The following is a 121,896-nucleotide window of genomic DNA, read 5'->3' as shown; positions in this document are numbered from 1 at the left end:
TCTGCCCCGAACTGTCCCCGCCTGCCCGGCCCAAACTGGCTCTGCCTGACCAGCCCGTGCTCTCCTCGCCCGACTGGCGGTTCCCAGTCTTGTCCGGCCTGCCGCCAAGCAGGGCGCCTGACCAGCACTTCCCAGTCTAGTTTAGTTTTGTTGTCTTTAGCCCTTGTAGTCCTCTTTTTGTTCTGTAAGTCTTTGTTGGTTCTGTTTAGTTTCCATTATGGCTCTAGTTTCATGTGATAACTTTTGTCTTTCTGGTCCAGGTATTCCTGCTCGTGTCTCCACCTCCCAGTGATGTCAGTGGCCCGTTCCCAATCAAGCCTCCATCATTATTTAGCTGAGTGTTTGGACACAGAGTGATGGCTGGATTATTGTTAATGTCATCCTCCTCGTGTCCCAGAGCATCTTGTACCCTGCTCCCTGGTTTTCCTCGTGCGCTTTCGGCTTTTGTTTTATCATTAAAATGGATGCTTATAAACACTACGCCTGCCTGCTGCCTGATTCTCTCTCTGCGCTTGGGTTCTCATCCACCACACCGAATCGTGACATAAATCTAAATGTCACAGGTGAAACTACATATTTAGCTAATATTTGAATTTGAGCGAAACATTTAATTTAGCTAAAAATCTAATTTCACCCTTGACATTTATATTTAATAGTTAACATTTAGATTAAACATTGACATTATATTTCTAAAAGAAGAGAAATATCACACATATTGCTGTAAATCTGGTCAAAAGTAAGATTGAAAAAAATTCACACAATTTTAAACGTGGTTTGTTGCTAAATGTTGCAAAAAGTTGATGTTTATTTTAGCATGCGCAACTTTACAATCGGCGCTCCATAGATTCTGATAGGCTGTTAATTACAGAATGAATAAAACAAAACAAAAAAAACTCCACAATGGTTATTCTCTTGAAATAACCAAAATATACAGTTCAAACGACGAATGGACACAGCAGCTATGAATGAATTTCACGTTTCATTTACTTCTATACTAATATCAAACATTGAGTGGATTTCCATGGCGTTAGATGACATCCTTTTACATTCCCTCCAAAACAACAATCTTTGCCAAAACTCAATTTGTTGTTGACCTAAAGATGATGAGTGCGAGACCTATGTCAATGTTGATGATTGGAAGGCAAAAAGCAGACATCAGTGCATGTAAAGGCTTCATTTGGCATCCAAAAGCACGTTGGACCCTGCTGTAGTGAACCTGCCTGGTAAAGAACGTCTGATACAGAGACGGTTACAGTGTAGTGGTCTCAGTTTGTTTTAAAATCACAAAGACAACTTGGAAAAAAAAAAAAAAAAAGTGCTTCAAGACATTTCTGACAGGGATTTACATCATTAAAAAAAGGAAAAGAGTAATGTTGGAATCATCCTGCACCTTGAATAAAAAAAAGAAATACATACAACAAACATTAAATGTGATTACAGAAACATTTGATGGACTCGAGAGTATTTCTTTACTTACATTTACACATTTAGGACTGAATATTTGTTTAATATGGCAAGTCTTTGATTTAAACTCATAAATAATATAAACAAATTTAAGACTTGGAAGTGCAATGTGTTAAAAACATGTCATTTTAAATAAATGTAACATTGATTCCTTAGTATAAAACAAACCTAGTGGTTTAAAAGCATAGTCTTTTGGATAATAACTTAAAATGGTTTAGTTATGTGCTATCAGGCTCTGAAGGGTTCCTCTAATACAGGGGTGTCAAACTCATTTTAGTTCAGGGGCCAAATACGGAGCAGTTTGATCTCTCTCTCTCAACTTCATTTATATTGTGCTAATTAAAACAAAAGTCATCTGAAAGCGCTCAAGTGGGCCACAGATTTTAAGCAGGAAAACGAGTAATTTCAACATTATTGTACCTTAGTTTGCACTTGTACGTATACTTAAAACACAAAATAAGAAACTGACGATATCCAAGCAATAAGTGACAGATATCAGTCCCAACAGGATCTTTACTTTACATTTCCTAGATTTTTTGACCAATTTCTATTTAACTAAGTGAAATATTGTCAAAGTTTGATGAAAATTAAAGGATTTTGTAAGAGTTGTTGAGTTGAGTTTTTTTCAACTGTTCAACATTTAAAATGACTACAATCATGTGATTTAAGCACCAGGAGTGTTGAGTTACTTTTACACAATGATTCATGTATTCTTTGTAATTTTTAATTTCTCCTGCGGGGCAAATTGGATGATCCAAAGTGCCAGATTTGGCCCCCGGGCCAAAAGTTTGACACATGTGCTCTAATAGGTTAGTGTCAGTAACTTGTTAAAGTCTTAGAGTGAGTATTTTCCTGAGTTGTTAAATACAAAATAAAAAAAAATTAACAGTTCAAAATCACTTTGTATCTCCCCTTGAAGCAGTGTTTTTTTTTTTTTTTTTTTTAGCAAAGCTTTTAAATCTCCCTATTGATGATATTCAGTCTGAAACAAGAAAACAAACCACTTCAGACCATTAACTAAACTACACTAACAGTCATTTGATTTATTTGTCCCACGTCACTGGTGTCAACGCTCCAGTAGGTGAAAGGAAGATGTGTTTGTTTTTAATGTAGTATGTGAGACAAAAACAGGAAAGTCAGGAACTTCCTATTTCTGTCTTTTGTACTTCAAGCATCCGCGTGTGACACCTTGGGGCGAGGAAGGAAAACGACCTCAGGCTAAAGTTTGATCTTTGTCACATTCCTTCGGTTCTTTTTCCAGTTCAGTTTGGTGTCATTATTAGGCTCAGTTGTTGATATATCTCCATCGCTCAGAGGATCCTCCACTGCATCACGCTCATGTCCTTCCCACCGGTCGACACCAGGTAGCTGTCGTCAAACAGGTAGCTCACGTTGGTTACGTGGCTGCTGTGGCCTCCGTAAACATGGCTGGGAGCCTGAGAGGACGACATCACAGGATATTTTACATTGATTCCAAGCTCAAAGTGTTTTTTTTCCCCCTAATCCAATTCAATCCAATTTATTTATAGAGCACATTTAACAACAAACACGGTTCAACCAAAGTGCTGCAAAATAAAACAATCAGTGTACTGTTCGTACTTTGGTTATTCTGTTTTAAAACCTAATCAAAATAACAAATAAATGGTAAGGTTATTTGGTTTTACTGGCTTAAAAGCTGAACAGAAATACAGAAAAGAAAAGTGTTTTTCTGTTTTAAAATTAAATCTTGTTCTGTTTGTGTGATATTTGGATATTTAAGAGTAATTTTGCAAGTTTCTTTTTAGGCTTTTTTTTTTAAAATTTTTTGGACAAATTCACCACCAACTAACAGCACCATTGCTTAATAAAATACTCTATTATTTTCTTGTAATTTATTGAAACAGAATTATTTCATGGTGTAGAGGGCTTTTTAATCACACTTATGACAATAGCAGACAATAATTAGCTACAATTTACAAAGGAGACTGTATTTACTTAAAGTAATCACATAAAAGTTGAAATTTAAATAAATTCCACTTTAAATTCCATTCATTGTTTTGAATTTGTAGATTAAGCCTTAAGGAACCAATGTTCTAGACACATTTAGGGGTTTAAGAGAGCCCGCGATATGCCTTAGCTGAAAGAAGCTCTTCTTGATAACAGTGCTAATCTGCTTATCAAAAGTTAGTCCAGAGTCTACGATGACTCCGTGATTGGTCCATCAAATACTGGTCCAAATAGTCGAGACTGTACTAGTTACTAGAACCAAACAGAATAGCCTCAGTTTAGGTTTCATTGAAGCTCAAAAAACTAAAAGACACCCATGCCTTAATCTCATTTAGACAGTTCAGAAGGAGCAGGACAGAGCAGGAGTCATTATGTATAAGAGGCATGTAAATCTGACAGTCATCTGCATAACAATGAAAAGAGATAAAGTAAAACTCATCCGAGACACCTGGCATTACTGAAGGAAGTGATGAAACTTTTACAAGTGGAGAAAATACAATTTATGTTGAGAGAAAAGTTAATCATATTCTATTTGATCTGGCAACCTTTTACACACTACTTTATAACAATAACTAGCCCATAAAAGAGAGATTAAACAGTTTGTTAGTCACCCCCTCCCCTTTTTTTCTCTTATTCATGCCTTTTAGGTGTGTATGTATGTATGAATATGTATGTTTATGAATGTATGTATCAATTTTTGTTTTATTTCATTTACAGTTTTTGTATCTGGGTACTGGGTGCAAAGCTAACATTTAGAATGCATAATCATACCATCAAGCTGTACTTGTGTACCTGTATGTTCCTAAAAGTCTAAATAAAAATATCTTGGAAAAAAATGAAGAGAGATACCATATTTCCTCAGTATGGACCGTAGATGTAGCAGTTACAGAGCAAAAAGTAGAGGTCCAAGAACAGACCCTTGGGGAACCCCACAAGAAGTAGAAGCAGATGTACAACTGTCAATTTTCACATTAAAAGTTCTGTCACACATTTTCATCTTACCCTAAACTGTGAACAGGGATATGAAAAGAGATGGACCTTCCCAAAGTCGTCACCAGTAACCAGGAGGTTTTTATTATTGGACCTGCTCACAGCGTTGACGTCAGTACCGTCCGACCCATCGGGCCACAGACCTGTAACAGAAAGGCAGATAAATCACTTTAATAGGATAAAAACCACATGGAGGATTGACCAATGAGAGCCAGGGAAGAGTATCACTCACCAAACACCTGGAAGCCCAGAGGACACGTGCAGGTTGCCCACTCAATGTCCCTAGTGGTCTCCACACTGACCACCTGCTTACACACTGAAGGGATCCCTAAGGAAAGCCCAGCATACAGCAGGTTTTTACCATCATAATAAATCTATGGAGCGCTGACCTAAGGGATGTGGAGCAAATTAGGCCAACTGCTCCCCATCAGTGAGCTGAGGAATCATTTTAAAGGAATACAAAAGAAAAGTGACGTCTCTTATGTAAATGCTTCAAACTCAAAATAAAAACATGTCTCTCACTGGTCACGTTTACAAATCAGAATAAAAGTTAAATCCTCTTTAAACTGACCTTGTAAACACTTTAGTCCGAATGAAAATCGCCATTACAAATTAAACTTCAATTTGAATGAAGTGGCTTGTTTTTTATTTACTGTGACAACTTTTAGGCAAATTTTTACACTTAATGTACAGCAGAGATGAGCTCAAGTTTGAAAGTTTTTAGTTTGTTGAATAAGTCCAAACCTTTTTCACAATAAATCTAATAAAACAAACCAATTGGTCGTTCTTTAAAACGGCCAATTAACTGGAAAAAATAAATGACGTTGGGTTTTAAATATTTAATTCCTCATAAAATAATCAACATTTATATGTATTACATATCAATATGAAAAACCTGATAAATCAACATTAGACCACACGATAGCCACTTTCTGACCAACAATTTTTATAAAGGTCGACTTAGTGAATTTCTCCAGTTTTTGCTTTTATTTTATTACTACCCATATATATTTATTTCAAGTCAGGTCAAAAACATAAGTAAAATGTAAAGCAGTAGTGTACAACTCAGGGGCCAAATACAGACCAGTTTGATCTGAAGTGGGATGCAGAATACTGGTGGAAAAATAGGTAATTTCAACATTATTGAGCCTTAAATTTCACTTCCACATATAAATTATATGCAAAGTTGGTTTCTGTCAGTATTCCCCAGGGCAGCTGTGGCTATTATGTAGCTTATCACCACTGGTATGACTGGTGTTAATAAATAATGGTTAAACCAAGAGGGGCGATTAAGTGTGCAAAGATATGCAAAGCAGTGAAAACATATTAGCCACAATAAAACACATAAGAGTACATAAAAACATGAAGCAGTGCAATTTCACCCATTAAAACACAAGGTAACATTTACTGTATATAAAGTTTTATGAATGTTTTTATGCTGTTTCAGAATGTGACAATTTTTATTGTACTAACGTTAATAGATTTTGTTTTTAGGGTGACTTTTAACAGCTGTCCAGGGACAGCAAATGAAAAAAAAAAGCCATTAGTCTAACTCTGGTACATTTACTGTATATTACCAGTCAAATAAACAAAAAAATGATTAATTAATTAATGTAAAACAACGAGACAAATATAAATCCAATATAAAACCAATGGTTTCTGGTGTATTGAGTATCATGAAAAGCACTATATAAATCCAAGCCATTATTATTATTATGTACAGTATGTAAGGCACCACAGACAATGTAATGATTAATATGAATTTATTTTTGGGGGCATTTTGTGGAATAATTTGTGGAATATTGTAGAATTTTTGAGTCCTTTCAACAATTTTAGATTAAAAGTGGCTGTCATAAGCATAGGAATGTTGTACGGTTTAAATTTAAATTGTGTGTTTGGAGAAATTGAGATATCTACCACTTAATTATTTGCTAATTTACCCAACGATTAATCTTTTCTATGCCATTTCAGCTTTCTTCTGCGGGGCCATATTGGATGCTCTAAGGGGCCGGATTTGGACCTCGGACCTTGAGTTTGATACAAATGTTTATAAAAATGTGTGCATTAATTTCAGAAATCACATGAATGAATCATAACAAGGAACCACTGGAATGGGACACTTACAGTAGAGGATCTCGTAGTCGCCTGAGTTTGATACCAAGTACTGGGAGTCCGTGGACCAGTCCAGATGGGTGATGAAACTGGAATGACCCTGAGATATGACCAAGCAGAAAAACATGAGAGGAGACCAATACCCATGGCCCAATTGAATAATGTTGAATAATAATAATAATAATTATAATAAGATTATGTAGAAATCTAGTGATGGTAGCGTGTGACTTTCTTTTACTGTGCAGCGAGCGCTCACACAAATCTAAAGCTGAGGGTGGAACTAAATATAAAACTGGAGCAGGAGGAACGTGAATGGAAGGGATTAGTAACACAGGCGCTCACCGAGCACTTCCCCACTCGACTGTACTTCCTCCCGTTCTCTCCTACAGCGTAGATGTAGATGTAGTTGTCATGGGAACCGATGGCTAGGAAATTACCATCTGAATTAGGTCAAGAAAAGAAGAAGAAGAAGAAACATAATTACTATGAGATTTCTTGTATTTACTGTATAGATCAGGGGTTTCAAAGTCATTGTAGTTCAGGGGCCAAAAACGGAGCAGTTTATCTTAAATGGGCCGTAGATTTTCGGTGGGAAAATTTGTAATTTAATCTTTATTGTGCTCTAGTTTGCATAAATAAATGATAAAATATGTACGGCACAGAAATAAGTGACAGATTTCAGTCCCTACATGAATTTCACTTAATTTATTTAATTTTTTGATCCATTTTTATGTAATTTGGGGAAATTTTGAGGTGTCATTTTAAGAAAATTGCAGGATTTGGGAAACATTTAGAGTTCTTTTAAGAATTTAAAAATGAAAAATGACTGACATCATGTGATATAAGCATGAAGGAAATATGAGCCCTACTAATATTGTGGAGTTTCATTGAATTTGTGTATTAATTTGGAGATATCTACAAATTAATTAGTTGGTAATTTACATAATTATTCATGGTTCCTCTGTTTTTTTTGCTTTCTGCTGCGGGCCAAATTAGATGCTTTAAAGGGCCGGATTTGGCCCCCGGGCCTTGAGTTTAACATGTGGGGTATAGACGTTCCCACACTGAATATTGCTAACTGATTCTTTATGAATTTGGTGTCTAATCCTCATGGTTGGAACAAAAACAAAGACATCATTTTGATTAACTTGCACTTATATTTAAATTCACTTTAGTTTTAAGTCATATCCATTTTTTTAAACCAAAAAGCACAATCGACAGTGGGGGACAGTCGCTCCAGTGGTATCTGTCATTGTGTCTTTGGGCAAGGCACTTCACCCACATTACCTAGTATGAGTGTTGGTGTTGGTCGGAGGGGCCGATGGTGCACTATGGCAGCCTTGCTTCTGTCAGTCTGCCCCAGGGCAGCTGTGGCTACAATAGTAGCTTACCACCACTAAGTGTGGAGGGAAAGAATTCTGTAAAGCGCTGTGAGTGTCCAAAAAAGCGCTATATAAAATTGATGTCATTTTTGTTAAAATGAGTAGTATTTTTGTCATCGTTTGTGAATTATTGTTGTCATTTAGTATATTTTTTTCTCATTTTATGTGTTTTTGTGTGTTATTAGAGTCATTATGTGAATTTGTTTGGTCATTTTGTGTAATTCTGAAAACATTTTGTGTGCTTTTGTTCTATTTTCGTTGTCATGAATTAGAGTGACTTTTGTTCTTGTTTTGTGTCTTTTTCAGTAAACCATGCATATATTTGTAGTCAACTTATGTGTTTTTAGAGTACATTTGTGTAAATGTTTTCTCTTTTTATGCAATTATTTTTATCTCTGTATATTTTTGTTGTCCTTTTGTGTCATTTCTTTTTTTGTAATATTGTATATTTTTATGTATTTTTGGAGTCATTTTGCATATTTACTTTAGTGTTTAATTTCAGTTGTTTGTAATGGGTTTTGTTGAGATTTGGATCTCTAAATGTAAAAAATGTCAAGTGTTTTTGTATTAAAAATAATAGAAATGTAAAGTTAGTTTTGTTTTATAAGTTCCACATTTGATGCCTAATGTGGTGATGTCATTTGTCTCTTTTCTTTTTTGAAATCTAAATATGTCTATTATGTCTTTTGACCTGAAATAAATGATAGAAACCCTGATCGAGACTATGATTAAGCGCGGTTTCTATATTCAAACAGAAATATTGATCAATTATTCCTTTTTTCTTTGTAAGACACTAAAAAAAAAACTAAAAACATCAAAGTCCATGAGAAGCAAAGAGCGTACCTGGTCCATAGCACATAGCGGACAGCTGCTCATTCCCATCAGTGTGCACCGCCACCAGATCCTTGGATTCAGTGTCCAACACCAACCATCTGCAGGAACAAGGACCGTCAGCTCAAAGCCTGACCTCACCCATCACTGTTCCATTAGTTATGTCTGAGGATTCCTACCTGCCAGTCTGGGATCCCACGGCAACCACAGCTCCAGACGGGTGAAAGCCGGCAGACTGGGCTGCATCCTGCCACATTAAAGATAATAAAGCTACCTTTAATAATATAATGAATAGAAAATAATATTCAGAGCTGTATGCGACTCTAAAAGGATGATATATGTGTACTCGCAATAAAACTACATATAGGTGTTTAAAAAAAAATGTAATCTATTGTTAAAATTGACTTTCGAGGTCAAAATGTCAACTTGTCAAAAATGTGCCATTATTGATGGACTACATGCAGTTTCTGTCTCTAACAGCAGAGGGCAGTGGTGCAGCATGATCTTACTTCAATGGTCTTGGTCCAGATGAGCTGATGGGAGTTTGAATCCCACAAACAGACCTGCCGGTCACACCCACAGGTCAAGAACTGAGACTTCCAGGGATGAACCGCCAGACCCCACAACTCATCTGTGTGACCCTGGAGACAAGACAACAGCCTTTCTTTCAGCTCCACCTCTTCTATTTTATTTATATTATTAAAATGATCCATAACTGGGTATTAGATCTTATTTTGTTCTTTTGTGGATTGATATAATAAAAGTCATGCAATTTAGATAAAATTACAGTTTGAATACAGTCGGGGCTAGAAAAAGGTGATTTGAAGGCCACATTATTAGAATATCATATCAGAATTTGACCAATCTGAAGATTAACACAGAGAACAAGATTTAATTCAATTCAACTTAGTCTGTTGTTGTTTTGTATTCTTTTGTCATTATTTTAAGTATTATTGTTGTCATTTAGTATATTTTTCTCTCATTTTATGCGTTTTGTGTGTTATTGGAGTCATTATGTGAGTTTGTTTGGTCATTTTGTGTAATTTTGAAGACATCATGTGTATTTTCATTCTATTTTCGTTGTTTTGTTTATTTTTCAGTAGTATTTGTCATGTGGTTGTAGAGTAGATTTGTTTTCTCTTTATGGAATTCTTTGTCATCTTTGATGTCCTTTTGAGTAATATTTTGTACATTTTTATGGTTTTTGAAGAATATTGAATATTTTTGGGGGTATTTTATGGGTTTCTGAAGTCCTTTTGTTTACTTTTTCCTGTTCAATAATGAACAAAGTAAGCCAGGTGGTGCTCCATCCTCATAAAGGGGGGCACTAGTGGACGGATCAGCCTCAGTAAGTGAGAGAGGGATACAGGATGTAGTATGTACCTGTGTAATGGGCACAAACTCTCCATCAATGCTGCCCTGAAGCACAAAGTTCTTGGTTGTCCCGATGAGCACCGTCTCCCCTCTGCCTTCTGCTATGGTCCTGATGGGACCAAACAACTCTGGCACCTGCAAACAAACACCACAATCATCACCTGGAATACAAATAATGAAACTGAAAGCCACATAGTTCCATATATTTCATCTGATGTGTAGCTAAAATCCATCCCATCCTCTGCAATATTCATAACATGAAGCAGTGTTCAGAGATCAGTCTGCAGCCTGAGGCGACAGTGAAATATCTGAGTAACGCCAACGCAGAGACCTACTTTGAAGAAATGAGTTGGATATGAAGCTTGACATTTAATGGAGACAAATCAAACCAGTGAGACTGTGAGGCTGCCACAGTTCACAGCAGTAAAAAGACATTTTTTAGGACAGTGTGTTAATCCGTGTATCATTCGTTTTTCATTATGTAACAAAAACATAAAAAAGGAAAAAAACACTAATTATTTAACATTTGTCTCCAAAACCAAAATGAAAAAATGGAAAATGCCTTGTTTTTCAAAAGCTTGAATTTGAAAAACAAGGCGTTTTCCAGTTTTTCAGTTTGGTTTTGGAAACAAATATCAAATAATGAGTGTTTTTTTCGTTTTTCATGTTTTTCTTAGATAATGAAAAAACAAATGAACGAATGATACACGGATTCTGTTTTACTCACCTCGACTATTTGTAGCCGTTGGTAGCTGCTGTTCCAGGAGATAAGGCGGCGGTCTTTGCCCCCCGACACCAGCGTGCAGCTCCTCAACATGCACAGAGCAAAGATGCTGCCCTCGTGAGCTCCCTGAATCACCTGGCTGATGCGGTTAGTGCCTGCATGACACAGATGGGACACGACTAAGGAGCACGTAAAGGTCAGACGTTCTTACAGCGCACGTGACACACGGGATGATCGATAGCTCAAGCATTTTCATACAGGCTCTAGATCTGCTTTATCACACCATGTGACAGTGCTGTAATCTCCTCATCGCACCGTGGAAACATTTAAAAGTCAGAATTGGAGCCTTATGTACCTTTTCCCCACACCAGGATGTTCCCGCTCGAGTCTCCAGTGATGGTATCTCCATTCTCAGCAAAGGTCACACACAACACAAACTTAGGCTTTTCCTGTTTCTGCAACAAACACAGAAACACCAGTTTGTTAGGAACACAGACTGGTTTTTGTTTTCTGTGTTCATCGTCTCATGTCACAAGAAATTACAAATAACCAAAGATTATCATTATTCAAAGTGTGCCTTGATGACACAAACTAGTGGTTCTCAACCTTTCCCAAAATAAAGGTGCCAAAGACCAGGGACCCCCACTGTACCTGAAAGTGGTTGAACACAGACATGAACATTGAAGAACAATCATGTGGAGACAGGGCCAGCTATAAATGGGAAATTATGGGGAGAGCTTTGTGGGGTCCATCCATAAAGTCAGCAAAATGATCTATTGTTCTATGAATCTGTGATAACCACATTTATTAATTCATCTGAATAATATCCACTGTTATCCAGGAAGTTTATTATTATTTGGGCCATAGTATATAGTAATCTTGAAGGTGTAAATCCTTGTTTTAATCACAAATAAAATGGGTTAAAAGTGACCAAAAATGGTGTCAAAGGTGATGTAATGGGATTTTAAAAAAACCATAGAAATTGGTTTAAAGTTCCAAATTAGAGTGGCCAAAAACAGACAGAAAAAGCATTGGAATATGATGGAGAAGTGGCAGAAATTGGAGTACTGTAGCAAAACATGCATTAAAAGGAGCAAAACTATGGCAAGAAAAAGTGACGAAAATAGGTTAAAATTTGGCAAGTTTGGTTCAGTTACAGAAAAAGGGTAAAAAAGTGACAATGGGTCAACATAGGCAATGTCAGGTGGGAAAAGAGGTAAAAAGGGTTAATAAGTGCTGAAAAAGTCTTGAAAGTAGAAAAAATGTGCAGAAAAGGCATTGAAATTAGATGGAGAAGTGACAGAATTAGAAGTAATGTAGCAAAAATACATTAAAAGGAGCAATTAGTTAAAATATGGCAAGTTTGATTTCGTTGCAGAACGTGGGTAAAATTAAGCAAAAAAAATGGCTCAAATTGTTCCAAAAATATTCTGTTTCTTGAAGGCATCTGGAGACCACCTACCAGTGTCTCGCGACCCCAAATGGGGTCCTGACCTCAAGGTTGAGAACTCCTGTTCGAGAGAGGTCCAGTGTAGAAAACTCACCTCAAACAGTCCTTGCTTCTTCACCAGTGAACCTTTCTCCAAGCTCCAGAAATAGAGATGGGACTTCCCACACGTCACCACCACGCTGCTGTCAGTCGGGTGAAAGTCTGCAGCAAACACCGACTCATTGGAGCACTGAGACAAAACATGGAAACAAACTAGTTTAACAAAACAACACAAGGAAACGGTAACAAAGATGCTGAGAACGACACACACCTTGACCTCTGCCAGTTTGTCTTCTCTTTGCCAGTCCCACACAGACAACACGTGGTCATTGGAGTCATCGATGGAGCACAGCGTGTTTCCTCCATTCTAACGTGAATAAATTACACACATAAGTCATCATATAAATCTGTTTTTTTATCTTTCGGCGGTCGTTAACTCCTCCTACACTGTTTGTTCGATTTTGACAAATAAGCTATAAAAAAGTTCAGAAAATTCTTGTACTGTCATAATTTGAAACTGCATTGACTTTTTTCAGTGGATGTCTCGTTAAGCTAGAGGAGCTGCTCCAGTTTTTACCTTCGAATCTTTGCAAACAAATTACAAAGCATTCAACCTTAAACATATCCAGCTAATACGTTCACCCCATTTCAACCTTTTCAACCTCATTGCTAATGTTAAGCTATTAATGCTATTGCTTGGCTAATGCTAAGTTAGTGCTAATGCGAGGATAGTACTAATGCTAGGTTAATGCTATTGATAGGTTAGTGTTAATGCTAGGGTAATGTTATTGCTAGGTGAATGTTAATGCTAGGTTAATTCTAATGCTAGACCAATGTTAATGGGTTAATTCTAATGCTAGACTAATGTTAATGCTAGGCTAATGCTATTGCTACGTTAGTGTCAATGCTAGGGTAATGTTACTGCTAGATTAATGCTAAGTTAGTGTTAATGCTAGGCTAATGCTATTGCTAGATTAATGCTAAGTTAGTGTTAATGCTTGGTTAGTGCTAATGTTAGGTAAATGCTCAACTAATGCTAGTTTAATGCTGTTTTTGATCATGTAAAGCACATTGAATTGCCTTGTGTATGAAATCCGTTATACAAATACATTTGCTTTGCCTTAAAATGAAAGGAGAAAGTGAGATTTGCTCACCGACTTGGAGAAAGCCAGGCAGATCAGCCCTCGGTCAAAGAAGCCAGCGCCCAGGACATGAAGCGTGTTGAGGCTGACCGAGTCCCAAATACGAACGTGTGGCACAAGCTGATGCCGAGAAAGATAAGCGACAAACACACGCAGACATTAACCATGAACGACAGAAGAAGTTTATCACGTGAACAAAATAAATCAACAGGTAAGGCACATACTTTCCCATCCGAGGAGGTGCCGGCCACCTGCCCGGTTGCTATGGTGATTTTATCAGGGTGAACAGCCAGGCTGATGGAGAGAGACGTTTTAAAACAGAAATAACGTGAAAAACTTTAATGCACGAAACGGTTGATTTGATAAAAGACAACATTTAATTAATTAATACAGTAATCACTTCAGGGACCTCACTCAGCATCTCTAAAGCTCAAGCAATTTGTCTTCAAAAGAGCAAAGCTCCAGTCTTTGATCTCTAATCCAAACTGGTATTGAACACACTGAACTTTCCTTAACCTTCCAGTAAAACTGTGGAACGTCTGCGACTGCTGGAGGCAATTCTCACACATTCTGCAAATCAACTTCCACGGTCGTGCACAAACGTTTTTTTTTGTTGTTTTTCCACCATATTGACCAGCCAAGAAAATAACTTCTTGGGAAAGATATGAAGGTGAAATAAAACATCTCTCACCATTTAATGTCATCAGTGTGTCCAGTGTAATGTCTCTGCAGCTGCTCGTCCACGTTGAACAGGACGACTACAGAGGCGATGAAATACACCGTTTCTCCAGTGGGAAGCAGGTAAAGGTTGGAGCGACAGTCTCGACCGCGGTAACCGTAGCTGAACATTAAGACAATCAAGGAGGAGAACAACAATGGACTGTTCACTGAAGCAACGTTTCAGCAGATCTGAAACTGTGGTCAAGTCTGCAATAAAAAATTTAAACATTTTGACAAAGAATTAAGATGGAGTTTAATAAAAGATCCTAAAATACTCACTTTATAATCCTATACTTTTTTTAATCACAGCAGAGACCACAAACAAGTGATTGTCTGATCAACATTTATGTCGTAATTTAGAATAAACGCAAATCTGAAAATAGATATAGGAAACAACAAAGGGTTTGTGTCATTTTTTTGTATTTGGTTTTTATGAACAGCGTTTTTTCATTTGTCTGTGAACAGGTAACTCAAAAACTAACGAATGGATTTAGATTAAATCTTTGAAAAAAAATATGTAATGTGATTAGATTTTGGGGTTGATCAGAATCAATATCCAAAACGTAACAATATGGTGACTATGCAATATGGGGGACTGCTATGGCGTGGTGGTGGTCTGCACTCTAAGTTTTGTAGGATTTTTTTTTTAAAAACTGTAGTTTTGTGTGTTTTTATTTGTGATTTTGTATTTTTGCAGTCATTTTATGTTTTTGTTGTTTTGCATTTTTATTGTCATTTAGCATATTTTCACCCTCATTTTTAGAGTAATTTTATGTTTATGTTGCACTAAATTTTTTATTGTTTTGTGTGTTTTTATTGTCATTTAGCACATTTTTACCTTCCTTTTGTGTATTTTTTCGTTTTTATGTTTATGTTGTCATTTTGAGTGTTTTTAGACTCCTTTTATATTTTTGTTGTACTATAACTTTGTTGTTTTGTGTTTTTGTTGTCATTTTTGACGAATTTAACAAATTTTTACCTTCATTTTGTGTATTTTTGTTTTGTTATGCATGATTATAATGTCATGTTTGTGTGTTTTAGAGTCATTTTGTATATTTTGTCATTTTGTGTGTTTTTGGAGTCAATTTGTGCATTCTACAGTTGCCCGTCCCCTGGCCAATACATACAGCACTACATCCAAAACAATGCACCAGTAGTAAAAGGATACACCCAGTCCAGCTTGAGTTTGTTGCAGGGCAGCTCAGCTCTGGCCTCCAGGCTGTAAGTGTCCACTTGGTCTTTGGGTAAGTACATGGTGACAGGACGACCCTTCAAATACATTTTCACATAACCCTCCTCTAAAATAGGCACAAGACACAGCATCAGTGAGACAGAGCACACACTAAACACATGCATGGATGTTGTAAATGGAAACGTGTCAGATTCTCATATCAAGTTTAAGATTCTAAACATTTCTACTACTGCACGATTTAGTATTGATAATGAGAATGATACGGATGAATGTGGAGGAAGGAAGTGATGCATGAAGAAAACACCCAGTAAAAAATGACAGAACTAGCAAACACAAATACCTTTTAAAAGTGACTTTTATTACGTGGAGTTAAATACAACAAATAGCACAAAATGAAGAACAAAAAAAATTTGAATGTTCACAACTCATAAATATTTATCTTACAGCAGAGATGAACACACACACAGCAACTTTATTGTTATTCAGAATAAATCAAATAAAAGTCAAGCACTGACCCATGAAATAAACCCATGCACAAAAAGAGACAATGATTGTCAACAGATGCTCATTAGAAGGAGTTTTTGTTAGAATTACTGGTAATTCTTCACTTGAATTTTTATGCAGGGACACCAGATGAAAACTGGCCTATTTCAGCTAACTCTGGTTTATTAATGTGCATTGTTCCTTTTAAATAATCAATAAATTAAAAATACATAAGGCTGACACTACGTTGTCATTATTATGACGACACCATAAATAAGGTGTCATAAAGGCTGTCATTACGTGTCGTTCATTACCCTAACCTAAGGCTGCATGATGAATCGATCTATAATCAAAATTAAATTATTTATTGAGTTGATTTTTAAAAAGTCAAAATCGCGAAAATAGATTTTTGCCTTTTAATCATGTGTAATCACAGGAAAAGTCTGTCTCTCTTTACAAACTGTTGAAAAACACGTCTAACATGACAGACCCCTGCTACAACTTATTCTTCTTTAAATGTGAATTTTTCTAATGCAAGGTTCTTTTTTTTTAAAAATGCAGAGGGATCCATTTTTGGTTGGGCAGGTTGTTATTTTATCAAACCCACAGGGGATTTAACGTTCTTTGTTAAAGTTTTGCAGTTGCTTTGTTTTCACTTTTTCAATTATAAGGAAATAGTTACAATAATTAAATCCAGTGTGTTTTTTTTTTAAGGGGAAAAAAAAAATCCAAATTGGAATCAAAAATCAAGTTTTCAAAATAAGTTTTTCAGATAAAATCGTGCAGCCTTATCCTAACCCTTTGTTACCCTAACCCCTAACCCCACTAGATCCCTCCACCTAACCCAAAAAATGCCAACATAGCTCTAAAGTAGGGCTGAACAATTTTGGAAAATAATGTAATTGCGATTTTTTTTCCTCAGTATTGCGATTTAATACGCAATCTCGTCATGTATTTTTCAATAAACACAAGCAATAAATCAATCTGTTTCATAATAAACAATTTCAGATTTATTTAAACTTTAAATAAATCTAAATATTAAACCACAGATTACAACAATAAAGCAAACAAATTTACGGCTTTACATACATTCAACATTTCTGACTAACTTCATGTTTTATGAAACATGTAAACTGAACAGGACAGTACAAGACAGGACAAGAAAAAAAACCAAAAACAAAAAAAAATTAAAATAATTTTTTTTAAATAAAAATGATAAAAATTGCAGCCTTTGCGATGGGAAAATCGCATTTTATGATATTGCGATAATATCGCAAATGCAATTAATCGTTCAGCCTTACTCTAAAGGTGTCATAATTTAGCAAACAACACTTAATGACACCTTAATCATGCTAATGACAGATAATGACAGCGTACTGGCAGCCTTTATGTATAAAACTTAAAGTGTTACCGGATAATTTTATATTATTTTTAATGTGATGCGATGAGTCAAGAGACATTTTTTTACTTTGGTGTCACACTTGGAAAGTTAAAACTCTGGTGAGGATTTGCACCGACACCCATTTCAAATATGTAAAGTGATGGAGTGCCTGTTTATCAGTGGGACTAATAACAGATCTGGAAGTACTGGCTGGGGGATTTGACAGGGCTACAGTAGCTGGGTGTATCAAGAGAAGGGCATGAGGTCAGACTCCCTGATTTCCTGAGCTGGAGGCTAAAACTCGGACCCTTTCTGACCCCAGCCCCGCCTTTCCACGACCCCCCAGGCCTGCTGCACTCTGAGGGTCTTTGGGGCTTGGGGGGCGGGCCGTGCGTCACAGCTGAAGCTGCGGGGCCGCCGCCCCTCCTGTCCTGTTTGCTGGCTCGGCTCAGGTAAATCTGTACTGTCACTATAATGCAGGTGATGGGAAAGGAAGGAAGAGTGGGCGATAAATGAAGAAGGTAAAGGTTGTTTTAGGGATGGAACAATAGAGGAAGTAAAGCAGGAAGTGGAAATGTAAAGGAAAATTTGGAGTTAGAAACATGGAATGAAGATTTTTCTGACTCATATTTAGCAAAAAAAAATCAAACAATTAAAGGAAAGAAGGGAATCTGAAAACTAGTACAATGTTTGTTTACTAAAAACACTGCACACATCCATCCATCCATCCAACCATTGGGAAGAGGAGGAAGAAACAAATTTTAGACCCATTTTTTTTAATCATTAGATCAGAAATTAAAGATCTGTCTTCTGTCAAAACTGGGCATTTAAGTAATTGTCTGAAAAATCTTTATTTATATAAAAAAAAAAGCTTTTCGTACAAAAAAAAAATTACAGCTCAAAGTGCTTTTACAAAGTTAAAAAAATTTAAAATATATACAGTGCATGATAGTGATATTCAATTAATTAACTAATAAATGGTTGAAATGTTCAAGTCTGCAAATTCTGTATACAACACTTAAATATAAACTACTCAAATTGTTTTTGCAATAGAAAATGTGATATATGACATTGATATTTAACTAACTAATAAATGTTTTACATTTTATAAATTTAAATGTGATATTTTTTCATAGATGATTAGATTGTTGAATATTGCAGTTATTTGGGTTATTTCATATGATATATTATATATACATTAACGTATGCGACACTTCTCTACATTGTTCTTTTTTCTTTTTGTATTATTCTGTTTTATATTGTATTGCCCTGTTTTTTATTATTCTGTTTTTGTTGTAAATTGTCCTTGGGTGGCCTTAAAGGCGCTTTTAAAATAAAATAAAAAAAATTATCATTATTATTATTACTGAACTACAAGACACTCAATTAAATTAGTTATTAAATGGAAATCTTCTGAGTCAAAATAATGAGGTTATTTTGAGTGTTCTTCATAAGTTTCTCACAAAAACAAAAGAAAACTACTTTTTGAAAAGCTTTTCTTGACATCATCAGGAACAAATGTAACTCTATGGGGCGGATTCACTAAAGGTTTAGAGGTATTAAAACGTGTGCAAACGTCACTCCACACGCTAATAAGCCGTACAAAACCCCAGGAAATCAGGAGTGTGCGCCCTCAATCCATTTAGCGCGTTTCCCTCTAATGAATTTGTAAAGTAGGCGGAGCTACTTTACATTGATCAACAGATCAATGGGACGGTTTCTGTCCAAATCTGCCTATTTTTCATGGACTGATCAGAGCAAAGGTACAAGACCTGACGAAACAGCCACATTAAATAAAGGGGAAAAAATATCATAGGTCGTAAAGTTGTGTTTTTTTTTAAACATTTTTATTTGTTTAATTAGTTTTCTACATTATTAAATCACTCACTGCCATTGACGTAAAAATACGTCAATTGTGTTTTTTAAAGGGGTTGCTAGAAGACAGTGTGATGGAGTTCTCTCGTGAATATCAGGCTTGTACTATGATGTAGTGACCAACTGGTGCCATGTAGGTGGCAGCAGTGCACCTTTGAATGAGAGATTAGCCATGATTATCACCATCGCTGGGGAGGTAGAAGCCAGGGATGAGGCATAAAATGGTGCTGCAAAGGGATATTGTGAAGTATCCAACAGCTCACAGCTGTTCACACTCGAGCAGAGAATGCGTGGAGTTAAGTGGACTATTGAGAGTTCCGAGATAGTGAGACAAAACAATCAACCAACCAGGATTAACGGCGATACTCGGCATGTTGCGGAGGAGGAGGAAGTTGCATGTGTGGGAACTGAGGTAAAGGGGAGACTTGGAAGACGGCCAAAATACAGTAATCAAACAACTCTGACCCAGATAGCAAAATATTAATAAATTTGCCGCCAAAAGCCTGGTCTCAGTGTTGTTTTTGTAGTTTTATGGAAGGAAACCAATGTTGAGGTGTCCCTAAAGCAAAAAAAAGTTGCTTCAAAGTCACTGACAGGTTTTGTCAGAAAAAGTCTTTTTTCTCAGCTTTTTGTCAGAAACGCGTTTTCTGCGAAACTTGCCTCTGTTCAACTGCTGATTACGGAAGAACAAAACAAGGTATAAACAAAAAAAAATATTCTGATGAAAGTAGAAATTCTAATCTTTCAGAATCTGGTTTCAGTCATAACACAAAAATCATACTTCAAAAATCAGTCAAAATGCTGTAAAATGGCTGGCAGTGATAACCCCTTATCTGTTCTGAAAATGGCTGGCAGAGAATGAGTTATACGTTTGTGCAGCAGACAGTGAAGTCCACCTGTCTCCAATTTAACTTCCACAAATGTCATTGTGGGCTTCTGTGCACTCACGTCTCCATGTTCAACGAGCAAAACGCTGATTTAAATAGGGCGGTCTCCACCACTTCTGCACGTGCACTAATCATTGCTGCAATCTTAGTGAATTCTTCGCAGCACGAGAGGAAACTGCGTCACCAAAGGATTTAGGAAAGCAACTGGTTTACCACCTTTTATTTCAGATCTTAGTGAATCCACCCCATGAGTATTGAGCAAAAACAATGACTTTACAGTAAAAGTCAAAGTTAGGCAAAAAGTGAAGTGCTTGTGTCGTTACTATGGTGACAGAGAGCAAATGCCTTTGAGCAGCAGTGAAGGCTGTGAACCAACAACCTCGGGTGAAGCAGTGATTTGACTTGCAGGCGAACAAAGTGAGTTTCAAACATTGCAACCAGAGTGAGTTCATACACTACTGAGAAATGGCTGCAAACCGCTTTGTGTGTTAATAATATAAAAAGAAAGCAGCATTCTCATCAGGGTTAGGGTCAATTACATCTCATTTACGATTACGGTGACTGTCAACTATTTTTTCGCCCTGAAAGTCAATTACAATTATGTTCTCAAATATTAAAGTTCAATTACATTTAATCACAATTACGGAGCCTGAATAAATGCCCCCAAAAAACATATCCTTGTGTTAGTTTTCTGTTGGCATCTCGTCACTTCTGACCTAAATCAGCTTTAAAATATACTAAAAATATTATTTATCATACAATTTGTTTTTCAGCTCTTGGTTACCTTGTTAGGTTTCCTAATCAAAGAAAATATTGTTATTATTATTTTTGGTGTGGGTGTCTGAGCCTTTTTTTTGTCTGTAAAAGTGTTATTAGGTCAGTGATATTCAACATGTGGCTCTTTATGACTTAATTTTAATTATTATTCCCCCAGAAAACCTTTTTCTTTGGCCATTTTGCAACTTCCTTTATCCCATTTTTGCCCCTTTAATAATTTTTTTTTTGCAAAAATCTGAAATTTTTTTTCCTCCAGATTTTAGCTACTTTTTTCCAATAAATATGCCTTTTTCCTCATTTTTGTCAATTTTTGCAAGTTCTTTTTGATACTTTTATCCAATTTTTTGTCCATTTTTTAACCATTTGTTGCAACTTTTCATCCAAATAAGCTACCTTTAGCCCAATAAATACCACTTGTTTCCTTTTTTCTCTACATTTTGCCTCTTTTTGTTCCACATTTTTGCCCTTTTTCACAATTTTTTGCCAAATTTTGCCCATTTAGTAAGTAAGTAAGTAAGTAAGTAGTTTATTTATAAAGCGCTTTTTGCAGATAAAATCACAAAGTGCTGTACAGAGTTGTGGTAAAAGTACAAGTGCAAAACAATAGAATAATAAAACAAGAGTGCATAAATATCATAAGAACAGAAACATTAAAGGATAAATAAAAATTAAAATCCAGTTAACTAAAAGCTTTACTATAAAGTGTAGTCTTCAGGAGTTTTTTTTAAAAGTGTCCACTCAGTTGAGCTCCCTGAGAGACTGGTGCAGGTTATTTCAGAGTCTGGGAGCTACAGCCTGGAACGCCAGGTCTCCTCTGGTTTTAAATTTAGTTTTTGGGGTCTTTAGGAGACCCTGACCTGAAGACCGAAGGCATCGCCCTGATGAGTAGGGGGACAACAAGTCCGAGATATATTTAGGGGCCTGACCATGTAATGCTCGGAACATGAGAACTAATATTTTATATTCTATGCGAAACTTAACTGGAAGCCAGTGCAGAGTAGCAAGAATGGGGGTAATATGGGATGTTCTAGAAGCACCAGTTAAAAGTCTGGCAGCAGCGTTCTGAACGATCTGGAGTCTGTTTAGGGTCGACTTATTAAAACAAGTAAAAACAGAATTACAGTAGTCAATACGAGATGATATAAATGCGTGCATTTAAGCTACCCTTTGCCATTGCATACCATCTGTTTCCAATTTGTGTAATTTTTTTGCCACTCTTGGCTGCTTTTGGCCGATTTTAGACACTTGACTTTTTTTTGCTACATTTTTGCCACTTTTGACCCTTTTTGCGACCTGCTACTCATTTTTGTCACTTTACTCATCGCTGTTAACAAAGGTGAGGGGGATGAATTTTTGTTTTTATGAAAGTGCGGGTGTCGCTTCCCATGCATCCCCCAAGGGTGAGACGCACCTGCTGACAGGAAAACTTGATATGAAACATATTTCAATAATTGTTAACTACATACTGTATATATAAGCCATAGAACTGTAATACGGTTCCACAGTTTTGCGTTTAAATTGACAATTTTGAATGAATGAACACTTTATCAGTACAAGAGCAATTTTTTTTTCAATTACAATTACATTATGTCATAATTATAGAGTTATCAATTACGTAATTACAATTGTAATTGACCCCAACCCTGGTTCTCACACACACACACACACACACACACACACACACACACACACACACACACGCAAACACACACAGTCAGCCTCAGTCTGAGAGCTCTCTGCTCACTACCAGGAAAATAGAAATGATCTAAACTCTCATGGTTGGATGTTTTTGTTCACGGGTGAACTGTGTGCTGAGAGCTGCCAGGAAGGCCGGGGGTAGGTAGGTGGTGGTGGAGGGGGCGGGGCAATAAGAGACTGGCGGGGGGCGTGGCCTACCTTTGCAGTGGGTCACACGTCGCATCCCTTGTAAAGGTCACAGAGAGACACACAAGCACCAGGTGAGGTGGCGGCATGGTTTCCTCCTCACTTCCTGGTTTGTCCTTATACATGAACAGCAGCTGCTGTGTGTAATCATGTCTCAGTGAGTCACTCCTGTCCTAAATACAGTCACGCACCACCTCTCCTACATGGTGAATTCATTTAGTGGAATATTTACGGGAAAATACTAATACCGGAAGATGTCGGGAAAGAGGGGTAAAATACGGGAGTTTCCCGGCTAAAACGGGATACTTGACAGATATGGCTCAGAGTAAAGTGCAGAAGCCACGATATTATTAAAGCTCATTTACAGACACGTGCTAATACGTGATTTATTGCTGTGCATAGTAAACAAATTGTAATTCCAATCTACAACTAATATATAGCTAATTGCGGAATAAAAACTAACAAAATGTAAGTGTGTCAGAGACTTTCTGTGTCCGTTTTTGTCCCGAATCGCAGAATCCTGGGTTCAGGTGTGTAAACCAAATTACCAAGAGCCATGCAATTCACAGGAAAGTCAATAACATTTTAAATCAATACTCGTTTCGCTGCAAACACGCCTTTAAAAGCATTTTTTTGCACCTGATTTAGGCTCAGAGAAAGACCTGCTTCACGTGCAAACGTTTTAGTCGAACTATTGATTAAAGAAGGTTTCCTCGTCGTATGTTTTACGGTCTTCAAACTAACATTAATAATGCTGTGCTCGAGGGTTTCCTGGTTAGTTTATCAGATGTACTTCAATCCCAGACTCATGCTTCATATTTTGTTATTACTAACTGCTATAGTTCATGTTAGAGTTGCTTTGTTGCTTTACTGACAGGATTAACACAATTCAAACTCATAAAACGTGACAAAAGGTCTTATAATAGAGCTTCACAAAAAATGTGATCGTCTGATCCAAGCGGCCACATTATTAACATTTATAGCATTTAGAATAATAACCAATCTGAGCATTAATACAGGAAAGAGTGGTTGTGTGGGTTTTATTGGTGTTTTTGAATTCATTTGGTCTTTTTTCTTATCAATATGGCACATCTTTGTTGCCTTTTTGTGTGATTTTCGAGTCATCATGCATCTTTTTGTTGTATTTTTTGTGTTATTGTTGTAATATTGTGTGTTTTCTGTCATTTTGTGCAATTTTGATGGTGTTTTGTGTCTTTGAAGTCATTTTGTATGTTGCTGTTGTTTTTGCAGTCATTTTGTGTTTTAATAAACATAAACATGTTATTGTTTAGTATCATTTTGTGCACTTTTGTTGACATTTTTCTGTCGTTTCCTGTGTTTATAGAATTTTGTGTGTCATGTTGGGCCGCACAAAATTAGACCGAGGGCCGCATGTGGCCCCTGGGCCGCCAGTTGCCTATATCTGCTCTATGGGAAGCTTATAATGCTTTCTAGAAGAAATGTGATTTAATTTTATTTTAGATCAAAAACCAAATAAAAATGTTTTGTGTGATGTGTTTTTTTTAATGCGGAGAGTTTTCTCTCATCCCTCCAAAACATTATTTATTTCATAAAACATAGAACAAATGTTTTTCAGCTTCAAAAAGTCAAAATTCGTTGCCATAATGTACCATAAAAAATGAAGTAATGGACACTCAAATCATAATCAACCACAACCAACAAACATCAATAAAATGTTGATTATTTGTAAAAGCAAATATAAATAGTAATACTAGTCCATTACTTAATGCCTCTTTATCTACCCTCATCTTCCTCACTTTTCATAACTATAAGTAATATTAATCTCCACTATGCTGGACTTGAAGTGTGTAAATAGAATAGAAAATGTTATATTATTATCGGTGCAATCTATTGTTGAAAAGTGTGTCGTTTTCATATTTGAATGTTATTGTTTCCCTCTCTGTGCATCGTTCACATGGAAATATCACAGAGATAATAACAGCCAAAATCATTTGTTACCTTTGGATCCAAAAAGTCTCCAAAAGAAAATAACGTATTTGATCAGGACTTTGTCTTTATTTAGATTAAATCTCCTTAATCTGAGCCTTCTGTTTGAAAATCACACAAACCGATGACATGAATGAAAGATGATGGAATGGATGATGGAGGTGGGTAATGGTTCTCGGTGTGCAGACAAACATTCAGTACTCACGTTACTGTAATGGAGTTGCTTTTATTGGTACTCGTACTTTTTTGAGTATATCTCTAAATCAGTCATTTTACTTGTACTTAAGTACATTTTAAAAGACGTTAAGTAATTTGTTACTACACCCAACCGTTACTGAGTAAATTACTGGTATTATTTGTTGTTTTAAGATGATTGTGACACTACAGAAAAAAAAATGACCGGACAACAATCAAATGCATCACATCATAGCCGACCAATCAGATTAAACGTTATGTACAGCACCAAAACAGCGTTGAATGCTGGTTATTTTCTCAGTTTTAGAGTTTATAAATGTACCTATACTTAGCCTGAGAATCTTTTTTTTTAATTTTGAATTGAATTAATTGGTTTTTGATTTAAAAAAAGATTTGTACATTTTTACAAACCTTTTATTTTATACAGATGCCTTTGTGGAAAATAAATTAAGTTCCAATTGTGCAAGATTTGGTCTCTTTATTTATTACCGAAAAATCAATGTGGAGGGTGAAAATAACTAGTAACTTTTACTTTGAGTACTATTTAATTGAGCTACTTTTCACTTTTACTTGAGTATTTTATGTATGACTTACTTCTACTTGTACTTGAGTACAATTTCAATCAAAGTAACAGTACTTCCACTAGAGTAAAAGATATAGATACCCTTTAAACCTCTGTGTAAATGTTTTAAAACAAGTGTTAGCAAATGTTTTGACCAGGTTCATGATGAAGTTTTCAGGCTTCTTAAACTCTTACCTGCATTAAACACTGGATCTCTCTGTTTGCTGCAAAGTAAACAAGTAAACAGACATCTGTCAATCAGCATCCCAATACTGGACAAACCATCTGAGATTCACTTTTACTTTTGTATAATGCCTTTTAAAATAAAATAAAATAAAAAAGGTTGATATGTGTTTATGATTGGTGCATCCTGCATGGTGAGAACTGATTTCTCTAAAATCTGTGTTACCTGTCACTGCGTTTGCCACTAGAGTTGCTCCCCGTTGATCCCGTACGAGTTCTGTTGCCCTTGGATTCACCGGAATCTTTCCGAGTAAGAGTTCCCACATGCTCGTTGGAGTTGGCTCTTCTCACAGTGCTGAGGGAGAGACGACGGTGAGCAAAGACGTTTAGAAAGGACACAAGGAATGCATGTATGTCAGAAAATTCCCCTGAGCAACTTTCCTGCAATGCTTCCAGAGGAAAGTTTTCCTCCAGGAGGATGTGTTTACAATATGATGCAGTGTTTCACCTTGGGACTAAGCATGCTAGCTAGCGGCTAAAATAGGAACTGAAACAGCTTTAGTGGATGATTTTGTGCCAAAGCTAAATCTTCAGTGTTTAATGACAACGTTTTTCATTCACAGAGCAGATTCACGGAATTGGAGGTAAGCTACATCTGCAGTCGCAGTCTGACTAAAAAATAATAATTCTAATGTAAGTACTCAGTCATTTGGTTCAACTTCCAGGAAGGCAGTGGTTCTCTAACTGGGGGGCGCCCCAAAGGGGGGGCGTGACACCCTAAGGGGGCGGGGCACTACAACAGCCTTGCTAAACATTGAGCATGAAAAATAGAAAAAAAAATGTTTTCTTTGAATTTAACTTTATTATAACTGTTCTAAAATATGTGATGCATATTTAATGTAATTTTTTATTCATTTTGAAGAAGAATAGTCAAATGTTTAACTTTTTTTCAATAAAGGCAATTTTTTTTTTACCCATTTTGTTTAAATGTTGCAGAAATTTTCCATTTTTCAAAGGGGAGGGGGTGCAACAGAAAAGGTTTGGGAAACACTGCTGTAAGGCATGATGGACACCAGTGCCCGACCCTAATCACAATAAGTAGGAATTAATTATTAAGTAATTTAAGAGGTTAAATGGTTGATTTAATGCATTAACATCTGTTGGTTAGCTAGTAATTAATACAATATTAAAGCTAACGGAAATGAAAGCTGTTAGCACACATTATGACAGCTGTGATCACATTTTTGTATTATTGGATGTAATAAAATCAGTGGAAATTGACAGTAAATGTAGCATGTTGACTACCAAATGTGTACCCACTGTTCCCCATTGTACCGTGTTGGACCCGTCTGTCAGCCCTGTGCTAATCTGCATACTGGTACAGACAGCTGGCCTACTCGGGACAATAAAAAGGCTTCATCAGCAAAGCAAATGGCCAGTAGGACCAGTCATATAATGGCTCCTGATACTGGCTGGTGGCTGTTTTTCTAGATCTGAAGCCTTTGTGTAGTCATATGGTAAAGAAAAACCAAACAGAAACAAACGACGGTATAGAAGGAAGAGAAAAACAACAGTTTGAAGCGTTTCCTCAAGAGAAATTACACTAATTGGTCCATTAGGCATTGAGGTTTACTGTTTGTATGACAGCACTGATGGGATGGAGACCAATATTTGGTTAAAAATATTCCCAATACACACACTCACTCACACACACACGTACACAGTGTGTTAAGTGCAAAGCACTGATGGAGCCTTGATGTTACATTTCTACCTTAATATTCTCACCTGAAGGACAGACAGGAAAGTCTGGTAAATAAGACACAGAGGACAAACTGATGTGGATGGACAATAAATAAACAGGGTGTACCACCACAGAATAAAGCAAATATGTATCATATCAGACCATAAAGTTAGATAAGGGAACTAGACAAATATAATAAATGTGGGAAAACAGAGGAGAGAGCTGAAGTTTACTGGAAACTAAACACTCAAAACAAGATTTTTTTTTAGATTTCAAAATTAGTAATTCAAGGTTTCATGAATGTATTGCGCTTGTGTTTGTGGAGATTCCTTTATGTATAAAACGGTTTAATTTTAGTAAATATGACATAAACCCATATACAATTTGGATTCATTAACATCTGGATATTGCGAGAAGAAAAATACTTTTTTTCTCTTGAAAATGCCAAAAAAGACAAAAACCAACAACTGTAGCACCATCAAATCATTAGGATAACAGTTTTCTTCGATTCCTACTTTCCGAAATAATGAAAGACATTTTATTTTGATTATAATTATGGTGAAAAGTATAAAGACTATCCCTTTTGTCTCTCACAGGTGGAGCCAATCTTCCTGATTACCTTCCCTCTCTACTTAAAGGGTGTTTGAACAATGAATACTGGCTGGTTCATTGTCATTTTTTTTTTTTTTAATTCCTGTGTGAGTTTAGGTTTTTTTGAGTGATTTTACATGTTTAGTACTTTCTATGAAATTTTTATTAAAAGGACTGTGATTTAATTGCCTGCTCTATTACTTCTACACCATACTTTTAGAGTGGCACATAGAACAATACCTTTGCTCTCCGAGCTGACATGATTAATGATCTAAAATCCATGGAATGCATCACCAGCTTTGGCGGATAAAAGATAAATCAGTTTGAGGGGGAAAAAATAACCAAATAGTATGTAAATCCCATACCCATTTAAAGTTTGTCTTCTATAGTGGAAAAAAAACATTATTCACTCCTAGTAGGGCTGCACGATTATGGCCAAAAATGTTAATCACAATTATTATTTTATTTTTTATTTATGATTTTTGACAGCTTAAAACAACATCTTTCTTTGCTGTACATTTTCAAAACAAAATAAACCCCAACATAGAAAACAACATAACCAGACAATCAAAATGATAAAACTTAGTAATTTAAATACCATTAGAACAAACAAACAAACACACACACACACACACACACACACAAAAACAAAACAAATAAACCCCACACAACAAATAAAAAAGTTAAACCATCACATTTAAGACGTGGCTGATTTTTCCTGAATGGTACGGTGCACATTTTAAAAGTTTCCATGTATTTTAAGAATGGCTGCCAAGCTTTATTAAAGTCAATGAACCAGTGAAGGTAATGACAATTATTTTTATTCAGTATTGAAATCACAATTATTTATTATGTTTTTTATTTTTTTTATTATTTTTATTACACTACTTTCACAAAAACACAATGTGTACCATTTACAAAATGAAGCTTTAAATAAGAATTATTCCAAAAAATAAAATTTTAAAAATTAACCCAAGATTTTAAAATGTTTCAAAGACAAACAGAATAAATACATTATTACAGAGTGCAGAGCCCGTATTTTAAAAGTGAATTGCCAATGATCAGATTTATTTAATCATGGCAACCAAAATCTTGATCATGATTAAAATTTGATTAATTGTGCAGCCCTAACTCGTACTGAATGAAAGTGTAAGTCACACTGAAATCCCATCGATAAAGCATCTGTTTTGTCTTCATACCTCTTGTTAATTGGGAAACCGCCGTCCTTCCTGGATCCAGATGGGGAGGGAAGAGTTTTCTTTGGTTGGATGCTCCCGTTGTTAACGGTGGGTCGTATGGGCAGGGTAGCGATCATTGGCCTGGCTGCGGATCAAAAGAAAAGGACAGAATGAGGAGAAACAGGTTGAATATGGCACAGACCACAGCTGCCTGAGTCTTTAAAATCAGATGCAGTGCATTTGTCACATCTTGGTTTTTCATCTGTGAAAGCGAGGTGTTAAAGTGCTATTCACAATTTTAATAATTCAAGTGTAATGCTTGCCAATAATGTGTGCTAACCTAAGCAATCAACCTCAACTACTGACCTTTAGTGTCCAAATGAGAAAATGGATGATTCCCTAGTATTTATTTCTTTTTTTTTTTTTAACTTATTTATTCACACATGTGACACCCACCAAGACCCATAAGAAACACATCCATGTTATTAAAACTATTTAATAAAGAAAGTGTTTATTCGTACGGTTGCTGTACGGACAACCCCCGGTGCAATTGGTACGTTTACCGAAGTACAGTAGGGTTAGGGTTAGGTTATAACCCTATATCGCAACAATTTTTAGGGTTAGGTTTAGTCTCAGTCACGTGACCTAAACTGGCCAATGAGGGGAGCTGCGTACGGATAGAATGTTGGTATATTGATACGGCAACCATACGGATAGCCACTGCCTTTAATAAAAGACACCAAAAAGTAGTAATACTAATATAAACAGTGTCCGTATCGGTGTGACAGGAGTAGCAAAACTCACAGCAGAGGTTACACTAGTGTGATACTTTTAGAGATGCAGAGTCTAAGCCCCAAAATAATCCCATTAATCCAGAAGCACAGCTTCTGTCAATCCATAACCGTTTCGGTTATGGATTGACAGTGTTCTACATTTCAGCGGCTGTCCTCTTTATATCATCCAAATACTTTGTTTGTTTCTACTAATCTTAAAGGTGATCCTCTATAAAAAATAGAATATTTACTTCTTTTATCAATCAACAAGCACAAACATGTGCACAAATCATGTGTTTCTGTTTGATAAATGATCTGTTTCAGTGCATTAAGCCAATACTCCATATTCTACAATGTCTTATTTTGTTACACTTCTTCACCTGGATTAAGATCTGAATTTATCAAATATTTGCAAATCTAACAAAGCACAAATATGAGAACATTTGATACTTTTTTTTATATTCTTAACAAAGTTATTGCTGATTTAAAAAGGCAGCAAACCTTTCTAAATACATAATTTTTACATGAAAAAAAAAATATTTTATATCAAAATGACACAATAGATGCACAGTTAAAAAAAAAAGCAACAGCTTTATCTGCAGTTATAAACAATTGATCAATTCAGCACTATTTAATCCAACAAAGACCTTCATTCAGTCGTTTATCTTTTCTCTTTTATGACAAAGTTACACTGTTAGGCAAAACTGATGTTTGTTTGTTTTTTGCATGTTGAATAAGATCTATCTGTATGTTTTACAGTAATATGTACAGTGTGCATATGATGATGCATCTGCAGGCCGCATGCCTGGATTGAGCTTTTTGAAACGTTTCACCCAAGAAAAAGCTGCTCTGACTCATCATCTGCTCCAAACTAAAAATCCATCTGCCATGAGAACTAAACTCCCTACGACTGAGAATTATAATCTGTTTGGTTAAATGCAAACTTCAGATAAGAAATCACACAAAGACAGTTATTGTTACATCCAATTCAGCCTAAAGTGACTCATGCAGTGTAAAGGTAAAAGCCAATTATTTTCCAATCTGTTATGCTCTGTTTTCTTATCATGCCATTTGTCTTCTGTTCCTCCGTGCTGCATGTGTTAGAACAAATGATGAGTACGCTCAGGTCCAGGAGGCAAACAGAGAATAAAAAAAGCAAAAAAACAACAACAACAGTAAAAGGTTTTCTGAGTTAAATGATGCAAAATATTTTCCTGTTTGGAAGTTATATTTTCCTTACCAGTCTGATGTCTGCTAGTTCAATGCAACACTGATTAAACAAATCTATCTTCATCCATGTTTTTACGCCACATCCCAGTGCAGGGTGCAGTAATCTAGCTCAATGGTTCTCAACCTTTTCAAACCCCAAAATAAAGGTTCCAGAGACCGAGGACCCCCACTGTACCTGACGGTGGTTGAACACAGACATGAACATTGAAGAACAGTCATGTGGAGACAGGGCCATCTATAAAGAGGAATAAAGGGGAGAGCTTTTTGGGACCCATCCATGAAGTTAACAAAATGATGGTCCATTGTTCTATGAATCTGTGATAACCACATTTATTTATCTGAATAAGATCCACTGTTATTAAGGAAGTTTTCATATTATTTGTTTCATGGTATATAGTCATCTTAAAGATGTAAATCCTTGTTTTAATCAGAAATAAAATGGGTTAAAAGTGACTAAACATGGTGGAAAAGGTGGTGGATTTTAAAAACCATAGAAATTGGTTAAAAGTTACAAATTAGAGCCAAAAACTGACAGAAAAAGGGGTAAAAAGGGTTCAAAGTGTCAATATTGGAAAAATGTGTTTAAACTGGCAAATAATGGGCATGATAAATAGTGAATGTGGTTAAATTGGCAAAAAATAAGTATGAGATATGGTGAAAAGAGGTTAAAAGTGAGAATAATGGGTCAACATATAAGGTGGGAAAAATGGTGGAAAGGGTTTATATTTGCCTATAAATATCTTGAAAATGGAAAAAAACATGCAGAAAAGGCATTGAAATGTGATGGAAAAGTAACAGAAATGGGAGTAATGTAGCAAAAATGCATTAAAAGGTGCAAAACTATGTGAAGAAAAGGTGATGAAAATATGGCGAGTTGGGTGCAGTTGCAGAAAAAGGGTAAAAAGTGACAATACAGGGTCAATGTATGCAAAATCAGATGGGAAAAGGGGTGGAAATAAGCAAAAATGGGCTCAAATTATTCCAAAAATATTCTTATTCGTTTCTTGAAGGCATCTGGTGACCCCCTCCCAGTGTCTTGAGACCCCAAATGGGGTCACGACAGCAAGGTTGAGAACCCCTGATCTAGCTGATAGTGCATTGGTCAGTGAAGCTGTACGACCCACATGTCAGGACACGAGCACAAAGCAGGCAGTGATTCATGTGGTGCACACCAGGACTGGACTACACACACTCAGCCTACCTGGGCTCCTAATATTGCTGTCTGCTGAGGGAGATTTTCTCATCAAAGCACGGTCTATGCACACATCATAACATGACACAGCCCAAGGAGAAGGAAGAACACCACAGAGAGGAGGTCAACAACACGTCAGAGGAAGGAAAGAAGGAGGATTTAAAGCTAAAGTCAAAGCAGAGTGGAATCACAGAGGAGGAGAAACATCTGCACATCTGTTTGAATGACAGATGTCATTTCAGAAATACGCCTGAGCCCATCTTTGCTAAATCCAAGCTTTGTTACCTTTGGTGGGTCCTCTGCGTGAGCCCAAAGCCTGCTGCTCCTCTGATAGGTTGAGTCTACGGACCACGTCTGCGAGGGCCGACTTCAGCAGCTGGATCTCGTCCTCCTGCATCTGGACTCTTTGCTCCAGGGAGGCGATGCGGTCGGTCACGTCCATGATGCTGGCTGCTGATACGCTGTCATCTGTAGGATCACAGAGAGCAAAGGGAATGTTTATACAGAGAAGACTGGATCAGTGCCACTTAGCAGCTGTTCTACAACAACATCAACAACCCCACTTTAAAAAAAAAAAAAGTAAATAAAAATTGACATCTGATTACTTGCATTCATGTGAAAAGTAGTGATTAAAAAATATTATATATACTTTACTATTAAATGATTAATTAAACTATTAATATTACTATTAAATACGGCATTGCCTTATTTTCCCAAGACTGGAATATATGATTTTATGATGAAAGTATCAACTCTTTATTTATTTATTTATTGTTAAATATCAAGTTTTTTTTTTCATACCCTTAAAAAAGATGGAGACAATGATTATTCGGGAACACTTTACTTAAAGTTTTATACATAAAAGCTGACATTACGCTGTGATTATTATGACATGACAGCTGTCATTACTATTTGCATTAATAAGGTGTCATGAAGGCTGTCATCAAGTGTCGTCCACTACCCTAACCCCTAACCCTACCTTACCCCACTCGATCCTACCACCTAACCCAAAACATGCCAACATAGCTCCATAGGTGTCATAATTTAGCAAACGACACTTAATGACAGCCTTAGTGACACCTTATTAATGCTAATGACAGCGTAATGTCAGCCTTATGTATAAAACTTCAAGTAAAGTGTTAACAATTAATCATTTTGATCAGATAAAGACACAGTGTAGGCCTCAAAGATCAATAAATCAAAGATTATCTGCAAAAAAAAAACGAAAATGCTTGAAAATGCTGCTTCAAAGTGTGTTTTGATCTCCACTGTAAACAGTAGTGTCAAGATGGCAAACCCACAAAAATTATTCACTGTCTAAAGATGTGGAAACTATGATGAACAGCTTTAACATTTGATTCCTCACAAACAAAAAAGTGTTGGATTCTGAACGGGGGTTTTCTTAATCAAATTGTAACATTTTTGCTCTAGTCCCTAAACAACACAGAATTAGGAGCTCCAGATGAAAAACACGAATACAAAATACACAAACAATGTCTATTATAAATTGGGGGAGTTGAAACAGATCAACATAAGAAGCAAAAACAGACACCCCACCTTAGAACAGTGGTTCACAAACTGTTTCTGCTGCACCCCCCTTTTAAGAAGGAAAAACTCTCAGGGGCCCCCTGAATATTAATCATCAAAGAGTTACCGTGGGCCGAAATGGAAAAATATATAAAAACAGCTAAAACATACACAGAACTAACCAAAAATCACACAAATTTAACTAAAAAAAAAAAAAACACGACACAAAATAAACCAAAAATAGAGGAAAAATAATGAAATTTTCAAAACTACAACTATAATACACAAAATAACATTTACAACAAACATGACCCCCAATTATCACACACAGGCATAGACACATACACACAAATATATTATATTTATAATATATATATATAGTTCACCCTGTTGTTGTGTATATGTCCTTGTTATAGATGTTTCATTTACTAGTGTTACTATCCTTTATTCTTACTCAACAAATGTCCCCTCTGTGGGACAAATAAAGCTCTATTTTATCTGATTTGCATTGAGTTTTACATGTGTTTTAAAGTGTTTATGTATGTATGTATGTTTTTATAATTCGTAGCATCAGTATTAAATATTTTTGACTGCTCAGTTACCACAGTAACCAGCAGGACCAAAACACCGGTGTTCCAAGTTCATTTGGCATCAATTAAAATTGTGACCGACCACCATCAATATCTTCAGTTTCCACAGTAAACTGAAATCAATATTAGTTCACCAGTTGAAATGGACACTATTTCAATGATAACACTGTACTGAGCATCTTTATTCCACATTGCTAACTTCCTTAGCATCGAGGATATAGCTTCCGGTTAAGACATATTTAACTTATTTAAAACCAAACGTTTACAGAGTAATGCCGTTGTTAAACAATACATCAAAAACAGTTTTACTTTAACTCTGACTTTATATAAAAATGTAAGGACAAAGTTAGCCAGTTAACCATGGTAACCATTTTTGTTATTGTCACCCTCACTGAGCAGCAGTGACTTCTGGTTTTGTTCAAGAATGAAGTTTACAGATCAGATTTTATATCCAGTGAACTCTTTTATCTCACTCTAGGTATATATGGAATAAAGAAATGCAAAAAAGTGGAATATACCATTTTTATTTTTGTGATTAAATAGTTATTCGTGTAGCTATCTTTAATGGAGCTTGATGGAGTGAATAGCAGAGGACGCCATAACTCACTATAGTTGATATTGAGGCGGAAATGTTTATGTTTGTTTTTTTTTTTTTACTCTAAAAAGTTTTTATTATAACATTTGTATCATATTAAGGAAAATGACAGTTTTTAACCACTTAAAACAAAAATAGGCAACTTGTAGCTACCATCAGGATACTGTGTCCCTTATGGAAGCAGAATGGGTGGAGACAATTATTGAGATGGAGAAGAAAGATCAGGAGATCCTCTCTTTAAACAAAACTCTCCAACAGGGAAACAGGAGACTGGAGCACATTAGGAATGCATTAAACTGCATCTTTGATGATAATGTGTCTCTGAATGGAGCAGAAAGGGAGAAGACAGCAGACACTGAGCTGGAAAAGAAAGATGAGGAGATCCTCTCTTTAATGGATGTTCAACACCACAATGGGATCAGTCCACTGTCTCCTCCTCTGGAGGAGAACACAGTGGATAGAATGATCGACCTTCAGAAGGAATATGAGGAAAAGCTCACCGACGAACGCCAGGAAACAAAAAAACAAGTTACAGCCCTGACGAATGACAACTGTGAGCTCCTGACACAGATGTCCTCCTTGGGGAACAAAGACGCTGAGTGGGACACTCAGAATGGAGTTCTTCAGAACCAACATTTCACTCTGATCAAGGAAAAGGAGAAAAAAACACAAGAAATGGAGCTTCTAGTGAAGGAAAACGCTGAGCTAAAAGTGCTCGCCGCCACAAGTGGAAAGCCAAGAAAGAGAAGGAACAGGACGAAGAAGAAGAAGACGAAGGACGGGGAGATGGAGTGAAAACTGCTTTTACTTGAAAAAAAAACTCTTCAGCTGTTTAGCTCGGCGCAAAATGTGAGAAGATCCACTGCAGACTGAGTTGTTTTCTCCAGATTCTCCCACCACAATAAAACTTCCTTAAAGCAAAGCAAGGCAGATGTATTTGTGTAGGGAATTCAACGTGCTTTACATGATTAAAAAAAATAAAATAATGAAAAGTATCCCTCTCAGTTTTTTTATTTGGATTTTAAAATTAGATGCTGACTTCAGCAGTTCAACACCGTACTTCAAAAGTACAAATATCAAATGTATTTCACATATTTCCGTCTTGAAAAAATTTGTAAATGGAAATAACTAAAAAAAAAAAACGACAGACAAAAAAGTAAAGATTTTACTAAAATAAGCAGCAACTTTAGCAACAAACCATGCTTAAAAAATTGATTTATATTTTATATTGCCTTTGACCAGATTTCCAGCAGTGTTTGTGAACTTTACTTTTTCCGTAAAAATATGTCAGTATTAAATCAAAATATTAAATCTAAATTTAAATGCTACATTTCAATATAAATGTTAAATCTAAATGCTAAATATCAATATTAAATGTTAAATCTAAATCTTACATTTAAATCTTTTACATTTCTCATAAAAATATAATGTATGTATAAATGTTAAATCTACATATTAAATGTAAATATTAAATATTGAAAAAAAATCTAAATGTGCAAAGGTTGACATGTCTTTCACTGGTAAATGTGCGGGGCCTATTGGTTGAAGCTAAACATGATCATTAACGTGCATGTGTAGCAATACAGTATGTTTTAACAATATTTGGTTGTGATGGCCTTTGAATGAACAAAACTAATGAGTCAAAGAATCAAAATACTTTTCACCTGTGGTTTGATCAGAAATGCAAAATGCAGCTTGAAATGTTCAGCACCCTCTTGTAACTTAAAGAATGAGAGAGTAAAGTTGCTCACTATAAGCATTGTTATTATTGACAATGTTCTACATGATATATCATAGGCAGTGGCTATCCATACATAGCCGTATTAAAATACATTCTATCCATACTGAACGTAGCGCCAGTTTAGGTGACGTGCTAGGTCACGTGATTATGACGCTACGTACTTGTACTTCTGTTTGCTCTTAATAAGTAGATTCCTAAACTACATCACGGACTAACAAACCCTAACGCTAAACTATGTTACGGACTAACTAACCCCAACTGTAACCCTAGCCCCTAATCCTAAACTACGTCATGGACTAACGTAACAGTAAACCCTAACCCCTAAGCCTAAACTACGTCATGGACTAACTAACCCTAACTGCAACCCAAACCCTAAACTACGTCATGGACTAACTAACACTAACCCCTAACCCTAAACTACGTCATGGACTAACTAACCCTAGCCCCTAATCCTAAACTACGTCATGGACTAACGTAACAGTAAACCCTAACCCCTAACCCTAAACTACGTCATGGACTAACTAACCCTAACTGCAACCCAAACCCTAAACTACGTCAGGGACTAACAAACCCTAACCCCTAACCCTAAACTACGTCATGGACTAACTAACCCTAACTGTAACCCTATCCCCTAACCCTAAACTACGTCAGGGACTTACTAACCCTAATGCTAACTTTCTGAAGTGGATTTGAATTTCTTGCTGCCATGGATTTGTACGTGTATCACTTGTTCAGCCATTTTTTCTTCTGATTTGAATGTACGAAATGGTCACATGACTTCTGGTAACGTCTTAAGCCACGTACAAATAGCACCGGGGGTTGTTCGTACATCTACGTACTTGCTGGCAGTTTTAAATCACTACGTTAGACAACAGGTAGGATAGAATAAAGGGATACATCAGGATTAAAAGCATTTAAAAGTCCAACTATGTAGATTATGGCATTAAAAGTCTGTAACAATGTTACTCCACTTTTGCTGAACGCTGAATGCATGCACACTCTCGTGGCGGCCAGTGGATTTGTCGGGGAGGGTGGAGTAGATTGAACAGCACCACCTTGAGGTGGACACTCCCTAGTATCCAAACAAATGCCCACTGAGTGCCATGTTTGTTCGTACTCTGTTTCAGCTGCTTGTTTTCTCAGTGCATCACGACAAACAACAAACTTATGTCTACGGAGCACCCGCGGTGTCCGCCATGTTGTAAACACACTCTGAGCTACTACGGGAAGCAGGAGGGTCAAATGTCATCATGCTACTGTGTTCCTCTAAAGCTTTTTTACTTGGTTTTATTTTGTGAATTTCATATCGCTGTTTTTTATTTTCTAATCACTGTGTTTAATGCCACATAAAATATTTGTATATTACTTGAATTATATCAAAAATTAGGAAAACTGTAATGAAAACTTTGGACCACTGGGGGGGGAGAAGTAAAAGCATTGACTCCTAACATGAGTATTTTGATACAAAATAAGCTATAATATATATATATATTCTCTTAGTAAGTAATCTCTAAAAAAAAAAAAAAAAAAAAAAAACTCCATCTTAAGAATAGATCTATATTAAATTTTAATCCAAGTCTAGTGTTTTATTTTTAACAAATTTTACGTGTCATTGTCATTTCTTACTCTGACATCCAAATACAGGATGGACCATTTACCACCATGGTACACTTAATTAACCATGATCCACACAAAGCCAAATGCACACATACGAACACACTTCCATTGTTTACCAGGTTTTTTTTTAGCTCTATTAGGACTTTGACGTCAGGGGGGTTTAATGAAATATTGATGGAACCCACTGCTGTGTTTTCCTAGGAGACTTGTACTAAAAGTCTGATGCATTATTCATTACGGAGATGTATCTGGTGATGAGCAGATCTCTAGTCTCAGCTTTTATTCTGAGGAAAACACGGACTGAAGAGCTGAAATTACTCGTGACATCTGCAAACAATGATCTGCAACAATGAAGTCACACACAGATTAACACAAAAATGTGTTTGCTCAGGCACTCCGTTCAAAGCCAGGAGATGTGCTGACACACAAGGCCCGTAGGGACCCAAATCAGGTCCATAAGAGCATCAAACCCGGACTGAAACCATTCTGAGATAATCTAGTAAAAAAAATCACAAAGTAGCAGCATTTTATTCAGTTAGTTTGATTGATTGTTGATTAGGGAATATGTTTTGACTGTAAATAAAAAATGACTCAGCTCACCTGTGAATGAACGGAAATACACACATTGACAGCCCTGCATGGTTGACTTTTCAAGAGCTGTTTAAATGTGTAAGTTACTTTTATGAACTAAATCATGTCATTTCATTTTGCTTTTCCCCTTCAAGATAAAACAAAAAACAGAAAATACCTTAGTTCAGAGATGGGCAACTTTTATTACAGTGAGGGCCACAAAATGTGATTGTCTGATCCAAGGGCCACAGTATAAACACTGTCAGATTTAGAATAATGATCAATCTGACCATTAATACATACATTTTGTGTGTTGTTTTTTGTATATATTTTCTCTCATTATGTATATTTTTGTGTTTTTGGTGTCGTGTTTTAGTATTTTTGTTATCTTTTTGTGTATTTATCTGGCATTTTGTGTGTTTTTCTGGCATTTAGTGTGTTTTTGCAGTCATTTTTGTGTATTCTTGTTATTGTTTTGTGTTTTTGGAGTCATTTTTGTGTATTCTCTTTGCCCCTCTGTAAAATATCTGGCATTTTAGGTACCTTTGGAGCCATTTTGTGCAATTCTGTCATCTTTTGGTCTTGTTTTCTGCATTTACTTTTGGTGGCCACACATTTACACTGTGACCATGTCTGCCTTAGTTGACTAAATAAACAGAAAATAAAAACCAACAAAAAAAAAACTTTTGGTCTTTGAATTAATAGAAAAGTTTGCTGCTACTGTAGATTCCACTTACTAGCAGAAAAGGGGAAAAAAACATGTTTTGGAAATCACCAGATTTAATGTTAATTTTAAATCTACTAATTATTGTACTGTAAATTATGTGAAACCTGTTTTAATGCTTCTGGTGTAGCTGACGTAATAAGTGACGTCAGACGCCAACATTGTACTGTATGTGGGAAGCCCCGAGGCACAGAAACAGGATGACAGATTTACATGAGCGTGCGGTTCTTGGTTTAGCAGCAGACAAACAAAAGTAAGTTTAAACAGTTTGAAGAAAATATAAGTGCTTATCTTGCAAGCTGTGAAACAAAGAATTAGCTAATTACCTTATATAATTCCGCTGTTTGTACACCCAACTGAATAAAATCATTTTTTTTAATAATACATAGGCGTACAGGAAGTAGTTATAGTTAATACTAACCCAATAAACAAATACTCATCCAAATATCATCCAAAACAGCCAATTAAAATAATACAAACATCATACATAGGTTTAAAAAATTATCTTCATAAATTTATATGAAAAAAACAACACATATGTTACAAGCAGTTGAGGAAAATGCTACCAGGACACCTCATGGACCACACCCTTATAAATACTGGTCAATAGGATTATTTCCTATTAAATTTACACCACCCAGTGCTTGTCTCATTCAGTGATAAGTAAACACTAAACATTATTACATATGTTAAAAAAAGTGACTAAAAACTCTGTTTTAACTCTGTCAGCGGTGACACGCTTTGAGTGTGGGGTCGAGAACGAGCAGAGAGACAGGGAGACGTGATTGAAGTTTTTACAGGTTTACACCTTCTAAAGATGACGGATTTTCTTTGTTCCTTTTTCAGAGCACATAAGTTCTTAATTTCTGTCAGGATATAAAGACTATTTCAACTAAAAACTTAAAAAGGTATCTGGAGGAAATTACCTACCCTACCTTTAAATAAGGATTAAATACAAGTTCACGCATTACAGTAGAGAGAAAAAAATTTATAAAATAATAATAATAATACAAATGTACAAATATAATACAGACATATACAAGAATCAAAGCCGTCAGGTTATTCAGATGTCTTTGTGTAAAATGAATTAAGTTACAATTGTGAAAGTTTATAGATGAGATGTTTACTGTATGCAAGGGAACCGTGGTAAGAATTAGAGAAACTAGTAACTTTTACTGTGAGTACTATTTAATTGAACTACTTTTTTTTTTTTTACTTGTAATTGATAATTTTATGTATGACTTAATTGTACTTAAGTATAATTTCAATCACGTAACAGTACTTCTACTTGAGTAGCATATATCAGCACTCTTTACACCTCTGATGGCTGTGGACCACAGTGACGGCTGGTAGATAAAGCCTCCATTATCTTCTCAGCATCTTTAATGGCTCGGCTTCAGACCCTGACACCATGATGGCGTGATAGCATCAACTGTCAAAGCACAATGAGCCACTGTCAGTACTGCACTGACGCCTACCCAGCTCCATACATCAGAAACGGACCGAGGCCATGGTAAACAGCTTAGAGTAGGTCCAGAATGAAGAAAGGTCAGGGATGGGCTTGTGTTTCACACTGATGTGGACCTTCTCAGCAGCTCATGTGCTTTCATCAGTGAGACATCAATCTTCATCTAGTCCAGCAATATTTTCTCATTCCCCTCAGAAACCAACTAAACAATCTCCACCTATCAGCATCTCTGTAAATAACCTCTGTTTCTATCTATTGGTCCTTGTTTGATTACCTGCACAGAAAACCAGCCTCACAACGTTCACCTTAATATGTCATGACGTGCTGCTCCCTATTACTGCCCCTAAAAGGCAATTTCATCCTGGGAGAAAGACCATGTGCAATATAAAAATGGCTTGTCCACCCCTGCTGTCACAGAGACTCAATAACAGCTAGTTTTAAAGGGTAGCTACTTGTTCTCCTCTATGAAACCTTGCATAATATTGTAATCATTTACTGATCTAATCTACATTAATAAAGAAAAAACATGCAGAGATAAAAACCAGTGCATGCACAATTTGTTCTGCCCCATAATCCCTGTAAAAACTAGGGCTGTCGACCAAGACTAGACCAAGACAAGCGATTAGTCGACCAAAAAAAAAAAAACAGAATGAATGAGCATGTGCAGAGGAGGACGAGGAGAAAGAAAAACAGAGACATATTTTGTTTTGGCGTTTTGTGGTGCCAATTTGCTTTTTAACACAGACCATTTCTGATATGAACCGCATTCAAGCTTACACCATAACAAAGCAAAAGTGAAACCTACAGGTCCGACAGACATTAGGTATTTATATCAGAGCCCGACCTGAAACTGACAATTAAAACCTATTTTTTCCTCATACAATGACATTTATGTTTAGTGGTAAGGCTGCTTTTATTAATATTAACTGTTAATGTCAACAACAGATCAGCAAACAAGGAAACAAATGCAAGTCAAACACAGGCGCGCAGTGGGCGCCACGGCGGCAGAAACAGCAGTGGATCTATTTACATAATCCACGTATCAAATATAAGGATAATCCACGTTATTGTGCAGAAAAAGGATTGATTCAATAGTGGATGCTTGTATCATTACAATCATTAATATGATTGTCATTTTTAACAAAAAATAAACATTATAAAACCCTATATTTTTTAAGGTTTCACTCCAATTTAAGAAACACTAGTCTACGGGACTCCACATCCAATAATGCAAAGAGCAAAACTTTTCCAAAAATGTCAATAAACCGATTGTGATCTTGGATTTATTGATCTATGAGGCCTACAATGGATTTATCTGATAAAAAATAAATGAAAATCTCCAGCACCTTTAATATCGATACCAAAAAAAAAAAAAACTAACTACTCCTGCAAGGTTCCTTACTCCCACATCACTATGCATTCGTCTACGGGACTCCACATCCCAGAATGCAATGAGCAAAACTTTTACGAAAATGACAAACCGATTGTGGTGATCAAACCAAGCTTCAGAGGAGACTTTTACATTATTTTTTCTAGCATATGATCTTTGAGTTATTGATCTATGAAGCCTACCAATGATTTATCTGATGGAAAAAATTCTAATCTCCAGCAGCTTTAATATCAATACCACAATAAATACTAAAAAAAAAAAAAACTATATCCTGTAGGAAAGGTTCCTTACTCCCACGCCAATGAACAAACGCTCTTCTCATTTAACATCCTCTGCAGTAACTCTGTGCTGACCTGAGCTGTCTGGTTTTTTAGCTGACTCACTCCTCCACCAATGCTGTGTGTTACTGCTACAGCTAATAGATACCGGTTTCCTCTTCATGGAGCAAGGCAGAGAATCAAAACAAATCATCTAAATGGACTCGATGGAAGGTTCAGCTGCCAGCTTGAGCCACTTGGTAAAATTAGGACGTGAAAAAACACAGATCAAAGCAGCAAAAGGCTGCAGGAAATCAACTGTCACAACATTATTCCTGTTGTTCAGATGAGATTCATGCTTTGAGGGAAGCTATTTCTTCCAGAGACGATTGAGTCACTTTTCTTGTACAAGCTGATTACAGTCTGTGGCTGACCTCACTAATCGATGTCTGCTTAAGTGCACAGAGCAGCTAAAGAGACTGACAGAGAGAAATACGATGAACACAGAATGACCAACAAGTGACCGTTACCTTTAAACAGTCGCTGTAAAGAGACTTTGAATTTGGACCAATGGGAGGAGACGTGAAATTAGAAAGAGCGTCATCAATCACATGTGACACCCGTAGAGAGAGAGAGGCCGGTCCACCTGTTGAGCTAATGTTAGCTCGTGTTTTACTCAAGCTTACAGACTAAGAATAGTCTGGTTTACTAAAGAACAGAGGTGTAAAGAGTACTGATAAATCCTACTCAAGTAGAAGTACTGTTACTTGATTGAAATTGTACTCAAGTACAAGTAAGTAATACATAAAGTAGTTCAATTAAATATTACTCAGAGTACTTTCTCCCTCCATGTTTATTTTTGCATATAGAAAACATCTCAAGTATAAACTCAAAAAAGAAGAAACAAAATCTTGCACAATTGGAACCTAATTTTACCCGTAAATTAGAGAGAATGTGGCTCTCCAATAAAACAGGAGTCACAAATACTCTGGCAAGAAAGCCATAGTAAATACATGACAGCCTTACGACATACTCGATCTACATACTACTCCTCACTAATTGAAGAAAATAAAAAATAATCCAAGATACCTTTTCAGCACTGTAGCCAGGCTAACACAAAATCAGAGCTCTATTGAGCCCATGATTCCTCTAGCCCTCAGCTGTGAGGACTTGATGACATTTTTTAACAATAAAATTCATAAGATTAGAGATAAAATTAGCCACTCCCTGCCTTCACCTGGGCCTGCTGTACCATTAAATGTAAATAGGCCTAACCTAAACTGTTTCACACATATAGGACTTCAGGAACTTAACTCTATTATTTCATCCTCCAAACCATCGACCTGCCTTTCAGATCCGATCCCAACTAAGCTGTTTAAAGAAGTTATTCCCCTAGTCTGCCCATCTTTGTTGGAGACAATAAATATATCCCTATCAATAAGTTACGTGCCACAGTCCTTTAAAGTAGCTGTAATCAAACCCCATCTCTAAAAACCTACTCTTGATTCCAGCACTTTAGCAAACTACAGGCCTATATCTAATCTTCCTTTCATTTCAAAGATTCTTGAGAAAGTTATGGCGGCTCAGCTCTGTGACTTCCTTCAAAACAACAGCCTGTTCGAGGACTTCAAGTCAGGTTTTAGAGTTCAACACAGCACAGAGACTGCTTTAGTTAAAGTAACTAATGATCTACTCTGGGCTTCAGATGAAGAATGACTCTCAGTGGTGGTTTTATTAGATCTTAGTGCAGCTTTTGACACTATAGATCACTATATTCTACTAGAGAGATTAAAGGAATTACTTGTAATCACAGGGACTGCCCTAAACTGGTTTAAGTCCTACCTATCTGATAGGTACCAGTTTGTACATGTGAATAATGTCTTCTGTGTACACTAAAGTAAGCTACGGGGTTCCTCAGGGCTCTGTGCTAGGTCCAATCCTCTTCTGCATCTATATGCTCCCCCTTGGTAATGTTATGAGAAAATACTCTGTTAACTTTCACTGCTATGCTGATGATACCCAACTGTATGTATCAATGAAGCCAGGTGAGACAAATCAGCTATCTCAACTTGAGGCCTGTCTAAAGGACATTAGGGCCTGGATGGACCAACATTTTCTCCTTCTTAACTCAGACAAGACTGAGGTCATTGTACTGGGCCCACGACACCTTAGAGAAACCTATGCTAGCCTAACTGCCCTAGATGGCATTACTCTGGCACGAAGCACAACTGTTAGAAACCTTGGGGTTCTATTTGATCAGGATTTATCCTTCAACTCTCACATAAAACAAACTTCAAGAACTGCCTTCTGTCATCTCCATAATATTGCTAAAATGAGATCTATCCTGTCTCAGAGCGACGCCGAAAAGCTAGTCCATGCTTTTGTTACCTCTCGACTGTATTATTGTAATTCTCTTTTAGCAGGCTGCCCGAGCAAGTCGCTTAAGACACTTCAGCTGGTTCAAAATTCTGCAGCACGTGTAATGACTAAAACTAGGAGAAGAGATCACATTACTCCTGTATTAGCCTCTCTGCATTGGCTTCCCATAAAATATAGAATAGAATTCAAGATTCTTCTTCTCACTTATAAAGCCCTAAATGGACAGGCACCAGTCTATCTCAAGAAGCTTGTAGTGCCATACAATCCCCCAGAACACTACGCTTTCGTTGTTCCATTTGTCTCTAGAAGTAGTATAGGAGGAAGAGCTTTCAGTTATCAGGCCCCACTTCTCTGGAACCATCTACCAACCACGGTTCGGAGGTAGACAGCCTCTCTACCTTTAAGGTTAGGCTCAAAACATTCCTCTTTGGTAAAGCTTTTAGATAGGAACCAGCTCATAGTTAAGATGCAATAGGCATAGACTGCCAGCGGGGGTCTGGCATGCTCGGTTGGAGAGAGGTTAAGTAGGGCGTTAAGAGAGAGGTCATTTAGGTTAGAGAGGGACCGGAGAGGGTCCCATTCCTCTTTCTAACACTCCCTCTATGTCTGCTTCTTCCTTTCTGTGTTTGCTCCTGTACTCCTGGCTTTTGTCTTGCAGGTCCGTGGGATCCTTAGTGTGGAGTTACAGATTCTCAACAACTCTGTCTCCACCCTTTCCTCTGCACACACCCAACACAGCATAACGTGGATGGCTGTTCATCATAGGAATGGGATCCACACAAGGTTCCTGCTGCTTAACAGAAGGTTTTCCTTGCCGCCATGATGAATTCATGTTGGGTGTGGGATACATATGTATGTGTATATACGTATATATGCATATGTGTGTATCCATAAAATGAAGAGTCCGTCCTTAAGACTGCTCTACTGTAAAGTGTCTTGAGATACCATTGGTTATGATTTGGCGCTATACAAATAAAAGATTGATTGATTGATTGATTGATGTTGAAATGTAATAGATGACTTCACTTATTTAAAAATGTAGTTAAGTACAAGTAAAATTACTGACTTAGAAATATACTTAAAAAGTACAAGTACCCATAAAGGCAACTCAATTACAGTAATGTGAGTATTTGTAATCCGTTACTTTCACCTCCGGGCATCTGTATTAAAATAAAAGGTTTGTCAAAATGTATAATTCTTTTTTAAATTAAAATAACACGAATGAATTTAATTCAAAAAAAAAAAAAAAAGGTTTCAGGCTCTAAGTAAAGCTAAATGTATAAATAATAAATAACCCTCATTCAATGCTGATTTGGCACGGTGCATTACGTTTAATCTGATTGGTCGGTTAGAGCTGTGTTTCCATTACACTTGGAAATGCACGAAATCTAAGTAGTACAATAAAAACTGTGCGAGAAACACCTGAACTTTGAAGAAAAAAACCTCAATAATGCTTAAATGTTTTTATACTTTCATGAGGAGGTTTTATTATGTTTCGATGTTGAAATTTACATCAAGAGCTCAATGGAAACACTTTTTCTGCAGTTATATTTTGTTGACAATTACAAATACAGCTTTTATTTTTTGAAAAACTGTAATGGAAACAGCTTATGATGTGATGCATTTGGGTGTTGTCTAGTCATTTGAGTTTTTTGTGGTTTCACAATGTCCTTTGATCGTTTTAAAACAAAAAATAGTAATTTACTCAGTAACGGATGGGTGTAGAAATGTAATTAATGACATTATTTCTTTTAAAAAGTACTTAGTACAAGTAAAAAGACTGATTTACAAATATACTCAAAAAAGTACAAGTACCCATAAAAGCAACTCAAATACAGTAACGTGAGTATTTGTAATCCATTACTTTCACCTCTGCTAAAGGGAACCAGTCAGAGGGCAGAGGGTGAACTGTTTCACTGACAACAATAAAGTCAGAGGAAGACGAGCAGAGACAAAAGAGGAAAAAGATGGATGTGTGTGTGTGTGTGCGCGTGCGTGCGTGCGTGTATGGGTGTATCTTAACAACACCCAAGAGGAATCCTACTGTCCTCCCTTCCTCCCATCAGTTGCCTCCCATTTGACCTGAGATTGACCCCCAGGAACGATGCAACAGCCCATTTTCCCCTGACATTTCCACCCTCACATTTTAACACATGTAATGAAAACATGTACAACATATGACAGCAGAGACACTTGTTTAAAAGCTGATTGTTTCACATGCTGCTTGGTTTCATTCTTTAAGGGTACAATCTGATACTGAGGCAAACACTCAACACTTGTTTCTTTCTCACCAGAGAATGCATTGCACACCAACTATTAGAGTCAAAAGTCAATTTATTTTTGACACGTTTGAAGAACCTTTAACACTTGAGAAACATGATGAAGGATTTCCTTACTGGACTGGATAAGAAAAAAAAGAAACCCATGGTTGGGTGGAAGTTATAAAGGAGGCATATAGAGTATAATGTAGATCTAATCTAGAGTGCCATTAAATGAATGCAAGTCCTAAAGGTTGTAGTTTTGACGTCTTCATTTTTACTGCATGTTTCATACAAACTAGTTTTTAGATTTATGGATACTAGTACAGTGCCCATTGGAAGTATGCATTCATGTGGGAGCATAAGGGGTAAAATTGCGTATTTTTTTATCTTTCTGCAAGATACAAAAATACCAAAATGGTTCATGTGCTAGAAGCGCGCGCGCTTCATGCACATGACCCATCGCAGGTTGTTAAGAGAGACACGGTAACTACGGTAGCCAGTTAAGTCAACTATTCATCAGCATGTATGTCTATGCTGTACAACCCCTCGACTAACAGAGAAAGGTTTAGGATTAGTGGGATTGTATGTGAGGTCTATTTTTCCAGACACGCAACAGAATCCTTTCCTCTCCTCTTTCCATACATAGGCATTGCAGTGTACGCATGTAGGACACTCAAACAGTGAGGTGATACTGAGTGTGTGTGTGAAATCACCATAAATCTCTTCTCTAAAAAAGTTTATGTCATCACACCGAGCAAGGTTGCAATTGTTTTTGCATGCCTGTTGTATGCGTGCACGATGCATTTCTTGATGGCACAGGGCATCTCTTGCTTGTCGGTCCTCCTGCTGCTGAGGTGTTTCTGCTGCACGGCGTGTTACCTCGCGTGCAGCGTTGCTCGCCAAGCGATTATTCCGTTCTTCACTCGTCTCTGCTGCATGGTGTATTACCTCGCGTGCAGTGTTGCTCGCCAAATGATTATTCCGTTTTTCACTGGTCTCTGCTGCACGGCGTGTTACCTTGCGCACAGAGTTGCTCGCCAAGCGATTATTCCGTTTTTCACTGGTCTCTGCTGCACGGCGTAACCTTAGCATTAACCTAACAATGACATTAGCATTAAGCTAGCATTAACAATAACTGCTCTAATTATATATTCTAGTTTCCAATTTTGTCATTGTTTTTATCCACGTACCCCCTAATACAATTTGCATACCACTGGGGGGTACCCGTACCCCACTTTGAGAACCGAGGATCTCAAGGCTTTGCATTGTTATCTTGCAACAACCATGTTCGGTTATGAGAAATATAACTTCAATTTCTGCTTACAAATAATAATGCCTCCAGACAATAATGAAATAAGCACACAAGATAAAATTAACTGGACAAATGTATATATATTTCAAAGCTGCGAAGATAACTTTTTACATATACATAGTGTAGGCTTTATAGATTAATAAACTGAAGATTATTTGTGAAAAAAAAAGATGTAAATGATAGAAATTGCTGCTCGAAAATTTGTTTTAATCTCCACACTGTTTGACATTTTTGGAAAAGTTTTGCGGATTGTATTGTGGGATGTGTAGTCCTGTAGATTGATGCATCAAATTGTTTTTACTTCATTCCCACTGTAATTTCTTGTGTTTGGCACATTTCTGATGTTTTCACTGAAAGCTGTGGCAAAACAATGCCAGATGTTTATTTTGTGGATTATACAGAAAGATCCGATTCTGGCTGAAATTGAACTGTCTTGTGAAGTGAGATGATATCACGGGGAATACCGGGAAAAGTCTAGAACACAAATGGTGTCAAGCAAATCAATGTCCTGCTTGCATGGCAAAGAAATGCAAGAATGAAATAAACATTTTGGGAAAATTCAATTGTTTACAGTGGAGATAATTGATGTGAAAATTATATATATTTTTTTTACATATGATCAACTTGTTTTCTATTTTGTCTGTCTCTTCCTAAACCACTGTGTTTTGGTACTTGGATTAAAGGATCTAAACACACACACACACACACACACACAATGACGGAGCACCGTCTGTTAAACTGGCATTGTCTGTGGCGTGGCAGAGGGATTATGCGGATATGTGGAGCAGATCTTGCTCAATGGTAATGATCAATAAACCAGGGACTCCTGCTCCCTGTACATCCGTCCTATCTCAACATTATGCTCAAACAAGGCTAGAAACTGTCGCAGTATCTCACATCCATTATTTATCTTTTGTATTTTAAAACTGTGTCTGCATTGTTCAGTTAGAGATAACCTCCCTCAGCTTTTTGACTCTGGGATTTATGGAGGATTAGCAACTAAAAAAAGATAGAACACAAATACAAAAACGTAGCTTCAGGATATAGTGATATTTCAAAACAATAACATGTGATGAAAGGGAAGTAGAACCAGATTTCAACATTGATTTCATAGTTTGTGTTTCATGTTCTCTCCCCAATATGTTAATCTGTTTTACTGCTCCCACTTCTATGTACAAAACCTGAAATCATTGCACCGTAATGCTGAATTTTAGAATATAAATATGAGAGAAACAATAATAAGCAACTGTCACTAAGACAGTCTACACCACAAAAGCACCAAGGCTGTGTTCGAAATGTCATACTTTTTTTTTTTTTTTTTTTTTTTTAGTATGACATTTTTCGAAATGTCATACTAACGTACTACTCATACTGTCTGATGTCAAAATGATTATGTAGTGCGTTCACATTAGATAGTATGGAAAGATTGAGTACGCAAGAAATACTTGGATGTATACTATATCGCAGGGATGGGCAACTCTATTACAGCGGGGGCCACAAAATTGTAATTGTATCTGATCCAAGGGCCAAATTATCAACATTCAGGTCAGCATTAGAATAATGACCGATCTGAGCATTAATACATGGGGAAAAAAAGGGTTTTGTCACCTTTTTTCACGAGTTCTATGGATCAAATGGCCAAATGTTGATATTGTACTTGGTCACTTTTCATATAAAACGGTTTCAGAACTTTCGAAAGTGGAGGATCAATGGAGATATTTAGACTCAGTGTGCTTCAGGTTTTTGTCGTAGGTTAGAAATGCATCTTGGGAAACTTGGAAGTATACTTCAGTGGGAACGCTCATCATCCTAATCCACCTAACCATACTTCTAGTATATAGTAGACAGTATACAATCATTGAGTTTGCCATTTCCAACACAGCACAAGTTCTGCTTGGCAGTGGCTCCAGGTTGAGAATCATCCCAGAAGGAACAGAATGTACCACCATTGTTCCACCATGTCTGTGTGTGGAACAGATACAGTAGATCCAAGTGTTGCTCTGAGCAACAACATTTCCATGGTGTATAAAAATGATCTCACACAATAAAACTGAAACAGTGTTATTTATGAGGATTGACATGGTGTAGTTGTTTGTTTCAGACATGCTGGTGAGGGAATCTTAGAAACTGCAGATCAACTGATGTTTTTACCAAAACAGAGTTTAAAGGGAAAGGTCTGGGAAAAAAACCCTGAAAAATTTCCAGTGCGCTGCATTTCCATTAGAGAAATCATTCTGTTGTTGGCAACGAAAACTCAAATATTCACTCAGACTTCAGCCACAGTAGACCACACACACACACACACACACGAACACACACAGTCCCACTACGAGCAGCTTTAAACAGAAAACTAAAGCTATGGTTTGCAGACTGGCAAAAATTGAAAAATCAATGATGGAAGAAGTTTTGCTTGGTCTGATGAATCTTATATTCTGCTGCAAAGATGGGGTCAGAATTAGTCATGAACACTAGTCCACAATTTGTATCAACAGTTCAGCATGAAGCTTGATATGTTAAATTGTGGTTCAAGAACCAATGGTGAGCATATCCATACATTTATGACTTAGTGGAATTATCTTCTAAAAGATGAATGGTAACCTTGCCTGCAAGATGGATTCTCCTGGTGTTCACAAACACCAGAATCCATCTTGTACTGTTCCCGCCTTTGCCTTTCGAAACCGAACCAAAACAATGAGAACCAATCATGAGGCAGTGTTGTGGTTTAGGGCGGGATATCCGGATGTGACGAAGGCAGAAGCGCCAAAGCAAAACAAAAAATGCGCAGTCGGGTTACCGCTATTAGCATAACTCTGAATCAAAATAGAAAGATGTTGAAGCAGGAGGATGGTTAACGTGCCCTTAACTCGCATACTCGTGTTGCAAAAACGGCAAAAGTCACTCAACGACATAATGACCTCAGCATTACTATTCCAAAAGAAAGTTTTCACCAGCGGAGTCTTGTTGTTGTAGGAGCGTCTCTGCGACGCATGCCAATGACCACATCATCATTTGTTACCGTGCGATTGGCTAAAACAAATCATGGTGGACAGGCGCCAAATCATGGTGGACAGCTTCAAGCATTCTGTTCATGTCTCTCCCTGGTTCCGAAAGAATTCGCCAGACCCAGACCCAGATCAATGTGGAAAACTCGGGTTAGAGGGAGGGCTACACATCAACCTGGCTCTTACTAGGTTAGATGAATGGATGGATGGCAATAATTGTTGGTGTTTCTATCAACTCTTCAAAAAAACATTTCCAAAAGGAATAGTAAATGCAATAACAACAACAAATCAATAAATAATGAATCTATGTTGAAGAAACGAAGCTTCAACATCAGAGAAAACAAGTTGATAAACTCGACCACACTCTGCCTTTTTATATTTTGATTTAAATTTCTAATGGGATCCTCCACTTTTCCTCCATCCATCTGCTAAAGCGGCTGAAAGCATGCAAACAAGGAAACACAGAGCCAGGGCTTTTCCCTCGCTTTCTTCATTTAAACAGATGCAAGAGCCCAATTAGTGAGTGGAGCAGCCTGTGGGAGCTCCACAATGGGCACCGAGAGGTTAATTATAACGGTTTGCATCTCAACTGGCCACGACTGAGAAATGAAGAAGGACCAAGTTGATGAACCATGACTTTAGCTTCACATGCAACAACACGCTGCTATGGGTGTTATTGAGCCAACATTCACACTGGATTCATAACTTGGATAATAAGAACAATGTTTGGTGTTGCGCTGCAGAGACACATTTACATGCAATCATTGAAAAGTTCTTTACTCACAAAACAATTTTGAAGGTATAAATTGTCACTAGAAAGTTTGTTCCACCAATAACAATTGGTTTGTTGTCAAAAGGCCATATCATCACTTGATTTTTGGAAAAGTTTTGCGCATCGCGGGATTTGAAGTCCCATTGAAGAAAAGTTTGACGAAGAAGTATTTTTACCTCATTGTTACCGTTTCGTCTTGTGCATCTTTGCCAGGCAATGCAAATATTGTCTTTGCGTAATTTTTGTTCTGGTTTGTTTATGGCATGCACTGTGATAATAACGTCATTCTGATTTTGGCTATATTCAGGTGTTTCTCTGAAAGCCACAATATAAATGTCTGCCATTGTTTTAGGTCAACATTCAATTTGTTAAGACAACAGAAATGTCAATTTGGCCGAGTTTTTAGAAGAAATACAGGTACGGTTTAAAAAATGTAATTTATATGGTTATTTTAAGCAGCTTTAATTACACATTTAGCAGTTTAAATCTGCATTCAAGCTCCATGTTTAACATCACCTTTCCAGCTGAACTAAAGATGTACCATACTAACACCCTGGACAGTAGATAGATGCAGTTACTGTCTAAATTCATAGCTGTTTTTTTTTTTAACTGTACCGTGCACTGAATTTGTATTATTATACAATCTTTTACCACAATGAATGCTATAAACCTGGGTGGATTTGAAAAACCCAGGTTTGTCTCAAAAAACTGCCTTAGCATTGCTTTGTATATTTATTCTCTTGAGAATCTCTGGACTCTGAGTATCTCAGACCAAAGATTTAAAATACTGTAATTGTTCTTCCTGTATGAGCGCTTTGAACATGAAGATAAATGCATGCATACACAAAACAATCCCATAAGTGGATCATAACCATTTTCTCCAACTCACTGCCACCTTCAGTGAGACGCAGTGAGTTTATATTTAGCACAGGGACTCAAACTGCAGTGCTTTACATGCCTGATTGTTTTAGTAGGTCACAAGAGTAGGCGCTTTGAATGTGTGTCAGTGGAGGAGAAGACATCTGAGAAAGGGTGGAAACACTCAGTAGAACATAAACCGACATCCACTGCCCACTGGCTTGCCAACTGGCTGCTTCCACTGGCAATCCCATTTATAAGTATTACAATGGAAAGAAAAAAAACACAGTGATATGGAAGAAATGGACCTACATGATAAAAGAGAGGAGAGTGAATCTGAGCTACTGTATTTATAATGTATTCTTCTCATGTAACAAAATCTTAGTGCAATAATGGTTACTCATCCTACACTCCAGAATCAATTAGCTAAAAGTTCTTAATGGCTTCTCCTTGTTTTTGGGTGTTCTAAACTGTGATGCCCAACAACTGCATCATCCAACCTCTTTAATTCTTTAGAGAAGCTTGGCAGATGCCTTTAATACGCTTCACAACCACGACTGGAGACGTTTCTGCTAAGGCAGCTCAGCAAAATCCTGGCTTGTGTCCTAATCTTCTTAGCAAATCTTTCACAACACGTTGTGCTAAGTATGCAGATCATTTCTGTGGTCTGGTTCGGCCAACTGAAAATGAATTATTAGGGCCGAAGACTCATGGCTATCGATAGCTGCAGTTAAGCTGAAATGGATTTCTGAAGCACTCAATGTCACTTGGAGCATCTTGGATTAGGCGTATCAAAAAAAAAATAGTGAGAGATAAAACAAGTCTACTTATCCGGTCTCACTATGTAATTGTCTGCAGCTCAAACAACACAAAGAAAAAAGTGCTCAGAGCTTTATTTAGGCCGCTCAGACGACTAGATTAAACACAAAGCATGAATGATAAAGAGGTGGGGGAGGAAGAGGAGGAGCTTTGGAGAGAAGAAAGCAAAGCAAAGGATGGTTGAGAAATATTGTGACGGTGTCTCAATCAGATGATAGGGATGTTTGAGAGCTCAGCTGTGTTTCAAAGTATGACCAATAGGCATTAAAGGCTAGTTTATGGCTACTTAAACGCTGTGTGACGTCTTCATATTGGTCAATAACATGAATTTTAAAGACTTTTCGTCTAACAGTTGCAAAGTATCGCTGGCAATTGGTAAGCCACGACATGTAATAAAGTTCTTGAAACTGTGCATCACCACCAGTGTGAATTTTGTTGACTAAAGATTTTCGTCACAGTTTTCGTCTACTACTTTTTTCAAGCGACAACAACAATACCATAATTAATTTAAAAATAATGCATGTGAACAAATTAGATTGAAAACAAAACAAAAATGTTCCCATTGGACGGAATCCAATCAACAATGAGTTTCTTTTTTGAAACGTTTCCAATCAAAACTACTTTTGTTGAGTGGAAGGCGGGACAAACCCGGTTAGTGATCCAATAGGAAGTAAGCTGATTGTGATGTGGTTTTACACATTGATCACGTCAAATCTGTCTGTGTGCATTAAGCTGATGCTAATTCAATCTTTATAGTTGCATAAACTGTTCTTATGATATATATTTTAGTCGACTATATGTAACAGATTTAGTCGACTAAAATCTTATTAATAATAATAATAATAATAATAATTAATTTCATTTAAAAAGTGCCTTTCAGTCCATCCAAGGACACTTTACATTAAAAACAGTATATATACTACAAAGAAAGAAGAGAAAAAAAAAGCAATGTAGGCGAAATTAGGAATGAGAACTTATAGAGAATGGGAAGATTGGAAGAGATGGGTTTTGAGTCTGGATTTGAAAAAGAGTAGTTGACTAAAACTAAACTATAACAGAAACGACTAAATTTGGAGTAAAACTAAAAGTATTGTGGCTTTAAAAAATAAAAATAAAAAAATTTAACCTTTAAATTAATCAGCAGTCATTGATAAATGATTGGCTCAATATTTACCTCTATATACCGATACATGCATAAGAATCATACATGGTTAAAAGTCTTTGTAGCGTTGTTCACATCTTGACACATTTTCCACTAAAGTAACATCTACTTCACCCTGTTCTCATGCAGACGCTCCTGCTCAGATACTGTACTTCAATCCTAATCCGTCCTCACATGCCATCATCAATCAGGGATTGGATGAAGATACTTGTGAATGTACCGTCGGCAACTGGAAGAAACCGGGGGAAGACCTGTCAGCTGAATTAGTCTCGAACAAAGATCAAAGCTTGAGTCGTTGCTAATTATTTACCTCGTCTGCCCTCACGTCTGGTTTTTCCATCTGCACTTCCTCTAATTTAAAACGCAAATTAATTTCAGTTTGATGGTGTCAATCTTTCTTTTTGTTGATTTTTCTTTCTTTACCATGTGAAATACTGGTGTGATAAGGTGTCTTTGTGCACTGGAGGTGAGCTTGAATCAAGCAAACTAAAAGATTATTGTTCTTCTTTCTTTGCGTGCTTTTTTTTTTTAATTTAAACTTTTGAACAGAGAAGAGAGACAGATAGACATAGACAGAGACACAAGCTGTATTTCCACTTTCCGTTAACCTTGGAAATGCGCAAAATCTAAATACCGCAATAAAAACTGGTGATGAAAACACCTGAATTTAAAAAAAAAAAAACTCAAATATGGCTATGTTTTTGACGCTTTCATGAGAAGGTTTTACAGACATTTTGATATTGAAATGTGTCACAAAAGCGCCATGGAAACACTATTTCCGCAAGTACATGTCACAGAATGTGAGGTACCAGGTCACATGACGTGAGGTACCAGGTCACATGACCACCATTACGTGGTGCGTGAAACAACAAAGGAATACAGAGTCTTATAAGGAGGTCTTTCTGCAGCGAAGTCTCGCGGGAAGAGATTTCACGGGAGTTACGAGGCTTCGGCCCAAAACAACGCTGAATGGAAACACGTTCAAAGCGCACTTATACTTTGTCGACATTCAGAAATATCGCTTTCATTTTGCGAAAATCTTTAATGGAAACGCAGCTAGAGACACTCTTGCTTCACCTGCTCTTGAGCTGTTTGCTTGTGACAAACTAGAATAAATTACACTGTAGAATAGTTCTCCTTTTGTCAACTGTCTTCGGAGATGTTTAATTAAATGATCCGGGAAGAAGGTAGAGAAAAACCATACTAAAAAAATTGGCTGAAATAGTATTCAAAGGAAAATGTCCCACCCTAACTCCCTCTTCCCTGTTCCTTTCTTTTACCAATATATTTGTTTCATTGCAATAATAAAACATGCATAGCTGTCACAAAAAGGTTGTACTACATGTAGTGTTGACCTTTGATAGCATATGCAGACATGATTAAAAATATATACAGATATAAAAATGAAAACACACTGATGAAGTATTTTCAGTATGAAACTGTACAAAAAAAGAAGAATAACTTTGGCATTAATGTTGAGGTGACGGAAACAGAAAAGCTCTTCCAGTGATGGAAAATCCAAATACTTGCTTTACACACGTTTGCATGAGTAAATGATTACTATTGGCTGAAATGATAGAAAAATGAAAATGTCCCACCCTCACTCCCTCTTCCCTGTTCCTTTCCCCTCACCAGGGTGTAATAATGCCCTCTTTTTCTCCTCAAGCTTATATTTCCCCTTCCTAAGGGACGACTGTTAATAAAACATGCACAGTCACAAGAAAGTTGAGCTACATGTAATGTTGACCTTTGATAGCATATACAGACATGGTGAAAGAAAAAAAATATATACAGTATAAAAATGAAGACATGCTAATAAAGTATTTTCATTATGTGATTGTACAAAAAAAAGCAGAATAATTTTGGCGTTAAAAAGCTCTTCCAGTGATGGTAAAGTCAAATATTTGCTTTACGCATGTTTGCATGAGTAAATTATGACTACACGTGACAGATAAGTTGCACAATACATTTTAATGGTGTGCTATGAGGTTTACATTGTGCTGTGGCTCAAACAGATGTAGACAATAGTAAATTGTATAAAAACAAAGACAATCTAATAACGGTTTATGACCCACACAGGCTAATTCAATCAAAACGAGCTTTGGGTCCAGAAGCAGCCTGTTTCAAATGTGATTTCAGACATAAAATGTCTTTGTGAAGGACCCAAATCCATCATCAAACCTGCACGTGTGTGTGTGTGTGTGTGTGTGTGTGTGTGTGTGTAATGTCTATGATGCTGTAATGCAGCTAATTGTCATTTAGCCCGTGCTAACCCTGATCTCCTGAGGACAAAGCGTGCATGCCTTTCCAAAGGTTTAGCTGACCTAGTCTCTAAACATTATAGTTTGGTTGGATGCTTTTCAACACATGGGCGAGAGACAGAGAGAGAGAGACACAGAGACAGAAAGAGGGATAAACAACTTCACTGACTTTTGCACTGAGTGGATCTGGCTTCGGCTGGATGGCAGCTATGATGTCACTTTGGCCTACAGGATTTACACACACTCATCCAAGCCCACACACACACACAGCTTCCTCTTGGACAGCAATATAATCAAGTTTGGTTTACCTCCGCCAAGGCACGCCTAGCTAATAAAGTAATCTGCTATCTATTCCATTTTTTCATTTATTCATTTTGCAAAATAATAAACAAGATCCATGTACACTATGTCTGTTCAAAAGGGAGTGGGAAGAAGAAAGACTTCATGAATCCCACACCCATTTCTTAATCAGTTTGGACTTCTAGAAATACACAATACGTACTAAACAGAATAGGAAAAAACCTGACTAAATAATAATCAGTAACTTTACAATACAATGCAAAATACCAATAATAGTAATTCAATTCAATTCAATTTGCATGTAAAGACAACACGAGCCATAGATGTAATCAGCCTATTAGTTGCATTAAGCCCCGCCCCCATCCTCACTGTACTGTGACCAGACATTTATGAAGTGATTTAAAACTCTGAACACTTTGGCATTGCTTTTGAATCCAGGCTGTTCCATAATTTCACCCAACATACAGACGGACAAAAACTCTTCCTGGTTCGTCCAATCTTGGGTACTATAATGCGCTGATGTTGCAAATGCTGCTCCCTTTGACAATAAACCTGAAAGTGAAACTTTTTCTTGGCAGAATATGCACCCTTTAAATTCATTTTCCCTCTCACAGAAAAAAAAATAAAAAATACGACAGTGAATAATCGAAATGCCTTACGGAGGAGTGGAAAGTTTAAGGAGGGAAATGGAAGCGCAACATGTCCAGAGTCAGTAGTGATGAATGATGACAGTGTGTTCATTAGGCAAACATAATGCTACGCCTGATACTATATTTTAATTCAAGCAGTTTTAAACATTCCCACTTCCCTTCAAGGGAATCACAATATTAACCTTTCAGTGCAGCCGCTGCTACACCTGTTTTTCAGGTCCAGCACACAAATCAACCTGCAGCATTATCGCTGTCACTGTCACTGTCAGCACTTTGTTCATCCCAAGGGAAAAAATGCACGCTGCTTAAAAATAAATGATGCACTCCCATCTCCCCATCTAAGGCAGGGGTTCTCAACCTTGGGGTCAGGACACTGACACTGGGAGGGGGTTGCCAAATGCCTTTAAGAAACTAAATTATTTTTTTCCAAAAAATGTCCGCCCATTTTTTGTTATTTTTTACAATGTTTCTGCAACTACACCAAACTTGTCATATTTTAACCGGTTTTCATCACTTTTTCTTGCCATATTTTTGCTTCTTTTAAAGCATTTTTTCTACATTACTCCCATTTATGCCACATCTCCATCAAATTTCAATGCCTTTTCTGCACATTTTCTGCATATGTTGACCCATTATTGGCACTTTGAACCTCTTTTCACTATATTTGCCAATTTAACCCCATTCATGCACATTATTTGCCAGTTTAAACCAATTGTTGCAATATTTTTACCAGTTTTTCTGTCCATTTTTGGTCACTCTAATTTACACCTTTTAACCAATTTCTGTGGTTTTTAAAATCCCATTTCGCCACCTTTCCCACCATTTTTGGTCACTTTTAACCCATTTAAAACAAGGATTTACATCTTTAAGATGACTATAACACTATGGCACAAATAATAACAATAAACTTCCTGGATAACAGTGGATATTATTCAGATAAATAAATAAATGTGGTTATTATCACAGATTTTGCTGACTTTATCGATGGGCCCCATGGGGTATGACCAAGTTTCAGTGTTTCAATCTTTTTTCCTTCTCTCTATGAATCCCATTTTAAAGCAAGCTTTCAGCTATTCTACGATTAAAATCAATCTGCCAGCTTCTCTCACTCATCTGGGGGTCTTCTGTCTGCACCTCCACCAGGAAATTTAATGAAGGAAGTCCACTGGGAATAAAACCTCTTTAACCAGTTTCACCTCATCAGTGATGCATGAAGCTACTAAAGCGCCCTGCAGATAATTCCTCTGTGTTAAAGCCACATCTGTCCTTTGCTCTGTTTTCACTAAAGTATTTTACTCTTCCTGCCATAAACTGCTCAATAATTACAATTCGTCAATATTGACGCAGCATGTCTTTTACTATGCAGGAAAAGTACACTAGTTTGTTTCATTTGTTTCATTCATGCATGGTGGCAACATGAGTATAAATGCTCATTTTATGAGTTATATACAAGTATTATAAACTGTCCCGAATCCCCTTCTTGATCAACAATTGTTGATAATGGATGTGTTTCAGCAGTGATTCTATAACGATGGCGATATATTATATAAATGTCAATATTTTTAAGTCAAATGAAGTCAGACTAGAGAAACAATTCTGGGTTAAATTTGCTGATGCAAAATGTCACACAGGCACAATTACTAACAAAACAGCTGCACAACATGTGCCACTTTTGGCATTTTTCTCCTCTAAGGGACAGGACGTGTGAGTGAGTTCTGTAGTGTGGCTTGTTTAGGGGAAGGTCTGGGTTAGGACACACTCAGAAATCCATCTAACTGTGCTTTTCATGCTGTTCTGAGAAGTAGAGAAAGCAGCGACTCCTAAAACAAGTATTTTAATACAAAAAAAGCGATACTGTAATTGTCTGTATCCCCAAAATAAAAAACTTAATATATCTTGAATCTCTGTATTTTGCCCAGCCCTAGTTGATAATATCATCCATCTGTACAAAATTCCTAAAGTGATGTCAGACTGATGTGTCATGCTGCTTCCCACCCAAAGCATGAGCAGACTGAGATTTCTCTCACTGCCAGAAGGAAATACCATAAAACTCATCTAAATGCAAGCACTAGTTTTCTTTTCTTTTAACTCTCATTTACTAAACTGATCCACAGCCATTAGTTGAACATACACTAACGCACAGGCACAGGTTTCTCCATCCTCCCAGCAGGCAGAACTAGTGCATGTTTCTCATCCTATGGTTTTTGTTTACGTGTGTCGCTGAAGGCTCACACAGACTGTTGACATTAATCTGACCTTGATTCCCTAAACCTCTGGTGCAGATCTGTCGTTTGTTCGGCAGTCGATGCTCTCGAGAGTCGATTCTTGAACTTCAGATCATGTGCCTTACAGCAGTGGTTCCCAATATATATATATATATATATATATATATATATATATATTGTCCTGCGTACCCCCTCATGTGTCCCCCCTCTTCATTTCATAAGTACCTTCGCAATAATTTCCTATGCTTTTTTATTTTCATTTGTGCAACAGATGCTCTTCTAAACCTCTAAATGTGTCTTGAACATTGGTTCCCCATAAGGCCTAATCTACAAATTCAAAACAATTTCAAGTGCAATTTTCTTTTTTTTTTTTTTAAATTACCAATGCAAATTTTATGTAATTACTTCAATAGTAAGTAAATGCAGCCTCCGATGTAAATGTGGATAATTATTGTCTCCTATTGTCAAAAGTGTGATAAAATGGCAGCTAAAGTATATATATAAAGTATGTATATATTGAGCAATACTACTGTTAGTTTGTGGTTAATTTATCCAACAAAAAAAAAATAGCCTAATAAGTAACTAGGAACATTTCCCTATTATTTTTAAATTAATTGTGCATCATGCGGCCCTCGCTTTAATTTTGAAGTACATGCACAAAATTAATTAAAAACACATACAAAAAAAGAAATATAAACCAGACAACATAAATACACAAAATGACTCTGAAAAACGCTACGGCAACAACAAGAAAAATTATACAGTTACAAAACGACACAAAAAAAAAAAAAACACAAATTGGCACATAATAAACAAAACAACAAATACGCTAAATTACTTTAACACAAAAAACATGACAGTAAAAACACACAAGACAACAACAAAAAAGCACAAAATGAGAAAAAAAATCCACAAAACAACCACAAAAAAAAAATTAACAATAAAATCACACCAAAAACATATGAAATGACAATACAAACTTATTGTTCTTTCCTGTATTAATGCTCAGATTGGTCATTATTCTAAATGCTGACGTGAATGTTAACGTGGCCCTCAGATCAGAAAATCCCTTTTTTGTGGCCAAAAAGTTGCCCACCTTTGTTCTAGGGGTATACGTACCCCTGTTTGGGAAGCACTGCTTTACAGCTTGTCTCACTTAGGGCTGGACGATATATCGAGATTCAAGATATATCAAGTTTTCTATTTTGGTGATACAGAAAATTACAATATCGCCTTTATCAATATATCGGTGTATATTTTTATAGCTTGTTTTGTTTTAAGGCAAGGGAAATATATTTGTATAGCGCATTTCATATACAAGGCAACTCAATGTGCTTTACATGATCAAAAGGTGCAACAGAAAACATTCAACAGCTTAAAATCTATAAGAACATCATTTAAAATCATCAGTAAAATCATTTAAAATCATCAACAAACACATTACATCAAAATCTCCCTCTAAATCATACACAGTAGAGAGCATTTAACTTTGATTTAAAAATGTTCACATGTGATGCTGACTTCAGCTCTGTTGCAGTTTGTTCCACTTCTTTGCAGCATAACAACTAAAAGCAGCCTCACCATGTTTACTGTGAGCTCTGGGCTCCACTATCTGACCTGTGTCCATAGATCTGAGAGACCTGCTGGGTTCATACCTGACTAACATCTCACTGATGGATTCTGGACAGAAACCCATTCACAGATTTATACACCAGCAGCAGAACTTTAAAGTCTATTCTGAGACTGACTGGGAGCCAGTGTAAAGACTTTATGTGTTCTGACCTCTTTGTTCTGGTTGTTCTTGTTTTAGGAATCTCTGCTTTCACTACCTCTCAGAACTGCATTAAAAGCACAGTTAGATGGATTTCTGAGGGCGTCCTAACCCTGACCTTCCCCTAAACAAGCCACACTACAGAACTCACTCACACGTGCTGTCCCTTAGAGGAGAAAATACAAAAAATTGGCACTGGTTAGTATTAAATGTGCCTGTGTGACATTTTGCATCAGCAAATCTAACCCTAGTCAGATTTTATTTGAATTAAAAATATCAAGATTTATATCATTTATCGCCATTTTAAGAAAAAAATATTGAGATATAGAGTTGTGGTCTATATTGCCCAGCCCTAGTCTGACTCTCATAATCAGACATAAACATTAGAGACTTGGTGTTACATGTCAACTCCAGATGAAGCAACACACACAGCTGAGGGAACAGAGTGTGTGTGACAGAGGAAGGATGGGTTTGTTTTTACCGTTGCAGAACTGCAGCAGGGACGAGGTGTCGTATAAGCTGCTGTAGCTGGAAAAACCGTCCTCCATTCTGTCAACCTCCTCTCCTCTCCTCTCCTCTGCGCCTTCTCCTTCTCTCCTCTCTGCTGACTCCCTTCCGTTAGTTTATTGTTGACTTGGCATCCAAGGTTCTCCCTTACATTCACTCAGTACGGGTCAGGCTCCCTGGGTGAGTCACCATGGCAACCCATTCACTTTGATTATGTCATGTGAACTCCTCGTTCTGCCTCTTCTTACAAAAAAAAGTTTGAAGCTACAGTGTCGTTAGGTGATGGTTTGCTCCTTTTTGTCTTCTCCTCCTGGCTCCTTGTTTTCCCTTCTCTTCTTCTCCTCCTGACAGCTGTGCTGGTCTCCACCCGAAAAACAGCTTGGAGAAGGTTTGAGCTGACAGGGTAAAGTCCAGTTCTGGCTAAGACACTTACTGTGTGTGTGTGTGTGTGTGTGTGTGTGTGAGTGTTTAGATAATGCGTGGGACAGCCCAGCCTCTCCCTGTCACACAGTGTGGACGAGTCACAGTGAAGAGGGGGCTGGGCTTCTCAGACAGAGCCTCCGCCTCTTCCTCTGATGGAGAGGAGGAGGAAGAGAAGAGGAGAAAAGTGCAAAAGAAAGAGGAGAAAATAGAAATTGCAGTGAATTACAGAAAAAAAAAATAAAAAAAGACAGGAGGACGATGTGACAAAATAAAGACAAATTGCGAAGACATGGACAGGCTAGAACCTCTCATTTCTGAATCCAAGTCCCCCCTTTGTCTGACTACTGTACAACATCTGGCTCTGAATATTGTGAGAAAATAAAAATAAAAACTATAGAGCAGCATATACATTTTAAATAATCTCATTTTGTAAATGAGTGAAATGAAACAGTATTTAGTGACTCCTGAATAAATTAATTTAAGCCATTTATCTTTCAAAATATTCAGCTGTTTGATGGCTAACGCAAGGCTAATGCTAATGCTAGGCAAATACTAATGCTAGGCTAATGTTAGCTAATGGTATTGCTAGGCAAATGCTAATGCTAGGCTAATGTTGGCTAACTGTATTGCTAGACAGATGCTAATGCTCAGCTAATGGTAGCTAATTGTATTGCTAGGCAAATGTTAATGCTAGGCTAATGATAGCTAATCGTATTGCTAGGCAAATGCTAATGCTGGGCTAATGTTAGTTAACGGTATTGCTAGGTTAATGGTAGGTTAATTTTAGCTAATGGTATTGCTAGATTAATGCTAGGCTAGTGTTAATACTATGCTAATGCTAGTGCTAGGGAATACTAGTAAATGATAATGCTAGCTAATGAAATTGCTAGGTTAATGCTAGGCTAATGCTAGGCAACTATTCATGTCAGGTTAATGCTCATTCTAGGCTAATGCTAGTAAATGTTAATGTCAGGCTAATGCTAGTAAAGGCTAATGCTAATGTTAACTGATGCTAGCAAGTGCTAATGCTAGCTAGTGCTAATGCTAGTTTAATATTAGGCTAATGTTAATGCTGGGTTAATGCTAATGCTAGCTAATGCTAGGCTAATCCTGATTTTAGGCTAATGCAGTGTTTAATGATGCGGGCCAGTACCTACATCCTCAGGAAATGCAAATATTCTAGCTATGATTGTCATTTATGACTAAAAATAAACAATACCAAACCCCATATTTGTAATACTTTAATGTATTAATTGACCCTCTATCCCCCCTGTAGTGCCACTGAGTAACCCTAGTAATACACGTACCCCCATTTGAGGAACCCTGCTCTATGGAGTCACTCGGGGACACTACATAAAAACCGAGTTCTGCTGCCTCAGGAGCTCTGCTGTGGCTAAACATGATTATCATTATTCCCTTTTCTGACTCTTATCTGGCCCGTTACAGACAGTAGAGAGACCGGGGGATTCTTAAAACAAGGACGAGAAGGGGAGAGAGTGAAGGGAGGACTTTAGGCCTGAGAGGAGAGACAGAGATGGGGGTGTAGGAGAAAAGGACGCAGAGTGCTGGAGGAGGCGTGCAGAGAGAAGGCCCAAATTAGAAAGTGATCACAGAGGAGTTTACAATGGGAAATCAGGATACAGAGAACTGAAGGGGGAAATTGGCTTCAGTTTCATTCCGAATAGGGGGTTATGTGCATAAGAAAAGGGGAGTGCCTGGTTGCATTATTTATAAATCCAGCTCGCGGGGGGAAAAATAAAAAAGCACAAAGAATCCAGAGCCTGAACCTGGAATCACATCAGAGACAATAAAAGAATCCAAGAAGAAGAAAGTGGAGAAAAAAGAAAACAACCAATACAATATCTGCTTTACTTCAGCTGCTGTTACACTATTGTCTCTTTTTCTTATTATAAATCATATTGATTCATGACAGCACTTTGCTGCATTTACTAAGGGTTTTTTTTCCAGTCTATTCTAAATTATTGATTGAGTTGCCATCGTTTTGAACGAAAGTGTCTGCTAACGGAAATTGGAGAATTGGAGATGGTTTCAATAGATTTGACCTTTTAAAATATCATTAAAAAAAATCTAAACCACTGTTAAATAGTTGATTAGATTATGGTTCAATGGCTTATTTTCAAAAGGAAACTCTGCACTTTGCTGAACCAATTACAGAGTAAGAAACAGAATTATGCAGGGAAATAAGCCTTAATTAATTTGTGAAAGTTGCTGCTCCGTTCTGCAATTTTTTTTTCTATGCAAGCAAACCAATGTTGTCATGTTTTAAATCTAACATTATCCAATCCTTTGTGTTTGACACTAGGGATTTTGATCCATGTCTGAAGCCATCCAGATTATTGTAAATCTCATTGTAAATGTGATTTAGGGTCTAGATTAGGGACAGGTCTGATGTTTTTGTACGTGTCTGGCTCTCTGTGCAAATGCTCCCGTGAGACGGCACAGCTAAAACTAGGGTATCTCAGCTCCTAAATCCTCCCCCATGGTGTTGTAAAACCCCTCGTAGCACACAGCCAGTGGCAGGTGGTGGTGGGGTTGCTTCTCAATGGTTTCCACCTTGGAAAACCAGTGAATCCTTCATAGGATTAACACTATAGTGTTACACAGGATTGGAAGCAAATCCTACTTTCAAAGTACAGCAAATAATATATTCACACTTATAAACACCATGAGGCATTACATTTCTTTGTTTATTATGTTATCTGATAAGAATACCCAACAATATAAACAATAATGCTATGTCAGAAATGTGAATAATTTGTGCTCAACCCTGATATATGCTGTACTCATCATGTACTTCCTCTTCAACCCTTTCACAACAAAAGCCCTGGATAAGCTAAAAACTTGTAATCAACAAAGAACTTCAACCCTTGTTTACTTTATTAAATACGTTGGATTTAAAAATAAAATAAATATTCTACTAATTTCCATTATGATTATTAGTAAGCCCATTGTTAACGGACACCTACTTACTCACACAGGAAGTTGTGCCCATAATCTACTAGGGATGTGTATTGCCTGGCATCTGGCGATACCATTCGTATCTCGATACATAGATCACGATATACGATGTGATCTATCCCGATATTAAAGTATAAGGCAATTATTGCAATTTTTTTTAATACATGACTTAAAAAAACAACTGATCTGTAAATGTGTACACCTTCATGAGAACATTATGTATGAAATATATTTTATTGGCATATTTTACACTCAAAACAATGGCTTTAACATGCCATGTGCCAAAAAATTAAAATAAAATAACATACAATCTGCCTGTGGCTTTTAAACCAACTTTACTGCAACTTAACTGAGGTATATGCGTAGAACAACAAATAAATGCAGAAAGTTAGTACTTTCTTTTTAGATTTTATTGAAAAACATGGTCAACATGCCCAGGTTTCAGCACTTCTTTGTGCAGTTACAATGTCTCCTGCAGTGGAAAAGACTTTTCTGGTTAAATAAAGGTTAAACAAAACCAAAAAAAAACCGACATGGCTGCATTTTGAATCGATCAGAGAATTGCGTGACGTAACAACGCGATATATCGAAAATCAATATTTCTTCTCAGAATCTTTTTTTTCTTTTTACCATGTCTGCACATACAGTATGTGGTCATTGGTTAACAGTACATGGAACTAAACATAACAACCCTGGATCAACCTGTCACTGTGAATGTTCATGGACATAATATTTTCATTTAAATGTTCACCTGCACTACTCATCAATGCACTACTGCACTATTATCTTATTATTATTATTGTATTTTTATTTTATTTCGTTATTATTATTATTATTATTATTATTATTATTATTATTATTATTATTATCTTGTTATTTTATTTAGTTTGCACATATTAGTCTAACTACTCTTATATTTATGTTTATACTTCTTTTTTTATCTATTTTTCTTTATTCTAGTTGATTATTAATATTTAATGTTACACTATCTGAGAGAGCACAGGTCACCAAGACAAATTCCTCGTGTGTATTCATACAATCTTGGTCAATAAAGTTGATTCTGATTCTGATTCTGATGTTGTGTCATGTACGTTCATGTGCAGTTGAAATAATTGTCAGACTGATTGATTAACTTGTGATTACTCATATTGTTTTTAAAGAAGTGTATGATCGAGCTGTTTTTCTTTGGATTATGAAAATAAGGAAGTTAAAACAGTCATAATCGTTACTGTCGAAACGCAAATTCGAATGGCAGTATAAATCAAATGGTAAATGAAGTATTGTGATTAAAATCAAGTCGGGACTAAAGCATATACTGTATCGTCCCAGCCCTAGTTTTCAGCATTGATTCTCAGTCGAACTCAGGCTTCTTTACGTTGCGGCACTATTTTTATTTATTTTTTATGAAAAGATGATCAGTCAGACTTATCAGAGCTTTTCAGAGCATTTCCAGGATAATTCACAATGGAAAGCAGAGGCGAGGTGGAAACAAGGTCAATCCTCTGATCCAGTCGCCATCTGTGGACCTGTCCTGGTTATTGGTCTGCTTTGTGCTTCACACCACAGAGTAATCCAACATGGGATCCTAATATTCATATCACAACTGAATGTAAAGAAAGACCTTAAACACAAATAAACCCTGCTCAATGAAAGAGAATGATTGCCAAAAAACAAGCTTTAACATTTCTACATTAACAGGAGGATTAAATATATATACAGTATGTGTCCGAATATTAGCCTCGGTCCTTTGATGTTACTGGAATAAACCGGTCCAGGGTTGATTTCTCTTGTGACTTAAAATAAAATAGTTTACTAGTTTACATGTACCAGGATTCTTCAAATTCTTCAAAAAAATAAAAGATATGGACTATGCTGGATTAAAAACCCTGTCTTATTATTGAAGGAAGGGACATTTGTTTTATTTTATTAAGTACATTTAATAGCATGTACTTTTTTTACTTTTACTCAAGTAAGACTAATACTTTTGCCACCTCTGCCAGTCCATCACTGTGTTATTACACAGAGACAATGAAAAACAGGTACACCAACACGTTATGTACGTTCAGCTGTCATTTCACAGGCCTAATATGCTTCGTCTTGGAAATAAAGTGGGAATAAAACTGATTTAAACCCTCCAAACTATATGAGAGAATATTTAAGAACAGATTCCAGATTCTTCAGATTTCCACCAACTTATCACCAACGTGCTTTTTAAAATCAACAGTAACCGATAATGTTAAAATCACACTACACCAGGATAAAGTGTACACTGTAACACTGTTATCGCCCAGATTATTCAACGTTTTAGGCACACGGAACTTTGTTGCTTTGTTTAAGCCACGTCATTCGTCAAGCTCTGTTTCTCATTTCATTGTTATTCCTGTTGGGCTAGCATGACTTGTTAAGAATGATTTTTATCTACAAAAAGTGACGATGTTTAGATACGCTTCACTTCCATGTCAAGAGTCACACGTAAAATGTCATGAAGACAAAGTGGAGAGCCTGTGAATATGCAGTATATATGTAGCTTTTTAAAAGATAAACAACAAAAGGAAAAAGATTTTGAGCCATAAAACCTTCATCTTTCAACTTTGACATGGTAATATCGTGATCACGATTTTGGTTGCTATGATTAAATTAATCTGATCGTCTGCAACATTTACATTTAAAATACGAGCTTTGCACTTTGTAATAATGTATCTATTTCGTTAGCCTTTGGTACATTTTAAATTCTTGGTTTAATTCTTTAAAACATGTTTTTAGTATAATTAATTTTGCACTGTAAACTGTACAAATATTGTTTGTTTAAAAGAAGTGTAATAAAAACAGATTTTTTTTGTGGTTATAATCATATCAATCATTTTGGCCATAATCGTGCAGCTCTAATGTAATGTAATATTAAAGGTATTTAATATCTAATACAAATTCATTATGAATGAGCTTAGTTGTAAAGGATAAAAAAAAAAAATTCTCTATAGCTCTAAAACGTCAGTTTTGACAAGTGTGTCACAACATATTAACCTCTAGCACAGCTTTGAAAGCATGTCAGCAACATCAACCAATGTTACATTCATTGAACATTATACTCCGACACTAATTATATGTGAACTGACATTTTTCTGTGAACAGAGAAGTTATAATAAAATAAAATATACCTACTGTTTGAAGCTTATGCTATGGCAGAATGTGTAAATGTGACCTCATTTCCAGCAGAGTGAAAACACTCCGTTTGACGGGTCTTTCTAATCTCATGGCAACAAAGACTGCATGTAAAACTACTGCATGATACATTCTGTTTGAGCAAAAAACCCCTGGAAATGGGCATCTAATGTCAGTGAGAATAACCAAGGTTATGTGATGAAAGCAAACAGCAGCTGCACACTACTGCAGCAGCAGCGGGGCCAAATTTATGCTATGATTCAGAGAATGTGGGTCACACCACTTGTGTTTTAATGCAGTCCTACAGTCATGTCTATAATTTACCCGCTCTGTCTGAAATGAATAACGCCAGCAATGAGAGTGTAGGGATGTAACGATTCACTCAACTCCCGATACGGTTCGATTCACGATACTGGGTTCAGGATACGACTCTCACGATTTATTTTACAAAATGGGAATGTAGACAAATATTCCTTTATTTTTGGGGTAAAAAAAAACTAGAAAATACTGTTCAAACTATTCAAAACAATGCAATTTAACTAAAAATAAATCTTGAATGAAATAAATAAAGTAATAATACAAATGAAGAAGAAGCCTATTAATTTATATTCTGGTTCTATAGCAAACAATGCAAAACTACATAAAAGTTCCTTTTCTTTTTAAAAGTGCAACTGAAAATGTATTTTGTGCCTTAACAATTGGACTTAAAAAAAAAAAAAAAAACAGTCTGCACTGTATTTACGTCAGATATTTGTTTGAACCAGCAGAGGGCACTGGTAACCCAGTGGTCGGTTGGCATGCAGATATCCTTGCAGTGAAGAAGAGAAGCTATGCTAGCAGACAGAGCTAATAGAAAAACCTGACATTTACAGATATTCACGTAATATTACAGATATTCTTTCGGTGCTAAAGGGGTAAAGAATCATTTATGAACATGTTTAAGAGTAGAAGGCGGCCAGAAAGAAAGTAGTAGCAGATCCCGCCCGCTGCCTCCGCTTTTAGACGAGAAGGATAAATATATAGCGCCCTCTGCTGTTTAAAAAAAGTACTGCGATTCAATTTTCAGAGCATCGATGTGAACCGTGATACCTATGAATCAATTTTTAACTGCCTTACGATTAATCGTTACATCCCTACTCAGGGGTGTCAAACTAATTTCAGTTTAGGGGCTAAATACGGAGCAGCTTCATCTCAAGTGGGCCACAGATTTCGAACAAGAAAACGAGTAATTTCAACATTATTGTGCCCTAGTTTGCACTTAAAATACTAAATATGTAAGAAACTGGGCTGTATACCCGGTGCATACCAAATACTGGTATATATTTTTGTTATGATATGAATTCTTAATATACCGCCGTACCGGTATATTTGATTACACAACTTTCGGAATGCTACACTGCACCGCGTTGCAGACCGGACCCTTCACAATGTTGCACTTCTAAATATGAAGGTAAGCAGTAGCGCTCTGGTGTTGGTTGCGGTGTAAATCCTACATGTAATTGAATAAGAAAGACACAATTGAAAGCTCTGAAGCTGCATGTGAGCATGTGCCTGTGTCCGCATGCCTCTGCTACAGGAGAACAACACTCACGGACACGGAGGCACAGTTAGCTTAGCATGTCGGCAGTAATACACAAAAAAAGAGGGCAAAGGATCGCAATTTGTAATTCCTATAACGTGGAAATAAGTCCTGGTAGAGCTGCAAACAAAACGCTAGCTTATTCACCATAGGAAACCACCACACCACTGAGTATGCAGCATTTAAAGCTAGAAATCAAGCGAAAGCTAAAGCTAAGCTAGCGGGGCAAAAAGTTGTTGTTGTAAACGTGTTTACTACTACTCATGACAATAAAATAAACCATCCTAAGTCTATCTACTGCAGTAATTCCTCTCTCAACCGGTAGAAAATGCTGTGAATACCTGATTATGGATGAAAAAAAAAAAACATCATATACCGTGAAACCGTTCGAATTTTGAAAAATGCCGTTGTGACGGTGCAAGCCCGTCCCTAAGCGTACGTTACGGCAAAGCACTAAAAATGTATATCCTGGCTATGCCATCATTTATTTAATCAAGAACCACGTCACAGCCGTCATATACATTTTTGGTCATACCGCCCAGCCCTATACTCAAGTATAAATACTTAAATAAAAAATAACTCTGGTTAAAGTAAAAGTGTTGTAGTTGCGCCCTTATTTGAGTAAAAGTTATATTGGTATGTGTCAATGATCCGGTACCACCAACCGTCGTAATATTTGACTCGCAATTAAATTAGAAAACGACTGGTTTTTTTCTTGTGGTGCCCCACTGGGCCCCAAATAGAAAATCGAGCTGCGAGCGTCGATGCGTACACATCCATAGATTATATCGACCAAATTTCAGCCCGATCCGTTCACGAATAACAAAAGATTAACGATTTTAACTCGTGTACACAACAACAAGAAGAACAAGAAGCAGATCAAAGTGAGTGGCGTTTTGAGTCCGGTAGCCCGGCCTAAAAATAAATACTCAAGTAAAGTACAGATATCATTAAAAAACTACTTACTTGTGACCTCTGAAACCAACAATATCCAAGCAATAAGTGACAGATATCAGTCCCAACAAGGCCTTCACTTTAAAGTTCCTAGATTTTGTGACCATTTTCTATTAATATAAGGGAAATATTATGTGATAATTTGAGGGAAATTGAAGCATTTGTATGAATTTAAATTTTTTTTTCGACAATTTACCATTAAAAATGACTGCCATCATGTGATATAAGTACTTGGAAAACTATGAGCCCCTGCAAATATTGTTGAGTTTCATTAACACAATGATTTATGTTTTCTCAGTCATTTTTACTTTCTCCTGCAGGCCGAATTGGATGCTCCAAAGGGCCGGATTTGGCCCCCGGGCCGTGAGTTTGACACACGCGTTAACTCATTACTCAGCACTGATGCTGCTACTGTATTCTAAGTGTTGCAGGGTTGGGGGACAGCCAGAGGAGGCACGTGAGAGAAGGAAGGAGAGAATCTGCTGTTGGACTGTAAATAGCTTCTAATCCTGCAGAGACAGACCAGAGCTACCGTGCTAATGCTAAACCTCAGCTGCTCTTTCCACACACCAAATCCAACACAATCAAACATCACAGCCCCAAATTGTATTGCAAACAGTGGGATTTAATATCTACAGTGCGAAATAATCACTTTTTGTATAGTATTTCTCATTCATTTTTTTCCTTATTTAACATACTGTGTCGAAAATATGGGGAAATAATTATAACACTGTACTACATCCTATTATATCCATGTTACAAACAAAAAAAGCAATAAGATTAGTTCATACAGCAGGGTATAGAGACAATACAAACCAAACACATTATTTATACAGTCAAGACTACTTACATTTTATGATATTGTTGCATTTCAGACCATCAAAGTTATGTTCAAAGCACACAATTACTTACTACCAGTTATTAATCAAAAATGTTTCACTTATCAACAAGAATGTTATGATCTCAGAGGTCAGATTAACTTTAAAAAAACTAAAATAAGAACATTAAATAAGGAGGATCTGAAGTTAGTGATGAAACATTCATACATTTAAAGCAATATACAGACAAAATGTGCATTCAACTACAGTACAACATGGAAGAATGTACATAAGGAATATCATAATGTAAGGTATAATGATTGTTGTGATGTATTTTCCAATGATGCAATATTGTCTTAGATAAAATGAAAGTCTTTTTTTTTCTTTCATTATTTGGAGAGTTCTGAGTGAGAATGGAGGGGATTAAGAGGTTGTACTTCTTACTGTACATCTTCGTTATGAACCTATGAATCTGATTCATTCAGGAAATTAATTATACGATGTAGCATTTTGAAACATGTGCATGTCATAGATGGCCACTATGTCACTTAATATACATAATTGTGCACACGCTTCAAGCGGAGAGAAATTCAATGTGTTGGTTACAGGGATTGACTAAATAAGCTCAATTTGAACAGTTAGAATTTGTTATAATGGGTTCAAAGTGCGAACTGTCTCATTCAGTCATGGGGAACTGGCCGCCCAGGGGCCACAAGCTGCCCTCAGGCTAATTTTGTTTGGCCATAAAACTAAATGCACAAAATGACTCCAAAAACACACAAAATGACAACAAAAAACTTAGAAAATAAGAGAAAAATATTCAAAATGACAGCAAAAGACACAAAATGACAACAAAAAATGAACAAAATGAGAGAAAAATATTCAAAATGAGAGAAAAAAATACAAAATGACTTAAAAAGACAAGCGCATTGAGATGACTGTTGTAATTTGCACTATATAAATAAAGTTGAGTTGAGTTAATTCAGATTTAAGTTTAATTCAGAATTAAATTAGCATTAGGAATTAAGTGTTTACATGGCCAGTTTAAAAAGGAATTCACTTTTATTCTGCTTTAAAGAGGAATTAAAGCTCCCATGTAAATGTGGGAATTGAGATTGTATGCATAAGGAAAATAGGATTGGATTTGATATAGAAAAAGCTTTAAGGAACTGACATGAACAGATTGGTTTGCAGGAGGAAAATAAACACTTAAGGAGTGGAAATGGAAAGTGAATGTGAGAATCTTGTGCCATATAAAATACATATTGGGAGATACAACTTGAGCCTTCACTTCAGACATTTCCACACAATCTGCAGTGATTTCTTTACATGTAATCTATATGTTAATAAGGAACACAGATGACTGGATCGCTTCAGTTTACTATAACGTGCATATAAAATGCATATATCCAGCAAATAGCCACGTAGCGCTCAGTATGCATTCATCATCTAATGGTGCTGCAGGAATTATCCATTCTTCTAAAAGTAGAGCAATCTAAAAAAAAAAGCCACCTCAGTGACACCAGGCGTATCCAACAGGGCTGTGTGTACCAAAATGTGCACGGTTGTGTTTTCTTAAGCACCGACAACATTAATCACATCTGACTTGGATGGTGTAACATCCATATATACTCCACCCTTCCCCCATTTCCTGAACAACCATGAACTCTCCTGTTCTACTTTCTCTCTGTGCATCATCACCTTCTAACAGACAGATGTGTGTGTGTGTGTGTGTGTGTGTGTGTGTGTGTGTGTGTGTGTGTGTGTGTGTGTGTGTGTGTGTGTGTGTGTGTGTGTGTGTGTGTAGTGCTGAGTGTGCTGAACCCAACATGACAAATTAACATTTTAGCCTGAAACCAGAGGAGTAGATTTAATATCAGTGAAGCTTTGTGTTCTCAGATTAAGGACACACGCGGAGGTCTGATGTCAGCATGCCAGTCGTGACACCCTCCTCATCTGTCATTTGACGCGCACGCACACACGCGCGCACGCACAGCATTGAGAACAGGTGCAGCATGGATGATAACGCTGATCTATCATGTAAGAAACTGTCAGCTCTCATCAATGCTCTCATAAGTCGCCGTTACCTGATACAAAATCCTCCAAATACGTCTCTGTGGAAAACCATCTTTTGCATGCCCCTCCTATTTTCACCTAATCATCATCATCATTAGTGAGGCCAGAGGCAGGAGGCATTCTCACTATGCGTTAATTCCTCCTACATGGTTTGCCCGATTTTGACAAATAAGCTATGAAAAAAATTCAGAAAGTTCCAGAGATGTATTATTATTTATTCAGCTACTACCTTCAACCCATTTTAACCTTTTTCAGCCTTATTGCTATTTTCAGCTAATGCTAGGTTAGTGCTAATGCTGGGTTAATGCAAACGCTAGATTAATGCTAACACTAGGTTAATGCTAACGCTAGGTGCTACGTTAACGATAAGGTTAGGCTGATGCTAATGTTAGGTTTATGTAATGCTAAGCTAATACTAAGTTAATGCTAATGCTAAGCTAATGCTAAGCTAATGCTAGGTTAATGCTATTGCTAGGTTAATGCTAAGGTTCGGCTGATGCTAATGCTAGGTTGATGCTAACACAAAGTTAATGCTAACACTAGGCTAATGCTAATGTCAGGTTGATGTTAATGCTAAGGTAATGCTAACAGTAAGATAATGCTACCGTTAGGCTAATGCTAACGTTAGGTTAATGCTAATGCTAAGCTAATGCAAATTTAGGTTAATGTTATTGCTTGGGTAATGCTAAGGTTAGGCTGATGCTAACACTAGGTTAGTGTTAATGCTAGGTTAATGCTAATGCTAGGAAAATGTTATTGCTAGGATATGCTAATGCTAACCAATATTAATACTAATACTAACACAAATTTATGCTAATGCTAAGCTAATGCAGTGCGATGCAGGCCAGCACCTGGATCCTCACTTGCATTTTCTTCAGAAAATGCAAATATTCTAGTTGCTATTATTATTGGAATTTTTTTTTTACATTTCCTTATTTAAATATTTTTTATCTAATATGTCACCTTACAATAACCTTATGATCTCACATCATATACGCCACATGTGTCAAACTCAAGGCTAGGGGGACAAATCTGGCCCTTTGGAACATCCAATTCAACCCTAAAGAGAAATTGAAATGATAGAAAAAACATGAATTATTGTGTAAATGACCAACTAACTCAGTTGCAGATAGTAAATTTTATCCAAATTCAATGAAACTCCACGGTACTTGCAGGGCTCACAGGTTTCCCATCACAATTTGTAAAAAAAATTCTACAATTTTTCTTACATTATTTTTCCGATTTAAATAAAGATTGGTCACAAAATTAATTACATTTAAAAGAGAAGATCCAGGGACTGATATGTCACTTACTGCTTAAAAAATATTGATGCCTTACATACTTTAAATATTATTTATATGTAGACATTAAAACTAGGGCACATTAATGTTGGCACTGCTCTTTATTTGACCCCTGATATAGGCCATCCCTTCTCATATAATGGCTCGACACTGCCCTCTGCAGGCCGTTTATGGCATTATTTCAGCTATTGTTCTAAATATTAGCAGCTGTGTAAAAGTATGGATGATTTGGGAAAAGGAAAGTTAAAAAAATAAATAAAAAAAAGAAAACTCCTTTTCCTGAGCTTATTTCCAGAAAAAAAAAAGTGTAGATGTTTCACTACTACTTGTATAGGCTACTGCAGAAATGGGCAACCAGGATCCCAGGGGCCACATGAAGGCCCTCAGTCTAATTTTGTGGGCCCCCCAAAGTAAACGACAAAACAAAACGACTCCTAAACAACAACAAAAAAAGAAAAAAAATAGACTACAATAATACACAAAATGACAGAAAAATACAAAAAACGACAACACGAACACACATTATGACACAAAATGATTGAAAAATAGACAAAACAACATTGAATACCAACAAAAACGACTCCATAGGCACAATATGATCACAAAAATGCACAAAATGAATCACAAAACGCACAAGACAACTATAATAATACATAAAATGACAGAACAATATACAAAACGACAACACAAACACACTAAGTCAATATATACAAAAAGACAATAACATTATGCAAAAGGCCACCAAAAACACACAAAGTGAAAAAAAAAATTACAAAATGAATGAAAAAAACCCCTCAAAACAAAAACAAGCACACACAAAATGAGAGAAAAAATATGCAAAATGACAACACTGTATCCTGTGTAAATGCTCAGATTGGTCATTATTTTAAATACTGACATGAATGTTAATAAAGTCACTCTCAGATCAGACAATAAAGTAGCCTACACGTGCATGCAAAACTAACTTCAGGTGTACAGTTGAAAACATTATACTTAGTTTTAACATCAGTGACTTGTGTGATTGGACGGCCTCACAGGGAACAGACGTGTCTTTCTTCATAAAGTGCGGTCAGGCATCACTCAGATTTTCCTCAACACAATTAGGCCAATCTCAGCCTTTCATGTCAAACCTACAACTTCAAAGCTTTCCCATGCTGCTGAGTCATGTTTGGTTTAATAGGAGGAGGGATCATGCATGGATTACATCGAGGAAGGAAGGAATTAGGCAAATAAGATAAAAGTGGAGGAAGGGCCGACATGGAGAAGAGAAGAAAAGAGAAGAGAACGAACCAGAAAAGGAGAAGTTTTTCCATTTGGTTCTTTCTATGGTCCTGTCAGCGAGTTCAAATCATGGCAAAACGTCACAAACACACAAAACATGTTTGATTACGCCCAACGATTAAGTAGGAAACTCAGAAAACATCATTCACAAACTCGTGCATTTTGTTTTGCAAATAAGAAATGTACATATCAAACAAATACAGCATGTTTTATACATACAAAGAAACATGTCAATTACAAGAAGAAAAAAAAACATCCTTCAAGTGAAAAACACGACATTTCTTTGAAAGTTTACTGGCATTTGTGTGTGTCAATCAACAAGACGGATAAATAGTGCCAAAAGTTACGTGACAGATTTTCCATGTTGTAAAATAGTTTTTTTGGACTTGAAGGATATTTTTGTTGTTGTTGTCTATTTATTTCAGACAAACTAAACTAAAATAAATGTAAAAAAAACAACAATAATTTATTTTAAGAGTGCAAACCTCCATTAAGCACCAAATCTCCTCTTACCAGATATTAGCAGTTGTCTGGATCAACTACATATACATATATATATATACAGTATACTGTAAATATATATATATATATATATATATATATATCCCATAAATAATTACACATTAGGTCCAAATGTATGGGCAATTCTATTTTTGTTGTTGTTGAAAAATCGCAATGAAATGCGAAATCCAGATTAAACCTAATTGAGGAAGCAACTCGACATAACTGAGTAAAATTTCATAAAAATCATTACGAACCAAAATGTGAATTTTTTAAATTTCACCAATGATTAGAGATAGAGATTTTTAATTTTTTTACTACATGCTGTATGTAGCGGTGTTTCCATTACCCTTAGAAATGTGCAAAAATCTAAATAGCGCAATAAAAACCGGTGATGGAAACACGTGAGTTTCGAAAAAACACTTAAATATCGCTAAAAGTTTTTACGCTTTCATGACGAGGAAATTAAGACAATTTGTTACTGAAATATGTCGCAAAAGCGCGAGGGAAAAACATTTCGCGCAAATACACGTCACAGAACGTGACGTACCTGGTCACGTGACCACTTTTCTCGGAGAAAACAAGGCGCGGTACGTGTAAACAGAAGAGGAGACTTAGCATTATACTTAAAAATTATTACTGCCACATTAGACGTGAAACAACAAAGGAATGTTGAGCGTTATAAGGAGGTTCTGAGCATCCGTCTTCCTGCAACAAAATCTCGTGGTATGAGATTTCATGGGAGTAACGAGGCTCCAGCCCAAAACAACGTTCAATGGAAACACGTTCAAAGCTCAACTATACTTTATCGACATTTAGAAACATTGCTTTTATTTATTTGCGAAAACCTGTGAAGGAAACCCAGCTTGTATTTGATAGGTACCTTTCTTATTTGCAAAATAAATTGCATTAGTTTATGAATGATATTTGTATTTGTAAACCAACACTGAGTTTGTTTGTGAATAATGGGTGTGAGTAAAAAGGTTTGGTGAGTTTGTGAGATTTTTGGTGTGATTTTAATTTTATATAATCTATAGTTGCTTCTCCCTTCTGCTACAGTACAACAGCACCTATTAAGGCACAATGTTTCATGTTTTTGTTTTTTTTTCTCAATGAGCATTCCTGCTGAGAACATAGTCCCTTATCTTACATGACTGCACTGAATCCAGAGGAATCTTCTTCCAGGTTTTCCATAAAAGGGCTGAACAGACTCAACTCAATGCTTGCTGAAGCTGAATAGTTGCTAAGACTAAACCAGGGTGGGCACAAAAATAAAGAAATAAATAAACAAAATATCAAAGCAAACCACCCCTTTCTATCTGCTCCTTAAAAATAACAGACATGGCACTGAAGTCCAAACACTTTTACAGACATGTATGTCCAGATTAAGTTCATGTAAACATTAGCAAAGACACTGCATGTGTTTCTTACCTAAAGGTTCACCCTGAGAGTCACACATGGCCACAGAGTGGGAGGGTCAGCAAAGTAAGTGTCTTCTTTGTCTTTCTGTCGTCTCTCAGCTTCCTTTACTGGCTTTATTTTAATTTTATTTTTTTCTTAAATGAACTCTCAGAGGTCAGTCTTTCTTTATTTCCCCCTCCAATTTCGCTCCTTCCCAACTGTTCGCCTATTGGCCAGTGGAGATGTCAATCAAACAATCCCGGCTCTGTGATTGGACACTAATTTAGTAATCAGGATCCCTCCCTCGGGTACTATTTCTCTAAGCAGGCTTTATTGGATAGGATATCAGACCTCATACCACAGCACCAAAATAAACCCTTACACAAAATTACACAACATAGTATATATTTTTATTGAATTCATCCTTTATATTTATTATTATTATTATTATTATTATTATTATTATTATTATTATTATTATTATTATTATTATTATTATTATAGTGTTTTTGGTTTGTTTTTGTATTTTTGCACCATCCATCGAGCAAAATTCCTTGTATTGATTAAAAACTCTACTTGGCAATAAAATTAAAATTATTCTTATTTATTTATTTATTTATTTATTTATTTATTTATTCATTTATTTATTTATTTATTTATTTATTCATTCATTTCAAATATTTATTATTATTATTATTATTATTATTATTATTATTATTTTTAACAAGACAACATGCAACAACTTCCTCAGTTATACATCATTGCACATCATTTATAAACTATGAACTAAATACACCACCAAATACAGTTCAAAATCCAAAGCGACATGAAAAAAAGCACACAAAAGGAAAATATAAAATTCAATAAAATACAACAATAAGAACATTGTAAAAGGGGTAATTAGTGTCAAATTATATAATTTTCTTGCATGGACATTTTTAATTTTATCTAGGAATCTATAAAACAATAAAATATTTCATTTTAAAGCAGACCATGACTCGGGGCATTTAGCAAATCTGCATTTGTGTATATAATAATTTGTTATTATAATAAAATTAGAAATTATTACAAAAGTGAGATGCAGACTGGCCTAAAATTGATATCGCACCAGCAAGAAAACAAAAACAAAAGGTATCTGTGGCAGTAGTATTTATTATAACCAACAGAGGGCGGTAATGTCTCATTAAATCTAATTTTCCCTCACTTCAGGAAACTTTTCTTAGCTGTTTTCTGTTAGATGACATTCTAGTAAACTCAGGGTGAGTGACTCAGTCCTAAACACTCCCTTTGGAAAAAAAAAAAAAAAAAATCAATCTCATTTCTTGTAAATTTTCTTTTGGATGCCATAGTCATGACTCATGACATAAGATTCAATGTGTGCAGAATCGAAGGAGTAGAAACATGAAAAAAGCTCAATCTTTGAAGGAGAAACAAAAAGTGCACATGGACACAGATTATATATAAGCAATAACAGCTGAGGTATTTTAACATCAAAGATTCATGTTAAGAAGCCTTTTATAAAAGCAAAGTTTTGGCCACAAACTTCATAAATCTGCTCAGATTAAACCGCTGCCTATTCTCCAGCTACACTAAAGTTCTCCACTTTGACCATAAGTGGGCCACAAATGAGCAAATTCAGGATTAATGTGCCCTGGTTTATACTTCCACATATAAATGATAAAGTATATCAGTCCCTGCAGGATTTTCACTTAAATTTCCCAGATTTGAGGAATTTGGCTACATTTCGTGGAATAATTTGAGGATAATTTGCCAGATTTTGGAAAAAATTAACAGTTCTTTCAACAATTTGAGATGAGAAATGACTGCCGTCATCTGAAACTGAACTCTGCATATTGAATTGAATTTTTGAAGAGAAAAAGTAGAAAAAGAAAGGGAAGAGAGAAAAAAGAAAATAGGAAAGAAAGAAAAAAGAAAAGAGAAGAAAGGGAGAAAAGAGGAAAAAATGAAAAGATGAAGGAAAAAAACAAGAGAAAAAGAAGAAAAAAGAAGAAGAAAAAGAGAAGAGAGAAAGAAAAAATGATGAGAAAAGAGTAAAAAAGGAAGAAGAGAGAAAAAGAAAAAAGAAGATGAAAAAAGGAAAAAGAAACATATGAGAGAAAAAAAAGAAAATAGGAAAGAAAGAGAAACAAAAAGAGAAGAAAAGAAAGGGAGAAAAAATGAAAAAGGAGAAAAGAAGAGAAAAATAAAATAAAATAAGTAAAAAGGAAGAGAAAAAAGAATAACAAAGGGAAAAAAGAAAGAAAAGAGAGAAAAAAGAAAATAGGAAAGAAAGAAAAAAGAATAAAGGGAGAAAAAATAGGGAAAAAAGAGAAAGAAAAAATGAAAAGGAGAAAAATAAGACAATAAAAAATAAATAAAAATAAAAAAAGAGAAGAGAGAAAGAAAAAAGGGAAAAAAAGAAAAGAGGAAAAAAGAAGTATAAAAAAAAGAAAGAAAAAAGTTCTCCAGTAAAACTAGTGCTGTCCGCTGTGCGTCTCTGATTAAACCCTAGGCTCTGCCAAGCGTTTCAAACACTTGATGCTGAATGACTGCAGCTTTTACTCAGCTGACCCTTCGTCACTTGACTGAAAGGATTATCACGAGGGAACGGTTTGCCGTGTGACTAAGTGGGGTCTGACAGTTGACTTGTACGGCAATGTTGGTGTCAGTGAGGTTGGGATTTGGATAACCAGGGCTATCTTGAGATTTGTATTTGGAGAGAACACAGGGGATGAGATGTTGAAGGGGTTTCTGCTTTGTTATCAGCCCTCCAGCCCCTGGGCTCCTCCAACCCCTCTGGCCTCCTTCTCCACAACACCCTGGTTGTCTTTGCAGCGCCACAGCTTTGATGTTTGATCCCTGACTCTTGTTTGTAGAAGAAGCCTGAAGCCCCTTTTGCAAACACAACCTAAACCTTCACCCCACAAGGACCTTTCAACCCTGCGCTCTCTGGCAAACAGAAAGTGGACCAGTCACTGCTGTGAAAGTTTACACTCAACATAAACAGGAGCGGCCATTTTTTTCACTTCACAGTAGTCTAGGTTGAGTTTAAAAGTCGCTCAAAAGGAGTTTTATCAACAATAGACATTTGTGTGGGGCAGGAAACACTTACATGTATTTAGGACGTGCAGGCAGAGACTTGACGAGCAGGATTTGAATGTGTATTGATAATGATCGATAATTCTCCCCAGAACCAACTTTTTATTTTATTTTATGTTTACATATATCGTTATTTCAACTATACATTGACGTGCAGTTGAAATAAATGTCAAACCAACTGCCTTGACTTTTTATGAAGTGCATAATCCAACTTTTGCTATTGGATGAGGAAAATCTGGAAATTAAAATCACAGTAATCATTCATAATAGTTATGAACGTGGTAATATGCGCCACAGTCATGTGCATTCAACTAAATGTACTTGAACTTGTGTTTTTGGATGAGGAAAATAAGCAAATTTAAATTGCGGTAATTGTTACTATGAAATCGCAATACTTAAGGGTCCCATATTATGCTATTTTTCACACATCTCCATTTGTTCTAAGAACCCCAAAAACATAGTATTTGAGGTTTATTTTCCCAAACTCGCCTGTTTTCCAGAGTTTTAGCCTCTGAAAAGTAACTTTCTAAGCAACTCTACACAAATGATTTGTAGCCTACTTATGCATATTCATGAGTGGGCGTGTCTATAGACAGGACACTGACTTCCTCCTCCCCGCACAGTGACGTAGGGCCAGAGGACGACCCGTCCTCCTCCCGCCCACTCTGTAGCTGAGCTCATGCTGCTTTATAAACACAAAGACAGTGCGTGGGGGTGGGGGCGGGGGCGGGGGCGGGGCGTTCCCCGGTACATACATAGACTGTAGAAAATACATACATAGCACTGCCCGAAAGATGCTGAAATGCTCACTTTTGTGGGCGTGTCTGTTTACATGTCAATCACGGCAGAGAGCTTCCTGGAGGCGCGGCTTCTCGAGCTCAATGCCACGTCAAATTCGTCATCAAATTGGGAACGTGTCATCAAATTGGAGTGAGGTGTTTGGGCTCACCCTGCAGTAAGAAAGGAGCAAATCACCCTCTAACTAACGATTGAGGGAATCAATGAAAAAAACACTTTGGGCATGTGTATGAAGCCCATATAACACATTTATCATGTTTAAAGCACAGAAAAGTTGATTTAGCGTAACATGGGCCCTTTAACAAAAGCAATCAGATATCAAAAACGTCCGCAAAGCGATAAATCTACTCTGTGCCAGATATTAGCAGTTATCTGGATCAGTGATCCTTGCACCATGATCATTGTTTGTTAGAAATGTATATCTCCAATAACCATACAGTAGGTCCAAATTTATGGGCACACCCTTTTTTTTTTGGTAACATACGCAATCCAGATCCAGATCCGATCTGAATTAAACTCAGTTAAGGTAACTGAGAAACCAACCTGAGAATAACTTAGTCAAATTTCATGAAGATCGGTCAATTACAAACCAAAGTATGAACTTTTGAAATTTCGCCAATGATAACAAATTGGGATTTTTTCATTTTAATTTTGCCTCCCGAGTGAGGTGTTCAGGGCACGTCCCTGAGGTCCCGAGATAGACCCAGGACACGCTGGAGAGACTCTATGTCTCGGCTGGCCTGGGAACAGGGTTCCTACAGCATTAGTCAAATTACATTTAAGACTTTTAAAGACTTTCTATTGCCATTTGAAAGCTAATTGAAGACAAACTTCACAGTAAACATAATTGGGGGGAAAAACGCCACATCAATTACATAGGGTTCGGGTCATTTTTTCTAGTATCTAGTGCAGATGTGCAACTGGTGGTTCCCAAAGTAAACACACAAAAATACACAAGATGACATTAAAATACACAAAAAAAACTAAATTAATAAAAAATCACTCCAAAAACTCAAGATGACTACAAAATTAGTCAGAAATCTATAAAACAAGAACAAAAACACAAAAAATAAAAGCTATTAGGAAAATTGGACAGGCATTTTTCATTACATTTTACGTTTTCCCATGTTGTTTATACATTTTTTAAAAAATGTTACCATTTATTTTTAAATGTGAGACCAATTACAATAAAAAAAAAAGACATTTTAATGACAATTAAGGCCTTATTTTTTGTTTCATGATATTATTAACTTTTAAGACTTTTAAGAACCCAGGAAGAGCTGGATGACAAGACCAGGGAGAGAGAAGTCTGGGCCTCCCTGCTAGAACGCTGCCCCTGCAACCCTGTAACAGATAAGTGGAAGAAAAAGGATGGATGGATTGATAGATGGATGGCTGGATGGATGGAATTTTTCAAACTGATCCAGAATCAGTATATTGATCTGGATCGCCTCCAAAATGTTATGGAATTTTCCATGGGGAAGGTATTCTTCACCCAACTCCTATTTTGAAGTTGTGTATTATTTGTGAATATTTGTTTTTATTCAATATAGTATTTTTTACACTTTCAAACATGTTTTTGAAATAAAGTTAATCAATTCTTTTTTTTTTACCTTTGGTTAAATTCTTGTCAAAATTCGTAAAGTACTTTTGTTGTAATCCTGCTAACAGACGAACAAACACACAAATATACATTGCTGAAAAATGACCTCCTTTGGCGTCTACTGGCGATGGTAATAAATCAGAATCACAATATAATTTGAATCGACACCCAAGTATCAGGACAAAAGCATTTCGTCCCAGCCCTAATGGTTAATCCACACAGTTACAGTTACGCTGTCATTTTGTTTCTCAGTGAAGAAACAATCAACAAACGGTCTTATTCCAATGTTGAGTTAATTCACCAAGTCAATTTGTTTTGTGCTGACAACAAATGACAAACAACATTAGTAGAAGAGAGGAGTGAACTGTCAAAAACCTGTAGCAGTAATACCCTGATCCATTAAAGTGCAGACTGTGTTCTCCAAGTGTTTATAAGACATTCACCTCCACTTTGTTGACAAAATGAGCGACCCTGCCAGCACGCTGAGGAATTTGCAGTGAAGACAGGATCTTTCGCTCCAACCTGAGATAAGACACCAGTGATCACTGTGATGGTGACAGAGTCTATCATCTCAGTGTAATAGAACATCAGACCAACAAGTCAATGATGAGCTTCAATCAGCTTCCATTTGTAGTGACTGAATGAATAAATGAATGAATGAATGACATTTGAGAAAAGACTTCCTGATTTGTTTGTTTTGTATAGGGCGCCGATTGTAAAGTTGTGCATGCTAAAATAAACAGGAACTTTTCTCTACATTAAGCACAAACCACATTTGAAATTTGTAAAATTTGTGATATGTTTTATTCTTGTAAAAATTATATGTTAATGTTCAATCTAAATAATAAATGTAAATATAAATGTTTAGTTTAAGTGTTAAATGTTAAATGGTAAATGTAAATCTTAAATGTTAAATTTAAATGTTAAAGGTAAAATCTAAATGTTAAATCTAAATCTAAACATTCAATCTAAATGTTATATGTAAATACAAATGTTAAATATAAACGCTAAATGGTGAATGTAAATCTTAAATGTCTACTGTTAATGTTAAATCTAAATTTAAATGTTAACTGTTAATGTTAAATTTAAATTTAAATGTTAACTGTTAATGTTAAATCTAAATTTAAATGTTAAATGTTAAATCTAAATCTAAATGTCAAATGTTAAATCTAAACGGTAAATGTAAATCTTAAATGTTAAATTTAAATCTAAATGTTAACTCTAAATGTTACATGTATATCTAAATTTTAATGTTAAATCTAAACGTTAAATGTTAAATCTAAATGGTAAATGTAAATGTTAAATTTAAATCTAAATGTTAAATCTAAATGTTACATGTAAATCTAAATGTTAACTGTTAAATCTAAATGGTAAATGTAAATCTTAAATGTTAAATTTAAATCTAAATGTTCCATGTAAATCTAAATGTTAAATGTTAACTGTTAATGTTAAAACTAAATTTAAATGTTAAATCTAAATTCTAATGTTAAATCTAAATATTAAATGTTAAATCTAAATGGTAAATGTAAATCTTAAATGTTAAATTTAAATCTAAATGTTAAATCTAAATGGTAAATGTAAATCTTAAATGTTAAATTTAAATCTAGATGTTAAATCTAAATGGTAAATGTAAATCTTAAATGTTAACTGTTAATGTTAACTTAAATTTAAAGGTTAAATCTAAATATAGATGTTAAATGTGAAACTAAATATTTAGCTGATATGCAAATTCACCGGAAGTAACTGTTGCAAAAAGTTGTTGTTTATTTTAGCATGTGCAACTTTACAATCGGCTGCCCATAGTTTTCAGATGTAAATATTGCCATTTTAAAACTTTCTAGGAATCCACTTGTTCAGGAAGTCAGTAAAGATTTGCTCCTCTCACAGAGAAACGGATCACGAAACTTAAACGCTTCCTGACATTTTGCTAATTTAATTACATTTCTCCCACTTACGAGTGTGAAACGGTGCATGTTCACACTCTCCATCTAACTGTTAATCTGTTTATAGCTCCGCCGCTGCAAACTTCCTACAGTTTAACACATTGGGGGTTAAATAGATAGTCTATGTGTGAAGGTGTCCAAATAAAGCATATTTTAGCGTTGTAGGTTGGGGGGAGATGGTCAGAGGGTTGAATTACGGACTGAAAGGCCTCTAGGCTGCTTTAATGGCTCTATGTTAATGATCCTCCAATGCAGCGTATGCAGGTACTAATGAAGTCTTAATAGTGTTAAATCTAACAGCCTCCAATCATTCCTCTAACTGTTTTATGGCTGTGTGGGCAGAACCCTAATTGAGGACTTATGGCAAAGAGCTGCACTTCACAACTTTCCACAGCTTTAACAACCTGTGCTCAGACACTGCTCTACACTGTACCATAGAGGCAGACTGTAGCTAAAATATACAGGTGATACATTAATAACAAGATGATACATTCATTAATACAATTAATCAGAAGCTTAAAGCTGTTCAAGACACATTTTTGTAATCAGATAAAGACATAGTGTAGGCCTCATAGATCAATAAATCAATTATTAAAAATGCCCCTTGGAAGTCTGTTTTGATTTCCACTCTAAACACTCTTCAATTTAAATTATCGAAAAAGTTTTGCAGAGTCACATACAGATGCATAGAAGTGTTTTTAGGTCATTTTTACCACGTTTTCTCCCAAAAAATCTCTGCCACAGTAACTTCCCAACACATTTCTGGTGTTTTCACTGAATGTTGTGCACTGTAAACCCTAATAAGTTCACAGAACTCAAAAATTATTTTGTAACAGATTACACAAAAATATTTTAGTGATACAGTTGCCTTAAAATATCTCAATGTAATCTTAAAAATATTGATATTCCTCAACTTATAATTAGGGAGTAAATCACTCAAAATGTTCAATATTTTTCAACTCATACAATGTGGGAAATAAACTCAAAACTTTCAATATTTTTCAACTCGGCAAATCAATGGCGAATATCTATTTTGGGGCTTACACTGAAAAGATCCAAATCCATCTGAATCTGAATGTTGAATCCCGGTAACAAGCGAATCCACTCCTTCTCTTTTTCTGGCAAAAACAACACAAGAAATCACAGTAAGAACTCCACATCCCACAATGCAAAACTTCTCCGATAAGGTCAAGAGAAGAGCATTCAATGAACATGAAAACAAACTTTTTAGCAGCAATTTCAATCTTGTACATTTTTTTTCTCGAGCAAATAACTTTAGATTTATTGATCTGTGAGGCCTAAACTATACATAAAATAAAAAATAATATTGTCTCTGGTAGGGCTGGGCGATACGGACCAAAACTGAAAATGACGATATACAATATGAATCTTGATAATAAAGTTTTACCAGAAAGATCATTCTGGATTAAATTTGCTGAGGAAAAATGCCACACTAGCACATTTATTAACAAACAGCTGCACAATATGCATTGCTTTTGTCTTTTTCTTCTATTAGGGACAGCACGTGTGAGTGAGTTCTGTAGTGTGGCGTGTTTCAGGGGAAGGTCTGGGTCAGAACGGTTCATCAAACTGTGCTTTTCATGCTTTTCTGATAAGTAGCAAAAGCAACGACGACTAAAACAAGTATTTTGATACACAATAAGCTGTAAAAGAAAAAAAATATATTATATATACGTACATATATATATATATATACGTACATATACAGTATATATATATATCTTGAATCTTTTTTTCCCCCCTATTGTCTGCACATGCTGTCAAAGGTCAACAGACACTACAAGAAATGCAATCTTTTTAAGACAGCAATGCAATATAGCTTGAATCTTGATATACTGTATATCGTCCAGCCCTAGTCTTTAGCTGCTTTGAGTAATAGAATTCAATTGTCTGGTTTGACAATAAACATCAGTATCAATGAAACTATGGGTACGCTGGAATACCAGCATATAGCAAAATAAAAAATAGATTAAAAATTACCTCTTATTGTTATTTAAGCTGTTTAATTAGGAGAGTTTCTAAAAAAAAAAAAAAAAAAAAAACAACTACTGTAAAAGCTAAACTACAAACAAAACAGACCAATCACCAAATCTGATATTTTTAAAGACCTATTTCTTTAGTTTGTGTGTTATCCTGAGGCTGGGAGGGGGGTTGATGGTGCATTTTTGGTAAAAGATTAACTTTAAAAAAAAAAAAACCTCTGGCTGCAGGTTCCTGTTCTCAACGGTTCCCCCACAGAGAAACAGTCGAGGTGTGACGGAGGGGATTCCAGAGCAGGCAACAAAAGGCACACACACACACACGCACACACGCACACACACGCACACACACACACACAGAGGGCAGAGTTCCTGATCTTAAGCAGCCTGCCCTCAGGTCTCTGCTATGGTTTAAAGGTGGGGGAAGCTCCAGATGCTTTACAGCAGTTTTGGCTTTTGACATGGGGAGGAAAAAAATAAAAACCAAGGGGCAGTAAAGCCTACAGTTGGAAAACTGATGGAGGTTTGAGGCAAAAATATTAAGTGTGACAAAGAAACAGCAGCAGAGACCTAAAATCCTAAATCTGCAGTTAAGCCAAAGCCAAAAGGCAGCGGCAGAGGAAGACGAGTGGGGTGAAGGACTGGGCTTCACAGACAGACCCTTGTGATGGATGGACTGCTGAGCAGGAGGGGAGGATGGGGGGAGGACGGGGGGAGGACGGGGGAAGGTGAAGAGCTTCAAAAGGAAAAAATGACCCAGACTGCTGTTGGCATGTAATGGGAGAGAGAGCAGGCTCGATGAACATGTGGCGATCACATAAACAATAAAAGGTTTCTGTATAGTTTAGCAGCGAGATTTATAAAGTCGGACATTTTAGAGCACGTGTCAAACTCAAGGCCCGGGGGCCAAATCTGGCCCTTTGGTGCATCCAGTTTGGCCCACAGGAGGATGTCAAATCAATAAAGATCATGAATCTTTGTGTAAACCAGTGGTTCTCAAACTTTTTAGGCCCAAGTACCCTATTTCTTTTACGTTTCAATCCAAGTGTACCCCATTTTGTTCAAAATTCTATATATATATAAACAACTATAAAACATAATGATGTCATGAATCAGTGATAACATACATGTTCTTATCAAGATCATTTTCATCTTTGTTATTATATATATCATTTTAACTAAAAATAAAGATAATAAAACCTCATTTTTTTCATGCTTTCATTTGTTAATTTTCCAATTTCTCTCTCTTTTTCATGAACCCCTGTAGTGCTATCACGTACCCCCATTTGAGAAACATTAGTGTAAACTACCAATTACAGTAAATCAGTTCTAGGTATCTCAGCCCCTGTAAATACAAACATTCAATGAAAGTCCACAGTATTTACAAGGCCAGCCGTTTTCCCATGTTTATATCACATGATCGCTGCCATTTTTTTTTTCATTGCAAATTGTTGAAAATGTTTCTCCAAGTGTTTCTCAAAACTTCCCTGAATTAAATAAAAATGAATCACAAAGAGATAGATAGATAGATAGATAGATAGATAGATAGATAGATAGATAGATAGATAGATAGATAGATAGATAGATAGATACTGTAGATAGATAGATAGATAGATAGATAGATACTGTAGATAGATAGATAGATAGACAGATAGATAGATAGATAGATAGATAGATAGATAGATAGATAGATAGATAGATAGATAGATAGATAGATAGATAGATAGATAGATAGATAGATAGATAGATAGATAGATAGATAGATAGATAGATAGATAGATAGATAGATAGATAGATAGACAGATAGATAGACAGATAGACAGATAGATAGATAGATAGATAGATAGACAGATAGATAGATAGATAGACAGATAGATAGATAGATAGATAGATAGATAGATAGATAGATAGATAGATAGATAGATAGACAGATAGATAGACAGATAGATAGATAGATAGATAGATAGATAGATAGATAGATAGATAGATAGATAGATACTGTAGATAGATAGATAGATAGATAGATAGATAGATAGATAGATACTGTAGATAGATAGATAGATAGATAGATAGATAGATAGATAGATAGATAGACAGATAGATAGATAGATAGATAGATAGATAGATAGATAGATAGATTGATAGATAGATAGAAATTCATCTTTTAACATTTGTTCTAAATTTACTTTATATGTGAAAATGCAAACCAGAGCACATTTTTACTAAATGTTTTCTAAATCTGTGGCCCACCACTTGAGATCAAACAGCTCCATATTTGGCCCCTGAACTACAATGAGTTTGACACCCCTTTTTTTTAGAGTTTTCCTAAAAGATAATTCACCGATTCCTTTTATCTTTTCATGTTAGACTCAAACTGTACAGCACTGCAGTGACTCGTTGTGATTATCTCTTTGAAACTGTATAGAGAAACCACAGAGATGACACTGGATACAAGTCAAAGCTTTTACACCTTTCAAGATGCCTCCGTGGCTTTAGTGGTAGGCATAAACCCTTTGACTGGGGTTAACTTCAGGGCCTTTAAAACATGATCCAGACACCCTTCCTCCCTCCTCCTCCTCTTCTGAGGCAGACGGACAGAAATGAAAACCTCTCCTATACACACACACCTACTCACTCTCTCTCCTTCAGGGCCTGCAAAAGCCATTATGGCTCTAAAAGAGATCGTATCGGCTCAGGCAGACAGACCAAGGATTCGCTCGACAGTTTGCCAGGCCAGCAAACTAAAGACGCCTCTGTGCCGAGGACAGGCCGACTATGTCTGGCTACTCTTCAGAGGCTCTCAGGTGTGACCAGTCGACCTATAGTGAATGCAGCAGCCAGGACGACGGACTGACACAGAGGTGTTTTTGTGAGGCTTCGAGCTGAGGGAATATCTGCTCTATCTCCCTCATCGCAGGCCACAAACACAGCAGCAAAGCAACTTAAACACCAGCCGTGATCTTCTTTCCTGCAGAACGACGAAGGCTTTCACTAAGTTAAAAAAAACAAATTTACAAAGTCTGAATTGTAATCCTAAAATATCATGTTTCAGGTCAAACTCGCAACTACTAATAAGATATACAAAAGTGAATTAAATAAAGATGTTTACACCATGCTAGCATTATTATTATGTGTAAACAAGAGAAGTTAGCAAGCTGAGTGATTAGCTTTAGCATGTAAATCCACCATTTTTATAGAAAAACCCCTCTGCATTCAAGATGATGATTATTGTTAATAACTAGAATATTTGCTTTTCCTGAAGAAAATGCAAGTGAGGATGCAGGTGCTGGCCTGCGTCGCACTGCATCAGCTTAGCGTTAGCATTAGTTAGCATTATTATTAGCATAATTTTGCATTAGCATTAGTTAGCATTATTATTAGCATAATTTTGTATTAGCATTAGCATTAGTTAGCATTATCATTTATTAGCATTATCATAAATTAACATTAGCATTAGCATTAGCATTAGCATTAGCATTAGCATTAGCATTAGCATTAGCATTTGCATAGCATTTGCATAGCATTAGCATTAGCATTAGCATTAGCATTAGCATTAGCCTAGAATTAGTATTAGCCTAACAATAGTATTAACCAAGCATTAACACTAACCTATCAGCCTAGCAATAGCACTAACCTAGCATTAGCATCAGTCTAGCATTAGCATCAGTCTAGCATTAGCATTTATCTAGCAATAGCATTAGCTAAGCATTAACCGAGCAATAGCTGAACATGAAGAATTAGGTTGAAAAAGCTGAAATTTCCAATAGAAATGAATGGTAAAGAAAACATGTAATAAGTCAAAAAGTTGAAAAGTTACAAATTATAAAACAATAAGCATAAATCTTGGAAACTTTCTGAATTTCTTGATAGGTTATTTGTGAAAATTGGACAAACGGTGTAGGAGGAGTTTACGCAGACAGGGGAAAAGAAGGATAACAATAGTGAGGATGCCTCCTGCATTTTCACTATGTAGGATTATCAACTTTATAATTTAAATTTCAATCCTTTATCTGATTTAAATAGGTACAGACACCCTGAATGAGTCACAAATCAGCATAATTGTGTAAAGCTACCATTTGGCTCGCGTAAACAGCAACCCAAAAGGCTTGAAAAATAAATACAGTGCTTAACTTTGACTTCCATTATTAAATGTATTCATGAATTTGTGTGACTATGTCAATATTATATATATATATATATCAACACTGAATAAAATATTTTAATAAGTTATAATTGCACAAAACTTCCAATGGAAATACGTTGAGTTACAGTGTCACGTTTCCCTGTGAGCTCGTGTTGGTTTCACTGAGTCAATGCATCTTTTTTAGTCCGAGCCAGGTTCAAATATTTAACCGTCGACCTTGGCTGACACATCATTTCTCTCCCAGCAGCTCTGCTTTCCAACACTTGATGACTAACTTTGCATTTAATTCAAAGACTTTAGCCAAACCACAAACACTGTAGCAGAATTTAAGAGAGAATCATTGCCATCCCTTCAGAAGAGCACCGTTGTCCCCCTCCTCGCCTGCACACACACACACACACACACACACACACACACACACACACACACACACACACACACACACACACACACACACACACACACACACACACACACACACACACACACACACACACACACACTATATACAAACCCAAATCTCTTCCCTAAAATTGCTGATGGCTTGTTTTCATAAAGTTATATTATTTCCAGATGGAGGTCATGAATAAAACCCGACGGAAACAAGTCGGCTGAAACTGGAAACTTAAAAAAACAGAAATGCAGGCGTAGGGAGCTGAGTAAAAACAACAATCATTCTCCTGCCCTGCTCATTCCCTCAACCCTCCAGAAAGCCCAACTTGTCAATTACACGGTGAAAATACACGAGAACTGTGTCCCCGCACATCACTTTAAGGCTCGCAAAACCCTGTTTGCAACCACAGTGTGAAAAGGAAAACATCCCCTCAACAAGGAAGAGAATAGTTGGCTTTATTAAAAGACAAAGCAGGGGAAAAAAGAAGTTAGGGTTAGTTAAAGAGTTAATTAAAAGTGCAAAAGTGTGCTCCCAAGGCCTCGTTTGAACAAAAACTAAAAAACTATAACTTTACTCCAAGAGGAGCGTCCAAAACAGACACAGTGATGAGATGTGCACACACACTGCCTCCAACTCAAGCCAAATAAGTCTATTAATGTTCTGAATTTATGATGTATTTCAAAACATTCATATTTAAAACAATACAGGCGTGCTTTGTAGGACGCTACAACATCCATTAGCTTTGTCATAACAGCTGCCAAGACAAACCATAGCGGCGCCAGGCCCTTGGAAAACACTGGCAATGAAAAAGATGAACCCCAGCTGCTCAATGAGTTACAGTTTATCAAGTCAAGTTGGATTATTCTGCTTTATTGCAAAATCAACATGAAAATCTGAGAGTAAATGTTTAAAACGAGTTTAGAATGTCTGAATTCTAATCCTTCAAATATGATGTTTCAGGTGAAACCCGTAACTACTGGTTGAATATACAAAAGTGAGAAAATATTCAAAGAAAGAGTGAAAATAAAGAAGAAGAAAAGAAAGTTGTGTCCAGCAGCACTGAAAAATGTGGATATTGTGAAAATAGAAACATTGGGTTATGCCACGGTGACACATTTCCCTGTGAGCTGATGTTGGTTGGACAGTGGAAGAAGTAGACAGTGTATACCCAAGGATGCTGGAGGAGAACCTGCAAACTACACAATGACGCTGTGAACAACACGGCTTCAACCCTGAGTTTCAGGCAGAAATGCAATCCAACAGTGAAAAAAGCAGCACAAACCTGCACAGCAGCGCTACACTGTGAGGCTTTGGCAGACGACGCTCAGTGCAGCGTGACAAAACTCCACCGTCAACATCAGACAAACCACTGGGTTCAAATGAGAGCAGAGAAATGCATTCTTTCCAAACAATGATATCAGATATACTGCTGTTTTTGATTTATTTCATTTCTTTTCATGCTTTGTATTTCTAATAGTTATATTTTCATTTGAATAATAGCCAAACTAACTAAACTGTATGTTTACACTGGCCTTGCCTCTGTAAATGGGGGTTTTTGCTTCATAACTAGTCGGTTAATAATGAATGTGTTGATCTAAAATGAAATATTTTCTTTTGAAGTACTTTCCATTACATTAGTGGTTTCAAACAGCATATTATGTGAAGTTTCCAAGACTTTAGTTGCTTGGTTTTCCCTGCAGGCAAGAAGCCTTGCTTTGTATCATTTAGACAAAAGACAGAAGCGTCATAGCAGCGTCATACTTTCCTCTTAATAAGCCTGTATTCACAGTCTCACTGCATTTGTTCCAAGGCTTGTTTTACCCAATTTCTTGGCTAAACTGAGAGAAACTAATTCTTTTTTTTTTTTGTTTGCTTTCACAGATGTGAGGTGTCTAATTTCAACTTTTCTTCATATTTTTTTCCATTTATTTAAACCTAAAATCCCCTCCTATGGTGACTTATACTCTGAGCATCTGACTCATCCTTCTTTTCACCGCTGGTCCAATAAGTTTCTCAGGTCTTATCTCATCTATAAACTCGCTCTCCTTATCTGTACAATCAAGACTCTAATCAGCTCGCCTTGTCCAGACAACAAGGGGCCAGCATAAGGGAAAAAGGGCCCTCAGGCCTCCCTGCTGCCTCCACCATAAAAATGTAATTTGCCTGCATGCCTTTTCAAGTCTGTGGGGGCGGTACGATTTAATGGTAAAACAGTCACCATGCATAATATTTAAAATTGGAAATGCACAAGCTGATGTTACTGATTCAGAAGCACAAGAGATGTTGTAGATAAATGCAGTTTTTTTGGTTTTCTTTTTACTTTTTATTAAAGACAGTAGCTGCTGTTTCCATTACCCTTGGAAATGAGCAAAATCTAAACCTGGCAATGGAAACACGTGAATTTTGTCAAAACACTCAAATACAGTACACTCATATTTTACGCTGTCATGAGGAGGTATTTTCAACGTTTCGATAATGAAATGTATCGCAAAAGTGCAATTGAAACACTGCAATTACACGTCATAGAACGTGACGTACCTGGTCACATGACCACTTCTCAAACAGAAGACTGAGACATTTCTTAGCATTATACTTCAAAATGATTACTGCCACATTAGACAGCAAGCAACAAAGGAATACAGAGTGCTATCAGGAGGTTTTGAGTGTCCACCTTCCTGCAGCGAAGTCTCGCGGGATGAGATTTCACGGGAGTTACGAGGCTCCTCCCCAAAACAACCTTCAATGGAAACACTTTCAAAGCGCAATTATACTTATCGAAACTTTAGAAATATTGCTTTCATTTTGCAAAAAACTGTAATGGAAACAAAGCTATAAAGACTGAAATGTAGAGATTGGCGATATTATCGACCCATATTTTGCATAAAATGTAACATCGTTGACATATTGAACAAGTTCTAATGAACTACGGCCGGGCCCGCGGAAGGTTTCCGCGCCAAATAGCACGTACCACGTTCCTGAGAATTCAGTGAAATTACTTGGTTCCACCAAGTAAAACAAATGAAATTGTGCGACGTAAAATCTACGTTGAATTGCCTTTTAAACGATATATCACCCAACTGTCAATTGGGTTAAATTTAGAAATTTATCGGAACACAGTTTCAAAAGGGTCTCCGAGAGGCTCTTGACATCTGCTCATAGAATAACCATGTCAAATTACAGCCCGATTCAACGAGCATTAACGGAGCAGTAGTCATTTGAAAAATGGCGCCCCCGTGGCACGTACAGAGTAATGGGCCACATTCATATATTGTTGTGTCAATGATTCGGTGCCACCAACTGTCGCAATATTTGACTGCTTTTACCAAACTGCATTCCGATCTAAAGAGAACTAATGGAGGAGTAGTCATTTGAAAAATTGCACCCCCGGGTCCCCCTGGCATCCCTGTGACACGTACGGGTAATGGTCCCCATTTATATATTGGTATGTGCCAATGATTCGGTACCACCAATCGTCATAATATATATATATAATTGACTTTTTTTTTCTTTTGGGGCCCCATATAAAAAATTGGGCTCCAAGCGTAGATGCGTACACATCCTTAGATTATATCTACCAAATTTCAGCTCGATCCATTCACGAATAACAGAGAAGTAGCGATTTGAACTCGTGTACACAACGACAAGAACAACAAGAACAAAGTGAGTGGTGTTTGGAGTCCGGTAGCCCGGCCAAAAAACATTTGCAAAATAATTACATGGCCATTTTTCCTATACTCAAGTAGAATAATTTTTAATGGAATTTATGCAGAATAAAAGTCAGGTTAATGTAATAATTCTACAGAGACCTAAAATTAGGTCTGTGTACTGTATATATTAGTTGTAGCAGAGGTGTAAAGAGTACTGATATATCCTACTCAAAGAAGACGTATTGTTACTTTATTTAAATTGTACTCAAGTACAAGTACAACTAAGTCCTACATAAAATACTAAAGTACAAGTAAAAAGTAGCTGAATTAAACAGTACTCAAAGTGTTACTATTTACTGGTAATAAATCTTGCCACGGTTCTTTTGCATACAGTAAACATCTCATGTATAAACTAAAAACGGAAAAGACGAGATCTTGCACAATTGGAACTATTTTCCACAAAAGCATCTGTATAAAAGAAAGGGTTTATCAAAAATTATTATTTTTAAAGAAAAATAACATCAATTAATTCAATTCAAAATCAAAAAAAAAAAATTCTCAGGCTCTCTAAGTACAGCTACATTTATGAACTCTAAAACTGAGAAAACTACTGGCATTCAATGCTGTTTTAGGTTACGTTTCATCGGGTTGGTCGGCTATGACGTAAACATGTATATATCTGTATCCTTTATAATTTTTATATATATTTTTCTATTTATATATAGCTTCTGTTATTATAGTGCTTATTTATCTTCATTGCACTATTTTTCGGGTGTCTTTTGGGTTTTTCTGTGTGTTGCCGTCTCTTGTCTTTTTTTAACTGCTCTTTATCTGATGTGAGCTGCCATGAACAGTACATTTCCCCATTGTGGAATCAATAAAGCTATTTCTATCTATCTATGTGATACATATGATTGTTTTCTGGACATTTAATTTTTTTGTAGTTTCGCAATGTTCGTTGATCATTTTAAAACAAAAACTAATAATTCACCCAGTAGCGGTTGGGTGTAGGAATGTAACAAATTACTTAACTTATTTTAAAACGTACTTAAGTACAAGTTAAATAAAACATACTCAAAAAAAAGTACAAATACCCAGAAAAGCTTACTTTCACCTCTGGGTTTTGGTGTGTTGCATATCACATCAAACATCTCTACTGAAATAGGTATCACTAATTAAAGTTTTTTTTTGGTAGTTTTTCCTTTTTCAATAAACTCTGATGTTGACTCTTCCAGTGCAGGACCTGGCCTTATCTCAGTCACATCAGCTTCCTCCTGGCAGCCACAGATGGCAGCTTATTTGCGTGCAAACAGCAGGCTCAGCTCCCGATTGTCCTCATGTCTTGTCTTTGTCTTACAGTAATGCACCCCCCCCCCTCCGCACTGTAGAGGGGATGGTGGGGCGGGGGTTAATTTACATGTATTAATTAAAGCTCATAATGAGCCCAGCATGACGGAGCATTTGAATGCATTCCTCGGGTTATTGTGCAAACTCTGTGGAGCTCCCCATGGGCTTCAGCAGCGCAGCCTTTCAAACGACCACACATTGCAGATGTGGGGGCATCACGAGCTGATAAAGGTCTTTAAACTACACAGTCAAACAGGTCAGGACACACACACACACACACACGTCCCTTCCCCCATGATAACACACACACACACACACACACAAGGTGCTAATGAGAAATAAACAGGCAGTTACTTTTAGTTACTCCTAATACAGTAAAAATGCAAATGAGGACAGGTGTAAAAAGTGGAAATAACACATTTATTTAAGTATAAAGTTTAAAACTGTACACGTGTGAAGTACAAAAAACATTAAAGTGAACAATTTTTCATTGAAAATAAACATTTCACCCACAAGGTGCATGTAATAAAAAAAAAACAAAAAAGAAAAACATTTCATTTAAATGCAATTTAAAAACAAAACAAAAAAAACAATTATAAGTAATTTCACAAAACTGTGTGAAAACTGGTCACCCTGGAACGGTTGTGAACATCCAACGGCACAGTTAAGCCGGGTAAAGCGTACAAAGAAAGCAGCTACAACCTCGCCGCGTTAGCATCAAAGAGTATTTGTACAAGAGCTTGTTTTCTTTCTTTTTTCTTCTCGTCGTCCTTTGGCTTCCAAAGCTGAGCTTGTTCCTTTGACATCTTTTTGGTTTCACAAACCGAGGATGGGGACCCCGGCCTCGCAGCGAGAGCCAACACATGGCGAATAAAAGACAAGGCAGAGAGGGAAAAAAAAACAAAAAAAAAAGAGGCTCTCCCTCCGTAATTGTACCTGAAGGGAAATCCCTCTAAATAGTAGCTGGCAGAGGTAGTAGTGCACTGGCAGACACATCAAACAGTTACTGTGCAGATGCAGAAGCCCTATAAATACATCACATTCACTTGCTCACTTGGGTCACCTCCTCCTTAACGCTGTTGAGGAGGATTCTGGTCCTTTTAAGGCCCAACCTCCACTTTTCTTCCCCAAATAACTGGGTTGGGTTGTGCTTTTTCTACCGGGCCCACTCGATTCCAAGAGCTTGCTGTAAAAGGTCACACCATAGAATTCCCAGGTACGTTGATTTTCTTCACGTACACCTCTGACACGCCATCTGGCACCAGGTGACTGAAGCCGCTCCGGAAAGAGGCCAGGAGGCGACCTGCAGCGCACAACAAAAAGAAAGGAAAGCAGCACACAGCAAACACGTCAGCAACCTCAAATAAAAGCTACAAGTCCTGACTCGAGAGGCCTGACAAACTGTGCATACAGTAAATCAACTACAAAAGATTCACGGACAGATTAAAAGAACGAGCGGCTGAGCATGAGTTTGCTTAGCTGTCGCAGTCACAACACAGCCATCGTTCTTCTAGCAATACCTGCACGCTCTAAATAAGGTTAAACACCCACTGTGCATCCTGTTTCAACTCTACGTAATGTTCATGTGAAACATTATTCATTACATTTGACATACTATAATTATATATCCTTTTACCAGGGGTCACCAACCTTTCTGAAACTGTGAGCTACTGTACTTCATAGGTACTGTAAAATCCAAAGGGCTACGAGTTAGAAAAGCTTAAATACTGCATTTTCACTTCAATTAGAGGGGAAGATCATAAGGAAGGCTAACAATCATTTAAAAAGGTAGGAAATGTTGGGATTTCAACATGAAATGCTTTATTTCTCCTAATTTTTTTCCATTGTTTCATTTTTATTACATTTTATAGAAAATCTACTGAGCTTTTTCAAGAATATAACTTATATATCATATTATTTATAACATACCACTGACCAAACACTTAAAAACATTGGTCACAATATTTCAGTGCAAATAAACATTTAAAGTTGGTTAATTTAATTCTAAAACTTCATCAGCAGTGTTTACTGCTGATAGTACATCTCTCATATGTATTTATCTTTGTGAGTTAGAATCCTGCAAAGTAAATCAGATTTGAGATGTTGCTCATTGGTAGTGCTCCTGAGGACACCTAGCATGGTCCATGCGGGTTACCTGGTGACTAAACGTCCTTATATTAATTATCCATATACCAAATGTATCCTAAATAAAATAGTTCAAACTGCTCAGATGACTTTTTCCAGGCCTTTTCGTCAGGACAAGGACAAAGAGTTATAAAACATCTGATTTCAACTCAATCTAACAAAGAAAACAAGTTTAGGTAAGTTTATCTATTAAGACCGTTTGAAACCAAGTGCAAAAATTTAGGAAATATGAACAAATAAAAAAGTCAGTCTTCTCTCCTAATACTTATATTCACCAGATGAAACAAATAAATAATAATGAATAAAAAATGCATGCACCCTAGACCCCTAAATGATAAATAACTGATCAATCAATAATTGTATGTAATTTGTATTGCTTTAAACAACAACAATAGGCCACAATGATGAAATAAATGAATCATAACACACATTTTTACGAATCATATTTTGTATTTAAGTGGAATGAAACAGTGCTGAATGGATTTCTGGTCATTTCTGGTCATCTCCCGCCTGGTGTGTCACCAAGGTTGACTCTTGCATTCTTGGTTCAAATTCTAATCAAGATCATTTCCATCATCATTATTATGAATATATTTTTAACTAAGAAATAAACATCATAAAAATGTATCTCTCTCAAGTACCCCTGTAGTGAAACACCCATTTGAGAACCACTGCCCTAATGAACCCTTTGTTACCCCCAACCCCTAACCTTAACCATAACCCCTAATCTTAACCATAACCCCTAACCTTAACCATAACCCCTAACCTTAACCATAACCTCTAACCCCTAACCCCTAACCATAACCCTAACCCCTAACCTTAACCATAACCTTAACCATAACCTTAACCATAACCCCTACCTTAAACCATAACCTTAACCATTCAACCCATAACCCTAACCATTAACCATAACCATAACCTACTCAACCATTAAACCATACCCCTAACCTTAACCATACCCCTAACCTTAACCATAACCTTCACCACAACCCCTAACCTTAACCACAACCCCTAACCTTAACCATAACCATAACCCCTAACCTTAACCATAACCCCTAACCTTAACAATAACCCCTAACCTTAACCATAAACCCTAACCTTAACCATAACCCCTAACCTTAACCATAAACCATAAACTTAACCATAAACCCTAACCTTAACCATAACCCCTAACCTTAACATAACCCCGAACCTTAACCATAACCATAACCCCTAACCTTAACCCCACTAGTTCCCTCCTCCTAACCCAAAAAATGGCAACATAGCTCCAAAGGTGTCACAATTTAGCAAAAAGTGTCTTAGCGAACAACACTTAATGACAGCCTCCATGACGCCTTATTCTTGCTAATGACAGCGTAATGTCAGCCTTATGTACTGTATAATATTTCAAGTAAAATGTTACCAAATCTGTTAATAAACGATTGATTGATTCAAGCAAAGCAAAACCTACAACTACAGAGTAATCTCACTCTACTCAAACAGTATGTATTGTAATATTTGTCTCGAGGCTTGACTAACCAGTCCATGTCTTCTGTCCAGTCAGAGAGAAGCTGTTGCACTGGGAATGGGAGTTACAGATGTGCGCCGCCTCCGTGGCGCTGTGGACCGACAGAACGCAGCCCTGTTGACTGTAGGATGGCCAGCAGCGGTACTCCACGCTCCCAGAGGTCCCCATTCCCCGCATCACTGTGTAATCTAACCACAGAGGGAAGAGGAGCCACTTCAACACACAAAGCCACGCTGACACACTTTAGAGATCTCAATGAGGGTGAGATCAACGTTTGATAATCCCTGGGAAGGAAAAGGAGCAAATCGAAAGTACAGAGGCAGGATAGATGGTAAAAAATGTAAATTGTATCACAGGATTTAAAAAACGACTCATAGAGTTACAATTATAAGTTCTAATCTAAACCTTAAGACAATGTCAAGATGGTTGATCTCCTATTAGGATTTTTACATGAAAACAAAGTACAGGTAAATGTACAGCCTTTTTTCCTGATGAAAACAAAAATCTTCATTTATAAAGCATTTGAGTCATGGTTTTAAATTATTATAGCACAAATCAAATTTTTAATATCGTTTTAAGGAACAGACTGGAATACATTCCTCCACTATAAATTAATTATTATTTGTCAAGTTATAATTCTTTTTTTTATAATAATATGTTTTCTTTTAAATACATTAAATACCTCTAGCGGGCGTAGTTCTGGCTCTACACTGGAGGGATGCACATGTTCGGACTCGGGCGGAGAAGACTTTTTTTGCTGACACCTCGACACCACGCCCCCAGCGTTTCAGAGCAGAGAGAAGTTCTTGTTTTCCATGATTTTGAGACCTAATTTTATATTATTCTATATTTTTTTCCATCTTTCAAATTTGGCTCAGTGGCCAATGACACGTTTCTGTCGTGTGACAAACTTATAACACAAATGTATTTCGGCTTCACACGAACTTTAAGGTGAACTTTTTTTCCAGGAAATGGACTTTGAAATGTACTTTGATCTCCTGACGGTCGTAACATGTCAGGAGATCAAAGTCAATTTGAATAAATGAAACCTTGTTGATTATAAAGCTGTTTTTTCTATTTCAACCTCTGTCTTTATTGTGTTTTGAATGGCGAAATCAAATCAACCAAGCTTTAGAAGCTCAATGCTGCTGCTAGCCTTAATAATTACCTGAATAATTACTTCCTCTGTATTTCAAAAGTTACAACTACGTGTTTCTTCAAGTCTATAATCATTTCAAAAAACCAGTTGGATGATTTTGAACAAACGTTTCAGTTAAGTTTCCCCCGCCGTCCTTGTTTTTTTTTTTTTTTTTTTTTTTTCTTAAACGTTTGCGTTACATTTATCATTATAATTCTTTCCGTCAGACGTCTGCTGGATCCGGCTTTAAATCATCTGCTACACATTAGCAGGAGCCACGAGGGAGAGGCGTGCACGCATAGGCCTGTACGCTGACACACACCAGAGCTGGACAAAAGCCCCCATCAGAGAGAGACCGGACAGACACAGGAGGCACACTGTTACCAACTGTTAACCTTTTCTAAAAAGGCAGAAGGCAGTGTGTGCGCGCGTGTATGTGTGTGTGTGTGTGTGTGTGAGGAAATAAGACACAAAGATCTGCCTTCTGGCAGGGAACAAGGAGAAGGAGTGTTTAGAAGATCCTTCTCGTGGGAGAGGAAGAATGAGGCCTGTAGAGCTGCAGAGTGGCAGGGCTCAGCTGCTGAGTAGAGACAGACGCAGGATCTCTGACACACACGCACGCACGCACGCACGCACACACGCACACACACACAACTCAAAGTTTCCAAATTAGTTCTCATTAGTTGCCACATACATAATAATAGACTAGATTAGTTACGTAATGCAAAACTTTTTTTTTTTTTAATCAATGGAGGTTTTTGCATCATTTTTGAAAAAAAAAAAAAAAATACGTGATGAATTGAAGCTTTTACAGCAAAAAAAAAAAAAAAAAAGCAACTTTAATTACAGTGGAGCAAAAAATAAAAAAATACAAAATGTGATTGTCAGATCCAAGGACCACATCATCAACGATTTTAACATAGTTCAATTCACTTTAAAAAAATATTGATTTTGTCACCAATTTTTCTGTAACTTAGAGGAATTTTGTGCCATTGTTGGTGAGAAATTGCAAGATTTGTGGAAAAATTGACAGTTCTTTCCACAATTTAAAATTTAAAAATGACTGCAGTCATGTGGCATAATCAAAGGAAACATGCAAGCCGCTAAAGATATAACGGAGTTTCATTAAATTGCTGAATTTGTCCATCTACAACTGGATCATTTGGTAATTTACACAATAATTCATGTTTAGTCTTTCTCCATCTCAAAGTTTCCAAATTAGTTCTCATTCGAGGCCACATATACAGTAGCTCAGCTAATCTACTGGTATAAAAATATTAAATAACAACAGATCCTTTTGATCCAATAATCATTCATTTGCTTATCCTTTTTCAGTGACCTTCAATTTCTGGGAAAAACAGATAAAAGCAAAAAGTCTTTTTTTTTACAAGATGAACTGACGCTTCTCGAGCAGAAGCTTTAATTACAGAGGAGCCAAAAAATAAATAAAAAAAGTGATCGTCAGATCCAAGGACCACATTTATCAAAATTCATGTCAGCATTTAGAACAAGGGTGTCAAACTCATTTTAGTTCAAGGGCCAAAATACAGACCAAGGGGAAAAAAAGAACAATTTTAACATCATTGTGACCTAGTTTATAATATCAGTTCAACTCAGGAATTTTGTGTCATTGTTTGTGAGAAATTGCAAGATTTGTGGGAGCGTTGTGCGAGCGTTCTTTCCGCATTTTGAAATGAAAAATGACTGCAGTCATGTGGTATAAACAAAGGAAACATGCAAGCCGCATAAAATATAGTGGAGTTTCATTAAATTGCTGAATTTGTCCATCTACAACTGGATTATTTGCTAATTTACACAATAATTCATGTTTTCTCTGTCATTTTCACTTTCTCCTGTGGGCCGTTTTGGACGCTCTAAAAACACAATGACACATGTGATTTATAATAATGACCAAGCATTAACACAGGTGAGAACAAAGAAGGATTTTCATTGTCAATTTGTGTTTTTCATTCTTGTTTGGTGTGTTTTTCTCTCATTTTCTGTATTTAGTTTGGAGGACCACCAGTTTAAAACTACTTTTTTTTTTATGTTGAGGCTTCTCCTCCATCCCCAGAGCAGAAAATGGCAACTTTAAATACATCAGAGCCAATAAATATACTGTATGTAACAGTCAGATCCAAGGACCACATTTTCAAAATTCATGTCAGCATTTAGAAAAATGATTATTATATTAGCACAGGTGAGAACAAAGAAGGATTTTTTCTATTTTGTTTGTCCATTTGTGTTTTTGGAGTCAATTTAATTATTTATTTTAGTCGTTTTGTGTATTTTCAGTGTTACTTGGTGTGTTTTTCTCTCATTTTGTGTCTTTCTGTTGACCTTTTCTGTGTTTTTTGAGTCATTTTGTGTATTTAGTTTGGGGGCCCACACAAAAATCAATTGAGGGCTGTACGTAGCCTGCGAACCACCAGTTTTAAAACTACTTTTTTTTTTTTTGTATGTCCCCAGCTGTGCAAACGTTACATGTGCATTACCGATCTCCATCTGTCAGCAATTTCAAATTAAGACTTGGGACCAAACGAATGGCTTCCCCTCCCTGTTCTCTCTCACACACACACACACACACACACACACACACACGCGCGCACACGCACACAAAGAGCAGTGTGTGCAATGCATGGAGGGAGTCTCGTTAAGTACTGTGGTGCATGTTTTTAACTTTTCGGCCAATCACAGAACTATTGATTCTCCTTTTTCTCAAGCCGTGGGTTTTTAATACTTATCCCACATTTTGTGGGATAAGTATTAAAACCAATTTTCTAAAAACCAATTGTACTGTTGCTAGATGCTAATTTATTAAGAACAAAAAAAAGTCGTAGCTTTTGTATGTCACAGGAAACCAAACTAACTAAAGATTTATGGGGTCATGTTAACTTACAGCTACACACACACACACACACAGTTCTTTGTCTTATCATATACACACTCAGCAGCAGCATTAGCAGCAGCAGGAGCACAGTTAACTCCTGGCACCTCCTTGTTAAGCTAAAACATTCCCTCCCGTGTCAGCTTCAGCACTCGGGCCTCTGTCTGCCTTGAATCAGTGATTAAATTCACAAAGCGCTGCTATATAAACAGTCCGGCATCTGGGGAACGAAAAAAAAAAAAAACCCTAGCCACAGGAACGACGCCAGTCTTTCTGTTATTAATATTTCATACGGTCGAGGGGAGCAGCAGGAGGGTGAGCGGGTTGCGGCGCAGACAGAGGAAAAGAACACGACTTTTTAGGACAAGTTTACCAAAATTGGAGGGAAACAGTCATCTGGATGAGACAGAACAATTGTAAAGTAATGTTGAGCCATAGAAAGAATCAAACAGTTTGATGAAGCAAAAACAAAAAAAAAACAAACAGTGAAAACAATGTGAGCTGCTTTTCAAAACAAGCTGCAGCTCTGCTCTCTAAATCAGACATGCCAGATTAATTCCACTCTGTTGGTCTTGTCCCCTCATTCCAGCTGCCTAATAAACCTGTCAAAACAGAGACACATGGCCCCCCCCCCGCTCGATTATTTCTCCCCAAGAAACTAAATGAAAACAGAGGTGCAGACTGTCTGCCTTTCTCTCAAAATGGACCAGGAAAGATTCAAGATTCCGATTCCTAGCCGAGCAAAGAGTGGAGTGAACTTCATAAAGAGCGGCTTTCATTCCGTGAGCTCCCACCTTCTGTTAGCGATGCAGGCAGGTTGTCCAGGTGGAGCCCAGATTTGTAGAGGAGGAGGATACGTTCAAAGACCTCCAAGGTTTGATTGATGTCAGCTTTCAGGTCTCCTGGACACACACAATGCATTCAATCTGTTCAGAACTGTTTCAAAGAGTCATGCATGAACTCAACCACAATGGATGCTTTAGAGTGTGTCACTATGTTCTCTAATCCAAGGATTACCTCTGCCATGAGGTCATATTTTCAACAGAGCTTATTTATTTGTTTGTTTGATTTTTAGCAGGATTAGATCAAAACTACTGAGTAGATAATGACAAATATTTAACCAAACATAGACCTTAGGGTAACCATAACATTTTGGAGGAGCTCCAAATCAATAAACACATTTATTCTGAGCTTTTAAAGTGTGAATAATCATGGTACCAGGATTAGGATAACTGATCCAGATAACTTCCAGTATCTGGCAAAGAGAAGATTTGACGCTTGGTGGACGTTTGCTCTTATTGTGACTATTTTACGTGTCATGAAACGTATCGTTCAAGCACTTCGGGTGCTTTCACACTGGTTTACTCCCAGATTTGGGCCAAATCGGCAAAAAACAGCTAACAATTTTAGCACTTTGATTTAGCTTGGTTTGTGTTCACATTGTGCTTTTAGATCCGCTCCAAACAGCCTCTGATGCTGTTCCATGAGCTAGCGGCTTGAAGGGCGCCATTACTGGAGTAGAGACTTCTCTGGGCAGACAAACAGAAATGAGAAGAAGAGGGTTGTATCTATTGGTCAAAGCGAGCACGTAAGGGTGTGCAGAAGTGTCTGTTGTTTTGAGGTACACTGTGAACCCAAAATGCCATGCGCTCCACGTCATCTTCGACACTTCCTTTGTTTGGTCCTAGTTGAGAGCGTTTGTGTTCACAGCCCACCTGAATCGCTCTAGACTTTGATTTGAAACGCTCCAAGTCCCAATGGTTGATTAGCACCTTGCATGGCAGCTCTGTCCCATTGGTGTGTGAATGTCAATGGTTAATTGAGCTGATATTGTGAAGCACTTTGGGACTACCTCGGTAGTTATAAAGCGCTATATAAATAATGTCCATTAACGATTTAAACCGCTCGAAGATTCATTGAGGCGAACACACCCTTGTAGACGTATCATTACGTGGCCAACTTGATGGAAATCTCATATTCTGTTGTTTAATGAGTGCAGACGTGCCCGTCCTCACCTGTGGAGTTCATGATGTGATCTACCAGGTGTGTAAGGCCAGGGGGGGCCTGGTGAGGCAGCAGGTAGGTGAAGAAATACCTGAGGCCAGGCAGAGAGAAGAACTCTTTCAGACAGACTTTATATAGTTCCCACAAAACATCACGTCTTTCACTCCAGCGCTAAAGCTAACGAGCGCTATAAAGCTGTCAAAGATTTTAACTTCTGTTCAAAGGATAATACTTGTTTTTCCTGTAGAACTAACAAAGTAATCATCACACGTGGCCTTGCAATCAGTAAATTTCCAGCTGGATGACTTTACCGTCATCACTCTACTTGTCACCGTGGTCTATAGTTAGACAGATATCCCCCGTTAGAGGCTCCTCTATTCATCCATCACACGTCTATCACACTATTAAACTGTCACTTTTATTCCTTTTTACCTGTAGGCATTGTAAATATTCCTCTTCTCATTCAGACCCTCGCACACGCCCCGAGCCGAGCAGGGCACAGTGAAATTTCTGTGTGGAAACTGAAGAACACAGTCTGCGTCTGTTCGACACGGCGTCTCCGCTGCACTGGCGTCATCCAGGTCCGTGAGCTTCAGGGCCCCGGACACGGTGACGAACTGCCGAGGCTGGAAGTCCAGAAGGGCCACGGAGCCCAGAGGAGAGCGGGAGAGGAAGTGCAAGAGCCTGACTAGGTCCAAACACACCTGGAGAAACACGACGAAGAATGAGCTTCAACAGTGGAAGTCATTTACAAACACACAAGCTTATGCAACTACAAATACAAGAAAATTAATAGTTTATAGAGCAAAACTAGAGATGGGACTTTTGTGATTTAATATAGGCCTGGGCAATATATCGAGATTCAAGATATATCCAGATTTCTATTTTAGCGATATGGAAAACTACAATATCGCCTCTCATGATATATTTCTATTTCACAGCTTATTTTCAGAGGTGAAAGTAATGGATTACAAGTACTCACGTTACTGTAATTGAGTTGCTTTTATGGATAGCTGTACTTTGAGTATATTCCTAAATCAGTAAGTTTACTTGGACTTAAGTATGTTTTAAAAGAAGTGATGTGTTACATTTCTACACCCATCCATTACTGAGTAAATAGTTTTTTGTTGTTGTTTGTTTTAAAATGATCAACGGACATTGTGAAACTACAAAAAAATGAAATAACCAGACAACAATCAAATGCATCACATCATAGCTGACTAACCAGATTAAACATAATGCACTGCACCAAAATGCTGGAAGTTGGTTATTTTAGTCTGAGATTGTTTTATTAAATTTTGTAATTCATTGGTGTTGTTTATTTATTTATTTTATTTTGTACATTTTAACAAACCTTTTATTTTATAAACACGCCTTTGTGGAAAATAAATAAAGTTGCAATTGTGTAAGACTTAATCTCTTCCTTTTTAAGTTTATAAATGAGATGTTTACTGTATGCAAGGGAACCGTGGCAAGATTTATTATAACAAAAATAAAATTGGGGGTGAAAGTAACTAGTAACTTTTACTTTGAGTACTCTTTAAAGGTCCTATATCATGCTCTATTTCACCCATCTCCTTTTGTTCTAAGAACCCCAACAACATAGTATTTGAGGTTTATTTTCCCAAACTCGCCTGTTTTCCAGCATTTTAACCCACTGAAAAGTGACTTTCTGAGCAGTTTTAGAGCCTACTTATGCACATTCATGAGTGGGCGTGTCCGTAGACGCTGACAGTGATCACCAAAGCAATTTTCTTTTTGCTATCCACACTGTTGTTATTGTTTTCAGCCAAAAAAAACTGTACATCACAGTAAAACACAAATATTTAAGCGGCTATTGTTATTGTGAGTCCATCTCAGCGCTTCAGACTGTGTGTTTATTACAGCAGCAGCAGCTGCTTCTCTCACCGGAGCTGCTAAGTCACTTTCTCCTCCTCCTCAACTCTACTAACTACAGGAATAGCGCATTTAAGGTGATAATCATTTGTTTTGTCCAACCGCTGCGTCGCATCGTGTCACAAACACATCAGATCAAGTCAAAGGTGATATGATACGATACAACGGATACTAAAAATTAAACGGCTCAGCACATTGAAAAATTGTTTGCATGGGCGTGGTTTGTAAGGGGCGTCACTTTTACTGTACCTGCGGCTGCAGTTGGATATACTTGAATTTGGTAATTACACCAATAACTTAAATTAATACTTCCATCATGGGTTAATTTCGTGTTCAATGATTTCAAAGCTTTTACATCTAAATTAGCACTTACAGCACACTTTTCTATTTATTATATGCTATTATCGAGGGGGAAAAAATTATTTTCTCTGTTACATACATTTCAAACAAAGGTCATGGTTAGTTTGCTCCTTGCACGGTAAACTTAGCTAGATTTTTTGTGTGTTTTTGTTGTTGTGTATGGTTCAGTTGTTTTATATACGTTTTTGAAATTCATTTCGTGTATTTTTATTGTCATTTTGGGTGTTTTTGGAATCATTCTGTTTGTTTTTACTGTTTCCACACGGGTTACGAGTCACTTTGTGTGTTTGTTTGCTATTTTTTGTGTATTTTCCTGTTGTCGTTTTGTGTTTTTGGAGAATTTTTGTCTACTTTAGTTGTCATTTTGTGTATTTTCTGTTGTTTATGCGTATTTGTGTCGATATTTTGTGTATTTTATTGTAATTTTGTATGTATTTGGAATTGTTTTGTAAATTTTTTATTGACATTTTGCGTATTTTTGTTCTACGTTCGTATTTTAAGGAATCATTTTGTGTGTTTGTTTGCTATTTTTGTGTATTTTTATGTTATCGTTTTGTGTTTTTGGAGAATTTTTGTCTACTTTTGTTGTCATTTTGTGTATTTTCTGTTGTTTATGTGTATTTGTGTCATCACTTTGTGTATTTTGTTGTAATTTTTTATGTATTTGGAATCGTTTGGAAATTTTTTATTGACATTTTGTGTATTTTTGTTCTACTTTTGTACTTTTAGGAGTCATTTTTTTGTGTTTAATTTGGGGGGGTACACAAAATTCATCAGAGGGGCCGCATATGGTCCTTGAGCCACCAATTGCCCATGTCTGGCCTAAGCCTTCCCTTTAGGACATGCAACCGACCACATTTGCCAACCATTTCCTCAGACTGTTTTTATAGTGCTCTTTAAATCTATAATAAAACAGAAAGAGCAAATAAGCAGGGGGTACCTTGAGTAAAATAAAGGAATTAGCCACGTGCTGACAGAGCATGAAATGCCTCTGTCACAGAGCAAACATAGCTACGATGTTAGGTAATGCTCCACGTCTTGTGGACGTCACTTGGTGCAATCGCAGCACAGTGAAAACAGGGCTGGGTGAAACCAAACACCAGTGGATTAGTGGAGGATCCTGCACAGATGCTCGTGAGCTCAGCTCCAGGGGTTTATTTTCATCTACTGTTTGGATGATGCAATAGAATGAAGCTAATGATGATGGTAATACTGATGATGATGTAAGGCTGGGTGATAAATCAAGATTCAAGATATATTAAGTTTTCTATTTCGGCGATATAGAAAATTACAATATTGCCTATATCGATATATGTATTTTTTACAGCTTATTAGGGCTCGAGCACCAGAAGTGGTGCGAGGCCTTATTGTTCCGTTAGGATTTTTCTTATTCCTTAACTGTCACTTATTCCTCAACTCTCCCCTTCCCAGGGGAGAAATTTCATGAAATTTGGCAGGACAGTAGTTTGGTGAAAAATGTAATGTGCAGTTTTTTGATGCAATTTCAGGACTCATTAGAGCCCCCTAGAGTTTGTAACTTTTCACTGGTTTGAACTAACTAGATGACATTTGGTAGGTACATACAGTGGACCATGACTAGCAAAAATGTAATTTGAACCTATAAGCTAAATTCAACAGGAAGTCTGCAATTTTGAATTTAGCGAGCCAAATTTAGCACTTTTTCTCAAACCATACCATCTTTAAAAGCAAACTCCTCCTAGAAGGTTCAAAATGTCCACACGACCTTTAGGATTTATGTTCTAGACAAGTTGGAGACCTGTTGTTCCTAAAAACGGGGAGTTTTTACCACATTGCCAGGCCTACAGGGGGTGCTAAATTTTTATACATTTTAAAACTGGGAATTTTTGAATAACTCAGCCGAAACTCATTCAATGAAACCCCAAAGTCATGTGCAGAACGGGAAACGCGTTGCACACGCAATGACATCACAATTCACGTGATAAGTCTTATTTTGTATTAAAATCCTTTCACTACTTTTCAGAACAGCATTAAAAAAAAAAAAAAATCACATTTAGATGGATTTCTGAGTGTGTCCTAATCCTAAACATCCACACTAAAGAAGTGACTCACACATGTGCCGGTGTGGCGTTTTTGCATCAGCAAATTTAACCATGAATTGTGTTCCTGGTAAGACTTTATTTGAATAAAAATAATTAGATTGATGTCGTATATCGCCGATTTGAGAAAAAATATTGAGAGGTATGAGTTTTTGGTCCATATCGCCCAGCCCTAGGATGATGATAACTGCAGATTGTCAGGTTACTTTCTTAGTTTTCAAACTTAGTGTGTGCTCAAACATTTATGGTCCCTTCTTTGTTTCATTTTAAAAACTTGCACACGCACACACACAGAGGTTTGGCTTGTGTGTGTATGTGTGTGTGTGTGTGTGTGTATGTGTGTGTGTTAGGGCTGAGATGACATTCCCAGCCAGCAGTGGATTAGCTCCAGGAATCAGCCCCATTCCTCCACTGCTCCGAGAGAATACTCTGAGGAACAAACTTCAGACTTCCAGGAGTTTCAAATGTCATCCTCCCTCATCGGTTAGCCTTCATCTCTCCTGCCAACCAGACCAACAGCTCGCACATGTTCGGTGTAAAATGAAATATGGGAAAGGGGAGACTGGAACTCTCCCACTGAGCAAACTGGGCGAAGGAGATGATGCGACAGAGCCTGCGTATCGACAGCTGACACACTCACCCTGAATCTGTCCTCCCAGGGGCTCTGCAGCAGCTGGATCATCTGGAGAGGATTCCCCTGCTCCAGAATGACTGTGACTCCTCCTCCTCTCTGGCCCCCAGCTCCTGCTGCACAGTGACCTCTTAACTGTAAAGTGGAAAATTACTGTGGTTAGTCTCAGGAAAGAAAAGTTACATCGTAAAATACATGGTCTCGCTTCCGTCTGTTTTTAAATTAGAATTAAGGAAAACAATTTATAAAAAGTGGGAAACAAAAGTGGGAAAATTTTGAGGATGGGGTAGGGCTGGGCGATATATCGAGATTCTAGATATATCGCGTTTTCTATTTTGGCGAAAATTACAATATCAGACATGGGCAACTGGCAGCCCGGGGGCCCCATGCGGCCCCGACTCCAAAAACAACAAAGACACAGAAAAATGAATACACAAAAACTGACAAAAAAAAATACACAAATCGACTCATAACAACAACAAAATGAGAGGAAAATACATGAAATGTCTTCAAAAACACACAAAGCAACGTAAAAACACACAAGACAACAACAGAAAGTGTAAAATGAGAGAAAACTATACAATAAAAACCAAACCAAAAACCCACAAAATGACAACACAAACTCATTGCTGTTCCCTGTATTAATGCTCAGATCGGTCATTATTCTTAACGATGACATGAATGTTGATAATGTGGCCCTCAAATTAGCAAAAATAAAATTTTTGTGGCCCCGCCTTTGTGTATATATATAAATATATAAGGTGTTTTTTTTAAAATAGCTTATTTTTGTTGTAAAACACTTGTTTTAGCAGTTGCTGCTTTCACTACTTCTCAGAACAGCATTAAAAAGCACAGACAGATGTATTACAGAGTGCGTCCTAACCCAGACCATTGAACTCACTCACACGTGCTGTCCCTTATAGGAGAAAAAGCCAAAAGGGACACATTTGGTGCAGCTTTTTGTTGATAAATGTGGCTGTGTGGCATTTTTCATCAGCAAATTAAACCCTGAATTGTCTTACTGATCAGACTTCATTTGAATTCAAATGATCAAAATTTATATCTTTTATCGCCATTTTGAGAAAAAATATCGAGAAATTAGATTTGGTCCATATCACCCAATAACCCTAGGACGGGGGTAAAATCAGGGGGGACATGATGTTCTGACAGCTTCACAATGCAGCTCCAACTTGTGACTCATAACATGACCGTGTGGCCTATAATAGAACCAAAAAAATGATTAGTCATGTGACCAAACTACAAATGCTTTGTGGTGTCTAAAAAAGTTTCCGACTGATCTGTAAGCGTTTGGAGTTATTAGGAGCAGGGGGACACAGGCACATTGTCTGCTCCTGCACAACTGGACCCAAAGGTCAGAGGAGGGTCAGTGAATTTCATTTAATTAGGAGAAAGCCCTGCAGAGCCAGAAAAGCCTTTCATCCTGGTCACTGTGCAAGACAAAAGGGAAAAACCAGAGCCCTGGTACGTGGATTATGGAAAATCTTGGTAATGACAAGCAGCAGCAGCAGCTCAGTCAACCGGTGTCCACCTATAGCAGGGGTGTCAAATTTATTTTAGTTCAGGGGCCAAATACGAACCAAGTGGGCCGCAGATTATAGGTGGAGGTAAAAAAAAAAAAAAAGAACAATTTTAACATCATTGTGCCCTAATTTTCAACATCAGTTCAATTCACTTGAAAAATTATTGATTTTGTCATCAATGTTTGTGTCATTTAGAGGAACCTTTTTCCATTGTTTGTGAAAAATTGCAAGATTTGTGGAAAAATGTAGAGTTCTTTCCACAATTTGAAATAAAAAATGACTGCAGACATGCGGTATAAACAAAAAAAAAAAAAAACCATGCAAGATAATATAAAATATAGTGGAGTTTCATTAAACTGATGAATTTGTCCATCTACAACTGGATGTGATCTAAAAGACATGTAAAGCAAGTAAATCTCATATCCAAGCAATAAGTGACAGATACAAGTCGTCCCTGCTGGATCTTCACTTCTAAATCCATTGATTTTGTGACCAATTTGTGTCATTTTTAAAGAAATCTTGAAGGATGTTCTTGAATTTTGAGTTCTTCCACAATTTGCAAATGTAAATATCAGTTCCTATAGGATCTTCACTTAAAAAAAATATTGATTTTGTAACCAATTTTTTTGGTGTCATTTTGTAGAATTATTTGTGAGAAATTGCAAGATTTATTTTTTTTTTTTAATGTAGATTTTCTTCCATAATTTGTGATTAAAAATGTATGTGGTGTATAAGCATGGGAAAACTTCCAGCACATAAAAAATATTGTTGAGTTTTATTGAATTTGAGATATCTACAAGTTAATTATTAATTATTTGGTCATTTACACTATTATTATTTTTACTGTCTCCTGTGGGCCGAATTGGATGCTCTAAAGGGCCGGATTTGGCCCTCGGACCTGTGTTTGACACCTGTGACCTATAGTCTTTCATTTATATAAATGCACTAATAAAGTTTGTTGGGGGGAATGTCAACACTTTGCGAAGGGCTTTAAATGAGAGAGAGTTTATAATCACCTTGATGACATTTGGATGCTTTAATCTTTGCAACAGGACTATTTCTTTCTGCAGTTTGGATGAAACCAGTTCCCTGCAGCCTTTGGGGTCTTTAAAATCCTCCACACACTTGCCCATGTCGATGCCTTGCTCGTTGACCAGTTTCAAAGCCACGGGCTGACCTCCGGACAGATTCACTTTCACCACCACTTTAGTGTAACCAGAGCCCAGGACCTCCACCGCCCGCATGTCCACCAGGGACTCACAGTCCATCTCATCCAGATGCGCTTTCCTGGAGCCAAGTGTGATCTCATCCCACAGACTGTAATCCAACATCGGATCCAAAGATTGGAGATCTTCCTCTGGTTGCCTGTTTTCACCATCATCATTATCGTTATGATTATGAGTTAAAAGTAGTGGAATAATCTCCCTTCGCCTCTGCTGGAGCTGAGAAATCAACGCCCCACGGAGAGGCTCAGAGTCCTCCACATCACCAGGAATAGCGTCAGTGGAAAAGTGCGTTTTCCTCGCTCCAAACTGCTGCAGACTGCTGATCAGAAGTGACACGAGTATAGAAAGCACCACGAACGCCAGGAGCGCAGCCGCGCGTAAAGACTTGGCCCGACCATGGCCCATCCCGGGCATGTCGACCCACCGACCGACCCACCGCGCTGCGGGGACAGACGCTCACAGCCGGCCGAGAGGAGCGCGCTCTCTCCGGGGGGAAAGTGCTCGCGAGCCGGTGTGGGTAGAAATGATCAAGACCTCGAGACTCCGACCCTGGAACTCCATCTAGAGGCGTGTCCACGTCCGCTCGTAACTTTACACCAGGCGGACAGAAGCAGCAGCAGGAGAGCACGTAGTGTGCGCGTTAAAGTTTACAACAACGGCCATTAGATTTATTAGAAGCTATACCACAAGGAAAAAAACATGAAAGCCTAATTAAAGTTTGACTCTTATTTTGAAAGAGTTTTTATTTTTTTATTTTAACGCTTTTCCAATGAACCGCCTTTAAAAAACCAAAATCCTATTTGAATTAAATCATTTTAAATCAACTGCATTAATAATCACACGTGTCCAATGAATGTTCATATTTGTCCAAACTTTTTTTTCACTGATTTTCTATTATTTTTTTTTTTTTTTCAATTTTAAATCAGATGATAAAATGTGCACATCGGTTGCAAATAATGTTGACCAAATAATTTATTTTTAATAATTAAAATTATAATCATAACTTTAATTTATAAAGCACTTTACATTTAGAATTCTCAAAGTGCTACAGAAAGTTAAGGGGCAGAAATTAAAAGAAAATAATGTAATTCTTCTTACTGCTCCTTACATTTCCAGTCATTAACATGTTTAATTTGGACTGGGATATTGTTTGATGTACATGACGAGTCTATGTTGGTTTGCATTTTTAATTAAAGGAGTAAATAAATGAATTAAAGAATAAATAAAAAAGCCTATTTGTATGTGTTTGTTACACTCAATTCTTATAAGTTGAAATGACACGTCACTTTTGTGTCATTTATATGAAACCACTACTATATGCTAAACCGAACATGACTTTCTTATGTATATTATTTTCAAATGGCTGTCAAACCAACATAACTGCTTTACATTTATCGTATTCAATCACTATGTGTTAAAACAATGGGTTTTTTGTATTTTTTTTAAAGTATAAATCATAGTTATCGTGTATACACATAAAATCAAGTAGCTATTTGTAAATGTAATAAAATAAAGGTAAAATTGCATTCATCAGCTATTGTACTGTCATGAATATAAGTGAATAAAAGTAATTTCCTCTATAAATTCTCCATATCCATTTAGTTATGATAGTGTTTCTCACTTCAGATATGTATTTATTTATAGGTGAAGGCAACTTCATCTTCTGTCCAGCAGGTGGCAGCAAATAATCTTTAATTCGCCTTTTTATTTTGTTGCTTTGATTCAACTTGATTTATTCCCTGATTTCCAACGGATGAGTGACTACTGAGTCACATGACTAACTCACACACTGCACACATAATAAATGAGACTTCATCTGTTCTCGTGTCTATTTTAAAGACAAAGAAATAGAAATCTTTTGAGACCTTCTTGCACTAATGCAGTATTTGTAGTTATTTGTTTCATTAAAGAGGTCAGAAACCATAGCAGGAAGGAGCAAATACACCTTTATACAAACCCTCTCCTCTCCTAAATCCACATCCAACAGATGTGGGGAACTGGTGGTCCGGTGGCCACATGAGGCCCTCGACCCCTAAAGTAGACAAACAAACTGACTCTGAAAGATATACAAAATTACAGAAATATACACGAAAGGACAACAAAAAATGACAAATGACCTTTTTATAAAACAACAACAAAATATAATGGCATCAGAAATACACAAAATGAAAAAAATAAAATATAATAGACAAGACGACTATGAATACACAAAAATAACAGTTCAATTTACAAAATGACAAGAAAAATACATAAAATGATTCGAAAACAGACAGAATTATAGAAAAATACACAAAAGGACAACAAAAATGAACAAATGTACTCCAAAAACACAAAAGTCAACTACAAATGTAGACAGAAATAGGAGAAACATAAACAAAATCTGTAACTACAATGACCCTGAACACAAAATGACAGCAAAATACACAAAACAACGCCAAAAACACACCAAGTGACCCAAAAAAAACCAACGCTTTTTAAACTTTCATTTAACTAGGAAAGTCTGATATTATAGATCTATTTTTCAAGAGAAGCAATTAGAGGTATGTTTAAGACCCCAGAGTGATGACAGTGTATTGGAAACAGCGTCCCTCCATTTAAAAGCCAGATTACTGAAGAAATAGACCACCACTGACCAAAACGCACTCATAATGACCAAAAAAACATACAGAATGAGAGAAAAACATACAAATGACAACAAAAGTTCACAACAACATCAAACATACTGACTCCAAAAACTTGTAAACTCTTAGTTCTTTTTATGCTGCATGTGTAGGTCATTTTTCTAAATGCTGACATTATTGTTAATAATGTGGCCCTATGGGTCAGATAAGGACATTTTTGTAGCCCCCACTGTGATAATCGTGACCCATCCCTGACTTAGTGTAACCAATGAAGCCAAGGAACACTGCTTATTGCCGTCTCAATGTGACACTCGGGGCCGGCCTTCCCGACAGGCAACACAGGCGGCCACCTAGGGCGCTATCTGCTGGAGGGACGCCAAACTGCAGCCCTCAATTTTTTTATTAAAAAAAAAAAAAAAAAAACATTAATTTAAATACATATAGTAAACGGACACTGAAAAGGCTGGTGACACTTACTGTCACCTACTGTCAGGGAGAAGTATTTCAACTACTATGCCATTAAATACATGCTGAAGCAAATGTTCAACTGTAACTTTATTAGATTTATATATCACTTTTATGACAACCTAAGTACCAAAGAAATTCATTCATTCATTGTCTGACCCGCTTCTTCCTGTTGAGGGTTGCGACTCACAGAACTCAAAGGGCGTTAGGCAGGAGGACACCCTGGGCAGGGCGGCAGTCCATACCTAAGTACTAAAGTACAACCTTCACCCCTTCACGCTCATATTCACACACCAACGATGTCAAAGATACAAAGGCCTTAATCACTCATTGGGAACAAGTTGGTTCAGTCTCTAACCAAAGGACATTTATATCTATATATGAGAAGTTTTATTCTGATATGAATTAAATAAGAGGATTATCAGAGGAGGGCAACTGTTATCAAGGGCCAGAAGAATGTGATTGTTTTATCAAAGGGCCACATTATCAACATTTATGTCATTATTTAGAATAATAATCAATCTGAGCATCAATACAGGAAGGTTTTTCGTCTGTTTTGTGTATCAGAATCAGAATCAACTTTATTGACCAAGAGTGTATGAATACACACGAGGAATTTGTCTTGGTGACCTGTGCTCTCTCAGATAGTGTAACATTAAATATTAATAATCAACTAGAATAAAGAAAAATAAATAAAAACAAGAAGTATAAACATAAATATAAGAGTAGTTAGACTAATATGTGCAAACTATATTTGTTGTTGTTGTTGTTTTGTGTGTTATTGTTGTACTTTTGTGTGTTTTGGTGCCATTTTGTGTGATTTTGTTGGTGTTGTCTGTATTTTTCTCTGATTTTGTGTATTGTTGTTGTTTTGTGTGTTATTTCATTTATTTTGTGTATATTCCTTTTAAGTTGTTTTGTGTCTATATTTGTTGTCTATTTCTGAATTTTTGTTGGAATTTTTTTTTATTATTTTGAAAAATTAAGAAAATTTTGCTGTCAGTTTGTATTTATTTTTCCTTGTCGGTTTGTACGAGGAGTCATTTTGTAGTTTGGTGTGTTTTTCTTTATTTGATTTTGTACGATTAAAAAAAAACATATAAAATCAAAGAAAGAAAAACAAAAGCACAAAATGAAAGATAGTTGAGAAATTCAAACCTAACTATCAAAATATTTGTGCTGAATTTGACAGCAATATCTGCATGAAAGCAAAACATGTTCAGTTTCTTTCCTTTAAATTTAAAAAATGTAAAATAAACACCAACACTAATGTAAGTTGATAAGACAGTAACACTAACATTATCTCAGACAGTGACAGTAACACTGATGTGTGGGGCTCGTGGTTGGACAGCCACTGCGCATGCTCTTCAGCATCACCGCGGCTCGTCCAATCAGCGCTCAGCAGGAGGCAGATTAACCCTATCGACTCCGGTGCTGCTGTCAGACTGTGGACAGTGAACCAGACCCAGGTACTGAGGACTCAGGCTGGATCACACATTTCCTGGAACAGCAAAAAAAAAAACAAAAACCCAAAAAACAATAATAATAACAAATGGAAAAAAAATCCGCGACCACGCTGTGAAATCTGAGCGTTTGAAGGCGGGAGGAGGATGGACGCGTGTTCTGTGGTCGGGGAAAGCACGGATGCGATAATAATGGATGATTCTCCACTCGAAGGAAAGGAAATCCATGAAGCTTGTCAAAGGTGGGCGCTTTTATTTCCCAGTCTTGTATGTTGACGTCTGAGAAGCTTCCTGATTAGCTTAAATGGACTAAAACACATTTACACACAGACCTCGGTCATTTACTGCGTTAATAATGAATAAGACACAAATATTGTTATTATTTATTATTATTATTTACCAAGCCACAAATAATATAATGAATTTATAGCCGGAAATCACACATTCTCATGAGATTGTTTCAGATTAAATTTAAAATACTAATTTAATCCAAAATATTCCATCTGTCTGTCATAAGTAATTGGATCACATCATTTTGAATGTTTTACAGATTAAATAAGTTAGTGCTGGGCGATATATCGAGATTCAAGATCTATCAGTTTTCTATTTTGGCGATATAGAAAATTACAATATTGCCTATATCAATATTAATATATTTATAATAGTTTATTTTGTTTTGAACACTTGTATTAGGAGTCACTTATTTCACTACTTCTTAGAACAGCATTAAAAAGCAGAGTTAGATGCATTTCTAGGGCTGAACGATTTTGGAAAATAATTTAATTGCGATTTAATATGCAATTATTTTTTCAATGAACACAAGTAATAAATCAATCTGTTTCATAATAAACAATCTGAACTTAACAGGACAGTACAAGACAGGAGAAAACAAATACATAAATAAAAATTGCAGCTTTTGCGATTGAAAAATTGCATTTTATGATGTTGCGATAATATTGCAAATGCAATTAATCATTCAGCCATTTTTCTGAGTGCGTCCTAAGTACCAAAACCTTCCCCTAAACAAGCCACACTACAGAACTCACTCACACATGCTGTCACTTAGAGGAGAAAAGTAGCCAAAAGTAGCACATTTGTTCATAAATGTCCTGTTTGGCATTTTTCATCATCAAATTTCACCATTCTGATAAAAAAAATATTGAGATATTGAGTTTTGGTCCATATGGCCCAGCAGTAAAATGAGGACACACTAAAACACAAACACACACGCACACAGAGATCTGCTCAGTGTCACCCTTTCTAGGTCTTTGTTCTCCAGCAGCCGCTCAGTGTAGATTAAAACCAACATAATCACATTGAAGAGATGCTTCAAACATTAAATATTTTGTCTTTTATGTATACGTAGAAGTCCAAACTAGGGCAGAATAATGTTGAAATTACTAACCTGTGGCCCACTTGAGAT

The 121,896-nt window shown here is 36.7% G+C and overlaps 3 protein-coding genes across 8 annotated transcripts in view; 1 reads left to right on the top strand and 2 right to left on the bottom strand.

The window, feature by feature from the left end:
• Positions 1 to 2,321: 2,321 nt before the first annotated feature.
• Positions 2,322 to 79,749, bottom strand: eml1 (EMAP like 1). Of its 6 annotated transcripts, XM_028437583.1 has the most exons (25): positions 79,567 to 79,749; positions 63,039 to 63,636; positions 32,592 to 32,774; positions 32,316 to 32,369; positions 29,133 to 29,256; positions 25,828 to 25,956; positions 25,614 to 25,642; positions 22,706 to 22,732; positions 15,383 to 15,512; positions 14,186 to 14,335; positions 13,719 to 13,788; positions 13,507 to 13,614; positions 12,624 to 12,719; positions 12,408 to 12,542; positions 11,219 to 11,318; positions 10,867 to 11,018; positions 10,149 to 10,274; positions 9,275 to 9,406; positions 8,945 to 9,012; positions 8,778 to 8,866; positions 6,895 to 6,992; positions 6,565 to 6,652; positions 4,673 to 4,768; positions 4,453 to 4,583; positions 2,322 to 2,900 (listed from the first exon to the last, which is right to left on the bottom strand). In XM_028437583.1, exons 2-25 carry the CDS (start codon positions 63,103 to 63,105, stop codon positions 2,775 to 2,777), a joined length of 2,508 nt encoding a protein of 835 aa, XP_028293384.1. In that variant the 5' UTR covers positions 63,106 to 63,636; positions 79,567 to 79,749; the 3' UTR covers positions 2,322 to 2,774. The 6 variants fall into 6 exon arrangements, with proteins under 6 accessions (XP_028293384.1, XP_028293385.1, XP_028293387.1 ...); XM_028437584.1 differs by lacking the exon at positions 22,706 to 22,732; XM_028437586.1 differs by lacking the exon at positions 32,316 to 32,369.
• Positions 79,750 to 98,910: 19,161 nt separating this feature from the next.
• LOC114456324 (extracellular tyrosine-protein kinase PKDCC-like) lies at positions 98,911 to 116,422 on the bottom strand. Its single transcript, XM_028437993.1, has 7 exons — positions 115,715 to 116,422; positions 113,167 to 113,292; positions 108,625 to 108,896; positions 108,204 to 108,283; positions 106,983 to 107,090; positions 102,175 to 102,351; positions 98,911 to 99,814 (listed from the first exon to the last, which is right to left on the bottom strand). Exons 1-7 carry the CDS (start codon positions 116,336 to 116,338, stop codon positions 99,708 to 99,710), a joined length of 1,494 nt encoding a protein of 497 aa, XP_028293794.1. The 5' UTR covers positions 116,339 to 116,422; the 3' UTR covers positions 98,911 to 99,707.
• A 4,125-nt stretch (positions 116,423 to 120,547) lies between these two features.
• The window catches only part of LOC114455882 (protein dispatched homolog 2-like), a 21,888-nt gene continuing 20,539 nt past the window's right edge, over positions 120,548 to 121,896 (top strand). The window contains 1 exon segment of the mRNA XM_028437181.1: positions 120,548 to 120,715. Coding sequence (XP_028292982.1) covers positions 120,621 to 120,715 — 95 coding nt within the window. The 5' untranslated portion in view covers positions 120,548 to 120,620.

This window comes from Gouania willdenowi, chromosome 22 (genome assembly GCF_900634775.1).
Source record: "Gouania willdenowi chromosome 22, fGouWil2.1, whole genome shotgun sequence".
Lineage (NCBI taxonomy): Eukaryota > Metazoa > Chordata > Actinopteri > Blenniiformes > Gobiesocidae > Gouania > Gouania willdenowi.
Note: the sequence above shows the minus strand (reverse complement) of the source record. Positions and strands in the feature narration are given on the sequence as shown.

What these genes read in the sequence shown, in the direction of transcription:
- LOC114456324 (XM_028437993.1), bottom strand. Translation starts at nt 116,338, where the DNA reads ATGCCCGGGATGGGCCATGGTCGGGCCAAGTCTTTACGCGCGGCTGCG. An exon ending in AGCATCCAAATGTCATCAAG is followed by an intron (nt 113,293 to 115,714) that starts GTGATTATAAAC and finishes TCCACTTTACAG; the next exon opens with TTAAGAGGTCACTGTGCAGC. An exon ending in AATATTTACAATGCCTACAG is followed by an intron (nt 108,284 to 108,624) that starts GTAAAAAGGAAT and finishes GCCTGGCCTCAG; the next exon opens with GTATTTCTTCACCTACCTGC.
- eml1 (XM_028437583.1), bottom strand. Translation starts at nt 63,105, where the DNA reads ATGGAGGACGGTTTTTCCAGCTACAGCAGCTTATACGACACCTCGTCC. An exon ending in AGAAGCAAGGACTGTTTGAG is followed by an intron (nt 11,319 to 12,407) that starts GTGAGTTTTCTA and finishes TGTTTGTTGCAG; the next exon opens with AAACAGGAAAAGCCTAAGTT. An exon ending in AGTTTGTGCCCATTACACAG is followed by an intron (nt 9,407 to 10,148) that starts GTACATACTACA and finishes TCTTGTCTCCAG; the next exon opens with GGTCACACAGATGAGTTGTG.